This window comes from Hylaeus anthracinus, unplaced genomic scaffold, assembly GCF_026225885.1.
Source record: "Hylaeus anthracinus isolate JK02 unplaced genomic scaffold, UHH_iyHylAnth1.0_haploid 5, whole genome shotgun sequence".
Taxonomy (NCBI): domain Eukaryota; kingdom Metazoa; phylum Arthropoda; class Insecta; order Hymenoptera; family Colletidae; genus Hylaeus; species Hylaeus anthracinus.
Genome location: NW_026535322.1, coordinates 8,531,705 through 8,675,883, shown reverse-complemented (window position 1 = coordinate 8,675,883; position 144,179 = coordinate 8,531,705). Strand labels below are relative to the sequence as shown.

The following is a 144,179-nucleotide window of genomic DNA, read 5'->3' as shown; positions in this document are numbered from 1 at the left end:
ACTTACTGCACTGCGCCGGGAGCCTGGGACTACACTAAACGTGATGCAGGAAGTAGAGGACTGATCCGGAGGAGCCGATTGTCTTCCTCTCGAATACAGATCCACCAGGAGGACGGCAACCGACCTTTCTGTCCAGTTACACAGTTGGTCACTACACTTATCACATCAAGTAATTTTAGTGACCGAAGTGGAGAACTGAGAAAGAATCGAACAAATGATTAATAATTGTTTGGTAGAGGACAGACACTCGTACACGCATGCCTTAAAAGTAACTAAGATACATGCCTTAAAACTAAGCAAACTAAACTAAGGTACCCACAAGCAATAACCAAACTACAATAACTAAGGGAAACTACACTACGCAAAAATAGGAGGACGCAAGACGCGGACGCACGATCGCGAGATCCGTACCGACCGAAGGATCGTTGAAGAATGAGCTCTCGCCCTTCTATTCGCGTACCTGCGTGGGCGCGGTCGTGCGTCGTAGATTGTTTGTGCCTCTCAACGTAGAAAAGGGGAAGGGCGAACAACAACCGCGTGACAGGTCGCTTCGAAGGCTCGTTGAATTTATCGAGACAATAATTCGTGTAACAGTAATATCACAGCAAAATCATATTCTCCATCATTGTTTAAATAATGAGTATTGTTCATAATTAATTTAACTATTGTCAGAAATTAATATTTAATTGATGCATTCAATCAATATTAAAATATTGATAATTTTTCTCGATTATTGTCTCGAGTGAATACTTATTTCGAGCTGTAATTGTTATTAATGTTTAATCTAACACTGAATGATACTGTATGTATCACAAATGTTTAATTATGTCGGAGATATTAAGTGTTAATTGTTCCAATTAATAGATATTAAAATATAGAAAAATATCTTATTCTCAACTTTTCGTGTTTGGAATATTACTTATACGTAATCACAATTCTGGCCGAAATTTTACATTTTGATGTCAGGAGAAATATATTAAAAGTCTCAGAATATACTATAATTCGATTCAAATTATTAATGTTGTTCGTGAATCCGCGCTTCAAAACAGGATATAAACTTCGATGATCGAATGGAGTTCTTATAGAATCAAATTTGCTTTCCACCCCATCTTTTCCCGTGGCTCTCGTTAGAATCCATGAAGCACGAAGCAAGTTTCAACCTACAGGCACCCAGCGGAGCCGCGTTATCAATCAGCCTTATCGATAAGCTCCCCTCCCCCCTCCCCCCCGGTGTCTGGGAGCGCGTACACGAGTCGCATCCCGCGACGTCGCCACGCGATGCCTGATAAACGCGTCGCGACGTCCTGACTCGCGGGGAAAGATGGGCAGAAGAGGGGCTCGTCCCTCGACTCCGAGGGCGCAGTTAATCCAGCGTTAATGCGCCGGGAAATTGGTAACGTTGTTCCTGCCGCGGGTGGTCTATGGAGAGCTAGAGCCACTTTCTTTCTTAGGGAGGCATTATTCGTCAGAAAAAAAAAAACACAGAGAAAAAAAAGCAGAGAGGTGGGAGTGTCGAGGCCGTTGACTCTTGTATCGAGGGGTGGAGATCAAGGTGTGACGTCTCGTCGAATTTTTTTGTACTGAATTCTGTTTAGTGTTGGGAAAAGTTGTAACTATTAGATTAGCCAGAAAGTTCGTTCGAATATTAACTCTTTCAACCTGACTTCTTTTTGTTTACGTTCTATTAGTTTCTTTCTTTTAAAAATTAATTGAATCAAACTACGACTGGGCATGTGTCAAAGACCGCAGGCATTTGATCTTCATTTTTCTCACATATATCGTTATAAGGCTCACTTATTATGTAATTTAGCTGAGTGCAATAAAAAATATTCACTTGGATATATATGAGCCTGAAGTTTTTTTTAATTTTGTCAATCCCTTTCGTCACCTCTGGCACCTTTAGAAGTGACGTTTTTTATGCCCCCCTCTTTAAGGGGGTGAATTAAACCCCTTCACATCAACCCTCGCCAATGCAAATTTGTACACACCCAGAAGATACTTGAAGACTATTCCTTACGAAGTTTCACCGAAATCGGTTGAAAACTCTCATAATTATGAACATTTAAAACAGTGTTTCGCTAATTTTGTCCAGTAGTTTATTTAGATAACTTAATACTTTTAAACGTATTTCTATGTATTAGATTTTCCAACTCTATCGCAGACCAGGGTGAGCAATTAATTTTGGAAGCAGAGAACCGCGGGGAAACAGCTCGAACCGAAGGGGAGGAGAAAGCGAATTGGCGCTGTAATTATTCTTGGCAGCGCCACGTGCAACTCGGCTAAATATTCCAACCCTGCCTTCTTTTATTCCCTTCTCTACTTTATTTTGTCTCAAAACGTCCCATCGCTGCCTCGATAGCGCTCGTATTTTAGATTCGCCGGTTCGAGGAAAAGTTGTTGCATGGAAATTGGATATATTAAGCCCTTTGTGTGCCAGTCGGTAAATCAACCCTTGTCGATGACCAGGTTGCGTTGCGTCGCAACAGTGAAGTCATAAAGCATGACGGATGTAGATACGTACGTTACAGGAAAATAGGATTCTTTGTTACGAGGCCCGCGCCACTTGTCGTTGAATGGCAAACTTCTAACTTTACCTGCATACGTTTCGGATGGATTTTTAAAGGGAATGATGTTTCGTAACCATTGAAAAGTAACTGATGGATTATATTCAGAGGTGTGCGAGATGGACACAGCGTCGGGAATCTGATCCTTGGATCGACGTCCCGAAAGTATATCGCCATATACGAACTTTGACGCAAGTATACATACGACAATATAACATCATACTCGAGAAATCTTTGATACGGCATCAACTTATGTTCGTGGTTTTATATCACGACCATTCAACTGACCGTTTTCAAGCTTTTGTATACAGTTTTTACATTTAATATATAAATTATATGTAATTAATTTAGTACCACGTGAAATACTTTTGCATTCAATTCAACAAGTATCTTTAGGACCAGTCATTTAATTCGTTCCGCTAAAAGTATGCAAAAATGAAATATCTGTAGGTTTAGTGTGAAGCATGTAGGTATGTTATAATTTATAGTGTAAATTTGTTCTCATTAAATTTTATAAACCGCACATTTAACAGTTACATTATTTAAGAAAACTCGTTGGATCGATGGGAAAACAATAATATTCACCGTGTAATCCCTAACGTGTACTTTTTACGGAAAAAGAAAAACCCCCTTAAATCGTCGATGAGATTTTTACCGTGGAAAGGAAGAAGAGAACACCGTTGTAATTATTCCTCGCCATGAGAAACGCAACGCGATTGAATATTTTAGTTTCTTCTTAACCTACTTCCGCCTCTGCTTTTTCATTTTAAATCGTTCCTTCGCTACTTCGGCGGGTTCTGCATTTTGTATTCGACGGCTGACGATAAGGTGAATATCGAAGAGTTGTTGCACGGAAATTGGATATATTAACCTTTTTTATGCGAGGAGCTGAGTGAATCCTCTTTCGCCGGTAGACAGGTTGCGTACTCGTCCTTTTTTTTCAGTATAAATTGCCAAGAGCATTGATCAAGCTTTATATGAAAAGATTCAAGGCAGACGTCGAGGGGCACGCAGTTCAAGAATACGAAAAAAAGAGACGCGTCCCTCGGCTACGTCGGCAACGTATTATCGATGAAATTTTTATCGCGAGAACAAGAAGACGAATGACGTTGTAATTGCTCTTTACTCGACTAACCGCCGCCCCGAATGAATATTTTAACCTCCTTCGTTCCGGTTCCGCTTTTTCCTTTTACCATCTTAAATTGTGCTCGTTCCTTAATCCTATGCGTCGCGTCAAGGGAATCTTTTCGCATTCAAAGGCCGCGAGTGACTTCAAGGATTTCTCGTCACGACATTTACACCACTCTACAGTCAATTTTACTAAAATTATCAAGAGTCACTCAGGTTAACATAATATAATATAATATAATTATCCCGTTCGAGAATGTTGTTGAATATTTAGCTAAATAAAACACGCAGATTTGAAAAATACTAAACCTATGCCTAAACATCTTTCTAATAGATCATCTTTAGAAAGGTCTTTATAAATTAGCAACAAATGGTTTTGAAGATTTTTCGGAAAAGCATCTAACGCTGTCCGCTAGATCGCTGAAATATCACACTGTGCGACGACTCGCGTGGAATCGCGCACCGAAAACGAGCAGCAATTTCATGGAAATTGGACGTGCTTACTCTTTCGTGCGTGTTGGGATCGATCAATCTTCCCCAGGAGGATAGCCAGTTTTTTCTTGGAGTGAGAATGTTGCGAAGACTATTGATCAAATATTGCGTAGAGGACCTCTGAGTGGTCCAGAAGAAAGTACACCCAAGAAAAACAGAGATTTTACGCTGGCTCATTCCATGAATCGTCGATCAGATTTTCATTACGGCGATTTAATCATGAATCATTCTACGCTCGACGGAGGTTCCCTTCGCTCTTATCGGTTTTGCATCTTGTAAACGCTCCATTTTGCGAAATTAATGACACGGACCTCGCCCGTTGCGTCATCTGTCACGGGAGAAGTGTTCGAGAGCGGTAGATTGCCAGCTATCGTGTCATTCCGTTTCACAATTAACCCTTGAATGGGATTTTTGTGGCCCATACGACGGTTACTTGTATCCTTTCTTTCACGAGACACACCGAATACCGACGCGACGTGTCCAAAAAAGACACAAGCTCGGCCATGCGAGAGTTAATGGCTTTGATTACCGAATAAAGTGTTACACGTTTCTCGAATAAAGAAAAAGATCGCGTTTTGACGGTGCTAAAGGACCAACAACGTGTGTCGTCGCCGTTCGCGCCTAATTATACCCCACTGCGTTCTGGCTGGCCATTGTGTAGCCGATGAAGCATTTCTTACGCGCTTTTAGGGTGTCCGCTGCCAATCAAAGTTGCCCATTATCTCGAACGTGTAACCATCCGATCGAGCCGCGCCGCCGCGTGTTTTACAGTCGAAGACACAAATGACTCGGTAAAAATGCCACGAAACTGCCTTGCAATTAACGCCGCCATATTTGACGGCGGTGACGAAATTACGATGTTGGGAATTTGTACACTCTTTGCTTTTGTTGGCGTTAACTTGCAAACTTTGATTTTTGGTCAAGCGTATAGACAGCATACGAAAGTTATCACATTCGTGATCGGCAGATATTTGACCAAGTACTGACGAAAATCAAATTTTGAAGCTGGACATCGCAAATTTGTATCGTTAAGGCGAAGATAAACATTACAAAATATGTTTTGAAATATTAATGTTGTAAATGTGTTATGTATAAAATAATAAAGTATTTCTATTTTATAAAATTTCTTTATAACCAGGAATAGAATTTGGAGTGACGCGAATTCACGTCAGGGGTCGCGCATGTGTTGATAAAGATTTGATAACTTTGAATATGTAAAGAGCGATCATTTTCTAGATTTAATATTAAAGGATTCATCGAAACGCAGCTCTCGTTTCGGTTAACAAGAGTCGACTAGGAGCAAGCTTTATTTTGCTCGTGGTTTTGTAAAACGTTGTCAACGCGATTAGAAATTCGTTGTACCTCTAGGTAAACGTACCGCGTCGGTCGATCGCTCGTTAGAGAGGCACTGGCATACGATCTTTTGATTTTGGCGGTATCGCCGAGGGAAAAGCGAATTACTGTGGCGGTCATAAAGGGATTCAATTTGCAGCAAGTCTCATGAAATTCTATTACCTGTTCCCCGCTGTCGGTGAAATATGCTAATGAACGCGTTAAGATTAAAAACTGACCGTGTGCTTCACTCTTGAGAGTCCTCGTATCGTATTAATTACGAATTCATCGATGGTCGCGCTTCGTCTTGCGACGACGGTACATAATGTAAGGTAACAGAATATAGTACACGAGAGTTCTCTGTCAAACTGTAATATAATGCGAAGGTACGCGAAAATTCGGTGCAACGATGTTAGAGGCAAAGTTATAATAACGTAATAAATTGCAGTAGATTGCTATACAGGGTGGTCTACGCTTCCCACCTAACACGGTGACGTACAGGTTGTCTCAAAACATGTGACGTTCGAAGGAACGCACATAAGGAAAACGTTGCATTCATATTAGTTACATAAGCATATAATTGTATGAAAACTTTGTGATATGCAATTTTCTTAGACTCAAGATACATCAAAGAACTGAAATAAGAAGAATGTAACAGCGTAATAACAATGTCTGTATAGTTAGTCACTCTAATAAAATACAAGATACAAAATACATTCACTGCGATCTATTATGTCACAGTAGGGTCGAATGGGTTAAATTTGTAGTTTTACGTAACAATTATAGAAGGTAAAACTTTTCCGTCGTTTCGCGTGGAATCTGACGTGATGAAAATTGATTTTACTTCGTTTAAAATGTACCCCTAGCGGAGGCCACGGGTTACCTATGAATTCGTTTATTCCAAACCATCGATTTCTGCGTACATTAAAGAAATAAAAAAGTTATACGAATACCATGAGAGCGGCAAGCGTAATGGATGGGGCTCACAGGTTCGGAATGCCTGGCGTGGCGAATGAGGAAGATCCCGAATCGTAAACCTTCGAGCCCTTTTCCGGTACGCGGTGAAAAAAAAAGGTATAAAAAGATACTCGCGTTACACGCACAAAAGAAATCGTCGAGGCAGCAACTCGAGCGCGAAACGTGCCACTCTCGCGGAGTGACAGAAGCGAAGCTTAAGCTCCCCGCGTTGGTTCCGACAGAAAGGAAATTCGTGGGAGCTTTTTCCGCGGCGCGTGTTTCGGCTGTCACGCGTGGGGGTCCGGCATTGCGTTCGCCCCGTCGGACGCCGAAAGCTCTTCCTTTTTCGGGAGACGTTATTAATCATAACGGGACATGAATCTTCGGATATGTATGACCCTCGCTGGGGGAAGCCGGGGGTGAAACGGCGGCTCGAGGACCGAACGAAGGGCGAAAACGGCCGAGAGCGAGAGGGAGTGAAGAGAAGTGATGCACGGCGAAACGATCGCTCGCGATAAGTGCAACGCTCGATTTCACTCGCGAACGTATTGCTTTCCGTCGACGATTAACAAACGCGGCCTCGAATCGATGGCGACGCAATTTCTCACCGCCGCGCCGCCGTCGAATCCAAAAGAATCGTTTCGGCGCTCGGACCATTTCTATAATTTATATTCCGCGACGCGTGGAAAATATCTGACAACAACATCCGTTCGATTAATTCGTACAAGAATAATCAGTCGGCTGTCGCTCTACGTTTCTACAGAGTTACATTCACGGATTTCGGAACGCGTTTCGCGGCTGGCTAACGCCTCCCCTTCGAAGTTGCACGTGCAGACGACACACGGAATTAAAAAGAAGAACAAACATCGAAACTTTAAATGGAGGTAACGAAATTGCCACATCTATCAGAGCCGAGGGAATCGTTCCCGAAGCTTTCAACTTGCTGCCTATCGGAACCGGCGCTAAACAGAAAATTCCACGACGAAAAGGGATCTGCATATTTTAGAGGGTGCCGGGTCGTGGTAGCGCGGCAAGACGGGTAAGCCTTTGATTTCTCTAATCTAATGGGAAATCTGGCGGAGGGTCGTGTGTTTACACGTGACGGCAAACGAGGGTTTCTCAAATTAAGCGCGCTGCTTCGAATCTCCTTAATCTCGAAACCGTGACGTCGGAATTAACGCGACAATTGCGGAAACGTTGTCGGCGGCGTTGATTTCGTCGACGAAACGCGAACGGGCTGCCATTTCGTTCTCCTACGCGCGAACCGTTCCAAGAAAAATCGAGATCTCGTAGCTCTTTGCCCGAACTCGTGTTCCCTGAAAATCTCCATAGAAAGCGGAAAAACATCCAACCTCGAAACATTAATCCACGTCGACGGCCACGCGATGCCACGCACCCTCGCGGTTACAAGTCGTACCATCGCGTTTATAGCGATGAAAAAACGCGTTATAAGTGGACTTATTACACGAACCTACTCGATTGTACACAGTGTTCATCGTTTGTATAAATGAAGTCCTACTGTTCTTTTTACAGTTACATCTGGTTACGCGTTATCAATTCCCCGAACCACATGTACGTTTGACGTGCGCGAGTTAACGCGAGGATCTGTACCGTCAAGCGATCGATCGACGATGATCGATCCTCCTTCCTCTCGACGCTGTCACTGGCAAAAATGCAACAGAGAAATAATAAACCGCTTCGTGTTAGGGCCGATAGCGACTGGCGATCGACGAGAGAGAAAAAAAGGGTCGATTTGGATATTGCGAGGGCTTACCAGTCAGGCTGTCGTAGCTGCTGGGAATCGCGATTCAACGTCGTCGTCGTCGTCGGCGGCGGCGGCGGCGGCGGCGACAGCGGCGGCAGCGGCTCGATAATGTTATCGATTCGCGATTCGTCGTCGGTGGGTATCTGGTCGCGCATGCATGCGTCGGGATGCGTGCATGCGGAAGTGCACGCATCGATGCGCAATACGTGATTGCACGCATATGCCGATGGACGACTTGATGGTTCGCCACGAACAAGGCAAATGGTAATTTGAGGTTTCACGTCGTCGAGCTCGTTCACCGTGGAGCGAAGTGGGCAGGCTACGGTGGGGGTGAGGGAAGGTGGCGGCGTTTAAATTCGATTAAAAATGGAAGGGTCGATCTTCGGCCACTCGAACACGCGGCCGAGGGTTAGTTTCGAACGGCGAACTCGAAGAATCAAAGGAGTCGCGTTAACGGGATGCGCAACAATATAAAACCGACGGGGCTGCTCGAGGGGTTGGACGCCACCCCACGGTGTTTAATGTTTTATGCCCGTATATATCCGCGTCCAACTTCAGACCGAGGGAATACACCATCCCCGCGTTGTTATATTTATCACTCCGTTCCCGGTCCTTTTCCCTGTTATCGGTTAAATGGTTATTAAATGAATCGCTTTGAAACGACCACGCTTTCAGCGCGCCCCCTTCTGCCACGGGTCCGTATATGTACATCCTCTGTTCTTTTCGTGTCTTCTGAAATGGGCTAGTTATGTTTCGCGACTCGTTCTTCTTGATTCGTGATCGGCAACTTTGATTTATGGGACGACGAGCTTGCTACCTCGACTCGTTTCGCGCGGTGACAATTACTGGCAAACTAATTTGATCGGGTCGCTCTTGAAAGTAGATATGGATTACTTCGAGATGACTTATAGGGGAGACTAGGGTTGATTGGAACGTTTTTAATTAAACAGCTTACCGTTACTTCATTTATAGGCAGATTATCTAGCTTTAAGGGGGGAGTCTGGTCTAACAGGTTTAAAAAATCGACTTTTTTTTTGCTTAAAAATTTGCCTAATCTTATGGAGAATGACAAACGATGAAAAACAACAGAATGAAAAACAACTTTGTCCAATCGTTCGTCAGGAAGGGTTAGAGAATGTTCCCAGAGGATACGCTTTTTGCTGATACGCGTAAATGAAATCGACTGGTTGACGTACGATTTCGCGTAAATCATAAGGAGTCCCAGTATTTCGACTTTTGAAACGTATCCGCCCGTGTGCTCGCGACCGATGACGAAGGTCGACGTTCCGATTACTCATGGCGAAATAGATGGTAACCCGAACCACATGCCAAATCGAGTCCGTTACCGTGCGAAATTGATTTTACAGTTTTTCTCTTTCCGTTCTCGTGGGGCTGAAGAAGGTCCAGGAATTCGCCAGAACGATCTCGCCGAGACGAGCCAGGCTGCCCTTAATGCAAAACCGATTACCGAACTTGATCTAGGAATAAGGAGAGTAATTTCTTTCAATACCGAAACATTCGATGTTTCCTACTATTCCGAGAAGAGGATCCTCTCCGAGCAAAAGGCCTACCACGGATATGACCATGATGAACTCGAGCAGAATTTAGAAGATACCCTTACAATTTTGTTAACGCGTTCCGTCGTTCTAATCGTGAGCTCGATTTCTTTGTTCCTGTCTAGAATGAAAATTTTATGCATTCATGACGAACTATGATACGAGACACATGCTAATCGTATTCAGAATATATGCACTGGAATATTAATATTGATATACTAATTGGGGAAACATATTCTGCATACATTTTAGACACGTGTACCGTATTAACATGCATCATAAATATATGGAATACACAGTCTACATTCAACCATTAAATTTGTTCTTAGTGATAGGCTTGATATAGAAATGAATATAAACTATCGAAACTATCGAATGTGAGGTGTGAGATCGTTAGGCCAGTTCGGTTTAATCCGAGTTAAGAAGAAAAAGGGAGAATACATCAAAAGCGTTCGTAATTTTTTTCTGTCATCCCTGCTTCCCATATATACCAATACTTGACAAGCTGTAATTTAGAATAAATTATGAAATAGGTAATACAAGACAAAATGTCTCGGTTGGCACAGCTTTGGAAACTTTTTCCTGCGATGTCACCTTCGATTATCGGGGACATCGTGCAGGCTTGCTCTAAAACCCAGAAACGAGTTCGTTCGCTAGGGAATTTAGGAAGCAGCTGTCGCGCCTAACGATTTGGCACGAATCATTGAGAAATATGTGTACACCGAAATCGTTCAGTGATTGCCGCAAAATCAGGGGAATTGGCGACGACCGGTACGTGCTCGCGGAGGAGTCTTCGATGCGGACGACGAATCGATTTTCCTTTCAGCCGACGGCTGAAATAAATTCGCGGTTAACGTTTGTGCCGTTGCTTTGGACGAGGGTTGCCGCCCCTGCCAGCACCCGGGGGGACCGTCGTTGGCCCGACATTCTATTTACTCTGGAGACGTCGATATTATGCAATCGATGGCGGCCTCGCGTCTTGGCGAACACGGAGGACCGTCTCGACGTTATTGTCTGTGTTTATTTATTTCTCGTTCAACCCCTTCAATAGTCCAACTCGAATTCGTGTCTTTTCTGTGGCTGTCGTTGGTTAATCGGTCACCGATCGAATTCGTGTTAACAGAGGAAGTGGCCCACAAACGGGATACCGTCTAAATACAGGCTACTTTATGGAAAAGGAGGAAGGATGTTGTGCGCAAACACAAAAATGCCACCAAACGAAAGTTCGGTGGAACACCCTACATGCATTTTGTTTTCCATAAAATTGTAAGATAGTGCTTAATAAAGTTTTTCAAAAAAATTCATTGCATTTTTTTCGAAAATCGAATAATTTTTGAATCACCTAAACAGCATCTATCAATCGCACGATTCTCTGAATATCCTACAGTTCAGCTCCGTGATCATTCACCGTCACCGGGACCGGAGCCTCGCAACCAGTCCATCTTGTTCCATTTCACGGTAGATCCCGCATCTGTCAAACTCGCGGTATTCCTGCCACAGTTTCCGCCATTACGCGACATTATCCTGCGCAACGCGACCATCCACCACTCTGGGGAACTGAAGAAACTCGGCGTACTTTCCGCGTTTCATCGCGTAGGACGCGATAGCGGCATTTCTGTCCCGGATGAAATTCAACGAGATGCGCCGCGACGTCTCTAACCGATCGCGGGTACCGAATTTCCGGTCTGCCGGCTCGGGAACGCGAGAAACGAATCGTCTAAACGCGAAGGGGAGCTACGGCGAGACGTTGGCTGGTGCCTAGCGTCGCTTTTTCCACTCTTCGAATAGAGAAACGATCTCGCGCGCCACGTCCCGTCGCTATCTCTCCGCGCTTTCTTTCCGCCGTCCGTGAGTTATAGAAACGGTTTGCGGCATCGTTCTGTCGTTCTGGGACGCCGTTGCATAGGCGTACCCTTCTATATATTCGACCAATATCGCGGCAATATTGTATCCTGTCCCGTGCGGGAACCTAACCCCCTCGTAGTTCCACCCGATGCGTCGCAGCTCTGGGTATCGTTCTTTCATTCTACCAGCCCAAACCACACAACTTCCTACGAACATTCCCATTCCAGCGAACGCCACTTCGGCTGGAAACTCCGCGAACGGACTTACGGTTATTGCCGAATCTCGGATCGATGTCGTCTCGTCGATCTTACGCTACGATTTATGATTCTTTTCGCGGCACTCGGAGCTCGCACATGCGAAATGATGCTGATTGATATTGTTCGACTTGTAACCACCCAAACCACCCAAATCGTCTTTATACCTTTTTACTCCACGATCCTACGGTAATGTTAAATTAAGAGAGTTTAAAACGTCAGAAAAGAAGAGCACGACGAAGGTTGAGTTAGGAAATTTTGATCTCGCGAATCTCCTTAAAATGACGTTACTCTCAAAGATGGCAGCCACCGCATCACAGTCCGCGACGTTCCCGAGAAAGGATCGATCGGGGTCGTGAAGAACCCGCGATATCCGCTATCGCCTCCTTACGTATTCAAATCGTCGCCCGCCCCCGTGGCGCTTCTTAAACGTTTCATCGACCCGTTGAAAACGCATAACGCTAATTACCCCGATTAAGTCTTTAATTAAGCTCGGAATGCATTCCAGGAGTTCCATCTTTCCGCCTGGGGCGGATTCCTCGACGGAGACTGGTCCCAGGGAATAGCTTCGATTAAGATACCCGGCATATCCCGTGAAAAGAACTTAATTCTTCGATCCAGAAGCGTTCGACGAGCTCCGGCGGTTTCCGCAGCCACCGTCGAGGAGGAATCGCGTTGGCGCTGGCGCGGACGAGAAATCCGCTCCGAACGGCGGGTACGCCTTAATTACAGCCGGTCAGACCCGGGGATTCGGGTTATCTTATCCGGGCTGAGTCAGTATCGGGGCCGATGTTCTCTTCCCTTGCGTTATTAGCATAACATAAGACGGGTCTCGAAAGCGAGCTGCGTGGGCGGCGCGCGGACCCTCGCGACGACAAGCCGCGCTAAGAGAGATCAGGACCAAGACGACGAGGTGGAGTCGGCCACGTTGCCACGGATTCCCCCTGATATCGGGCCAGCGTGTTCCGATTAGACCGGTACGAGTCCTCCGACCAAACGATCTCGACCGATTCGAGTATCCGCGCCAAGCTGGACGATTATTTAACACTTTCGGAGCCAGACATACTCATGAAAATATATATAAAGCTGAAATTTTCTTTTAAACAATTGGAAACTATATAATCTGTTATTTGCGTTAGCATTAGTTTTACAATCCGATCAAAATTCATGAATGCTATCCAGATTTCTTTTCTTTAACACCTGATCTTCAAAATTAATTTTTTTTTTCATTTCTTAATGAAAATCCGTATCGCCCATATATTGTATATTTGTGACCTATTCCTAATTTGGTAACCTATTCCTCGTTATTTTTACTCCCTTCATAGAAAATTAAAAATACAGCGTATACTGTTTTCAATTTTACAAGAAGGTATCGTTACATCCCGGTACAATATTCGTCGAAAAATGTTTACGCAACTAAAGCTGGAATATTATCGTTCGCGTGGTGCGAGCTTCGAGTACCTACGAGGACTTAAAACCGAAAAATTTCGGGTTCCTTCAGCGCCTATAAAAAAGAAAAAAGAATGGAATCGTTTGAAAAAGGGCACACGAGTTCCATCGCACCGTTTAATACGGGACCCATATACGCACCGGCGATCGTTGGTCCGCGTCGTTACCGGTTGCTTGAATAATGCATGTCGCATATATTGAAAGCGAGGCAGGATTAAAGCGACATCGGGGACCCGGCCACGGCCCCGTTCGACTCGAGAATCGTATCGAAACATACGCCGCGATACCTCGTGGATCCATGGACGAGCCGATACGCGCGAGCGCCCGAATATATTTGAGCCGAGCGAAGTCGAAGACCCTCCTACGCTTTCCTTTCCCTTCTCCCATGTAATTTGAGTCAGCCCTGTCATCAATTACACGCGAGAATTCTTCCTCCGGTTCGACTCTAGCCATATCGCAGCCTATGTTTTGAATATTTTTCAATATAAAAGAGGCCTTGTCAATCTATCCGAATCTATCAACACTCTATACACTATTAATAGCATTCAATCAATGTTATAAATCCTGAACTAATACACGAAGAATCCATACGATCTCCTAGCTTACTTGTTCTTGGTACGAGTGAATGATACGAGTACATCTATTTTATAGGAATAACATCGCAAAGAACTCTTTCCCTTTGAATCTTTATCTTTGAGAAGGAAGCTACTTGTTCATGGAGAAGATACGATGGAAACATTGCTTCCCGTAAATCGTCTTTCTCTGTGCTCGAAATCGTCTCCGAGCAATGAACCCCTCTCACATTCGCGGAGTAATAGAATCCCGGAGGCAATAAAGCGGGACACAATTATTTTCCAGAAGGAACGTTCCTCGCAGAGGATAGATAGGAAAATCTTCGATCTTTGGCCGAGAGTCGCGCATCAACGAGCAGGAGAAGTTGCGAGTTGGACCGCGAACGAGTTAAGGCACCGTGGTTCCGATAAGAGATTCGTGGGAGCCCCAGTGGAATCGGTTCGTCAGTTTTCTCGTATCGTGTTTGCGCCGTCGGCCAGATAAGAAGAACCGGAGTTCGATTCCGCGAGCGAGCAGCGACGATAAGCGCGAAATGCAAGCCGAGCAGAATCGCTCCAACGATTCGGCAACGAACAATACATGCTTTGCCAATTACGTTTCGAAGCCCATCAAAATTCAAAGGAAACCGACACGCGGAACCAAGTTGCGAAATTTTCTAGCTTTTCATAGATAATTGTGACTTCTGTTTTGCCTGAAAAGTTCTAGTTCTTTTAAATGATCTTTGCGTCGTTGAGTTGCTCTCTTCTTTAACGTAACATGAGAGAAGAACGCCTCAGCTTCAGAATTAATGTATTTAATTTCTCAATGGAAAGCCTTGTCACCCACATGTGGGTGATCGAATAATTCGTTACAATTGTAAATCACACGCACAAAAAAAAAAAAAACGTGATTTACGAGTCCGAAGAAAAATGTTTTCAACTGTGGCAAATGGGGCGTTTATTTGTCCGCGTGCGAGCGGCATAATCCGTTTAGATATTTTAACGTTTGCGTTGCATTTGGGTCAACGCGTGTTACGAGCGGCGAGGAGGCACGGAACCGAAGCGATTCCGAGGGTTGTTCTCGAGAAGAAAATTGCAAACCGAGGGGAAGCACCGATTTCAGTGAAAGCGTTGTTATGTAAACTAGATGCTTCGACGGGGTTCTTCGCATCGAAAAAAGTCCGCCGGTCGGCCGACACGGTCGCTCGAACGGAACACCGTGTACAATGATCGTTTTCCAATTCGTTTGCCGAACTGGATCGTGGCTCGCCGCATCTTTTTACGCCGATGCTCAAATCCGACGCGATATCGAGCGTGGCCGCGATGGGATTCACGCACGATTTGAGCCATCGAACGGCAGAAATTTCGATCGAAAATCGAGTCGCTCGCGAAAACTCCAGGATTTCGACGAATATTCACCGTTTTGGATTTTCGATGCGAGTCGCTTTTATGCTTCGCGCTGCACGCTTCTTTCATGGAGACGTCGCAGTCTAAATATCGCCATTGTTCGTTTCGTCGGTGCGTTTACAGCGATTCCTTTGTCGGCAAAGAGGTTGAATACAATGCGATAGGTGGAAAATATATTATGTCGACGAGTGCAAGATTCTCGTATAACATAAAGAGAAAGGAAATGCCAAGCAAAAAATTTTTTAATGTAATATTTGCGTTACCTCTGGTTCTATTCTACTCAGCCCTGGCAACCATTGGTTTCGATATTTTTCAAAGAGAATTTGAATTTGTCCACAAAAAGGCTAAAACGTCGCAAATAGTATTGCCTAATTTATACCAAGTATCGTACGAAGTAAACAAAGACCGAACGACGTATTCTCAAGTCGATCTATCCGTTTATGGTAGGTCCTTAATTCCCGTCGAGTTCGCAATCCCGGGAATATAAAGGCTGAAACGACGCGGAGTTTGCGGAGACGGAAGAGTTTACTCGAAAAGAGAATGAGTAAATAGCGAGATACGTCGAACGATGTATCTCGTATTTTAAATGCAGCATCGAAAGAACGAATAGAAAGAAATTCCAGGGCAGCCCTTACCGTTGTCGCGACGACGGGAACATTTAATTCCAGCATTAACGTTCGCGCAGAATGTTAAAACGACAGCCCTCCTTCGTTTCATTTGCGAAATGGCCGCGAGCGAAACGTGCCCAGCGGTCTGCGCACGACAGACTTTCCGCGAATGGTGTATCGTTTTCGCGTAGTTAAATCCGGGCCCTCCTATATCCGAGGGTACGCTCATGAGATGGCAATTTTCCAATTCATTTGCCAGGGCTCGCAGGGTTGATTACGTAGCAGGAACGGTAGCACGCGAGCCGAACGTTTCAATCCTTGATCCTCAATGGACTAGCGACAATCGGCATCGGAACGACGAGTTTCCGCCACTTCGACGTGATTTTTCCGTACGATTGGACGCGCTGTTTCCAACCTTTGACGAGGGAGGCGCGGAATACCAGCGTAATAAACGACGTAACCGTCCCTTGCGCCAATTCTCCTGAGCTTTAACGAGGGTGGTTAACCAAGTGCTCAGTTTGTAGTCGAATGCTTAACGGCTGTTGAGTAACTTTATAATTTTATAAATTTACAGACGTGACTATTCATAACCAGACTACGGACGTTTAGGGAAATTCATATTTTCACGGTTGTAGAACAAGAATGGATACTTAGGAGTTGACCTTTTTATAGGCTAAATCTTTTTAACCCTGTAACAACGTGCGAGACTCGTGGTACAGAATCTGAATCGAACATGAAAAACACGAGTTAGACAAGTCGTATGAAAGGGCGCAAGGAATTGTTATTAGTGATTATGGCATTCACGATCCCACAGTAAATCTTAGGTCAAAGGGTTAATAATATGTATCCTCCTGCGTTAAATGGATAAATTGTCAATATATTTTGCAACTCGCAAAATGAACCATCAACCGGTATAAAGTTGAAGATACCATCGAATGATTTCCGCCGGCTTGAGCAACGGTCGCGTTGATTTTATTTCGTTATCAGATAAGCCGAGCAAAAGGAACTAAAGCGGATCTGGTCCCGAAATTCATTCACCGTTATCGATCTCGAGAACGAGATCTCTAGTCGGTGTTACGTCAACTCTGCCGATCATTATGATCCATCAAGCGGCCGGTACGTCCCGTCAGAATCGATTATTATTATCGTACGTCGAGCGACCGCGAAAAATCATGAGGCTCGAAAAAAAAAGCCAGCGAGGTGGTCGCAGCGATGAAACGGATAAATAACCAGCGATTCGTGGTAATTATAGCGACGAGTTAGCCGGATTTGGTCCACGTTCGCATTCATTCCGCCTAATTGCCGTGTCAAAACGACCATACCGCGGCCTTTTAATATATTCGCGATATTTATCGTTTGGTGGTCGACTGGTCGAATTTATGACCGTTCTGAAATTTCGAAAAAAAAACGCATGGATGGTATAAACATTCCGCGATCGCATCGAACATCGAGCGTACGCGAGAGTCTCGTTATCTTACGGTCGTTTGATTTAATCGGGATCGAACGCGTTTTGCTTTTAGATAAAAAATGCCGAACGCAAATAATCGGTTCGCGTTCGTTAATCTACATTTCGCGTACCTAACGATCCAATAATATTATGGTTACTTGTTCGAGAATTAACATAGCGAACGTAGCGTACAATTCGATTAAAAGCTTCGCGAAACGAACAAGACTTATAATTTGATATTTTTCTGATACATACGACCGCGATACAAATGCACGTACGGCGTCTAAAACCAGTAATTATCGAACGAATAATAACAATTACAGGCTACGCGACATACAGCAACGTAGTATTTTGTATAATTCATCGCGGGTAGAATGCTCCGAGCGAAATATAAAATATTAATGCAGACCCGGCGGCACATGCCCAACAAAATGTCAAAGTCTGAAATCTTGCAATTGCAATCGCGGCACGCGATAATTAAACCAAAAGCGTGCCGTGTTTCTCGTTTCCATCCCCCGCCATTTCCCACCGTCGTAATTTCGCTAAACAGTGGCGTAGATTCGGCGCGTAGCGACCGTAAACGCGGCGCGTAATTTCCATACAGCCGCGCGTTGCCGCTGTTGCGCTACGCGCTTATGAAAACGCGTTTCAGCTATTGCGAACGATATTTCGCGAGCCAGCCGGATTCGTTGGCCGAATCGCGCTGTTTGCGCGACGAGTTACACAAGCCAAATAACTGCCCGCGGAAAGATTTGCTCGCGAGTTTCTATCGCGGCTAAATATAAATTAATTAATCGTAATGCGTCGAGATACCGTGCATTAAACACTACCAGCACGCGATCGATAATGAACCGCGTTGCGCGAGTTTACACCGAGCGAATATTATCAGTTCCCGTGTGCATCACGGAATCACTTTTCCCTGTTTTGCGATGACATTCGCGGAAAAATACCATTTTCCGTCCACCGGGAATTAATTAAAGCAAGCGTTTCAATTGCACATTTGTTTTCTTTCATCTGGTTCTTTCTAAACAAATTTATTTTATAAGGCGAGAGTCGCATTTCTTATCTCATGAGAGTATTCGATGTGTTGCAGAAAGGAGTGTAGCTTTGTTGGAGTTTACGAGCACCACTGTGTATAATTTGTTTTTTGATATATCGATATTATTTTAATTACAATATATCCAGATGTCTGTGTAATTCAAACGAAATATTTTATTTTACGCTTGTGTGTTCTTAATATCGAAGAACAACTTCGTTCGTGCAATTATTGGTACGTTTCCAATTATTGGTACGTGTCCGATTAATCGTATGGCTATTCTACTTGTTTCGGGATTGAGGTTAAAACACGGAGTTTGGTCGTTCCCTTGAAATCGACGCCCAAAGAAACGCGCGGACCAATTTATAAGTAACTTTCCCAAATTCAAATTGTGTACGTCTCGGATGGAACACGTTTCGCCGTAGATTTCCGAGCGTCTCGCGAACGTACGAAACTTCGAAGCTGAAAACATCGTCCGATTTTCTTTCTTGTTGGCAGAGCGGATAAAGCTAAGTGCTATTGTAAAATTTGAACCGGTAGTTTTCGCTTCAAGTAGGCGGAAAAAATTGGCGAAGTTTGAATGCTCGCTGTGGACGCGCAGCGCCTCACCGCGAATGGTCCAACTTTGACAATTTTTATCGCGCGCTCCGAGCGGGAATTGTTAAAATTGAACCGAAGCGAAATAGTTAAAATTTTACGATGATGCTCGAGCCACGAAACGCTTCGGTGATCTGTAAATTCTGGGCATTTCCAGATACCAGAAGCGATGAACGATATTCTGAATGCTCGTAGAAATTGGAAGACGATTCTCGCCAATTCGAGAAGGTTAAAATATACTTTTGTCCGATGTGCGATCAATGTGGAGTAAACAGCTATTCCTGACAGAACTACGGATAGAGAGAGAGAGAGAGATCCAAGAATAGTTCGACGGGTAAAGCATCGAAACGTATATATATGTTATATATATCTCGACGAGCAATAAAGTCATTTGTGTGCTCGATTTTCCAACTTTTTTGGTGCGGAATGCTGTGCACCACCCACGGTTATAAAATCCCATCCAGGGAAGGTATCGATAAACTTGCAGCAGCCTCCCTATTCTCGATAAAAGGTTATCGAAGATTGTCGGGGTTGGATCGATTCGTGGCCTCCGAAAAGCGTGTTCTGGGTCTCCCCGATCGGGCAGTTTTATCCTTGCACGTGTTTCAGCTTCTCGTGGCCGGTATATTAGAGCCTCGTCCTCGCGACTTTTACGATCAGTCATTCTTTCCCCGCAAATGTAGCGATACTAACTGCCTCTCGTCCTCTCCTCGTCTCCCCGATTCACGCAGTCACGATCCCGCGTCCCGTGACTTTTATGTCGGAGTTTAAATATATGGGTCGATTATTCTTCGCCGTTGCGCGGAAACTTTTTCCAAAAAGGGGATCCCATTAAAGGGCCGCGCGGAGACGCGATGTGTATCGAACAGGCGCGCGCAATACATCGATCTATCAGCTCTTATTATCTGCCGGATTCGATGATAAACACGAACAGATAGATATTCTCTCGACGCAGGCTTCGTCGGCGAGGCGCGTTGGATCAGAATAAATTGAGCCGACTGCAGGGGTAAGCGTCCCCTTCGGACCGACTCGCAACCCTTTTCAAAAGTTCCGATGGTACGGGGGGCTCGTTGGAAACTTTCAAAGTTAGAATCGTTCCGTGAAAACAGCGGGAAATCGTTTTATCGATTCGCGATAAACGAACTCGCCAAGATATCCAGGAATGTCACATTTACAGAGGTGATATTGAATCAACGTCGTTCCCGTTTCGTCTATCTGTTAATATTTTCAATTCACAAGGTAGAACAAGGTAGGCGAGCTCGAAATTGGTATCGAGGCAATCGAGATCGCGTTTACCGGGTCACAATAAAAAGAGCGATCCTTGCGGAACGAACGCGGCTTCGTGAAACATTTAAAAGCCTACCGAGGATAGCGCAGCATGCGCCGTTATTAGCAGAATTAGACGTGTATTATTCATTCTTACCGGTGCGTACAATTATACCGGGGAACGCGATGCGTCTCGCGTATCCCGCGTTTTTTAAATGAGAATTTTTGCCAACAAACAACCGTACGGACCACGTTAAGCTACATTAATTACTCCTGGCCGTTCGTGCGAGCACGCCGCGGGTGTAACTGCATATATACGCATATACGTGTGTATTACTTCCGAAGCGCGCTAAAAACAGCCACCAAAAAATAATTTTCGTATTACGCTTCATCTTCTTTGTATTGCGCAATGCTATTAAATAAACGCGATTCTACCAAGGATTGAAAATCGTCGGCGTCGCCGAGTTAGAATTAATTCGAATCAGCGAATATATATTCCGAACAACCGAGTTCTACATCAAGGGTACCGATTCGACAATTTACGTGACGAGACAAAGTTCGTTGTACATCTGAATAAGTCAATCAGAATTTTCTAAATTTCCAGACCGTGTTGGATCAACGCGGAATTGGGTTGTCAGCGAATATGAAAGTTTCCAATCGATTCTGCGGTCTCTACGATCTACGTTCTCGGAGAATCGATTGTAACGCACCGTACGTTGTATTTCATCGTTGACTTAAACCACTTCTGTGCAGCGAGTCATCTGGATATTCGAGAATCTTTTTCTCATTCTTTTATTTACCCTTATAGTAACTCGGACGGCTTTGTTCGCGACTTCGCGGATAGAGATCGACGTTATGGGATTTGGGGATTCGAGTTCCAGCGACTGTTATCGGTTTCCTTTCACGGAGACACTTTGACAGCCGGTATATAGGCAAGGAATGCTTTATCTTTATTTTCAGTAAAGTCATACCGTTCAAGCATATAATTGCGCGGATAATAGATTTTTACGGCATCAGAGTGTACAGATTTTGTCTCGCGAGCAGGACGGCAAATTGGTGGGATCTTAAAATGGGTGTGCGGTTCACGGTCAAGGAAATGACCTTGCGAGGCGAACATTTTCCACCCTTGGTGTAATATTCTACGCTATCTCGGGTTTCTCCCTGGATAAGACGGTTCAACCCTGCGAATTCTAGACGCGTTCCCGTGAAACTCGAGACTTCCCGTGATCCTTTTCCAGCGCGCGTTTCTTCGTTTTTCTCGAACTCGAGTTCGAGGAAAAGATGAAAGGAAAAGAAAGAGAAGCATATCCGTGCCTGACATATTCTAACGCAGGAACCATTAACGAGTACAACGCCCTTCGTCCATTTTCCTTGCGTTAGGAGGGTACACGCAATTGTCATAGGCTTGCGCAAAAATGTATACGTTACATTTAATGCTTGTTCTGTAAAAGCACGTTTTTGTTGTAATCTACATTAACGTCGCATCGACACTTAGGTTATTGAGAAAAGAAATCTTTAATTCTAGAACGCCTTGATTCTACGAACGAGAGACGAAACCAAGACGTAAAAGAGCCAAACGCACGGATACTTTTCCGAACGGAACACAGAACTTTCTTCGTTACTTCTCTACGAGAGAAAGTGAAGCGTTTGCGCGTGTACTCGCTGTACACGTATGAACACGCGTGCGAACCGGGCGTTCACGACGTCGAGGGCACACGCGGAGGCTCACGTACGCGCTTCGCGATGGCAAATGCATAATACATGATCGCGGCGCGCTGCAGGCGGTCCTGTTTAAGGATGTGTACGGAATATAACGTCCGGGGCTTCCTTTTTCAGGAAAATAAGATTAGAGATTGGCGCGCTCGTGTTTCTGCGCTATTCCGCGCGAGGCCCTCCCCGGAGCAGGTTTTTCGGATAGTCGCGGATACTGCGTATCTTTCGTTAAGCTTCTCAAAGTTGGTATGCCGGGAGCGTACGAATCCGTGGCCTAGGTATGACAAGGGAGAAACCTGTCAGCGATAGCGAACTCCTGCTCGGAGGCCAAGGTGAAGGAAAATTGTCGCGGGATACTTTGACGTCGTTTAGTTGCCGAATTTGTGTGCGAGAAACGTAGAATCCGCGCTTGTACGATTGGGCGCAGGTCGACACGTAGGATGATGGCTGTCAATTACAGGTAATTCGATGTCACAGAAGGAGGCGGGTGGGAAAAGTTGCCAGAAGGATGAAGAATAACTTCAACTTTTTCCACTTATTTGCTACGTTGTCCTAACTTTGTTTTTAACTCCGTTGGACATGAAACGAATCGCCTCGAGATGAGAACACACAAGTTTGTCGCAGTGATAAAAATTCTTTTGCGAAGATTCGTAGCAGTTGTCGAGGGACTGTATTTTTAAATCAATTTCGTAAACGGTAAAACAATGGTTCAAAATTGTACGCGGTCCGTAGGATTCACGAAATTAATTTAATTCTCGTGTTTTCTATTACACCGCGAATTTATAGGACTTGCGTAGACTTTAGCGATCCATTGCAGGTGCAGCGATAAATCGCGTTACGTTCAGCGGACGTGAAACTTAATCTGACCAAGGGTCCAGGCGTTTGTAAGAGGAAAGTCATTGGCTTATCGTTGTAATCCAGGCGAGTATCGGTGTCGCAAAATAAGACGCGACCACCGAAGAGTTTAACTTATCCCGATCGAAAGACGAAGTTTCAAAAAGGTCTAAAGGGAGCGTGGATAAGTTTTCGCGGGACAACGATATCGATCTTCGGGATGGGTTAATTTCTCTATCAACGTTTCATGGTGGCAGCTATTACCATGCATCGTTGCGTCGCCAGAGACTATATTAATATCGCAGAGTACACCGTATTTGCAATTCAACAGGGGTCTGAGTCCAGCGGAGCTCGGAAATGTAATCTCTATCCTTAGAATTCTCTCGAATGTTATCTAGTTGCTTGTTCTTTTAACGCGGCCGTCGCTGCGCCACGGTTTTAAATTATTCATCGTTGCAGGCTCGAGTTGCGCGTCGAGTCGTCGCGACGCGAGTGCGAGGCGATAAACATATTACTATAGCAACTACAGTGCACGAAGTAATTACTCCGCGATGGTGTAATTTGGCGCAGGCGATTGTATTCTCCTGCACCGAACGCAACGGAGAATTAGGAGATGGCGCGTACGCGTGTCCATGGAAGAGACGTTCTGCGAAGTTAGACCATTATCGCAGAGACAACAACAAATTTGTTGACTATATACACTAAAAGAGAAACTCGTCGGTTAGTCGAGCACGACAATTTACGGCGGTACGTCCTGGATCCTCGAAGAGCTCGTCCAAGGAAGAGGAACCATCCGTTTTTGTTCTCGAACAACGAGTCACGCTTTTGGAATAAAACCTCGACGAAGCAAATTTGCGAAATATATTTTTCCGTATTTATTGGAAACACTTTGGCAAAACGCCCTGCAAAATCGAAGGGAACGGTTAAAGTAGAGAAACTGAACTGGATTGCGAAGGATTAACGGCACTTGTAAGTTTCAAACCTGAAAGAATTATAGGAGCAACGCCGATAACAGTGGTGCAATGAATACGGAAATACCGAAGCAAGAAAGTAGAAATAGGTTGCAAAAGGACCGCGAAGCTTGCAACAATAAATTCTCGGACAGTCGTGGAACTAGCGTCATAAGTGCTCGCGCGATAAATGTGAAACAACCGCAATGGAAAGAACTAAGTAAGCCGCGAGAGGTTGGCGATGGAAACACCACGAAAATCCCGAAAAAACCGCGGAGAAATGGCATAAAAAATAATGAGAATTAAAGTCAGTTGTTGCCACGCATTTTTATAGAACGAAGAGGAACCAAGTTGGAAAGAGCTCGTATCATACGAGTCGTATGTGGCCACTTCTTCGAGAGAATAAGTATATGAAGAAAGATATGAATATTATTAACGGCAAACCTACCACGACTGGTGAACTAGGAAACTAAGGACTAGTTACGTATAACTTATAATAGATCGTAACTCTTTTTTCAACGAATAACCGATTGAAAGTTGCGCGTGCCTTACATGAAATTTATAATCCACACGAAAGCTTCGGTCGTCTCTGGAGTCGCATGCTCCAATATCTATGCGTCGCGCTCGCTGAATAGTGTCAAAAATAGTTACGCAATAGCTGCAGGCGAACCGGAGCGGCGCCGCAAAGGGTTAACACGCCAGCTGCCACCCTAAATCCCCGAAGTACCCGCAGGTGGAGCTGGACCGGAACGTGCCGCTTCTCCGTTCGCCTTTCGATCCCGCGACATACTCATTTCCTCCACCTCGCAAGTGTCGTTCCGCTTTCGCGTGTGCCGCTTCGAGGAAGCCGAGGACAGGACGTGTTCCCGCGGGGTTCGGTAGCATCGTCTCGTAAATACATTTCGGGGGTCGATGTCGCGAACGTCGGCCAGCGGGAGTTCATTCGATAAAGGTCACGCCACGCCAAATCGATCACTTTTTGCGGCCGATGTCGGGGATTTCGTTGAAATTGAAATGCGATGCAGTCAACGCAAAATTAAAGAGGATTTAAGACATCGTTCCGCTGGTTTCGGATTCGTTTAGAAAGTACAGGATGGTCAGTCGATACTTTTCAAGTAAAAGATTCTGTTGTCAAAATTCGTGAACGGCAACGTTCCGTGACTCTTAAATAAACGCGAAATCAACGAAACGACGATTTAACTCGCTCTAATTTTACGTGTACCGCAATATATTTCAATTTCAACGTAATCCCTGTCGTCGACCGCAAAAAGTGATCGATTCGACGTGAAATGCTCCGGGACCGTGCTGGTTCCGCGGCGTTTAGGAAACTGTGCGCGGACCGACGACGAATCGAGCCTCGGGCACTCGAAAGCGTCCGTCCAATCGAAAAAACAGCTCAGAATTCGACGCGTGGCCCCGACGAGAGCCGTCCCAGCCCTTCGACGCAGTCGAAGAGCACCCTGGGGTACATCAAAAGTTCCGAGGGAAAAGTACAAATGCGCTTAAGGAACTTTCTCCCTGTCTCGATCTCTCCCCCTCCCCTTTCGTTCGACCCTCACAGTTTCCGGCGGACGGGTCGTTTGCGAGACGCCCGACGACGGAATCCTAAGAATCTCGTTACGATATTCCCAGCCTTTTGTCGTCGAACGTGTTAATCCACTTGCGAATCCGAGTTACGCGGTGCGGGCCACCGGGGGTCGGCGTTAATTAAATTTCTTCGGGAAGCGTCTTTACAGCAGTCGCTGCTTTCTCGCCGGATCTCTGTTTGACGTCGAGTCGTCGAGTATTTTTGGGTAAATAGCGATGACAACGGCAGCGAACGGGAGTCGGTTAATTTCATTCCTCGAAACCCCTTCCGGGGTCTCGGTGGTTCGCCTCCGGGATTCACCATGTGTAATGTAAAGCGACAAAACATTTTCGCGGAACTCTTTTTCCTATCGTTTTTGGTGGTAGCATCGTCGATGTCGAGTGGAAACGATTCTTGTGATAAAAAGAAGTAAGGTGGTACGTAGAATTTAACACTAAACGTACCAAGCGGAGTCAAATGACACTTTTCAAATTCCTTATCGAAGATTCAGAAGCAATACACCTGAGAATGAATTCTGTATAGCTAAACGAATTAGAAGTACATTATATCATTGATTTGTATCTCTAAGTTTGCGTAACGTTAATCAATTCCAAAATGCTTCCACACTTGGCCCATCCGTTCGTTCTTTCAAATAGAATGCCATAATCCCAAGGTTTCAAAACCGAAAATTCCGTTTGACAATTTCGCTGGCGTTCGTTCGGTCCATCGACAAATCCTTTGAAAGAATCGCCTTAATCACGCTGTCTGTTCTATCTGTTTACAATTTATCGGTGCGGTTCGTTAGTTCGTGCCTCTTTCACAAGAGAAATGGTCGCGGAGCTTCAAACAAACGACAACGCGAACCGTAGAAATATTTTCGCGGTTTTTCGCTCGCGTCGGCCAGCGCGTTCCGAATAAAAATTTGAAAATTCCGCAGTGCTCCGATGACAGTCAATTTTGTGACGTGGCCCATACACACGTGTCTCTTTTGTCGCGGTACATATGTATCACCTATTCGCCGTAGGGTCAATTTTTCGTCATGGGTAACTTCATTATTGGCGCACGTGTGCGTACATTCGACGAACTCGTTTATAAAAAAAAAAAAGCAATTTTGTTGTTACGCTTTCTGTGAGTACATGTTCAGCATAAGTCTATGAAGTGAACCGATTGAAGAATATTTATAACGGACCTGTTCTGCTTCACGTGGAATATATAAATAATATCATGGTTGTACAGATGAAAAACGCCAAGTATTTTGGCATCGAAACAATCACGAGAATTACGAGGACTCCCTCAAGCAAATTTACTCTTATGATAAGTATGTAAAATCGTAAAATGAGATTATATTTCACGTAGAAGAAACGCTTATCTCGTCCACCGTTCGACGGAGGAAACGTTGAAAACAAATCGTTATACGGTGTTTCCATTTGTCGTCTATTACTCGAATAAAACTTTTCCGTTGCCGCGAATAGAGTACTCACTTTTTCTTATCTCGCGTCCCCGACGCTTTACGATCCACCGATCAGAAACATGGGTTCCTCGATCGCGCGAATGATTTCATTCGCGCAAACCTCGACTCGGTTTTCCCTGCCCTCGACCATCGTCGATCGTAATGGTTTACCGACATCGCCAAGCACTCCCCTCGTTATCCGACGCTCTCGGTCCGCCCAATGAAATTCGTGGCGGTAAATCATCCTCGCATCGTGCCTTTTTAATAACTTGATTTCATAACGAACCGCGAGTATTGCCGCGTGGCTCGGGACTCTATTTATAAAGTGGCGGAAGCTTTTTAAATTAAATTCGATCCGGTGTACCCGCGGCGGTACACGTGGCAACGTTGTTCCATAGCGTGTGGAGGTGGTGGTGGAGATGGACACGAAAGAGGAAGAGGTAGAGAGAACAACGGGAAAAAATCGAGGAGAGTGACGGGCAGAAGAAAAAGGGAGCAACGCAGCGAGAGAGACGAAGGTGGAGACCTTTACCGAACGGATTATTCCACCCTAAATCGTGTTTTCGGTTCGAACGTCGCCCCGACATTGGCATTCGTTGCTGTAAGCCCAGCCAGACCTGGGGGACACCTGCGTGGGCCGAAGGGTTCCTGTCCCCCCTGCCTTTTGTTGCTCGATATTTGTTTTTTCCCTAATGTTGCCAGTCGCTTCGCCCGACAACGCGGAACAGACAAAGAGCCACTCGATTCTCCTGTGTTGTTCGACATCGACTGAAAACCCGTGGAAACTTTCACCCCACCTCCCTCCACCTCCACCTCCTCTTCTCCCGTTTCGTTCTCCTGGTCCTCGAGCCACGTCCCTATCTTCCTTCTTCCGCTAACGAGTTTCGTAATTTTGCTCTTGTTAACGAGTTTTTAATTTTCTCTTAAATCCATGACTCCGACTGGCCCCCCCGTTCCTCCGTAGAAGCCGGTCTCGATACTAATATATATTTTTCAGCCGCTGTCCCGGCTTTTTCTTTCGGTTAATTACAAATTTCTTCTAGCCGCGCGCCCCTCTCCTCCTTTTTCACCGGGTCCATTCCCTTTTTCTCCCTTTTTTTCTTCCTCCTCGTCTGGGTTCCTGAACGCTTCTTCGCGAGGCAGCCAAAGAGATACGCGGCGATCCTTTTGCGCGGTGAGCGGGGACGAATTAGCAGCGACCGATCGGTGAATTATTCATTGGTCGAACCAAAGTACTGTCTCGAAGACCGCGGCAAACGTCCACGGCGAAGTTTCGTTTCATGTTCGAACCTCGAGAACGGGTAGAAAACAGGGGTACCGAAAATGTTGACGCATTGGTTTCTCGAATGCGTCTCCAAAAAGCGTTAAATTGCGATATAGCTTTCGTACTTTCTTGAAAGAAATTTTATACTTCAATAGTAATACCTCTCTCGCCCCAATCAAATGAAACGTGTATGTACGAAACGTTGCTCGCTGTCGTCGAATTTTCCCTTCAACGAAAATTAAGGAATCCCGTACGATGGATATATAGAGACGACAGCGTGTTCATCGGTGATCTCGCTAAATGACTTGGCATAAGCGGTACAACGGTTCTCAGACGTTTAAGGGAAATTGCTATGGGCGAGGAAAACTGGAGAAGTACTTAGATTTGCCCGTGTACTCGGCGAGAATAAGAAGAATCGGCGGTATGAAGTGCGCGGTTCGAGGCATTTAGGATCACGATGCTCGGAGATCTTTGCGAGAGTGAAATGGTCCAATTACTTAGAGAGGTTCCTGGGATCTGCTTTATTCCCCCTAAACGCGGTCTTCACGAGCATCGGCGATGTTACGAGTCGCCAAAACACTCCTCGATCGCAGGATTTTGAAATTGTCGATGCTAATATAAAACATGGCAGGTTGCGTTAAATCTACAAAGTACTGCAATTGAATGACAGTACAACGAGTCGATGAATTTGTCTAAACAAATGTTATCGATAAATATACACGAGGTTTCTTTTAAAAAGTCAACTTGTTTCTCAAATCTTCCCGACTACGTACGTATATCTTTTAGCTCGTATAACTTATTCATTTATTCTCTATTATTCTCTAATAAATGCGCAAATAACGCAAAATTTATTTAACGAACGTATCGAGCCAAGGTATTCTATCGAATTATTACATCGAATACGATGAAATCCCAATGAATGAATGTAATGTTTATTGAAGTATTTCATTTCATAAAAATACATTTCAATTAATTTGCAAAACTTTCCCGGAATTCGATACTTCAAATATTCGCAGTACACAGTACTCCGATTCGAGTGAATTAATTAATACCGGGCGCATGGTGTAGAATGCAATTACAACATTTTTTGCGTTGTTACATAGCCGATAATCACGAACAGATTCTACGAAGAGTATATAAACGTTTAGTTAAATACACAAATCTTTTCAAATATTCTAAGTAGGTGTATGGAATACATTTTTGTTCTCTTTTCGTGCATACGCAATCGTGGCGTAAAATCGATCTTCGGTAGACAAGAACTCGATTTCAAGCCTGCTCGACGCGCGACATTCGTCCAGGGTTCTTTAACGACGCGGTTTATACCTCGGCAACAGTGTTACGGTGCACGCGTTTAAAAGGCTACTAAAAAATATAAATTTTCTTCTCGATACAGGTTCAAAGACAACTTCCCACGTAACGAGTTCTCTCCAAGCGTAACACTCTTTCGATCCCCGAGAAATCAATGAAAGCTCGACGAACGTTCGTAGGGCCCTCCTCCTCGACGCGTTCGATTCTCGAATCGACGCGTCTTCGAGCTCTGGCATTCGCGTGCGCGCACGTACGTTCTCCGATACGACGGAATAAATCCCCGAATGGATCGTAAAATCGTCCCACCGCGAATTCCACTTTTTTAAAGCGTTAAGGTGGACACTCTCGTCCAGTCGTAAAAGTCCACGGCCCTTTCCAAATTTCTTAAGTTATTCCTGGCCCGTGTTCGCTCCGATGTAACGGAGATCGGTCGCTTGATAATTGGCCAGCGAGGTTAGTACGTAATTTACCCATACGTATATGGCGACAGATTCTGGCTTCTTCCGATAAACTCGAATAAATCGATTCGCTGGAATGCGATCGAACCGAACCGTGCGAGAGAAAGCTTGTATTTTCAGCTCGCATGTTCGGCCAATCGTGCTCATTATTCGTAATTATATGAATAAATACGGTTTCGCAACGCGCACGATTCTAACTGACGGGACTTCGATACGCCGCTTTTTCTGGATACTGCGAGCAGCGGCAGAATAATGTGCGATTTATTAATAAATAAAAAAACTAAGGATTAGATTAGACAAATATTTGATTGTATTTATACAGCAGTATAAATAGTAGAAGATAAATATACTTTTTAAAATGAAGTGAACCGACTTCAGAAGAAGCTAACAACCACAAGTTCGATACTCCTCTAGCTCTCTTGAAGGACCTCCAAAGGCAAGGTCCTCGTCAAGACTGTCTGAAACTCGCATTTCGAAATCGCTGTCCATTAAATCGCATCCGTGATTTTTCACGAGCGACACGCTTTAATTTTCACTCTTTAAATTGCGAACGTACTTCCCAGAACCACCTCTTACGCATTATCAAACACCGTGTGTCCGTCGAGTGGCATTAAACTCGTGCGGCAAATCCACATCGCGTTATGATCGTTTCATGTAACGCTGGACGCAACACGATCACCGTGACAAATGTAACGAGTGTGTATTCATCGCGTCGCGCATCAAATTTCCATCGAGCACGTTAAACGCGTCACCCAGTTGGGAAACTTCACCGCTGCCCCTCGTTAATAATTTGCGAATTCTCCCTGCAAGCTGGTCGCTCTCGATGGTGCGCTCGGCGATTCAGTCGTGTCGCACTCCCACCCGGTTAAGTGCAAACTTTCTAAAAGGGTGCTTGACGTGGTACCGGGAAAAATAATATAAAAAGAGGCGCTTCGAACTTTTAATAATCGAGCGGAAATCATGCGTAAAACCCGGTGGTACAAAGTTGAGAGTACATCCATGACGAACTGACCGAGTTCTTTGACTACTCGGACCAGTCTCTGTATGCCCTGCGGGTATCGTTATTTTGGATGGTTTACGGGACGTATACGAAACTTTGTTATTAATTAACAGCCGTGCTTTGTGTCACGACGTTTTATAATAGGAATATAAAGTTTCACTAACAATTCGTACAGTTTATCTAACAATTCGTACCATTCAGTTTGACCTACACGTTATCGATACCATCTACTCGAATCAAATTATTCGCGCACGGACGTATTGCAATTAATTTTCATGCATACACATCCATATATGTACTTCCGCTGTACAATCTTTCTTCTGCGTGTTCATTATTCGTATGGCGATATTAATGATAATAAATGGATATCGATTCGCTATTTCTGAAGTTCCTGGAATTGCCTTCGTCGTAGGAAACATTTTTATTTCGAAACGAAGATGTAAATTCCCGTCATCTTAGCGAGCAAACCCCTCGTACGAACTATTTAGGTTAACAATTTCCCCATGCTCGTTCCTTCCGCCAAATAATTTCACTGTACGACGCTCGTTGTATGGAGAACTCTCGATAACTCGAAGCCCTCCATGAAATGCGAAATCAACCGTTCAACGGTCGGTCTGGAACAACGGCTGTGCCATTCGATCTCCATTTTACCACACTCGAAAAAAGATTTCGCTGCACGGAACGCAGTTTTTGCATAGAAGACCCTTGACAACTGGAAACCCTTTGTAAAACGATTTCACGAAAAACCGTACGTAACCTTATCGACCCGACCGACTCCTTCGCATCTACTCCTCCCCCTTGAAATTGGCGAGAGGTTCTCCGCGCTTCGATGCTTGACGTGCCATCGAAACAGGCAAATTAATAAAGGCAAATATAGTACCATGCATCCGATACGCGCTGCTGAATGTTATTCAATGGAATTGGAACAACGCAGAAATTTATCAAACAGAATTAAGGCCAGTGATCGTAGATGAACCGAATACTCGCTTGATTGGTTCAGTTTTTAACTCCTTGCAGTCCAAATTTTGTTCAAGCCATGCAGGACCATTTCTACAATATTTATAGTTATAATACCACGAATAAAATTTCGTGGCTTGGTGAGACTGTGTAAAACCTATCTACATATATTCTTTAAGATAAGACCTAACGACCCTGAAAGGAGCTCGGGTACCTCGGATTCGCTAAACCCGTACTGTAGCTGTGCTTGATCCCAAAGCACAGCTACAGCCCCTGAGGACTGACATAAATGGCTCGACGATTATTATAAAGCGTATTTCGAATATTCAAATCGCGATCAGGGGACACGAACCGTGTTTTTCCGGTGACAAGATATTCTGCAAAGTCTCGATCGTAATACCGTGGTTGGTTATAGGTCGGAGAGCAAAAAGAATTTCGTCAGCAACTCCCGATGAAAGGGATAATCTACCTCCACTGGCCAAGTACCCGATGAAAGAGAAGTCTCGCGTTCATCCAGCCTTTGTCCATCGCCATCGATCGCCCGGCAAACCGAGCCTAATCGCGGCGATCGCCGAGGGTGGCTGGTTACCATTCGTCGCGGTTTTTCCTCGATAGAGCTGAAAACTTTCAACGAGAGTACGGCGCGCGAGTGTGTCGCAAGGCGATAATTTATGGACAAGACGGGCATCCACAGGCAACCATAGTCTGCGGGTAGTTCGTGAAGGGGAGGCGGGGCATCCCCGACGTAAGTGGATCGAGAAGGTAGCTAACGTTGCTTCGCAGCACGTATCGTAAACTGCTAGGAACTTTGCCGAGACTTTGGAAGTAGCTCGCAGATATTATTGAAGCCCTTCAAGATTCCGGATAGACGTGTTTCCCTCCGCTTGAATATTGTGCTTTATATGTACAGGGCGTTTCCAAAGTTCGCGGCTGGTGTTTCATTTCGCGGCGAGACTGACGGCTGCTGTCGCACGATAAATCATCGCGGCTGCTTCTCCTCGAGTGGGTAGGGGAAATTAGCCAGCTCCCGTTGCCAACTTATTTTCATGTCCGCCGCCGTGAAATTGATATTTAAACCGTCGAACCAAGTTCAAGCGTTAACGAAGCCTGGGAACTGTCTCGACCGCGGAACATTCTGGCATTCATGCAAGCAGTTGAAATTTTGGAGACGTATGATGACATTCGTACTAACCAATTGGAACTAGTTTTGCCATAATTGTATTTAAATATAAAAATTAAAGCCCGTTAAAAAAAAAAAAAACAAAATTAAAATTGAAAATGTGTCTCAAAAATGGGACATTGGCGGATAATGGGAACCACCTAGTGTAATGCGAGATTTGATTGGATACACGTCGTTATTGGCCGGCACGTGTCACGCGGAACCTACAAGTGAAATACACGAGAGTGTAAAAGGGGCCCCGTGTGTCCTTTCCGTTGTCTATCTTTTCGCAGACGCGAGGCATCTGCTTCGAGCATACGTGGGTATTATTTTGATTCAAGAACATTTTAGGCCCTAGATGCAAGAGATCGATGGTTCCTAGCCCTCGGAGTAACGCTACGAACTCCGTTTTGAGGGCGAAAACCGGTCCTCGGGAGAGCAGAAAAGATCGAAACAATGCCAGCGGCCTGCGTCACCTCTTATTCGAAATTTTCGACGGGCAATCGGACTCCCCGCGTCGCGCCGTTCCCCCCCCCCCCCCCAGGGGAATCAACGATTATTGTGCCGGTAACACCCAACTCCCGGCTAATAATAAGCAATGCTTTCGACCCCTCGCGAGCGCAGACAATGTCGAAGGGTGAAACGACTTTAGGAACACACTGTACCACGTTCTCCTAGCAACGGGCTGTCGGGTTGCGCGGCACGCTGGCGCCTAATTAATTTTCTTTGCAACTTAACTACGCCGCCTATGAAAACAGCGAAAATTATGCAAGGGGGCATCGAAACTTTTCGCGCTTTCTCATCATTACTCGAACGCCTGAAATTGTCCCGTGTGTCGCCGTTAGGCTCGTCCTTTCTCGTTGGATTCGCCGACGGTGCATTTTCTTTCAGCTACCAAAGTTTCGAGTCCGCTGGTTGCGTATGACTCGTTGAATGAGATTTTATGGATACAACAAACGGAATAAAATTTTGATTTTCCCGCGTTATTACAGAGAATATTTGGAGCGGCGAGGCCAAAATATTATAAATTGAAACATTAATTACGAAACTTTGGTACACATTCTAATAACTGGACGTTACAATTCTCTGGTTAGCGATCGATACCGCGAACCTATTATACTGTCCTGTTGCACGGGAAATGGTATTAATAATCATAACCAATAACGAACTGATTCACGTTTGAATAATTAGGTGAAGACTAAATATCTACCTCGGAAAATGAACGAGTTGTATACTAATTACAGTGTGCGAACCGTGAACTTATGTGGGTCAAACTAAGAGGAAACAGTGTCTCTACGCGTGAAGGAATATTTGCATAATTGCAATAGCATCTTAGACCCTAAATTCTCCAATACAGACTTCGCTAACTTACCAGCAATAGATGTAAATGCTATTGGCGTACACTCGCGGAAATTTCGTTGCAACTTTGCTTTTACCAGTATCTGAATACCAGACACGGTACAAAATTTTGCAGGTAGAGTATCGTTGGAAACTCTAAGCGCGAAATATTGCATGTAGTGCTCCATTTTTAGATCTATACGAGCATGGCTCGAAATCAACAGTCGAAAACTTTCGGTAATTACAACAAAATTGCTTCCTCGCGCTAGGTATCGAACTCGAACTCGGGAACGTTTCATTAGGTGGTTGCGGCAATTGCTATAGGTAGAATAATAAACGAGAGAAAATTGAAACGAAGATGAAATCGATGTTCCTCGGCCAATTAACGGCCGTAGAATAGGATGGGGTTCGTTAGAGTGCGCGTAATTATAGTTGCCGCTTTGGTTCGACCGAATCTTCCATCTTGGAGATCCTATCGCGATGTTCATTCCTCTAAAATCACTGCTACGTTTTTCTGAAAGGAATATACCAGCTATATGTTATCCAAATTTTCATCTTTATACGTAAAGTAACCCCATGTGTGTTTACAAATTCCTTTATATATCCTTCCTTTATCTGTACATTCTCGTAGGTGTCCCCATATTTCCATTTTCCATGAATGCATAAACATCTGCACTTTATGACTAAATTACACGAAAGGTGCTGAATTGGAGTTCAGCAGAGGTTGACTAAATCGGACGTGGAGTTCTACCGAGTACATGCTTTATTTTATACGATAGTCTTTCGAATGGCATGAAAAGATCGCGAGGAAGAGTGGCGAGGCTCGAACACCTGTAAACGCTTCGCGAGGATCGATTTATTCGCACCGGGTGGCAACGCTGAGATCATTTTGTTTTCAACGACACCATTCCTCGGCTACGTTGTTACCCAACGCGTGGCTTTCCTCCTCGCGATCACGCGTACCTTTCACCCGGACGAGCTACGACGAGCAGCTGCGCGACCGTCCTATCTCGCTGAAACAGTGTTTCCTGTTACTAACGACGGTTTTTGTGTATCGAGCCCGAGCAGGCTGCTCCCAGAAGGAACGTGTTTTCCAAAATAGTTTGAAACTGGGACGTGTTCACAGATCCGTATCTAGCGCGCGCCAATTAATTTTCCCCGTTGTCGGCTTTTTTCCCCGATCCCACTGTTTATTACGTTCGACGGCCATAACCGCGGCCCTTCGTCCGAAACGGATCGTTTCTCCAAGGAACAACCGCGTTCTCGCGTCACGGAATGTAAATTTCCAACGTTCACGACGAAACGAGTCAATTTATCGAGAACACGCGCTCGTCACCGCCAATGACCGATTTTCCTGGACGTAACGACCGTTGAATACCTATTAGCCCGTAGACAATACGTTTCTGTCGCTAATTGCGAGCAGCTGTACTCGATTCCCGGGCCTCGTTTCTTGTTTCGTGACTAATAGGTTCGCGGTGTGAACCATTCTTTGAGAAAATCACTTCTTCCGTTCCTCAAAGACGACCGCTGCTCGATGAGAAAGTCAACACCCATGTGTCGGCCATTCCGCGGTACTCGGTCTTTCCCATCTGACCTAGTTAATTACCGTCACGGCGACAGATATCCTGCGTCCAGGAATATTTCACCAGACCGAAACTGATCGCTCCGCGAACGAAGAAAATTCTTTTCCTCTCCGGAGACATAACGCATGGTCGCGCTGTTATGACCGAGAAACTCTCTTTTTCTCTGTGTTCGTGTCGCGATACGATCGAGGATAGTTTATTTCACGGGTTATTAAACGAGAAAACAACGAAAACTCTCGTTAACGCGTCTTTTGTCGAGGCTGAGCACGTTTCATCCGGAACGCATTCTCTTTTTTTTTAAAAATCAAATGAAACGAAATCATTCACTGCACGACCGATAACGCTGTTGTAAAAGTTTCCGCGCAATCGACATTCATGAAAAGATCACTAAATATACCTGAATGCATGGCACGGAGAGAATTTAACATTCATTTGTCGGCTTCTTTGGAAAAATATTCGCCAAAAGAGAGTCGTTTATCGAGCGTTCGAATTGCCTAAATAATTCAAAAGCCGTAACAATGAACTCAGCGTCGGGTGACCTGGTCAGGACTTACCACTCGATGGAGGTAGACGCGATAAAGGCTGTTGGCCGGAGCGTATCGCGGGATGAACCGGCGGAAATCGCGGTATTAATCGCAACATTCGCGAGTTGTTATTGCCGCAAGAGTTATCGCTAATCGAGCAATAAATTCCGGGACGAGCCGCGCGCGTGCTGCGGTCATGAAAAACGGATTTCCCGGCACTATTACGAGCGGAAATTCAATAAACCGTGGTAGCCTCCGCGGCAAAAGGAATCCCTTTTCCCTGTCGCGATCGTCGCCGAGAAGTTCGAGTCGGCCAGCAGCAGCCACCATCCCTCTGTACACGAGCCGACTCGACGTCTAATTAATTTTCTTTGTAACTCAATTCTCCCCGCAATCGTCAAGGTGGCGCAAAGGTGTTCTCCCTGTCACCCTTTCGCTCCGCAAAGAAAGCAAGAGAGAACCTTCGCCACTGTCGTATTGCGGATTTAATAAAGACCCGTTCGCCGAAGTTCCGTCCTCTCGAAAAACCGGCGGACGGGAGAAATGCCCTGGCGAAAGTGACGGGGAAGGGGCAAGGGGGTGGAAAGAATTTCCTTTTTCGAAGTAATCAGCGCCGCTTCTGTCGCCAACTTCTACGCGAGTTGTCGCTTCGAGGGACAGAGATTCCCCTGCTTTGGAGGGACCGCGACGAAACGAGAAATTCGAGAAGTAGAGTGTTCACGTAATCTAGGATTAGCGCGAGGGGTGAAACTATGGCTCGCTGCAAGACTACGAAGATGGTCGATTATGTATTCAATGGCAAGATAGAATCATAATTATATTATACTTGTGAGTCGTGTCAGTATAATATTACGAACACTAGAACTACCAAGTTGGCCAATGGACTTAAAACTTCTTTCCAAAGTCACTTATTTACGATATACTTATCGGGATATTTGGAAACAATTTTCTTGCGATAGAGAATTAACTTGATTCAGAAATTAGTTTGTTCGGTGGTCAATACCACCGTCGTGGATGGAGATTGAGATTCGTTATAGGGCGATGATATCAACACGATGGGACGTGCATCTTTAATTAAATCTACGAGAATCCGTAAATAGCATTCAAAGATAAATCCCCTCGTGACCTATTCAAATTATAAGCATTGTTCATGGGTCGAAATTAGCCAGGTTTCGGATATACATGCTATCGGTTATTTATCAATCCATTAATAAACCAACAAATAATGAATTTGATACGTGATATTTTACCGAGTCTGAATTCAGCCAACAAAATAGTCCAATAATGTCGGCAGAGATGAAAGGTCAAAGTGGAGAAACTACGTCAGGAGTTGGATTCGTGAATCAACGTCGGATTGAATGATCTTTGTATCGAAATAACGTGTATCCGAAAGTACTTTGCCAACGAAGTGCTTCCCATTTTAAAACGCCACGTTAATAATTATAAGACGGAAAGTAGGATTTCTCTAAAGTGGAAAACGTCGAGGAAAAAAACGAGAGGATAGCGCCAACGACGCCAGGCTACGAGGAGCAGCTGCAACGGAGGACCGATGGGAGGCTGTTGCGTTTTGGAACAATGTCACCCTGGACAGAATTGGGTAACCTCGCCCCAGGAAATCCTACGATCGTTATTTCTTTCCTCGTCTGTCCAACATTCTCCGTCCTCCTCGCTCCTGTCAGATCTTGATGTGTCGTGCACGCCCTGCCGAAGCCTCGTTTCCCCAGTTTCCCGGACTCGTTCTAATGAAATGTGCATCGGTGGGCGTTCCTCGGTTCGTCTTGAGGGTCGCGTTTTACGTTCCTAAGATTCCCCGAGAGAGACAGACCCTCCTGATAAATTTCAATTCCGCGTTGTCGCTTAAGATTTCCAAGCTTTCCGGATCCAAACGAATTCGTCGTACCTCTCGACGTGGTCGTGACCGAAACTTATCGTCGAACGCGATTTAAGCGATTCTTATTGGGATTTATATAGAGCACGTTGCGTGAGACCGTGAAACGCTTTTTTCGAAACGGTGCGCTCATGTTGGATAGAGCAGGGGTGCTTTAAATTGCCACCTTGATTTACGTTGGCGTGATCTCTAGACAATAACGCGTCGAACATTGCATGACGGGAACTTGTTTACAGTGGGACTATTCTATCAGGAGGACAAATATAATAACTTTTGTAATACTATATTAAAATTGACAAAATTATTAGTAATTAACACTTTAACGACCGCACACACAACATATGTGTGATACGTGGAACAACCGTTACTCTCTGTGTGATGATTTACGAATGTAAACAAATACGAATACTGTTATTGACTACGTATTTCATCGCTACGTCTTTGATGTCATGTAATTATTGTTTTTCGAATTAAACGACAAAGGTTGTAAAGTAATAATTTAGTAGTCTTAGCATATTTGTAAAAATAGGTTCACTGAAAATTCTAGAAAAATGTCTCGATCGGTCCAGGAAAAACGCGGCAACCGTTATCGTCGACGGTCTCGACGCGCGGCTCCGCGAGGACTCGCTTTCACGAATCTAATGGAGTTTCTTCGCTCGCCGTCATATCAGCGTAACGAAGGGGGCGAATTACCGAGCTCGATGCGCGAATTGTCTCTGGTGCCGGGCGCGGAGAAATTCTCGGGAAGAAACGCGCGGCACCACCCCTAATCAATTTCAATTCACGGATGCTGGGCACTTTTGCCGGGAACCGCGGCCGTCGGAAACTTTCTGATCAATTGGCTTAATTGCGTGGCCGGTGTTTGCAAAATTCGCGGCGTTGCCAGTGGGAGGAGTAGGAGGAGGTGGTGGGGGTTGGGGGTTGGGGGGAGCCACGAAGAATTCCTAATGGGATCTTTACAAGTTCCTTTACGAGTTCGCCGGCAAATCCGCCGGATTTAGGTATCCAATCGGGTTATCCCCGGCCCGACCCGACACTGGTTTTCGCGTGACGTCGACCCAAAGATATATGCATTAGTCCGCGTGGCCCGTTTAATCCTGGAAGCTGGGCTTCAACTTCCGAGGATTCTCGACCCGTCCGTAAACCGTAAATCTTCGCGGACGCCGCTTTCTTCAGCGCGGTGCCGCGTTTTTTACGTAGGCGGCACGAACTGCGTGCCTTCGCCTCGAAATCGCATCCTCTCCCACGCGACGCGCGTTCGAGGCGTCGCTCTTAATAATAATAACAGGCTGGACTCGCTCTCTCGCGGCAGGGTCGTAGGGAATTATGGGATTCGCGAGGAGGATGATGCAAATAACAGAGGCTGAGAAACGCACGAAGGCATTCGGTATCGCGACCTTCTCAATTGATGCGTTTGGAGAGCAAACAGCGTTCATTCTAAAGGGGAAGTCAACACTTTTGAATGTTTAGTGTGACATGTGTAAATGGTCTCGTTAGAACTCATTGGGATCGCGACGAATTTTCAGAAACATACGTATGTTTCTTTTCTATATGCAAGTATCAGAAGAATAATGTGTAGAATATAATGTAGAAACGTTTGAGCAGCTTGTTTAATAAAGACGATTATTTAAAATATCTCATGAGGTAACCATTACTGTTATACTTTTTACGTAGATTGACGAATAGATTCAATTTATGCAAAACACTTTCCATTAGATTAATAAAGATTATTATCTCCAACACACTTAATTGGGCCATCCTATATAAAAATGTACTGGTAAAAATCGCGAGTATAGAAACAGGAAAATTCCACGATTTCTCGCAGTGATTTTCCCTCGGTACTGTCCTTTCTCTGTCGAATATCAGCGACCCTATTCCACGTTTCCTTGAAAACCGACTTCCACACGCTCAGGATTCCCGGGCTACGTGTACCGATAAATCTTCATAAATTCCGATTCACGACCTCTATGGGGCGGCTCGCGCCATTGTATTCGCACCGTAAAGCCACTCTGTGTTTAAAATAAGGGCTCGAGAGTCGATCCTCGACTTAAGCCGGCATTCGGGATGCGAGTTTACATCGCAGCCGCGTAAGCTCTCCCTAAAAGCGACTCGCTGGTATTATGGAACCCCTCTAAACGCGTTTTCATTTCTTCGGGCAGGGAGGAGGCTAACAAGTGTCATTTAAAGAGAAAAGGAATCGGTTGAACGGATTCCTCGGAGTGGAAACCAACTCAAATCTCGCGTAGACCGAATCAACCCTGTACTTCGCTCGCGTTCGACCCGTATCCTTCGACCCTGTTCAAAGTACATCTCAACATCGACTATCATGCAGGTACTAGAAGCCCTTTAATCATAGTCACGAACGTTGCTTGATTCTGATAAGTAGTATGTATAGTCATACTTTGTTCACTCTTCTAAAACTGACATTTAACAAAATTCTTGCGGAATAAGTTGTTTGCACTGGTGCTTCAGCATGTAAGAATTTCAACACTCTATGCTTTTCAAATTGAATTTCGCGAAATTACCTGAAAAATGGCAGAACCTGACCTAACATCGTTTTTATTTCTGATTAGAGGGTCTCTAGCAAGTGCATCGTATCGACACCGAACCATGGATCGCGCGTACTTTTTGTCTCGAGGCCAACCTCGCTAGCGGAATTCTCGCGCCGAGTACCGATAAATCTTCATAAAATCCAATCCGCGCCACTGCCAGGCCGAGTGTCGTTGCACTCTGCGACGACGCAAAGAGCTTAATGAGAGCTCGCTGAAAGCCTGACGGATAATTTCATGCCGAAAAAAAAAACGACAGACTTAACGACCCGCCCCCTCGTCCCGAAATTATACATGAAAATTGTTAATAAATGGTTTCTTCCGGCTGGATGATTATTTCCGAGCAAACGCGAACATCAACCCGATATCGAACAAACGAACCGTCTCGCGAATAAGTTTGTTAAATTAAAGGTGGTCCGTGGAGGCCTGGATTGAAAGCGTGTTCCGCGATTTAATTTTTCTCTTTCGAGTTGGAAACAGATACGACGCGGAAAGAGCCGAGCTAGAAACTTGGAGCGACTCTGGTCGTTTTCTCAGTTTACTCCGCGGAGTTTGCGGACGTTGATTATCGAGTAATTTGTTTCATTTCCTCGAGCGCGAAGAAACGGCTGTTTGCAAGCGCGCCCCGCGTTGCTCTAAAAACCAGCGTTCAAGTCCACGGGATACCTTCGTCGATAAATCTTCATGAGTTCCAATTCATGCGCGGCTGCGTCCCCGGATCTAGCAGACTTTCCGACTCTGTTTTCGTCAGGAGAGCTACACACGGCCGACCCGAGGGAAACGATCGTGTTTTTGAAAGATTTCAACGCCGCCGAGAAAGATACCCGATAACTAAACAACGTTGCGAAATCCCAGCGTTGAAACGGCGCATATAATCGTTCGCGAGTATCTCGAGAATTCTCGAAAACGAGATAGTGTTGCCTTCGTTGAAGAATTATCATTCGAATAACAAGTCTGAAATACGGAGTAAAAGATGGACCGGTCATGTGAAATAGAAAGGATGGTAAAAAATATCGCGAGGACAAATTGTCTGTTCTAATTTAAATAAAGCATTGTCCATCCAACTCGCGGATGCTCTTTGAGTGGTTAACGATGCAACGTGCAAAAAAAGTCTATAGATTCCCGCATCACGTAAAAAGTAGTCGATCCTCGAGCTCAACTCAAATTCAAAATTGTTTAGTATTAGGAAGTGGTATGGAAAGAATGGAGATGTCCTCCGTCCAGCAAAGTTCCGCCATAGAATTGCCAGAGGGGCTACGAAAAATTCCCCGGTAATTTCACACTCCACGCAGGCGTAAATAGGATTTGTGTAAACAGACGCAACGTAACCGCCGTTGACACGTAACAGTTTCGAACGCTGAGAATAAGGTGGAAATAGAAGAAAAAACGACGTAATTTCCCGACAGAGCCGGTAAAGCGGCCCGTATGCATCGCATGGTATTGCGCACACGCGGCTGCGTAGGTATCTGTGCGTTCATAGGGTAAAATTCAATAAAGCCGGATACTGCGGCGCGCAAACCGGCCCGGTGGCACAAAGTTGTTGATGTCGTTAATTTCCATCGTGTTGGAGGATTAGAGTTGCCACACCGTGTTTCGGATAACCCCTGTGTGCAGCGTAAGCACGTTACCGGGAGAGCACCGAAGAGAAATGAGACGTGAAAGAAGAGGTACATAGACTGCAGCCAAGAGAGCCAAGATCCGTTCACCCGATGTTCCGACAATGTTGTTCTAGACGTCCTCAAAGGAGACACAGTTACGTGAATGTTATGTCAGCTTTACCCACTCCCGTTTCCACCCGTGCGTCCGCAAACTGTATAATAATGATAAGCAAACACGCGAGTGTAGCGAGAGGTAGTGAGACCAGCCAACTGGATTCATGAAAAATGCATTTCACGGAGAGGAATCCAGATGTCGGTCGACTCGACACCTCGTCGATCACTCTAATCGGTCCACGAGGAAACGACCGTCCGTGAAATTGTTTCACGAGCGCCGTTTTCCGTATCTCTGTCGACTCTTCTCTCCTCTCGAGTCGCGAGACATATGATTCCCCGCGAGTTCTCCGTTTTCGCAATTTCACGCGTCGAGTGTACGATGAGTTTTGCGTTACGCGATATACGCATGGTTGTCCATCGAGATTCTAGCGAGGCTCTTGGCTTCCGATGATATTGCCAGCTTTCGAGGAACGGATCCATGTAAACAACGATGGGGAATATGATTTTGCTGTGATATTAATATTTCAGGAATTATTGTCTCGATGGATTCAACGAGCCTTCGAATCGACCTGTCACGACATGTCACGGGGTTGTTGTTGTTGTGCCCTTACCCCACTATTTTATTTCATTCTTCATTTAGTTCAAATAATTATTTGGCAGGGTCAGACGTAGACTTTGGAAATCAAAGGGACTTTGTTTTCTTTGATTTCAACGGTTTCGTACTTAGTATTAAGCTCGTCGACTCTATGTAGAGTATGGATGTACGTATGTATACTCTATATAGAGGGAGATCGAAGGAAACCTCACATGCAACAACCGAATTATTATGTTAAAATGTCCGACTGTAGCCAAGTTTCCCTTATTTCGCCCGAGAATAACGATAAATTAATCCAGCGGTACTTTCGAACAAGGTCGAATCGATAAATTGCAATTTTCCGCTAACAGTGTAATGGCTGGAGGAGCTAAATAGACTCGTAGCAATCTGAAAGTGCGTCGATGTCGTTGCGGAGGATCGACTTTATACCGTCGTATTTTTCGAAGGACGTTACCTCAGAAGAATGATCTCCCGGCAGTCTTAAATTCCAGTTACGATAATTAGTTTCACCGCTAAGGAGAAGAAAGGAGGAAAGAGGAGAGTGGAACGGGACACGTATACCACATAAATTTCTCGAGGACGATATCCCTGGCAAAAGCGAGCGCGCGCCACTGAAAAACGTTTCAATCCGGGCCGTCGTTATTAAGACCGTCTGAACGTTCGAATTTTTCCGGAAAATGGAGCTGCGGAATTGGGACAGGCTGCGTATTCCGCACACGTGCAAATACTTCTCGTTGATTGCGTACCACCGGCGCTGCCATCGCGGAAAATTGTATTTAAAGGCGAATCGACGGCGTTGTTCCCTCCCTTTTTTATTCTATCGTTCGAACTAAGGGTCAGTTTTGTAGGCGAAAATCGAGCTATCATGGTGGGAAAAGGATAAAAACAAACAGAGTTCGAGTCTTGAGAAAGTTTCATGAGAAACATAAAACTAACCGACGCGTGCCGACCATGCATAAAAGAGCATCCTTGTTAAAAGCATCCACGACTAATTAACGAATTGTTTAGTTGAAATCGTTTTTATTTTTTCATTGAGAGTTTAAATAGACTCGCACGGCGAAGAAGCAAGAGGCGCGGAGCGTTAACGAGCACGGAATGTCCAAAGAAGATACCTTTTCTGGTCCGTCGTGCGACGGGTTATTAAATAAATTAGTCGCAGCAGCGGTAAGTATCCTTCAACGTTACAGCCAACGCGTCGCGTAATGAACCGTGAAACTTGGGTACATATTAATCGCGCATTTTATCGTACCCTTAATTTTCCACGAACGACGCGTGGCCAGACACGAGACGACGAGCTTTGCGGAATATCTTCGTTACGCGATGGTTAAGCGTTCGTTGCTGGAATATCTCGATCGATGTATGGAAAAATATAGTAAAACTCACGCGATCGTTAACGAAATCCGACGATAACTTGACGAGAAAAGTTGGGCTTCTTGTAAGCTCGCGACGCGGGGATAACGTTGGAGGTGATCAACAAAGTAACTCGGCAAATTCCGATAATAATTCGGTCCCACGTTTTGGTAATGATCGCTCCAAGGACACGGCCGACAGTCATTAGCATGGCGCAACGCCGCGCGTGCAGGTATTATCGTTGCAATGAACAGCAAAATGCACGGGTTATTAACTCGCGCCTGTAAGAGCCGCAAATTAACATCGCAATTTGATCATCATTACAGTAGCCCAATTACGGGTGCTCTCCTTTCAAAATATTCTACGTCCTTCCGGAAGTAATCTCTCTTCTCAGAAGAATCGAGGTTACCTTCTTAATAACAACGTTACAAAGCGCTGATATTGTACTCGACTAAGCGTTTTCATAATTATTCGGCTAGAGGAAATAAGGTTCGTGGAGAAACGAGAAGAAATCTTACGAAATGCTTCGTGCTCAATTTTCCGTAACATGAACAGGCTGTTTTAGTAATATCGGACAACCGACATAACCACTTCCGATTTCGGGACTTTCATCGAGGAGGAGCATAAGTACGGTCGCAGTCGTAAAAAGACCTCGCTTCGACTTGTATCCAACGAAATTCTATTACCAGCTACAGGAAGCAATAATAGTAACACCTACGTACAAACAATAGAGCAGCCACCATAATGTACGAGGGAAGAAAGAATCAACTAGATTGCCAGGCTTCGACTCAAACCTGGACTTCTCGTTTACCGTACGATTGGTCTATCCATGGCTACTCGTAGCGACGACACGCTCCTTCTCGTTGCCCGCGCGTCCATGACGATCAGGTGTCCGTATTGTGAATTCGTTCGGAAATTCGAATACTGACAATGCGGTGAAATTTTTTCCGTTCCGAACGAAGCACAGCCGACGTTTCGCGGCGGACAGTAAAATTGCGGTCGGTCCGGAACGTTGACGCGCGCAGACCGCAGTTTCTAACCGAGCGGAACGAAAATATCGGTGCACCGGCGAAGTGCATGGCCAATTAAATATCGTGGATGCGCGTGTACGGTCAGCCGCAGTGCAGGACGACATTCATCCCTTTTTCACCGACCGTCGAGTAACGTATTCACTCCCTGCCATGGAAAGTATAATGTTATGAGGACGCACACTAATCCAGGCACGAATGAACTGGCAATTTTGTAACAGGACAAAATATTTAACGCTTTGTCTATCGGCGTTAAACCTCCAATAATGTAAATAATATTTAATCACATTAGAAATTTTCAAGAGTATTAGTCTGTCAGACAACGTGTTAAAGCGTCACATATTCTGTGACGGACGACTGTATCTCTCATTGCTCGATTCTCACGACACACATAGGTGAACGCTCTGAAAAGAGGACGTCATAGTTAACTGGTTAATTAAAGCTGTACAAAAACTTCCTAGTACAACGATATCGTCGCAAAGACCTAACCGTTTCGTTTCCGAACGTACAAGCGCCGGAAGATCGTTTAATACTCGGCCTGTGTGCACAGCGAAGCCGAGGCAGAGAGAAGAGGGGCCCAGGACTCCGAGAAGTAGTCGTATTAATCGAAAATAAAGTTCGCCAACTAAAATAGCCGCGGGGTGGTTCGGAAGATCCGCAAATCGTGGCTGTAAATTGAAGGGTGCCGACTCCGTATTCGCGACTCGGAATTAAAAGCGCGTAATGCGCGTGGAATTATCGACGCAGAAAGAAGATTTCATTAATTTCGATGCCGTGCTGCCTTGACTGTGCCATTTGCGGAACGAGCACGATTATTAAACGGGATTCATTCGATTCTGCCCCGTATTTCGCTTCCGGGAATCGGATGTAGCGGGTCTGCGTTTCACCGGTGAGGTATTAGAACGTAAACGTGCGCTATATATTCGCGGGATGTAGAGAAATGATTAATGTCTCTGGTATAGGACGGAACGAGAACTGGTTTAGATCGATCGACGAGGGAAGCAAATCCGCGAATTTGAATCTCGTAGCTCATGCGACGGTTTCTCAAAGTGTTTTACGTGTTACGCGACGCAGTCACCGAAAGAATCGACCTCTCTGATTTCGGAAAGTTGTCCTTTTCTGTTTCGGGCTATCAAATTAACGAGTAAACGTATTCGCAATTTAGCGAGGTTAATCCACCTACCCCGGTAGAATTTTAATCGAATCAATATTCCAGTAATCCGCGTAATACGTCGCACGGGGTTTTAAACAACTGCTGCAGCGGAAAGCTCGATGTAAAACCAATCTAAACAATCGAATATTTCAAAGTTATCATTTTCATTTCCAAAGCATTTCTCGATAGTGTTTTCGAGCTGTCACCAGCGTGACGTCAAAGGATACGTTACAAAATATTGACATATTGCGCGAAAGCATACCGGGAATGGAAAATATCGATTTTCGTGGGACACGGTGCCGATAGAAAGGAACTTTCCCCCTTTATTGATAACGAATGTCCCCGCCTCCTCTTAATTCGTCTCTCTATATACACAAAGCAACGCGTGTAATACATTTCGAGGTCCGTTCACTAATACGCCGTGGAAATTCAATTAAACTTCGTCAACTTCATAATTGCGTCGCCTTCTCCTTGTCCTTTTTATTTTTGTTTCGACCATGAAACTTTTTGGCTTGCGGACCGAAACGATTTTCCTCGGCCACGATTATTTTTTCTCTCCCCTTGCGTTCCGTTCGCGTTTCTCCTCCTTTTCGTCATTTTCCAACGCGTGTTTGCTTTCGATTCGATCCTTTTTTTTTGGTTTTACGGCAACTGCGCGAGCAGCCCCCCTATGTTGATTTTACCATGCTTTGGAAGTCCGTTTTTAACTTCTGGTTCGATGAAAAAGATTTTGCAAATCGGACTTCGGGTATTTCGCTTCTCTCTTCTCGACCTGGACCAAGTTCGAATAAATGGAACCTCGACCAGAAAATCATCGTACCGTCTACCCGATCTCTCTCCAGCGAAATAATTTCGAATTCACGTTATTAGCGAAGTTCACGGTGCTTTGCAACGCACATCGCACAACAAAAGCCTACGAAACTCCTTTTAATAAAGCGTCGATGCATCTACCGGGATAAGCTGCACTCGTACGCGAAAGCTTCCGTTTCGTTTCGAGGCAGTCATATGCGAAAGCTTAAAAGACATATTAAACTCTGCGCCGTTGAAAGAACACAGCCAGAAATACTCTCAGTTTCGCTCGCAAATTGCTCGAAGCGAAGTGGGTAAATAAAAAGCTAATGAGGGAGCGAGAATCTCGGCACACTCGTTACGCTGTAATCGAACTTTATAGCAGAATGCCAAACATTACTTTACTTTGAAAGCACCGTACCACGTTTTTCCCGCAGACTGTGTTTCTCGCGCAAATTCCCGACCTTTTGTTTAGAGCGAATCTCGCGATCCACGAATTTCCATGTTACGATTCCTCGTAAAATCAGTCAACAGAAGAGTACGATTCTTTCATTAGAAATTTTCAGACTTCCGTAACTTAACGAGAAGCACAAAAATTCGCACAAAAGAGAATTTCAAACTTCCATGTTCGGTAGCGAGTAAACTTTTACGATGCATCGGAGGGCACAACGTACCGAACAAAACTTGCAGTCTCGCGTTTACAATGAACCTCTTTCAAACGTCACGGCTTTCTATCAAAAAGCAGCGCTATTATTCCAGACTAGTATTTTCCAAGATCATCGGGAACCTCGGACTTCCACGGCACAATGGAAGCTACGGGGATGGGTATAACGTAAAAAATCTCGACTCGCGTTTTCATGGCCGACGAGTTTCAAGCGCATCCTTCAAACTCCGCCAGTTTCCATCGAGCAAACGTCACCCTTCCCGCGGAATGGCATTTCTCCCTCGATATATAAGGGACCACGGATGCGGAAGCCCGCCGCATCGCGTGCTACAAGGTGTTCAAAGCTCGCGGTGACTCGCGATGCACCCTGCACGCGGCTGGATGCACCTGGATAAAGATCTCGCTTTCCATTTAGTCGCGAACAGTAAACATAACTGTAACGTTTTAGCGTGTAGCAGAGTGTTCTGTAATTTAAGCTCACGGGAAACGTTTGGCTTCGTTCCTCGAAAGCGGCTACAGTCGATGCAAAATCTGCTGGCCGGTCGTTACCACCGAACACTATCCCCTCAGGGAACAAGTTTTACAATTTTAGTAAAGCATTGTTACAATTACTTTTCATGAGTAATTACAGATGCAATCGCAGAGTGCGTAACTGTACCATGGGGCGACGTTGTTGCTCTGGTACAGTCTCGATATTGTTACGCTTCTTATGAGTTATTCTTCTTGTAGCCTGGTTATTTTTATTCACATTAATAATAATATATAGATGGCGGTCCACGTAACGTGCTCACCCTCGCTCACTCCTAAAGTATGGATAGTATAAAGAAAAAGCACATATAGTTATATATCTATAGATCTATAGTCAGCATCTTCGTATCCTTTGAGAATTCCATCGACTTCTTTATCCTGAATATGACTTTCAGTAGGCCACGACATATTTCTGCGCGTTGTTCGGCTCGTAACAATATTATTCGCAGCGTAGGTGAATTTTCTCCATACTATAGGGAGGTGGGTACGATAGCGCGGGCGTAAAATGTTGAGCTTGTCGTGATTCACGTTCGGGAAAGTGGCCTCGAGCGTCCAATTGATTTTGTTCCACCTATAGACTCTCGCGCTCTGGCCTCCGAGGAGAAAAACAGATCTCTCGAATGCAAACAACCGAGCCCCGATGGGATTGTTTTTAATTATTGTTTATTATCGAGCGATGTTCCGCCGGGCCGTGCTTTGCGAGAGACCCTGCATTGTTCCCCCGGGGGAAATGCAGGGAAAGTAAGGGGTTAATACGCCAAGTGCGTTGTTCCGTGCGGCGAAAAACCGTCGGATAACGCGGCTCCCTTGGCCCTATTGTTTTAACAAGGTTATCACGCGATTCTTTTCGGCTGTACCGTGTTATTCGCCGTTTCGACCGCGTAGCGCCTGCACGCGCGACGCTGGAATACTAAGTAGGAAAATTTAGAAGGCGCTTAGGGTGCGCCGCCCTTTCTTCCTGGTATGAAAATGCGAGTTTAGTTAAGAGTTTCACCCGAGAGTAAACCTGGTGAAAGTAAATTAACGAATCGCCCGTATCGTGCTTTACGGTACCGCCGACGATTGTAAGCGCAGCGGTAAATTCGAACTTCTTAGAACGAAGTCTGCGTGGACCGTGGAGTACTTGTCTCGATATATTTACTTCTCGCTACAATTTGCCTCGCAACGAGATATCTCGTTATTGCGGAATAGACTTCCGTTTGCGCTGTGCTTCGTAAATTTTAACGAATAGAAAATGTGGCACTTGGACAACATGAATTTCTCGAATATTTGTAAAATGTACTGTACACGCGACGTACAATCAGGAAATAATGTACGGTAAGAAATTTAGTTAAAATGCAAATTTAGTTGAGAGCTTCGCCCGAGCATAAGCGTGGAACAAGGAAATTAACCAACTAACGGGCATTGCGCACACGACGCGTGCGCTTATTATACGGAGTGGTTCGCTAATCTCGACTCTTTAGACTGTTTCCGTTGCTTTTAGTAGCGCCAAAAAGCAAAAATTATCATCCAGCGATATGTACATGCGATGCAAAGTAATTCTGTTGTAACATTAATAGAATTCGTTGATCTTGGTACTTGTCATTTTCGGTAAGAAATATATCGGTGTCATTGAGATGATCTTTGTTAATAAATTTATTTACTAAATGGAACCATACAATGAGTGTCCGAAAACGTGCGAACTCATAGCAAAATTGTGATTTTAGAAAAAATGGACCTTCAGGACCATCAGGATTATTATAACAGCCTTGACTACGCTGCATCGTGCATACCTTTGTATCTCGAACAAAAAGGGACGCGAACGTACATCGTTATTATAATTAACGGGCCGAACAACTTTTCCAGAAGTAGTCGGAACGGCGTTAGTCCATTTTTAAACGGAAACCTTCGATGTAGGCTAACGGTTTAATAGAAACCAGTTTATAGAGCCGAAGAAAAAATTTGGCTCGCACGAAACGGACGTAATTCCGACGGAAACGCGGCGGAATTGGTTTTTGACCGGCCACCCTTCCGTTGTATGACCGTACGTAAAAGGCGGAATGCCTAGCATTAAATCTTTATTATTGCCCCAAGTGTTATTACCGTTACTCCGCGACGTGGAGCTCTATGCGCGGTCCTGACACGTGCACCGCTTGCCGGTCATATATTATCTATACGAATATTGCGCTTTTTACGAGAACTTCAATTTTGCTCGGAATTAACGCGAATTTTCGAAACGTCCCCGGAAATTTTCTGCTTTACACGCGATACGTGTTCGCGGGGAGCGCCAGAAAATATTGCAGCCCGCGCTCGGCGACCGTTGTCGAAGGTAAAAATAATGCGAAAATGATTTAACAAGCAATTTCAGGGAAACCCGCCGCGATATTCGAGCAAATTAGGTTGTGCACTCGTAATTGTCAACCGTAACACTCGTGACCGGCGCATTTATATTCTAACGATGAGTTGATGATACGTCCCTACGTAGAAGCCGGACTGAAGCTCGTGAATATTTCTACGAAGTTAGAATTTGTTCTCGAGAGTATGGAAGATTCGATAATTTAACATTTGTTCTAGTATTTAATGTCTTAACCCTTTCAGACCTGACGTCCACAATTGAGGACACAAAATTACCAAAAATTACAAAATTACAAAGAATACAAGAAAAAAAAATAATTCATGTTTGAAAGGGTTACCCTATTCAACCCATTCATTGCCAAATACGAGATGTCTCGTAGTTCAAAGTATGATTAATATTAACAGATAGCCTGACGTGTCTAAAGAGCAGCGGTGCACACTCGCCATTCAAGCTCGAAAGCTGAACGGAAAAAGGGACGCTCGCGTCGATGATGGCAAGAAATCGTTGGAGAGTCTGGTAGACCGACGCTGCCGTAAAGCTTGAATCGCGTACGGATTGTTTTGACGGTGAATCAAAGGCGGTTCTTCTTGGATAACTGGCAGCAGAGACCCAGGATGTGTTTTGTACAGTCTCGCGATATTTTATCGGCGACAGTCGGATCGTCTCGGTGTCGTTCGCCTCGCTTTTCAACGACACCCGTCCCCTCGTTCGCTCGTTTCCTCGCGGCTTGACAACTTTTTCGGCCGTACTTCACGGAATTCCGCGGGACGCGAATATTCCATTCTTCCACGGCTCCGCTCGATGCGAACTTTCTTCGCGGCAATCCACTCGCACCGATTCGGAACTTCTCGATCGAGCATCGTTCCAGCTGCTTTAACTCTCTGCGTCGCACAACGGGACGGTATTAGGAAATAGTGGCAAAAATTCTGGTGCTTTCAAATAAACCGACAACGTAGGAATAGGAAAATATTTTAAAAGAATTAGTTACAGGGAATACATGCAAAACAAAATGTAAACCCCTGAACTATTCAAAAGAGTTTCTAACGAACACGACATACAAATATTAGGAAAATTGGATCCTACGTAAAAATTATAAATTGAATTTTGTACAGAGAAACGCATATACCTATTTTTCAAATATTTATAAACGACCTATTGCATTAATGTTTTGGCCGATTCGATCGATCGAGGTCTCTCTAGTAGTTTGTTTCACAATTGTTAGCGCGTTTCGTTGACCCACCGAATAATACTCCATATGGAGAGAAATAGCTTGGAATCGCGATCGTTTAACGAGTTATCGTAACTTTCGAGTACCTACTACTAACTTCCATTTTTATTTCCTCCGATTCGATCGAAATATCAACATTCGACCAGAAAGAAGTACCTACTCCCATCATTTTAAGAACACGTCGAAGGTAGATATTTCTGCCACAATTTTAAGCTGATTTCGCAGTAAACGATGCGCCAAGAATACCGAATGAAAACATTTCTCCAGCAACTCGAAAAGAATTTTCAAGCAGCGTTTGCAAAATCGCGAGATGAGAAGTAGCTCCGTACTTCTTGCTAACGGGAAAGCTCCGGTACCAAGAGTATTTTTCGGTTGTTTACCGCGCTGCGACCGACGGAGCCAAGTATTTCTTGGTTACGGTAAAGGCGCTCGAGAATGGCAGTATAACACGCGAACGATAATAGCCGGTTCGACTGTAAAGAAAAAAAGGCTTTATCTTCATTATTATTAAAGTCGCCTAGATGAAAATGAACCACGAAATTGGTCCCTGAATGGCAGTAGCCGAGGGGGAAGCCAATAACTGTACAGGGGCCAATAACTATATAACTTCCCCTACCTACTTGCTTGATAACGACACCTAGATCGATATGGAACTAGCTATACCCTCCGAGTAGAGTAGACCGACCGCCTTCTGGCGCGTCGACCCTTCTTCTCGTTGGCTTTTCGAATCGACTCGATCCCCTGCGCCCTTGCTCACCTGCCGAAAGAACCGCTCCTCGACTTCCGTGTTTTTGGCGGAAGCGTATCGCGACGAGTAATTTCATCTTGGCGTTACTCTTTTCAGCGTAGCCGCGAGAAAACACCCGAGGAAAGAAAACTTACTTCAACGCTCCTCTCGAATGAATCGGCGAGTATTTTTAATTACGAGCGGAAGCCCCGGTTCGCCGACAACTTCGAGGACCGTCGAGCCGCGGTTCCTCTATTAGAACGCGTCTTCGTTACGCTGGAAGATTTGTTTAATGCAACTCGCCGGAGCAACTTCCACGCAGACCGAAGCCGCGCGCAGTCTATAGAGGAACTTCTTTCTTCCCCTCGCGATTGCGTTGATTAAAAACAAATACGTGTATACTTTATATACGTCTTTTCGTCGAGTTTCCATTATCGTACCTCGCCTTTGAGTCGCTCGAGGTATATTTTCTACATTCGCGAAATCAACTCCCGCTATACCATCGGAAAGCACGAAAGCTCTCCAAGAACGGATAAAAGATACGGGAAACAATTAAATTTCGCAGCAAAGATCCGCGAGATCGGCGCGGAGATTTTCAATCTTCCATGCGAAACGAGGATACATTCGCTCGCGATGTTAGGGGAGGAGAATGTCGATTAATAGGGGACACTTTTTCAGCGTCGATTTTACACGTCCAAGCAACGGAAAAAGTTCATTGATCCGATAATCCGCTTTGTTCGCTAAGTACTGAAATATCGGCTTCGTCAACTCGCTTGTTCCCAAAGATCGCGAATGCGAATAAAGTAGAATAAATAGCGACGTAACAATATATAATACAAATGAAATTTAGTGAACTTTTTCCCCGGCGATTTTTTACTGTCATTGGAAACGTAAACATTGCTTTATAGGTTCCTTTCGATAAATCGAGTTTGCCTGGATACTAGCTAGATTAAAAGGAATCGCAACGATTGAATCATTTCTGCGAAATTGAGAAGACTGAGAAGAAGAATTGATATTCGTCGTACTTTTCTGAAGTTTACTTTTTCCAAGTATTTTGCTCTCTAGATATCGACCACGGAATGCAACTGTTACATCCGGCTGTGCCAAAGAGTGCCTATTTCATCGACTGGGCCATAGATTACGAATGCGTCCGTTGCGCGATTCGGAAATGATTTCTTGGGATCCGAATGGCGCAAACCGCGGGTCAGCAAGATGGATGTCAGTGTTAAACATCAACGAGTCCGTCAAACTATGAATAGAGAAGTCATGGGAAAACCAACACGACGATTTGAAGGATCGACTCCTTCCGTTTCAGAGCCGAGAGCGTATAATGCCTGTCGAAAATCAACGGCCAGGAACAGATTGAATTTTCATAAATGCGCTTCAACGTGATCTTGATACGGGCAATGTCATAATTGCTCCTCTATAGGACGCGACACACACTTATGATGCGGTCGGATCAATTCTATCGCATTATTAAACGACGGAAAATCGCCTAGCTCGAGTAACAGACCGACGAGTACACTTAACATCCGGTTGGATGCACACAGCCGGTCACCGGTTTACGTTGTTCGGGACGACCCCTCTGAAAGGGAACGCATGAACGTCTCTCTCGCTTTGTGGGAGACAAATTTGCATCGTTCAAAGGGCAAACGTACCGATGGAAACGTTGTTACGCTTCGCGTCGCTTTTTATTTTTTTATTTTATCCAAGTCTCGAGCGCTCGTATTCACTGTCAGGGCACCAAGTTATCGCAACTTTGGCTTTTAAGCACTTTTGGCACGTGGTCCCGCGTATCTCTCCGTTACGTCGCGATCGAGACTTCTCGTGCGTTATTTTCCCTTCCGTTACGTTACCTTGCGGTGCGCTTTCGCGTTATGCAACGCGGCGCCAGCCCTGGATTTACGCCCAAACTAGACTGCAATAACTTTGCGATGATACTTCAAAGGAAACGTCTATAAGTGCAAATTTTGCACAGTGAGAGCTAGATATATATCTTAATATTTCTAAATAGAGAAGAGTATCCTAGAACCGTCAATTTTCAATCGAACGTTCTGCTCAACCGAAATGAAGAAATCAAGGAACATTTTCTTTAGTATTAATTAAAATTAATATTAACTTTGATTATCTTCACCTAAAATAAATAATGTATGTTTTTGAAATATTGGCTAAACACATGTGCGATAACTTATACAAAAATTCTTTATGGACTTAAAACACACAAATTCGAAAGGAGACGTGAAAATTGACACTCTAGAATACGAAAATAAAATTCTAAAGTAGGACATAGCAAGTTTGTACCGTTAAGACGAATATTTTATGTAATGTATAAAATAAAAAGTTTTCCGTAATTTGGAATAGAATCCAGGAATAGAATTTGAGGTTACGTGTCTTAATATCCATCGATAAATAAAAATTACGCAAACGTTTTCGATCACATTTTCAGTCTTCTTCGCGTGACTGCAGTTTCATTTAAGAATATTTCCTCGTCAGTCTCGTCTGCCTCGCGGAGCTCGAAGGCAGACGCGTGCCGAATGGAAAGAAAATCGAGGAAAACTCCTCGAAACGTTTGTATCGTTATTGGACTAAGTTCTCTCCTTCCTTCTCGTTTCGCAAGCTCGCGAATTGCTCGAATTACGTACGTGGCAATCGTCGAATTCGCATTGCGGAGCGTATGCATGCAGACACAACCGGCGCGTCGGACCGCCGTTATGTCGCGTACCGTGTAAAGTTCGATTCTCGTGTTGCCTGCGGTTTCACGAACTTTGCCTGATCTGTCACGTCCAGATCGCAAACTCCGCTCAACCGGATCCAGGCCCAGGGTTAAATCGACCGTTCCCGACGGGAAGGAAACGTTTTATGTATTACGGGGCCTCCGAACTTCGAAAACGCGACCTGTCGCTAATACGCGATTCAACTAATGGCGTTTAACTAATTTTCGTTTGATCTTACGTTTAGAAGGAATATATAGAACGTCATGATACTATATGAGACGGCCACTGCACAAATCGATTAACTTCACTGTTTGAAAAATTTTAAATTTAAGCACTTGGTACAGTATAACTTTTTATATTTGTAATACCTTTCCTGAATAATAGAAACTAACACCATTAAACGACAAAATTTGTTGTCCATTGAATTAGTTAATCGATTTATGCAATGAACGGGTGATAGAACATCCTAATACTAGTATGTAGCACCTTTTTTTCCTTTTCAGCAATTGATACGGCAACGTTTTGGTCTGTTGCATAAATTAATTTAGGTCATCGAACGGAGGCATTTGCGCCTGTAACCCCAGGGGTGTCGGAATACCGTGACACAAAAATTAAATTTGAGGTAACTGGCGTATGGACGTTCGATGAATTCAACAACGTTTTGACAACGAGGTGATAATTATTATTGCTCATATTCGTCATTAGTCATTGGAGTTATCATCGCCACTCCAACGACGTAACGAGGCTCGTTAGGGATCAAATATTGGAGGATGTGTATCTTCATGCTATAATAATAATAATCATATGCTTCCGAATTTTTCTTAAAAATTGTCACGAACTTTCTGAACAAGCCAATATATCGAAGCTAATTTACAAAGAAGAAGCCTCCAAGGGAAACGTTAAGTTCTCCTTGAAAAAGAACATGTTCCCGCGATCCCTCTTATTCCCCCTTCTAGCTTGATTTTTCATTATCCGCGCCGCGTCTCTTGTTAATTCCAATGTCAGCGACGTAGCAACCTTTGGCAGAGTCCTGACGTCGAGGAGGAGCGAGTAGAGACGAAAACGGTTCTTCGTTAAAAGTTCGCCGGAAGAGGAATTTAATTTAGCGCTTAGTTCGCTGCTTTTCGCTTAGACGCGGCGCAGCCAGTCATCCGGTCATCCCCGTTTCTCCCCCGATAATTGTCGGAGATCGTGGCGCAGGACCTATGAACGGTGAACTGATTGTACGTCGGCAGCGATGGGAGGCCAGGACCCCGGCCAACGTCCGCGTTTGCTCAGCATATACAAGGGGGATAGTGGCTCGTGAAACTCGGCAGATGCACGGACTGACGGTCAGGGGATTGACCAGGGATATAATTGACACGGTCAAACGGTGTGTTCTCCCCAGACACGTGAAACGTGATAGAAGACGGCGGCTGCGAGGGACGAGCTGTACACGATGACGAATTTCGAAACCACGTTTGCGATTGCGGCTGCTTCGATATCGTGGCCACGAATTGTACCGAAATGTAACGAAGTGAAGATGTGTGCATATTCGATAGGGATACGGGGATATTTTAGTCTATAGAGACGGATCGGTTAATTTCTAAGGGATTATTGGATTTTGGATTAATATCGAAGTACGTTAATTTTGATGTGTTCGAGTTGTCAGATAAATGACCTAACAACAGCAACGTCTAACTAATTACCAAACAACGATATACAGGATGTTTTAAAATTATGAAAAAAAAAATGAATTTAATAATTATTAAAACATTAACATAATTTCTTAAGAGACACATAATTTTGAAACACGCTGTATATCGATCCGGCAAGAGGCATAAAAACCGCCCGCACAGCGTCTTCGCGAGACTTACTAACAAACTTTCGTCACGCAACCGTCGTTGCGTTAGTCCCGACTTTGTCATATCCTAGATAAAGTGTTATAGTTAGTTAAACCGGAACAGTCCTTTACTACAACCAATCTACTACGTAACAACGTTACAGCGTCGGACGAAATTACGACTCGTCGCTCTAACGACATGCTCGACATCCTTCGTCGACAGAATGCAATATCTCCTCTCCTTTGCTCCCGGTTGTTCGCATGTAATCAGCTGTCAAGATTTAAAACAAATTTAATGGTCTGCTGAAACAACGTTGTAACACTTCCACCAATTGGATTCACCTTTTACAAAATAAGGTCGTGACGGTATCGACGTTTTAATAAATGCACGACTCGAGTAAAGTACGCGACGACAACCTCGCACAAAAACCTGGCGTTGCCCTTTTTTTTTTATAAATAAGTACGTAATACAAGCTTACGTTTGATTTACATGTAATGCAAATTTACAGAGAGTCGAACGAATTAAATGCGTTTATAGACGGAAAACTGAACTCGATATGCGATTGATAGCAACTGACGCGGATATAAAGCCGTTCGCGTTTGCACGAGATACAAAAGAGAGTAATTCCAAGCATCGACAGGCGTTAACAGGATTCTAAATCGTAACGCTACCAACAAACACAGACGGGGCTATGGGATATCGTTGAAGTGGCGAGCTAGGAAGCGAGTTTATAGCACCGTTACCCTCGCTCGGGGATATTAGCCGCCCGGATAATTCTGTCTAAGATTGTTCGGGGTTCAACCACGCCCCCGCAATCACTTTCGCCTATCCCCGGTATCCTCGGTAAATAATCGCAACAGCTTCGACGCTGATTACGGCTCCGGGAGCAAACAGGCGAGAAATACGAGGGAGTACGATAGTTGCTTCTATGGCACGCGAGAAACCTGTCCTCTAGGAGGCTGTAAAAAAAAAAAGTATAACCTTCTCAGTGTCGAAGGGCACGCACACGCGTAAACCGCGTCTCGTTACGCTCGACGTCCTCCGGGTCCTGTAACCAACATCGTTCCTCCGACGCGTCGTAGGCACCGTGGGCTAATTTGCCGCGTGGGGCTTCAAGCCGCGGAAAATCAGAGGAACCGAATTTCGATCAGCCTTCTCGTTGCCTGGATCATCAAGTATTCTCTCTAAGAGAATTTACGACGTAAATTTGTGGACACCGCAGACACGTTCAGGTATTTTTCGATCGTTCTCGTAAGCGCCGAATGAATCCGCTCAACAAAATGAACGCTGATGTACGGACATTAATACCCCGGGCCCTGGCAACCGATATAATTTGCTCGCGAAATTCCAAGCGCGAGCGAGCGTTGCGGTGTAACACATTAGCCGTGCTGGACCAGGTCTAAATTACGCGTATGTTACTGTATTAAATTCCGGAACAGGACATACGAGCAGACATTCGGATCGTTCCGAACACGTGGGACATTAAATTCTGAGGTAACTTCTCCCGACGTCCTGACGTCCGTCCGGCGATTGCTTTCACGGACGTGCCGTTTATCTTGGATCCCTCGTCGAACACGCGTTGGATTGTTGTCCGTTTTTCTCTTTAATTAAATTCGGATATCTGCGGCGTGCTTCGCGAACAATCGTGGCGTGATTCGAGGCATTATCAGAGGTTGAATTTCCAATCCTTTCGCCGTTGCCTCAGCGAGGATAGAGATCTGCGCGTTCCGGGGATATGTTAGCGTTATATTGTCGAAATTTTTGCACGAAACTGGGAATTCGATGCTCCACGATACACTTTCGCTCGAGGGCAGATTTTCGCTACGCGTTATCGTGACGTACGATTGCTTTGCAACGCGTGGGACGTAGCGCGTTCGGATCCATTCGTGGAGGGGACGTGCCTTTCTCTGGACTTTACGTCTATAACAGCGATACTCGATGTAACGAACGTTCGATAGTTCCTCGACCAAAGGATGTATGTACCTCCTAAGACACGGGGGCTATTCCCAGCGTGCTCCATCTCCTATGGGAGGCCAAAATTGAAAAACTTGACGATGGTAAAACTAGCCCACTCCTCGTTCACCGATTCGTCGAGGTCGCCTCTGTTTGGAACTACAGAGGCAAATACTCGTTTCGTAATGAGACGTCTAACAAAAATGTCAGCGACCTTGGAACGATGTCATCCAACTCGCGTATCTTTGGATCACGCGGTTACGTTGTACCGTCTCCGAGGACACCTCGTATATACGCGTTCCATGATTCTTCCGGTGTAGTATGCTAATTGTTTCTGGGTACAATTTGCGTTCCCTAGCACGCTTTACTCTCGGAACAGTGCACCGTGAAAGGGCTTATCCAGCTGGCAATTCGTCGTAAATTCGGTTCGCATTAATTCGTAACTTGCGGCAACGATCCCCGCGCTCCGTGAGGGACTCCTCATCGTTCAGCGTACCACCGCAACGGAGCAAGCCGAGAAATTCAAGCCGAGAGGCTACGAAAACTTTCCGCTCACGAGTTCTGTTTCCAAGTTTCTCACCCGGACGGACTCCGCTGCCAGGGGGCGAAAACCAGCCGAGAAAAACTAGCGCGGGCGATCTCTTCTAATTTCTCGCGCGATTTTTATCACCGAATTCTCGGTGGATTTCACGCGAATTAGAGGGAATACGAGCCGGCGGAGGGAACTCGGAAAACCGCTGTCCCGCCACGTAGCCCGAGAAATGAAATTCTCGAGATAAACTTGAACGCGGAAGATGAATCGCGCAACGTGCCTTCATTTTCTGCGCTCTCTGGCCCCTTCAAGAACGCTCCCTTTCCCCGAGACGTCGCTTTGTCGCGCGCACGATCCACCGTTGCATAAGAATATCGTTCGAGAGCGTGTGTCTGCAATCACGACGCCGATCGCGAAACCAGTTCAGACGCTCCAACACGCCCGCGTTCTAGCAACGTCCGTGCGAACGACGCCGTGTCCGCTTTGAACCACGCCTAAAAGTTGCGACACTTTCCTCCTCGCGGCGAACGACCGACGCGCCCCGATCGTGCGAATCGTCAATGAGTTTCTTTTCATATGGGAACGAAGGGAACTCGTCTGTGCATAACAGAGTGAAATTTGCATTTGATTGCCAAGAATAAAATCTTTGCAGTTTTTTCGTCCACGAGCAATGATTTTTTTTCCTAGAGACGTAGTTTCGTCGCGGTTGCTTTGTCCGCGTTAGTGCGTCCAGATTTATGCCGCGGTTATCGGGAAAACGTCGCGTTCGAGGCACAGTGGCAAGACATGACGGAGTTTGATCCGTGGCGATGATAAAACGATGATAACGAATTGCATTATCATTGTGATCGTCTTGTTACTCGATATTTCGGCTGGCTGCAAAAGTGACATAAATCCAGCGGGATCGGAGTCTCTCGCGCTTCGGAGACCGGCCGTTACATTATACAAAGTGTAATTAAATTTTATCGATACTGTGAATTATGTCGTAATCGTTTTCCGATATTCGACCGTCAGCCCGAACCGCAACACTCGGATTCCCTCTAATATCGTTCTAATCTCCCGGCGATACGGATATAACGATCGGTAATAATTAAACGCGCGTTAGAAACTCGTTGCAACTCTTTCGCAGGATTCACCAGACGAATCCAAGAGTTCCTTGCGACGGTGTCTTGTCCCCGCATCCCGAATGGATTCGATTATCGAAACGCTGCGATGCGAAACGTTCGTCGTTGCGGTTTATTCTTCGCGATACTTTGTATCGGAGACGTCGCGGTTGCTCGAGGTAGCCGCGTTGTTTAATGGAAATCCGCGACTGAAAACTTGCCCTCGAGCTTCTGACGCGATTAAACAATCTCGATTTTTCTCGTCGCATTGTTTTCCTTCGACTCGCCTCTCGTATTTCGCCCGAAAAGTAATCGGACGTTTCTCGAAAGTATCTTGTTTCCAGCGCTGGGAAGGTACCGACAAAATGAATGGAGAATCGAAGAATCCTAATAAGGAACCGCGATGCAACCGAGAAAAAGCAACGACATTTGTCTTTAAAAATGGCGGTACAATTTACGAAACGTACATCTCTGGACGAGTCGCTTTAGTTTCCATGGTTGGTTCCTTCCTGATTTAAAGAAGTTGATTTCGTGGCAGAAAGCAGTTCATGCAGGATACGAACAGACTAATCTGTGCACTCATTATTTGCGTTCCTCTGGGCTGCGAGCCAGATGCAAACATATCGCAGACATTTGTTTCGCCAGATACATATCTACGGGGAAGTCGTGGATTCCATGTAACGTGAATTCGTTCTGGAAGTTCCCCGATACAAAACATAAGCCGAAAGGGTTTCATCGCACAATGAGGATAGACCGCACAACCTCGTACTCTGGTTGCAACATTGTTAATCTGTTCGCTACACGCTTCTATTCGTTTTTGCAATTGCGGTTAATCTACGTACTACCCTTGAATCTAACAGTTCTCCTAGCTTGTTACCGTTTGAAAATTAATGGCAGGGAAATACTCCAAGCGTTCGTCGACGTCATGCAGTTTAAGGGGTTTCATTCTTTTGAGTTTAAAGATTTATTTTTTTATAGATATTCTTATATACTTCGCCTGTAAAAAGATCATGAAAATTGCCTCCTAAGTTAAAATCCTAACGAACTTTTTAGCCAACCTAATACTTTTAATATGGGTGCGGCACATTTATAATCGACATTTGGTTTTGTCAGGAAAAAGTCACCATTAGCACTTTCTTTGGCCCGAGTGGTGCCATTTCTCCATAAAAGCGCGAAGCGATTAACGTGGTCGTTTCCCGTAACAAAGCGTTTCCCTGACGGCACATACAGGTCATGGACGAATGAAATTTTATCGATTCGCGAAAAGGAAGAGAACAAGATACGACAGGACGACGGCGCGTATCCGCGAGTCAGACGTTAGCGATAGCGTGGAATTGCCCTTGGAACGTCTTGGGCATCCCGTGCATGCATCTCGGAGAACGCTCGCATTCGCGTACTTCATGTCGGTACCCGTGCTAAGCGAATCCAGCAGAAAAGATACCTACACACGCGGACACATAAGCCAGGTTTCTCTCTCTCTGTATCAGATATTTCTCATCCTCGCCGACGCATTTTTCTCCTACCACGGAGCGAAAAGACTTTCTTCCGCGATACAAAAGTGGATATCGTGAGCCAACCTTCTGCTACAATTGCGCCGTTAACGATCGAGTTACCTCGCGAATGGTATGGTTTTGATTAGTATCGAGTTAAAACTAGATTGGGTTTCGACTAGTCAGAATCAGCTTATTTCCAATTTACGCGTAGGTCGAGTTAGATTAACACACATAATTAACTACTCGCGGAGCGAAGGTATTTAGTTCAACTGACTTTTCGGATTCGCGGTAGCAACGATTCGTTTAACCTCCATTTCCGTAGGAAATACATTCGCGATATTTTTCAAATTTTTGACGCCAGATAACCGATATTTTCCATTTTCCATTGGTGATCAACTTTCAGCAAGGACGATGGAACGTTTCCGCGAAACACGAGCAAATGTATTCCGCGAGGATTTCCGTCCGCGCTCCACGGCTACGAGGACATCTATAGCCGACTGTATCCGTGAAAGCAACTCGTGGAGAAGTCTCTAGAGCAGCGGTATCGAATAACGTCGCCGGGGACGAAATTTTTATATTCTGTTCTCGCGCGTATCCTTCGGCTGTTTCCGCGGATACGACGTATTTTATCGGCAGCTAAAGTGGCTTTTGAATTAAACGAAACGCACCGGAAGCGTTCACCGGTAGAACGCATTCGTCATCCGAGGATTACGCCAAAGATATTCAACCGCATAAAGAACGATGGAATCTTACCGCACCAACCGTTTATATCGCGAATGAGTGCACGTTCAATGTTCCTGGATCAACCATAAAACATTCCACGGGAGCGTTCGCGTGCGGCAAATAAACGACGGATAAAACGTCTCGAATCGAAGACGCGTTACGCGGTAACTGGTTTGCTCGACGGGTTTACTGCTCGCCGATGGGTTACGACAAAACGCGCCCCCGTAAAGCGACGTTAACCGACGAGCTGCGTTATTAATTTCCTTAACGTGGTGAACGTTTCGATGTTATCAAGGGGAAGAAAATGTGCGCGCGTTAAATCAGCTGGAATCGGGCGATAAAAAGGTTTCGTTACTTTGTGTCATTCGGTTGCTGTGCGTGGTGTACATCAGCTGTTCTTGGATACTTTTACATGTACGACTATCAGATTTTATCAAATCCACGACCGTGGTATATAAAATACGCAAAAAATTAACGAGTCTTTTAAGAAAAATTGTAAACGATTCCTAAATAGCGATGGGAATATGTCACCGAAAGAAGAAATGATTGAACAAGGTACGCGAGGAATGTTAGTATCGTGACAGAGGGGAGTAGATAAGAAACAGAAGTAGAAAAGACGTCGAAAAGTAAAATGAAAAGGGGAAGAAAAATTCACGAGAAACAAGGTTTATTATTTCGAAGTATAACACACAACATCTACAACGTAAGGATCATGTACCTCTTGAATTTTTCTTTTACTTTCGTATTTTTCTTTTCTACAACTTTCCTACTTATGTTTCATATCTACTTTACAGGTTTGAAATACTAATGCTCCTATATCTCCTGAGATCTTGTCTTCGTACATTATTATATACGCCAAGTCGTACAAGTATTCGCAATTCTCAAACCCCCGACTTCGGAACGCAGATATCCTTCTAGGATGAATGTTATAGGACTCTCATCGATAAGAATATATACTTTAGGATCACATACCGTCTACAAAGCTATACAATATGAGCCGGAAATTGTAAAAATATTTTAAATATTTTTACAAGAATGATAATGATAAACGAAACATGTAAACACTAGTGTAGGTTTTTCGTTTTGTCTCCTCGAACATCTACCGTCGAAGTCAACGATTTTCGTGACCGATAGACACATAATCTTCGATCGTTATTGTCTTTCATAATATCGTCACTCTTCGCTTTCGCAACCGAATCGAAAATGGTTTTGCTTCCGCTCGAGAGACGCGACTTTCGCTGGAAGCGTTCGAGAATCGTCGCAATAGCATTGCACACTCCGTCGCGGAAAGCGTTCGAGATAACTCGAAATTTCCAAGCAGAGATCCCAAGTATTCTACGAAGACATTCGGCGCATAGTTTGGAGGCAGCCACGTTTACGTAAGTGGAAGTAGCGCGGCAGACATAATACCGTGAAAATGTAGAACGATTTTAAGTGCACTTCTGGGGCCTGAGCGAGTCCGCCGCGTCGCTTCCGTTTCCCGACAAATTGACAAACTTTCAGCGTTCGAGCCGTCTTTCGAGCTCCCTTAATATCTTCGGTGTTTTTCGCCGACGTTCACGGACTCGCGACTTTCTTAACGAATAAATTATTCCGCGAAGCGTCTGCTTCCGTCCACGGGACGAGAAGAAAGAGAAGGACGAGCAACCACCAACGGCACTTTCGCGGTACAATTTCGCGACGAGGACGTTCAAGATAAAGCGGAAGCGAGGCGGCCGGCTACGAAACGCGAGCAAGAGCCACCGAAAAGACGTGCACGTTGGAATTCGAGTGCCGCCGAGCACGCTGAATAGACGACTGCGTCCAAGAGGGTCTTGATGCGCCGCTCTCGGCGAGAAATTCGAAAACGAGTCGCGGAAAGAAAATCCTCCTCGCCGCGAATACACGAGAGCACACGTTCTCTAGCACTCTCCTCTCTAATACGGACGGTACGTTCGCGGAAATGTTTATTTCGAGACACGTACCCGTTCTTTCACCGCTGCTTTTTACGTCCTTCGATCTTCTTTCGCTCCTATAACGGGCAAGAGTCCTCGAAATATTACATCGGCGCCGGCCGGAGCTTTCCGGCCGAGCTCCGCTTTTATTATGCGCCATTGGAAAAACGGCTTATTCCTTATGCGGGAACGAATCGAAACCTTGGAGATCCTTTACATCGAGAGAAGTTGGAGGAGTTTTTCACTTCAAGATACGATTTAAAAAACTTGGATGGTCGGTTGGGATCGAGGTTCTTAAGTCTCCGACTCTGAGATTCTGACATTGAAACTCTGACTTTAATATTTGTATTTTCAGGAATTTCTATAACCTCTAACATACGCGTCAAGCTGCACTTTTCTAATTTCAGTTTACGTTCAATTATCAAATTTCTGCGGCTTTCCTAACAAAACCTCGAAAGCGACCAGAGACCGATAATGCGCGGTATTCGAACTCCCGGTGCCGCGTCCACTCGCAAAGGATTAAATTTGGTGGTCTAGTTTAGAAACGTTACCGTCTCCAGCGCGGAACAGAGCCCGCCAGAGATCAAACGCGGTCGCCAAAATACCACTGAAAAATCCATGCTATTTGCTCGAATCGCGGACGAAATCACGGAAATGCAAATCATGCGGAACGCCTGAAACCTCAAAATCCCCCGCCGCTTGGTCTCTAAACCTCTCGTACGCGTTCACTGTCCGAAAAGGGTTAATCCTGGTAGCTCGATTTCAGTTCTCGCAGACTCGCTCGGTCACAGTTCACGACGGAACAAAGATCAAAGTTGGAAAATGCATAAAAGAAGACCGAGGAAAAATATCGGAGGTGGCCGAGGTCCCGCGTGAGACGTTAATGCGGAAAACGCGGCCGTGGCACTCGCCGATAGCGTTCATTTTTCTCCGAGGACAAGCTAACAAACTTTCGGAATTCCGTGGCTGTTCCTTAATGCCTGGACTATGGTTCTCGCTGCTCGTGAAACCGACTCGAGCAAAACGCGCTTCCCTTCCCTGTTCTTAGCTTTTTCCTCGACGCGGTCGCCTTTACGATGGCACGGTCCGCGAGCACCAACAGGCGGCAGCTCGCTGCGATGGCAAGTGTAACAAACCGAAGGTAAGACCGTTCGGCTCAATTATTTTCGACATTTTTCAGAGCTGCCATTCGAACGGTAACGACTAACGACCTCCAGGCGCCTGCATGCGTTCGCGTGCACTGTGCTTTTTTCTTCGGGGACGTTCCACGAACCGATCGTAACGCTGGCCCTCGAAAAACCGTTTTGTTGCAGCGGAATTACGCTGTCCAAAGGAAGATCGTGACGCGGCTTGTGATCGTAACGAGTTGCTTAACCCAATCCGACGAGAATTGATTTCATCGGCGGAGCCGGTTAGGTGACTCTACGATAATTGCATCAATTTTCTACTTGTCCCGTGGAGCGTGATATTGTAATAAGGGTCTTTTCGAAACGAAACTTGATATTTTAAACTGTTCTCATCCTTTAAGCCTCGCCCGCTGCCTTTACCAGGCTCTCGTTAATCCCTTGCTATTTTACGCCGAGGTCGACTACAGTGGATCAAGACTCCGGCACTTTGTTGATAATCGAGTTTGCGAAATTCGGACAGGAAAAAATGGTGTACCATACCTCGTTCGCGAGTTACGACAAAGTATTGCTTCGGTAGAAATAATATATATGAATAAAAATGTAAATGTTCGTTTGTTAAAAATCTTAAATTTTCGAAAGTTTTTCATCGATTGCTTTGAAATTTTCACACAACATAATTTGTTTAACGTTGTGTTCTGATTGATCACTTACGATTTATTTTCATTTTTATTTAACGCTAAGTTAATATCAAACAAGTAATATCTAATAAATTAGACCGATGTAAGTGTTCTCGTTAGTCTGTGCAATGTTTGATGCAAATCCGTGGATAACGTATCTAGAGATTCCCTTGTCAGCTGATTAGCGCGACAACGGGTTCGCGCAGCTTCTCTTTCGCTCGCGATTAAATCGTCCACGGGAAAAACGCGGCTCGGTCTTGGCTCCGATGATTCCCCCGACTCGAGCCCGTTTTTTGCACGGCGCTGATTCACAATCGCTATTTCTCGTTTCTGCCTGCTTAATTGGACGCCGCGAAAGGCTACTTTTTAGCGTTTCGGCTCGCGAAAGGAGAATCCGTCCAGCCGGTGCGAACCATTGAACCGGCTCCCATCGAACAAATTAGTTTAATTAAGATGCGCGCGAGTGGATAAAGGTATGGTCGCCGGTGTCTATGCACGCCGAACCGCGATAATTAAATTTGCGATCGAAGGAAAAATGCTTAATTATGCTCGACGCAGCCGCGTGCGGTCCACGCCGAGCGTAAATCAACCCCGCGGATCGGGTGGTCCGACCGGCTGCGCACAACGGAACGTTGTATGGAGCTACGATTGTTCGCCGGCACACAATCGTTATTAACATAATGTCGTCATTTTTCTGTTCCTCGTTGATAAAATATGTTTCGTCTCTCGCATGCATTCAACGAACGATAACGCATCGGATTTAATTAGAGCAGACAACAGAATCTCCAATTAGGTGTTTCTATGCAAATATCAATATATGTACAATATTGGCAATTCAAGTATCCTTTGCTATGCTGTTGAAAATTCTCTGTTAAATTCAAGCTCCATATTGAATTGATTAACGCAAAAAGTTGGTAACTAACAATTTTGTTTAAGTTTAACAAACTAGCAATGTTAAACTGAACTTGAAAAATTCGGAAAGTATAAATCTATAAAATGCTTCTTTTAATTACAGGTTTTCAAGAATAAGCTACACTTGTAAATTCTCGTGTCGCGGACTACCTTTATGCAAGACGTTCGAGACTCTTACTCCAGATATGATACTGCAGTTTTAACGTTGGTGAGGGTACGCGAAGTCTCGCCTGAGTTTTCCTACGTCGATGGAACAGGTGGAACTAAATATTACTGCGGAATTTTAGCAGTCAATTTTCACTCCGGCTACGCGAAAGAAATTGTCCAAGTTTCAACGTTCGCCAAGACGGTGCGCATCGTCGGTGAATATTCAAACTTTGCCAATTTTTTTCACATTCCCGAAGTGAAAATTGGAGGGCGAAATTTCGCAGCAACGTTCGCTTCCGCGTCGCTCCATCGACAACGGAACGCTCGCGTGGTTTCCGAGCCTTTTACATTTCCTTGCATGATATTTTTCTAGGGACAACGAATTCTGTACCGGCGAAAGAAAAATATATCCTCGTCGAACTATTATTTCCTTACTTACTGTTCTCGTATCGATTGCTACCAAAAATAAATTCGACTCGAATTCATTTATTTTCCTTTGAAAACTAGAACGGAATAGAAGCCAGAGGAGAGTCGTAAATTAAACGAATTACAGGGAAACTTTGAGGCAATGACCTTGGGAAACGATGCAGCAGATGCAAAGAATTTATCTCTGTCGTGTATTCAGCCAGCCAGAACATCGGGAACGGAGAAGTGAGGTTTTCGAATATACGAGAACAGTGCGAGTAACGAAGACGCGAATTTACGATACGCCGAATGAGAGGATAGTCGAGAAAGAAGATGGGGACTATAAACCACATTGCAATAATGGAACCAAGACTAAGGTATGAGAAAGTATGAGCACAGAGTGGGTTGACAAAACACGACGAGAAGGATATAAAAGATGTAAACGAGAAAAACAAAACAGCACGGTGCAGCAACATAACGTTACATGGCGAGTTCTGAAGCGAGGTTGCATAGGAACGAGAGTCGAATCAAAAGAGATACCAGAAGAAGGTATGTTTAAAAAGGAGGTAGGAAACCCAACGACTGATACGAGAAAAAGAAAGCATTTAAATGGAAATCGTGTAAGTTGCATCAATGCTAGAGCACGCTATGATCTCTTTCTATCACGCACTTTGCAAATTTTGGCCAACGCGAGGCAATACTCTGGCTTGGTCGAACGTTATAAGTAGACCGCAAATGTTTACGCATTTATGACAAACGTAAAGATGCTTTAATATGCAAGGGCGGACACAAATAGAAATATTTAACAATGATAATAACTATCTATTAAACAGTAGAAATTTCGTCTATCAATTTGAATTTTGTTAAAATCGAATAAAATTACAATTTAATAGTTACATTCAATTTTTGTTCTGTGTCTGCGAAAATATGAATTTGCAATAAACATTCCCAGTCTAGTTACAACAAACATTTGGTGGTACGCCCGCAAAAACATCAATCAAATAATAATCGAAAGGATTTGTCTCTCCGAATAAATCCCCGACATGATTCTCCATCAATATTTCAACCCCGGTTGGTCGAATTAACGAAAAGAACCAAACGTCCGACGCCCGCGCCGTGGCTAGAAATTAAAAAGCACCGACCGGTAGCCGCGCGCGAAAACACCGGCAATTTCAGCTTTCGCTTCGATATTCGTGTACGTTTCGAATCCACTTCGATATTTGCGATACCGAGCCAGACGCAATTACCTTAATTAGCCGAGAAAATAAACTCGTTACTCACGTGTTGAGTAAGTTCACTGCTCCAGGGGTTGCCGTGATAAAAGTTCCCCGTTGCCAGCGTTGTCGAGGATTCGAGTGTCACGCGAACAGCGTCTGGCGTTGAAGGTGGTAGACAGCCTGGCACGGAGCTGCAGCCATTGCCCGAATAAAACGGCGTCAAGAGTCGCAAATATCGCACTCGTTAAGTTGTCGCCCGGCTCGATGAGAAACGCACACCTACTTGCCGCGAAATCGCCACTCTTCGAGCACGCGGCGTTATCAGTATAGAGGGCGAAACGCGAATGACTCGCACGGCGCGAAAAGGTCAAATTTAATTCCGCTCTCACCCCACCCGTGGCTCGCGATTCGACTACCTTCGTTTCGCGCGATATCCGACGATCATAACAAAGGACCCAACACATGTCTGACGTCATCTGGGGAAATTCAAACCGGGTAAACAGCGAATCACGTGATTGCACCGTTACGTCGATCGTGTGTATTGAAGCGTAATGTGATTTTCACGCATTGAAACTTGTTTACATGAAAAAGTTACCCATCTGTGCCACTCTATCATAACAAGAGGCCAACCGTACTTCTGACGTCGCGGTTGAATCGTAAGCGGGTAAACAGTGAATCGCGTATAATGAAACGTAAATTAATTTTCACGCGTTTAAAGTTATTTGTCTAAAATGTTGTCCATCACTGTCGACGCAATCTTCACTCTACTCTATGCTGCAGTAACGATAACTAAATGTTTACTAAAGGAAAATCCTTACAGTTTTCCATTCCCGCACGATCAATACAAAAATGTTTCGCGTCCTAACGTTGGGCGACTCTCTCAGGATAGGAGCAATTTGTTAGAAACTCGCGTGCTCTGACCAACGCAAAGATGCCTGCAATAAGATACAAACTCGAGTCACCGTCACTGCGGCACTGCCCACGAATCGTATACCCTGTTCTTTAACGCGCCCCAGCCGCGTGGACTCCGAAAGACGCACGGTAAATGTCTTCTGGACGATATTAATAGCCAACTACACTCGTCGAGAAACAAGTTCGCCGATCGTCCATGGGAACTTGTGGCAACGAAAGAATTAACTCGACGGAGAACGAGCAACGAGTCACCGTGGCTGTTCCGTAAGCTTACCGACCTCCGTACATTTCCATGTAATATAAGAGGACATGTCGCTCGACGAAATTTATACGGTTATTTGTCCTATAGGTAGGTGTACGAGCCGTGGCGAATGGACTGTGCGAATGGTCTATATATCTTCCCTTCGTTGGCTGCGTTCCTTCCCTTCGTATCGCGCCCTCGTCAAGGTCTGGCCAACTCACCCATACAACCGTGGATTCGCGGCCTCGGTCATGATACAGATAACAAGACCATCATTCTTTCTTATTCCCGACGAGGAGCGCGCGAATGCTGATTTATTTAGCGGCGTGGTCCAACCGGATGATACACTCTCAGTTCCTCGACTACGATAGCGATGGTCCACTAATGACGTCAGCGTGGGGTTTCATGAGACATACTCGACTGCGTGGAACATGTTCACGTTCTTTAGCTTAAGAAACTTTGCTCGACTACCTATCTCAAAATATCGTATGGCTTGGATAGATGATGGAGGGATAGTAAACCTGTGTACCGAAAAGTACCGTAGGTTAAGAATGGTACTATTATAATAGTCTTTATCAATCATGTATCTTAAAACCTACGACCTCGTAGAGCTATCGATAATAATAAAGTTAAGTAAACTTTCGTTACCGTGTACTTAATTTCTGTTAAACCTGTAACTATTCAGAACGGAGGGTCTTTCTTGTCAACGTATCAGCTATGGATATTAATAAAGTTAGCTCAGTCGTTCGTAATGGTTATTGCCGATTAGTCGCAGCTTCAGATGTTGCATTCCGCTCGCATCATCCGTATCGTCTGGCCGATGTTCGATTTTGAACCAACGAACAATACTAGATATCCCGTTTCAAGATCGCAGATAGCGAACCTTCGGGGATGTAACAGCACGTTCGAACGCTATTGCAGGTGCAACCCACATCGCGTTATTCGGATAATGAAGATATCGGCTTTGTACGGTTAATATGGATACTCCGCGATATTTGAATAATACAAGTGCCATTGTGACTCGGATACAGATCCGATACGCGCTCGTGAATTTATAGAGAGTCCCCATTTCCCGCTGTTACTCCCGCTACTCGAATATTTTCTTCGGCATTAACATCGATGAGTATGTGGTATACACTGCGCGGAACACGGTGGAAACACGGTCGTGTAATACGTCGGAAGAGGAAGCACTCGACTGTCGATTATCGTCCAACACCGAATTGAATGCTGACCACGAGCGCATTTGTTTGCGCAAACACCAATCGATGGGAAGATTACGTTTACGTACCAAGTATTTAATACTCGAAATTAGCGTAGATTTGTTCAAAAGTTGCGCCAAGCTTAATCCATTCAGTGCCAACTACGAGGTGTCTCGTAGTTCAAATTGATTGCAATTACTCGAGGGATAAGTTTATTCTTTTACCCTTTTTAGTCAGAAATTATTAGGAAAGAATTTAATATTACTTTTTATTATCAAAATAATAACCTACATTACACATCTGTATTAAATCTTGGCGACCAAAGCAAAACGCTTTAAATTTCCCTGACAGTCGATGGGTTAATCGCTCATATCTTCGAGCATAATAGATTATCCTTGCTAGTAGGATGTCGCGAAGCACACCTGAACGATACAGAAAACGATATGTCGTTAAATGTGAGTCTTTAGTTTGAAATTGCACGTTAAGCGTCATCGATTATCGGAAGAATAACGAGGCAGAGAGCCATGGAACATCGAAATCCCGATAGGAAGGCAATGATGATGATCGACGCTCTCGAAACGTCGACCATGCTCGAGAACTTTTGACTTCATTGGCGGAGATAAGAGCGGGCCACGAGCAATCGGGTAAAGAGGATGGGCGCTCGCTCCGGAATGATTTCGGGCTGGAATCGGATGTGCACAGGGGCTGATCTGCACTTGCAGCCCGAGGGCGATATAGCCGAGGGGCTGGGGAAGGATTCATTCATATCGCGAGGACAAAGCGGGCGCAGGGGAAGCGAAGTGCTGTCAGGAGCAGCGCACTCCATTGCGCGACACAAATGGCAACCAAAAGTGGAGCTGACGGAAAACGAGAACCGGCCCGCAGGGAACGAATTATTTCCCTGTTGCGACCGCCGCGTCACTCGGGACGCCGATTTTCAAACCTGAATAAAGAATTCCCTCCCTGTGAGAAGCCCTTCTGGACAATTTCCAACAATGTTCATCTGTCGTGCGACATCCGCTGCTAAAATCCGAATCGAATAACATTTTGGTGCTCGAGCTTGTACCGTAATCCCGCGAGAATATTTTGAAATTTTCGAGGAATCGAGAGTGGAACGTTTCACTAACAAGAGATAGGCTCTTGTCTGGTGGTCTTGAAGGATCACTTCACTTCATCCCGATTGTTGGGTAGTACGACGGTCAGAAGGAGAGATTTGAAATGAAAGAACTCGTGCTTGCCAAATGCAACAATTCTTCCTTCTCTGACTGATCTAATAGGCGCATGGCTCGCGGCCAACCGAAAGCAGCATTTTTGCGATTCATACGTTGCTCGAAATCGTTTAGAGATTATCTCTGCAGAGCTAATTGAATGACGGACAAGATACCCCGTCTGCGACTCGCAAGATATCGGACGTTTTATCTATTGACCGCGCTGAATGGATACTCGAGCTTGCTTTTTTACTTCATCCCGTCGATTTGGGGGTGACTCGTCCAGACGAACTTCGTTCACCTGCGTCATCGCCCGTAAAACGTTTGTCGCGAGGTCGTAAAGTCGCGGAGGTCGTACGAGAGACGCTCTAATTGCTTCAAGCGGGGCATTTCCGGCAGATCCCGGGAGCGGAGTTGTGTAATTATAAATATAATCCGATCGTTAGGATGTTAGAAGGCTGAAGGGCCATCGTCGGTGACCGGAGGTAGGGGCAAAGAATTAAGCGTAACAAGGTTTCCCGGCGGGACCTGTTAGTACGACAGCCATGCACTCGGCGACTTCTCGTAATTCTCCGCGCTGCGAGTCCACTGGAATAATTATAAAAGTGGCGGTGCGCTGCCTTCACGGATATGCGAGCAGCTTTCATCGGAGCTCGTGTAATTACTGCTCTAAGAACTCCCCTTTATGATATGTGGCAAGTGCGCGTACCAGCGCGAGTACGCCATAAAAGATAGCCCGCGATACGAAACACCGATTCAGCTCGACTCGCAGAGATATATTAACCTATATTTCAAGAAACCGCCCTCGCACACACTGTTCAACCTTGGAAGGGAAAATTGGACCGAGTCACGTGGACTATTTACCGTGACAAAGTGGCCGTTGGAGATGGTCCCTCTTGGAACCGCGATCTAAAGTTTAAACAATCGATCTTATAAAGAAGATAGCAATTTCTCTTCTTTTTAGCCCATTCACTGCCAACTACGAGATGTCTCGCAGTTCAAATTGATTGCAATTACTCAAGGGATAAGTTTACAGCCTTTCGAGTCACGAATTATTGGAAAAGAAGATCGTAAATTTTCTTTTCAAAACAACAAATTTAATATCATTTTTTATTATCAAAATAATAATCTTGATTACACATCTGTATTACGTCTTGACGCCCAAGGCAAAAGGCTTTAAATTTGTCTGGCAGTGAATGGGTTAATTCGACTAACTTTGTCCAAATTGAGTTTGCAGTGAACGGCTCATGTAATACTAAGTAGACAAAGAGCACAAATAGCTATCGTTCAAATTTAAATAAGGAGCGAAGGATTCATATAACAATACTCTTTTGTCCACTCGATTCTGTCATCGGCTGTACGCTTCAACCTCTATTTATTCCAGCTGCTTCGGTATTTTCGAATAGAACTCTCCAGCCGCTTTCGATTCGATAATTGTTTCCAAATCACGCGCCACCGGTATTGGAAAATAATTATTTTTCCCTGCGGAGAAATCGCGTTAACAGCGGCGCGGGACCAAAAGGCCTGAAAAATAATTGGGGAATGGAGTTGACGTGCGCGTGATTCGAATTTCATTTGCCGATCGGTAATACACGCACTTGTTGTCCGATATTTCTCAATCAAGTTAATGTAATGGACGTGGCTACGTGGCCGGCTCTCCATAGCGGGCGGGAGTTAATAACACCATGGAAATTTGGAACAAACAAATCGCCGAAACGTGGCATGTCGCATCGTCGGGCAACGATTTCCACCCAATGGCATGAAAATTCGCTCCAACGAATACGCTCTGAGTGGTAATTCCCTGGGTGTACTCCGCGATTCGAGATCGTGGCTGTCTCTCTGTCTATCCGCCAGTCGTTCGCTCGCATCGAATTCACCAATGATGTTTTTATTTCAACACTTTTCTTAGCCTCTTCGTGCCCGTGGTATCGTTCTCGGTACAAGATAATTCAAAATAATTTCTATTATTAACGTTATCACATTACAATATCAACTGTGTATTTACATCTGGAGGATTACTCCGTAATCTTGGTAATTACTGCCAAGATTCACCGCTCGAAATGAATCGCACAATGTCTTCGCACAGCATTGTCGGCGAGGGAACGTAATACGCACCGGTTGACGGCGTTTCGGATCTTCTCTCCACGGAATCGGTGGCTGGATCGATGAAACCGCGGCTATAATCCTGTGGCGATCTACGACGGGACAAAGGAATCATTCTCCGTGTTGTGATTAAAATATATATAAATAACTTTATTGTTTATAAGAAAATGCCCTATCTATTTTACAAATATACAAAACTCTTGCTATGTACATTAAATCTCCGTTCGACGAAACAAGAGAATGTTCGCCGGGGGATGAACGAGCTCTTCGTTTTTCTTTCGCATTCTTTAATAATCGATCATTGGATTAAACTATCGTGTCGAGTAGAAAGAGAGAAAACTTGTTACTTCGTTGCAATTACGAGTTAATAAAGGTAGGTATGATCGGTGTACGTGTGCGTGTGTGTACGAGTGTGTTTGTGTACGTGTACATTTGGGTGTAGTGAGTTTTTCCATTACGCTTTTTTTGTCATTTTTTTTTGTCGCTTTGCATTGTTCGCTTCATTTTTTTTTTTCTCTTAGATTTGCCCTAATTACATTTTGCACACTACGAAGCTATCACGATTCTCAAAAACACGAATAACCGTTACTTTAGGTGGACACCGTGTTACGGAGTACATTGCGATAGTAAGAAATACTTCTTGATAATAAGTAGAGAGAAACGTCGGGGGCAGTCGGGAATCCTGGAACAGAAAAAGGACACAAGGCGATTAGAGAAACGCCGGAACGTGAACGAGTTTGTCGTTGTCCTAGCTCGAGAGGTAATCGTGTCGGGTACAATTGTTGAGAGAGTTCTTTGGAATTTCGGAGAAGCAACCGTTACGTTCATAAAACTAAGATAAAAGTATCTGATAAATATTGGTTCATGGTTTATGTATTTTAACCCTTTGCACTCGGATGTCCCCTATGAGGAGGCATCGTAAGTCTAACAAATTTCGTTAAATACTAAATAAATAAATCCTGTTTGCAGCGATGTTAACGTTTTAAGAAAACTATAAAAATTTATAATCAAGTCTACTAATACCAAAAAAGACACGTTTCCCCAAAGTTATACTATTTAATATAATGTTAGACTATTTTATATAACAAAGTACAACCCCACAGGTTTCAACGCTAAGACGTTGGCAGAGTAAATCTTGGTAATAGTAATTTCGAAAACGAATCTCGTTGCAAATTAACAAAGGACACCGTCACGGAACGCCAAAGAAGTCAAATTGCTTCGACGTCGCGGCTGCGAAACGCAAGAAAATATCAGAAACTGCGCATCTCGTCTCGGCGATGTTCCAATCTTGTAATATTAACGTGAACGCTTCTCGAGCTCAGCTACACCGTTGCGACGAATTCTCACACGAAATCCCCAAAGTTTTTCATCGTTACTCACCTTGCCCGCTGCGATTTCCAATTACTTCATACGTAATGCGAATCGATAATACTTCTGGCAACAGTTCACATCTGAAACAGAAAAAGCGAAACGTCCCGTTAGACCACCTATGAATCACGTCGACGTCCAACGACGCCCCCGACGCTCCCGACGCCGAGACAAATTCCCCGACAAACGTATTTCCAGAGAATAAAACGCGAAACATTCGTAGCCACCGAGAGATACGACAATTTGTACGTGTACGGTGTGTCCGGTATCGAATCCATGCACTCAATTGTTTTCTTGAACTATCGAAAACACGAGAAGGGTGTTCGTTACGGACCGGAAACGGAATTTCGTTTTTCCAAGTCATTATTCTTGTATCATCGACAGGTTACGAAACGGCAGGTTTGTGCTATGAAAACGATCGGTGTTGGTAAACGTTATCGCCGTATGAACTACAAATTCTGTCTCGCCTTGAATTTAAAAAAAGAAATTATAAATCGAATAAATTCATGGACATCGTACAATTTCAAACTCCCGGAAACTACTTTTCCATGTATTCGAAAACAAATTTCGAGCACTACAAAGACGTTTCAGTTTCCTTCGAGTACGGTGCGTTTCCAAAGTTCTTCGAATTCTCTTTCAAAGCGTCGTGTATACAACCGAAAGGTTTTCCTTTTCTACGTCAGACGCGCTTTTAGAAATGCATTTAAACTTCCGCTTCGTTGTGCCCTCTTATGTCAGAACGTGTTTCCACGTTTCCCGCGGTTGTCGCGTCTAGACCCGAGGATCCCCGGGTGTCTGGATCAGGAAAAAGCTGCGGGCGTGTCGGGATCGCGACTCCTGGGTAGAAATGTCCGTGTTGAAATTCCGGTTACTTGAACCTCCTTACGCCTCGATGAACGGATATGGCGAACCCGACGCGTCATCTCGCCTCGGTGCTCGTTACGTCGTCCATCTTCCTTGGATCCGAGACAAATTGATACAAGGGGAGGTCGCGAGGCTGTCGAGATGGCTGGAAACGAATTGGAACTGCGGACGCGTTTGATTGGTACGCGTCGCGATTCATCGCGTCGTGCAACGACGATTTCACTGTTTCCGGAAAATTCCGTTATCGCCGCGCTTGTCCCCAGAGACGATAAATCGATTCCAAAATACAAAAATTGCTCGTGAAACTTTCAACGCAACGTTATTCGAAGCCTCTCCGAAATACGGGAAAATTGCCGGCCGCGTTTATCCGAGCGAGTTCTCGGCTGAGTCTCGACGGATTCGACTTTCCTAATTGTCGGTGATTTATTCTACGCGCGCTTCAACCCTTCGCTAAACTGCGAGCCACGGAGCGCCAGATGCATCAGGAGAAAAACGAAGGTAGCTGCGAATTAAAAACAGGAAAAAGTAGTCGTCGAGTTACGGGTTTACGACAAGAGCAGCAGCGACAGCGCGGTAGAAGCCGCTCGAGTAACTTTTTCCCTTTCCTCTCGACGCGACCAAGGCGCTGCACGCTGATTTAATTGAACTCGGCCGAGGAAATGAATAATGACTCGGGTTATCGGACAGCGCGTCCCTTTTGTTTCCCGCTCTCGTTGCGGAAGGAGTGGCCGTTTGTAAAATTATTTCAATAAACGCGGATCTTCGCGTGTAAACTGTCGGAAAATGTATCGCGGCTCGAACCTGAAGTTTTCGCAGTTTGAATATTAACCGTACTTATTGACAAACTAACGAGAGAATTTTTCCACTTATCAAATAATTCCAGCGTCTATCATAGCGGGAGTGCCGCTAACCCGATAACCGGCAGTCATCGATCGCGAAAAATCACTTTTGGGCGAGCACACGGGCCGAGACCGAAATACCAAGTTTGATTGGACCATCGAGGCGTGGATTCTCCCAGAATGATCAAAATGACGCGCGACTCGACGATCGTTAATGCGGTCAAATCACGATCGGGAAGCTCCGGGTGAGTATTTCCCTGACCGCCGATACATAATTTCCGTGATGACGATGCGCGTCAACTTGTCGCGTCGTTATGAATGTCCCCCGGCCCGTCACAAAGTGGCCGCGATTGCCGGCGTATTATATTATCAATTAGACACAATCGCGTCCACGCGTTTCGGTGATTAATTATGCGCCGCATGCGCATGCAAATAAGAGCGGATCGATGCCCCGCGACGATTCTATCGCTTGGGGATGTATCGGAGTGGTCCGGAAATAATCGCGACGAAACGACGACGCCGTTGTCAATGTTACGGGAGTTCCCGATATTGGTAAAATACGCTATTACCCCATCGCTTTTTATGTACCTTCGACTCATTGTACTCCATTCGATGTGCAACCGACACAAACTTGTCCACCCTTACAAAAACGTATGAAATCGATTAGGAAGTATTCTGTGCATGCATCTGTCGGTCTCTGTTGTCTTTTCCATCTCAGAAATTTTGTTAGAATTATTATTATCTCCGATAGTAGTTCCAGTCGCGAGCAATTGCAAGGAGTGTTGCTCTTGGGTTCAATGTTTCTGACAATGTATAAGACAACAACATCAAGGGACGATCCCCAAAGTTTGTTAGCAAATATAAATCTTAGCGAACTTGGTACACTTTCGATTATTATACGAGATATGCCGTTGTACTTGCAGTCTTCGAAACGGAGAGGATCACGATAACCGTGCCTGGCCGGAAGCTTGCATCGCCCCTGGCAAACAACAGCATTGTATCCCTGGGTAGTTAACTAAAATGGAAATACAGCTGGCCGCGTAACGCAATCACGGGAAATTTGATTCGTGCTGGTAATGAAAACATCGGATCCACGCCGGATGCGAGCGCGCGCATCCCCTCTGTGAACTCTGGCCCTACTGATTTCCCGTTTTCACGGGATCATCGAACTACACTCGCGCAACTTTGGCACTCACTGGGTCACGTTTCTGTCTGCCAGCGATCGCGTAACAGCTGAAAATGTATAGCAATGACTGTAGGACGAGCAATTGCATTCCCCATTAATCCCTTTATTTATTCCGAGGGTAAGTACCCGTGCCTAAGGGCCGAACCTGATCCCATCCAAATGTGATGAGTTCGTGTAACGACGTACGGGCACCAAATAACTTGGTTACTCTAATTTTAACATTTCATCGAGGCACTTGGACTCCCAGTAAAACTCTAGTCACGAACAATTACAATGAGTGTTGCTCTTAGGTTCGATGTTTCTGATAATGCATAACACAACACCACCGAGAGACGAACTCTAAAATTGCATTTCCCAGGGTAAATTTATAATTCGAACTACTCGTCTTTAGATCTCAGTTCTTAAGTGCTCTATTCTGAAGAATTTCTGCTGAACAGATCTCGCGATCAGATCGAGAACGTGGTAATTGATATCGAATAAATGTTCGATGGGTAGAAACGTGAGCACGTTTCAAACTCCTGTTTTCTCAGAAAATCTTAGCCAACGGGTTTCACGATTACTCGAGTTTCTTCGCTCGAAATGGTCGCCAAAGACGACCACGCGCTGAATACCGAGAGAGCACGGAGGAAGTTAACGCGATTGTTCGATTTCGATGGGGCGGGAGCACGCGTTCGCGATGAACTCTCTCCACTGTATGGCTGGATGAAATCTTTGTCCATGGAGAGCGCGTGCAAGTGCTCGGAAAACATTGAACGTTCGATCAAAAATAGATTTTCCACCGGTCCACCGGGGTTTATCACCGAGGTATTGTGCGCCGCGGCTCAAGTTCTCCGGGACTTCCTGAACTTCTACCACCGCCCCCGCTTCCCACCCTCCATCCACATCCGGAAAACACAAAGACTGTCCATTTGCCATCTGATAATAATTGGAAAAGTTATCGCGGAGATGAAGTTTTCCCCGCGACTAACATCTCCCGCGGACTATTCCTGTAATGTAAAATGGAGAAACTTTCGCATCAGGGAATAACTTCCGGTGCTTTTGAATGATATTACTTTCTTTCCGCCGCGAACACCCGCAGACTAGCCTCCTCCGCGGTCTTCTTGGCCTGAATTTCAACCAACGATTCGTCCGAAGAAGGAATAGTTCCGATTGGAAGAAGAAACTCGAAGCGGGAGAGACCAAATTAACGACGAGGACGTAAAGATTGGTTTCGCATAGATTACTTACGACAACCCGTGTTAATAATTTTTGATGATATAATTCGCTCCCAAAATCCAGGCCAAGATGCCAGCGAGAGAAATCGTACGTTGGACATTTCTCGTACCTACTTTCGAGGATTCTTCTAATAAAGTATCCCTCCTTAAAATATTCCGATTGCCGATCCTTCTCCTACTTCGCTCCAATCGCGTAAATGGTTGCCACTTATGAAAAGTATCGTTGCATAATCCAGCTTCTCCACGGGTTTCTTGGCTCGAATTTCACCCAGCGACTGGTCCAGAAAAGGAAATACAGGAACACAGTCGCGATAAAGGGCACGACGCACGCCCGATGTAAAAGAGACGAATTCGACAAGAAGGGTATCGTGCCTCGACCGCTTAAATTACTTTTACGAGCGCGTCCGCTGGCATTAATACCCTCGGTTATTAATATCGCTTCGTTACCATAAGATACGGCAACCTTCGCGTACTAATTCGAAAAATAATAACGGTGTAGAGCGTGATTACGAGATGCCGATGTAGACGACGAGAAGTATTTTAACGAGGGATGAATTCCTCGCCGAGAGGAACCTTAAACGCATCGTTTGCGCGCGTTAGCGGTGGAGGAACTGGCAATCAGAGTGCTCGACAAATAATTGGAGTATTACTAAGTACTATAAGTGACGGTATCAGAGGAGGCCAGGATGGCCAAAGGTTAAAAAATGAAACTGCACGATGTAGTGTGAAAGAAAGTGAGGGAAGAGTATATTTCTCCGTTGCTAACGGCATCAAATGCGAACTCAAACTCTGTCTGGCTTTTCCTGGTTTCCTATGAATCCGGCCTTAGCGTGGCCAATACACATCCAAGTACCCCGATAAACAAGTGGTTCCCTGGCATCAACGGCAGTTCGAGCGCTTACAGTACTAACGTTTCTAAAAAGAAACAAGAGAGAGAAACAAAGCATCGTTAAAAATGAATATCATCAACGTATGGTGTCGTATTTGTCTCCCGTTCATCTCGTTGTTTCGTTACGGAGAAAATAAGCACAAGATCGGAGGCTAAACAAATGTCCGATGCAACGTTAACTGGAAACCGCGGCTGTGGCCGTGGCGTGTCTGTAATCGTTCTTGTCGCGAGTTAAAACTAGATTAAGATATCAGCAGAGAAACAGAGAGGAGGTGACACGCTGAGAAGACTACGGTGGTCGAGGGACAATGGTAACAGCGACAGTACCCGCGGAAATAATGAAACGTACTAAGCGGTCTTGAAATTCCACCCCTTCCCCCTATAGAAGTCCTTCCGTGTTTACAAACAAGTGGAACTGGTTCTGAAGGGAGAGCCTGCACGAGTGGACACGCCCTACCCTATGGCTCTCGAGCGTGTGAAAGAGCCTCGGCCGATGAGATGAACAAAGAGCCACTATCCTTTGTCTCAACCGTTCACGACAGAGTGAATATAACGCGAGCGTGTTAATTAAAGCCGATAGCCGAGTCTACGGATAATTGTGCGTGGAGGATTCCGAAGACAAAATAAGACGAGAGAAGGGACGAGCCAAACGATGAAGACGACGACGATAATAATAATAATGATGATGATGATAATAATAATAAAAAAAAAAAAAGAAGAGCAAGAAAAATCGAGAAGACCGGTGGTTCGTTGGACTCGCGGCTATACGCTGCAAAATAACATCCAAAGGGGAGGTCGACGCTGCCGCGCAGCGTTTCTAATAACACCGGAACGTTAATTAATATCGCGCATAATAACGGCGTACGGATTGCATTTCGATTTGTATTACTTTTATTATCGCAATGACCAGCAATTAAAACATTGGCCGAGAACACGCGCGCATCCTCTCGCGCTCTGCGCACCCACAGCCATTATTAACCGCCATTACCGCGACCCGATCGTCGTTAACGCGCTATGAAATTGAAATCTCCTATTGTTCCGTGTCTATTAACATACCATGCACTGAGCACGAGCGAGGTCACATATTGCGTTACACGTTTGCCAATTGTTTTCTCCAAACGATTTTGCCGCGAATATCGCGACACGCGACTAATAAGAGCGGCCCCCTAACTACGTCGCGCCATATTGATGACATTTGTCGCTTTTACATCAAATTTTGTGTAATATCAGGAGTACTTAGTTACTGTTTCGTCCACTCGTTCTATGTGTACTTTGCGGATGCTCTGTATTAATGGCTAAACGCTCAAAGTTCGTCTATATCGCACACCCGCAAAACAACGTAACCTTCGCTTACGAGAAACCTGAAGACAAAATCCTCCTAGTTGAACTTCGCCCCATTGTGTCCCCTCCATTGTTCTCTTCGTGCAGCCCGCTCGAGTTTGACCAATTCCGCGGAAAAAATTTAACTACCTCTGCTTCGAATATTGATAATAATTGACGGTCCTGATTTACGAACATAATGCGAGGCACTACGGTGTACCCCTTCTTTCGCCCGCTCCTGTGTACATCCGGCGAAACTTCGGCTCCAATATTCACAGCGAAGCTGAAATTCGCCCAGCTAGGATTTCGAGCACCGAGCGGAGGAAACTTTCCTTGCCCGAACACGCTACCCCCTTTTCTATCTGTACTTGGTGCTCGGTTCATTAAAATTGAAGGTTCCTCGTCGTTGCCGTTGCCAAGTCGAAAGTCTGCAGAAACTTCTCCGATATATCTCCTCTAGCTGGTTTCCTACTTCTTCGTTTTTCCTCTTCCACTTCCTCGTCCTTGTCCTCGTCCTATTTCACCCAACCAACGGGCATCGGCAGCGATGCTAACAAAACGTGACGCGGTCCCAGTTATTTCGTTGCATTACATCCGAGCGACAGTGTCGCGGTCGCGGTCATGGTAAGCGAATTGCCATCCCTACCCCTTCTGTGGAAAATACCCCTGTATGCGACTGTCGCGAAAGCAGAGGGAGACCATTCCAAACTTTCAGCCCGAGGGGATGCGCATCAGCCCTCTCGATATTCGGGTAACATGTAAATTCGATGTTTCTTTTTTTCGCCGGAGGGGAAGTTCCAACGACCGGCGTTGTCTTTCTACTAGTACTGCCGGCAGACATGGTAAACTTCTGGGGAAATAAGGGTTCCGTCTACGGCAGATACTCGGCCTGTTAGGATAACATACGGGACGTATCGCGGATGTACTCGATCGGGGGATTCCCAATTTTCAATAAACGTTCCATTTTTTTTTTTTTTTTTTTTTGGCACGAAAGTGTTAATTATTCATGTTATGAAAATATAGAAGTTTACATGTTCCGCGCCGTACCGTTTTTTGAAGACTTTTCGTGGCACGAAAGAGTTGAGAATGGAGAACCTAGGAAGACCCGAAATACAAGTCGAAACCTTAAGGAATAAATCATGCTTGATGTATACGTCATAATGCATACCTAAGAGAATAATCGTTCGGAATTACAGTGTCTTAAATTTAAGTATCGCTGCAATAAAAGTTACCAAACCGAGCTGCAAGCTATCAACCGAAGACGTTCATCGTCCGAAATCTGAATGCTCACCGAGTCTTGAAAACCTCCAGTGACATATTTTACTCTCCCATTACACTTTAAGCTGTTGCATGATTCAAAGCTATATCATAAACACGGCTTTCACGAGTCTCCTTTCTCGCCACATAAAACAATAATAACAAGGCTAAGCCACCGCGGTACGTGGCTCGGAAGGAACGAAATAAATTTTGTACATTCGCCTCTGAGAGAGAGAATCCACTGACGACCCGGATAAAGCCCAGTTGGTTAGAGCATTCGTCCACGAAACGAAAGGTTCCAGTGCGAATTGTGGTTCACCGCTCCCGATGGAATTTGTTTCTCTCCGAAGATTAAGGGGGCTTCTCGCTCTAGAGGTTTCCGAAAATCGAATTATCTTTATTTTCACGTGTTCTCAAAATCTAGGGTATCTACAATGTGCCACTAAAAGAATATTGCAAAATTCGTACTTGCGAAATCCAGTTAACCCATTCGCTGCCGGGCAAAGATTTAACGCGGCAAACATTAATAACAATTACGGTTCGGAAGAAGGATTCATTCGAGACATTAATCGTGAGAAATTTGTCAATATTTTAATATCTATTGAATGCATCAACTAAATATTAATTTCTGACGATAGTTAAATTAATTATGAACAATACTTATTATTTAAACAATGATGGGAATATGATTTCGCTGTGATATTAATGTTTCACGAATTATTATATGTGCAGAATTTGAGGACGTACCGCGTCATACTTTTTCTCCAAAAAAATCGATCGAAAGATGAACTTCATCGAACGTTAAAGCAAGAGGGCCCTTTAATTTTCTACAGAGACAACGTTTCGGTTCATCTCGACGCTTGATCGACCGCATCGAGCGATCGATCGTCCCGTGTCGATTACGCGAAAATGATCGAGGACAGTCGGCGAACGTGCGGTTATTGACCGCGCTAAGAGAATCACCCGTTGGCGGTACATCGGACAGAAGCGAACGGAAATTTCGTTTCGCGTTTCGGTTCACGGTGCGGCGATCAGTGAGCAAAAATCGAGGGTTCGAATATTCGTACGACAGTACAAGTGTCACACCTTATCGAAACGTCAGTTTGGTTTTGAATTCGGTTTCAGAGTGAAAAATTCAAATTAATCGACGTACCAACTGGTTTCCGGAGTCAAAGCAGGAAAAGGATCGAAACTTCTTATTCGAATTAAAACGGTTTCAAGGAAGACAAAGAATAGTTTCACGGGATTCGTTAACTTCGGCACTAGTTTCATTTCCTGTAAATAAATTCTAATATTTCGACGTTCATAACTGAATTTCGATTTTTGTCACAAATTATATCGTTCAACCGCACTGTACGGTCGTCGAAATTCGAACGAGCGCGACGAAACGGAAAAGAGACACAGTGGTAAAGGATGACAAACGAGTGGGACCGAGAGGGACGCGGGACGTGATCGGAAAAAGCGTCATTCAAATTTCGGCTCGTTGCACGCGCGACGTGGCGCGGCGCGACTTCTGAAGCGGAATGACACGACGGAATGACGACGCCGCAGTGGCTCTTTTTTTTCGATTCCAGCGGCTCTGAATGCGAATCGAATCTATCCGGTCGAAAGGCGGCGGCTACGTTCGATAACGAGCGTTTCAAAAATGCGACGGGAAACGGGAATCACCCAGCCCTCGTCACACTTTTACGCTCGACGCGACGCTTTAATTTCTCTTCGAATCGAAGAGTCGATTTCCTTTCACGTTTGTGGAGAAATAAAACGCAGAAAAAAATGACACTTTTCCTTCGAAATGAAACAAGAGAATCGTTTTTATCGTCGACTTGTTTCGTTTCATTTCTGCGACGTGTCATTTTTGTGTACGATCGATTAGAATAAATGGAACGAATTGTAAAATAATCTGTTCATCGGATTCCATTCTGATATTAGAATTACCAAACTGCGTTGCAAAATTGGGTTTCCACCCGTTAATTGTCAATGTAATTAAACAAATACAGTTACAATGTCCACCCTTGTCGTTGGCCGAACACGCTCGGAACATGCATTAATAACAATTGGTTACGATTAAATTCGAAAACTTTGGGTAACAGTGGGATACGAACGGTCGTGCTTCGAAAATTTGTACACGCGCCTTCGTGTACCCGCGAAAAATCGAAACAGAACTGCAAGAGTTATTCCCAATCAATGGCGAAAATTGGCTACGTCGAGTTTAACACGAGCACGCTCGCCAGAAAATTTCTATTTGTAATCGCACGAGAAAAAAAAGGTGATAAAGTTGGGCACGGGAAAAAAGCTGTGAAATAAATGGTAAAAGAAAACGATAAAAAAAAGAGAGAAAACAGCGATTGGGAGAACGCGGCATGGAAATTTCGGTTCGACTAGCCGGCTGCTCTCCGGGAGGTGAAATGACGCATAGGAACGACGACCTCGACGCTTGTTCTCTCCGCTTCGATTCGGCCATTTGCGCCGATTCCACCGCGGACCGGTCTATTCGAGCGAGCACAATATAAGAGCACTTTTCATGCTAACGAATCTCCCGAGCGCTCCGATTATCGTCGCCTGCCTGGAGTTGGTTAAATTTTACTCCGACTAACGAATAAAATCGACACATTTATCCTTTAACTTCGAATCATTCTTTATACCCAACGAATTTAGTCGTCGATCACTTATTTCGAACACGAGATTATTAGTTTCAATAATATTTCGGTGAATAAGGCAACGCGAAAGCATCGAAAAAAATCGAACTCTCCGGCTGCTTCACCCGTGCGGTATAAAAATTTATTCTATTTTTCTCGCATCAAAACGCGCAATTTTCGCAACCGTTACCGAGGAGTTTATCGACCCGCTCGCGCAAACTGAGCGATAATTTCGCGCATGCAATTAACGCACGAAATGTATTCATCTCGAATATGCATGTGTAATTTGGTCTCCTCGTTGTTTCCAAATATTAATCGAAGGGACCGTAATGGAAGTTTCTTGTAATAACGATTATGCTAATACTAATTAGAATATTAATACTTTCCCTAATAATGGTAACAAGTTTCAACGTTGGACGGTTTCGAACCGAGTTGCGCCGCGTTTTTGCCAGATCATGATGTCGATCGCCGCTATGCGCGGCTACTTAATGCAAGCGCCTTAGGAACGAGAGAGGTCACTCGCGGAATATCGCTTTTCTTTGTGACTACAAACGATGAAACCGATAACCCATGTGTTTGCCAAGAGGTGCGTTATAACGAATCTTCGCGTCATCTGAATGCAAAGCATGCATCGATAGACGTACCAGCAGCGATTTTTTAACTTCTAATCTTGATCTATCTCCAAGCTATGCGTATAGAATTATAATAAACTATTCGATCTAACTTTGGTTGTAAAGTTACTCGACTTTCCTTCGTTGTACGTTTAAATATTTACATTTTCGAACCAATAATAAATTGTACACTGCGGTTGCACGTTCGAAAAACAAACTCCGCTTTCGAATAAAATAAATATTCCATACCGAACGTTTCCATCGATAACGATCCTCCGATATCGATAAATCCGTGCAAGGTTTGAGCGAGCACAAATTTTTCTTATCGCGACCCGCCATCTAAGCGAACTTTTGCACACCAATTTTGGCAACGCGATAAAAAAACAGTCCCTTCGTGCAATTCTCCGACGAGAATTTGTTGTTCCATCGCTACGATCCTCGAATACGAGCTTGGGTGTTCTTCCTGAAGCCAGGACGTATGAATTTCGCATAGAGTACCATAGTGACAGCTGTACGAACTGACGTTTCCACGCGTAGCGACATAAAAAAAGACGATATAAAGCTCGTCTTTTCACCGAACAAGGATTTCGCTGGCACTGAGATAGAACAAAGCGAATAGGCTAAATATTTCGAAAGGGTACACGAAATTTAATAGTCCCTTGGGCATTTTTAAATATTAATTCGCGGTTACAAACGGAGGAGACTGGTGCACCTTGCAGAAGATAAAACGATTTAACACGTTCGCGACCGGCAAATATTTTACGTTTCTAATAGCAAATACTGACAAAAATAATCAAATTCCAAAGCTGGACATCGCAAATTTGTATCGTTAGAGCGAAGATAACAATTACAAAATATGTTTTGAAATATCAATGTTGCAAATATGTAGGGCATAAAATAAAAAGATTTTCATAATTTTTTCATAATTCGGAATAGAATTTAAAGTGACGTGAATTCACGTCAGCGGTCGGGAATGTGTTAAATTTGGAATTACGTATGACCGCTGTCCGTAAGAATCGCACAGGTAAAACGTGGATCGATTCCACCAGTTCCCCTACACCTAATATTCCGATCTGATATCCGGCTAGACGTTCGTCGCCCTCGAGTTCCAAATGCTGAACGCGAAACGATAAAGTATAGGATCCCAAAGAGTCGCTGTATATTAATCTAGCTTTCAGAGGGTCGACAGCCGTGCTTCTCCCCGAAGCTTCTGAAAAATAAACGCCCATCGATCGCGGACTTTACAGCGCCTTTTTCCGCGTCCAGCGCGTGTCGCCGCGTAAGTGGGATCACGGTGAGAATCGACGAGACGAGAACGTATGACAGGGTAAAAACAGAGAACCGTCACCTTTCGCACAGTGTCCATCAAATTTCGGTGTATTCTTGAAATCGGATTGACACCGTACAGCTCGTGTTCCCTTCGTACCGATTCGTCGTTCGCCGTGATCCTGAAACGAATCGAGCTATCCAGCCCGACACGATGTAAGAGTCTCTCCATCGCGCGGATTTATCGTTGGACGATAAACTACAAGATGGATACAACCCTAGTAGATTTCAGCGAAAAAAAAACACTGTTTGGTCTTGCTTTGAAAGTTTGATTTTGTCTGGTTCGAGACCATCGGGTTAATAGTGGGCAAAATAGCTAAGTTTGGACCCAAGTTTTATGACTGGGTCATAAAACTTGGTCCATTGTCGCGCAAAGGACGAATGTTGGAGAATTCCCAAAAAAGGGAACTGCAGTGAAACAACGGTATAACTCTATGCATTTATAGTCTTCGTAGAAATCAAACAGCGTATGGGTCGAACGACTCGGGTAGACCGGGTCACTCGTACCTCATTTTTTCTTTTGTAAAACGCCTGTATTTCAATCTCGTTTTGTCTCTTAAATACATTACACCAAGGAAGACTCAAAACCTGCGTGTTTTATTTAGCTAAATATTCAACAAACCCTTTCCTATATTTTTCGCGCTCCATCGTGTGCGCATCGCGGTGTCAATGAACACGCGCCATAAAGATTAACACGATCGAATTTGCGTTCTCTGAACGACTAACGACGCGTACGTTTGCAAGCTATCGACTGTGGCGATCGAGCCGCGTAAAAATAGAGGGAGAAACCAACGTTCTCCAAAGTTATCCGACGTCCAAGCAACGCGATTCAACGACCGCCGCATGACTTCCCCTTGAACGAACGAACAGGGAGCCGGATTTATCGTCCGGCCAATGACGCGGCTGGGCTGTATGTATGAGCTCGGTGCCGGAAGTAGAATGGATGGACAAGCTCTCTCACATTTTCTCTGGCTGCGCATCGCGCCGCAGCGGCAAAGGGGATGCAAAGGGCGAAATAACTAGCCTGTCTGGCCACGAGACAACGCGGAATTACGTATTACCCCGAAAAAAATGTAATTCGCAATATTTTCACGGTACGCCTCGTTCACCCATGCGAGAGTATTACGTCCTTTGAGTTTTCACCGAACGCCGAAGGGTTCCTCGGACGTGTTGACCCTCTGCCTACGGGGCTGGGTTAATTATTAGCTACACCACTTTATGCCAGTATTGGAAGAAATACGGTATTGCCTTCATTTACTCTACAGTTCAACTTTGCAAAAATCTCCTGTTCTTCTTCGTTAGACGTGTAACAGGTTCGCCAATCGTCACGATCCTATGAGGTAATCGATCCTCGAACGAACGACAAGTCTGTTCCTTGTGGACGAGGTCGGAGGGTGACTGTTTTGAAACATCGGTGTCGGAAGGATTTTAAAACGTGGCGGAGGGTTAAGTGCTGCGCTCGATAAATTTTTTCGAGCACTCTTTACCTTCCCTCTTTCCTGCGGCTTTGTACTTGCCCGTCGCCTACCCTCTTCCTCACCTTTCGACCCTCGTCGAAGACTGGAAGCTACCCCTGAAAACTGCTACCGGATTTTCCGGCTCACCTGACGCGCCTCCCCTTCCCTTTCCTCGTAATTTTTTCTCTCTCCTCGGTCCCTGCCTCCGTGAATTTCCTTTTCTCCCGGTTGTTCTTTTCCCCCTTTGACGCTTTATCTCTCGGTGGGCTTCATCCTCTCGTCGGGTTCCAACCTTTCCCTCTTTTGCCGTTATCCGCCCTCTCCGTCGATTCGATCGTCTTTCTCATCTCCCTCGTCCTCTGTTTCCCTCGATCGTTGCCTCTTCCCTCTCGCTCGCTGTCAAATTAACATAGTTCTCGCAGTCGAATTTAAATAGCGATCAGGGTAACCGGCTCTCCGTAACCGTGGCCCCGTCCAACGATTTCGGGTCTTCGTGAAAATTCGGTAAGGCCACGGGAATCGAATCCCCTGCCGGATGGGATGCGGCGTTGACTTTTTTGCGGGATTAGCCGATAATTGGAATAACCGAGAGTCGCGACAGCAGCCTTCGGCAAAACCAATGCCAGATTGCAGTTAATTTCGGTCGCGATGCGAGTTGCTGGAAGACACGCGTTGTTCTGACAGCGGCGCCGGGCTTGATGTAAAGCAATCAACGATTAACGATAATCATTATCATCTAATCGAATCCGTAATCACTATTAGTACAAGTAATCAAAGCGGATGTAACGTTAATCACAACATGATTGCATTCTGGATTACGATGGAATCACTAAGTTAATAACGGGACGTTAATAACGATACCCGACGTCCCTTTTTACAATATACGTAACCCGATTAATTACAAGATTGATACGCATGTATACTTTGCGTTTAGTACAATTTTAACGTGGAACGTTCTTGTAAACAAAATTAATACAATTAATATAAGTATGCGATCGTCTAGAAAAGTAATCGATCGCTGCTCAATTTCGCTGAATGGAGATCGATCCCCGTCGACTACCTCTCCGTTCGATCGTTTCGCACCCTCGAGATCGGAAAGGGTTTTGAAAAGGAACGACATAATTCGCTATGGAGCAACTTGAATCGGGGCTTACGAAGTAATCGGAAACTTCGTGCCAAAGTGCTAGCGCCACGGTCTCTCTTCGTCGACCGTGAAATCCCTTCCGCACGCCAGCCACGTACTTGATCCAGACGAGTCAAGTGCACCGTCGAGTTTACTCGACGCGCGTCCGACGTGAAAGGGTCATTCCACGTTAAATCGGTCATTTTTTTGCGTTAGATGTTACGGATTTCGGTGAAATTGATATACGATCCGGTTCGCAATAAATTAGAGGGGGTGTGAGTCAACCCTCCTTCGGGTTCGATTTAATTAAGAAATACGGGACGTTCATTTTTGCGAGTTTTACATGTTTAACCCTTTGCACTCCTAAGGCCCCAATCAAATTTTTGTTCTTTTTATTATTGACAGTAATAATAAAATGACTCCTCCCCCATGAAAAGATAAACCGCAGGAATTTCGTTAATACAAAGATAGACGAAATCAGCGCGGCTAATTTTCCCCCGAAAATAACGGATTTTAATTAAGGGAAGTTCGCGTTGCCCTGAGGCGCTATTACCAGGAATAACCAGACCGAGAAGCTCGCGATTCGAGCGTCCCACTTACGTACAGGGAATGTAAGGACGGAGCAGTCGATTGGTTCGATTTCGATAAGTAAAACGGCACCGACGGGGGTTGGGGCGAAACGAGCCAAGGGAAAATGGCGTATGTCACGATTTCCGTTATCGCGGCAGGGTTCTCCCGTGCGCAGTTGCATTTCGCCAACTACTTGGAAAGTGCACTCAGCCGACGTTCGACGTTCCTTGGGTCGGAGCGTGTGTGTGGTGAAAACGCACCCACGGTTTTCAGCTGGATATTATGCGCAAGTTCCGAGCGTAACTTTTCCACCAACGTCGAAGAAAAAGTTTCCGCGCGGCATACCTACCATTCCCTTCATCGAGCTCGTGCAAAATAATTACTGTTTCGACTCGAGCCGTTCAGAAGTCGCTCGTCGACCGAAACTTTTCGAAAACATGTTCATTTGCCGTTCTAGCGGCCAGATGACGAGTCAGAAATTCGAGAAAATCGTTGAAGGAGGTAGCTACGATTAAATTAATCAGGCGTCTCGCGAACCTCTCCAAGAAACTCGTGAACACCGCCAAGGAAAGTAATAAGATGCAACGGTGGATCGATTAACCGACATAATAATACCGATCTGAAGTAGATACGCTGCCATACCTCCACCAAGTTATGCAGGCTATGCAGATGTTCTCTCGTTCATTCGTCGCACTTTCGATTAAGAATTTATCGTCGCACGATATCCCTAAAATGATTGCAACGACACACATTCATTTCCTTTTTTTCTTAATCTTTGTACAAAGTAGCGATCGAACCTCCATCAAACAGGAAAAATCGAAGAGGGAAATTTTGCATGATTCAACGAATTCTGTTTGACTTTCGCATCGCAAACATTGAACACTTTCAAATTCTCAATGTTTAGTCGATCGTTTGTACCCGATTCCGTCCAAACAATCTCGTCCCGATCGTAGGGTTCTCTCGTTGAACCATCCACGATCGCTGGATAAGCTTGTTTCGCTTGACAGAATCTCGAATCGTCCGGACTCCGAAAGGAAACAAAATGGAACGGAATGAAAACCGGCAGGCATTACACCCTCCTGTTCCTCGAACGATTTTTCATCGGTATCGTTCGTCGGTCCAACAGAAACTCCCGTCCATCATACGCAGACGCGTCAAAGCTTTCGCGCGACTCTTCGAATAAATCTCGCGTGACCGCGAAAAATCTGTCGGTCAGAGAAAAAAAAAAAAAAAACACATTCGCCATCGCAATAAACGCCTGACCAAACCGCGGGGCTGATAGCGGCCAGACCGAGGGGGAGGGAGATCGACGGATAACAGCGAGCGGCGGCGGGCTAAAATGACAGAGAACAGTCTCGGTGGTTTATCCCTTTCTGACCGCGGTTCGTAAAACTGTCCGGCCGATGATATTTCATAACAATCGTAACGATTGGATGGTGAATTCTTTCGCGCGGAAAACGCCAAGAGGATCCTCGATCGAGACGAAGTCGCGAGGAGAAATCGAAGTCAAGACTCCGATTTGTTTGGATGACAAATTGACTTTTTTCGTTCGTTGCGTTTTCTACAATCTTGAGAACCGGAAACACCGCTGGAAGGACCAAGATCGAGAGGTGATACGAGCGATCATTAAAGAGAGGTGAGTGGAAGGGACGGGGGTGGCCGAAGACGGTGGATCGAAGCTGGATCGCGTTTCGCAGGAGCGCAAACGGTTAATGTTCGATCGAAGGTGGAAGAAAAGATTCGTAGGAATCCGGAACGACTGGAGAGGTTATTCCGGGTCTGAACGATAGCGGGCGGAATAAGTACCGCTCGCCGGGGAAAGCTCTCCATTGGATACGGGAATTGGATGTTCAGGATAGAGGATAGAATCGAAGGCGCTCTCGAACAATTCTTCACCGTGTATTGACCGTGGGTAAATCAATCAGAGACAGTCGTTTTGACCTTTACGATCAGATTCCGGTCGGTTGCGCGGGATGATCGGGAAAAGGAGAGGAGAGCAAAGTGGAACGAAGAAGAACGCCGGACGAACGTGTTTCTCGAGAACGCCGAGAGAAGAAGAAGACGGAGGCGGATAGGAAAGATAGAAGGAAAGCCGATCGGGCGAAGAGAGCAAGGGTACACTCGACATTGTTTATCCGATCGCAATTACACTATCCAGGACTTCGTTACAATCGAGCCGGGCCACTCGGTGAAAATCTTTTACGGACGATTTAAGTCGTCTCGAGGAGAAGGTTTCACGGAACAAGAAACGGATTCTTCCGGGGCAATTCCGCACGGTTCGCGAGAACGGGAGAACTCGGTTATTCGGTATAAATGGCAAACGCGGCGTTCGATGTACGCAAGGAATATCGGCCTCGGAGAGGGCTGGGGCGGAGGGACCAGGAAATTTATCGTCTCCGCTCGGCGTACAGATGTTTTATCGAGGTCTTTTCATTGGACCGACCAGCTCGAATTTATTTCGCGTTCCGTGCAACTTTTCGTCCCGGACCCCCTTTTTTCCACGAAGGCAATTTTGAGCTTCTCGCGTCGGTTCCGTGAAGAACTCGTCGCGACATGGACGAAAAAGATTGATGGCGCAATTACGACGCGCCGACGATGATTTGCCCGTTCCGCGTAGCTCTAAACGTGCAGCCACCCATGACGAATCGTGCCTCTTCCCAAATCCCTTCGACGACTCCCGCTTTGCCTTTCCATCGCGTTCGAGACAATTTCATTCGTACGCGACACCGAACTCCGTCGAGCTTGGAATGCTCTTGGCTAATACCTATTCTTCGTCCTCCCGCATCGATCCGCCTCGGCCAAATTCTGCGAAACCAATCACCGTAAGTATATTCTCGGTTAGGCCAACAAAGCCCTTGGATTCCTATGTCGGATTGCGACTGACTTCAACGATCCCTTCGAGCGATCAAATCTAAATTACGACAGTTTGATCTTCGACATGCGTCGTGTACTGTTTGCACGGCAGAGAGTAAAACGCTTAGCTTTGTCAGGGGTACTTGGAGTGCGAAGGGTTAATCGACAAATTGCTTGTTCATTTGTAATGAGATTAGATTATATTTTGAAACGTTTAGTTTTTGGCCTCCGTGGTTTTTGGATTTTAGTTTTAACAATAAACAGTCTTTCTCTGCAGTCGATCGAGTCAATCTTTATTCTGAAATGAAAGATCCTCAATTATCTGTCTTCGGCCAACCATAGCTTGGAGTACCCATCCAAAACGATAAAAACAAACTGTCCACGAAATTACGAGAGAGCTTTGCAATTTTGTACGAACACATGGTTTAGTCAAACCGACCTGGCGAACGAGCGTTCTCCCCTTGGGTTCCGAGAAGTTGCACCGATTCGCGCCCAGCGATTCGGATTTTAAATTATTGGCTTCCGCGCGGTCCAAGTTTGGTCGCGTCCAGGCCGGGCGGTAAAAAGCGCATAACCGATGCAAGGTGCGACCAATCATTCTCGGGGGTCGAGAAACCGAAAGAAATAGCCTGACAAGCTGCGCGCGCACGCGTTTCTTAAGGAACTGGTGGCCTTGGAGCACCTGCTACCCTGTTATACGACGTCCTTTTCTTCGAAGTCTTCCGGCCTGGTTTTACCCAACGTTTTACCCAACGTTTTACCCTCCGCTCCCTTTGTCTTCGTTTTCCTCCTCGTTGCACCTCGTCGCCGTTGCGCTTAAATATTTCCAAAGAACGCCGTTACCCGTCCAACTTCACGGGCAATCGAGAACGAACTTTTTGGCACCGCGAGCCGAGAAATTTACCAGTTTTCCTCCTCGAACTAGTTATAGCTTCGCTCGCACCAGAAAACCACCCCTAGCGTCGCCCTCTCGTCCCCTTTCTGTACACATAATGCTAGCAGCCGCGGGCCAGATGGCGGTCGTATTAAAAACTTTTCCTGATCATGATTTTCCAATTTCAATGGTCGGACACGTGCCAGGGGTCGATTAAGAAGCTCGCCATGCAGTTTTATGTCTTTTTGAGGCGGATTACCGGCGAAGCGCGTCATTCGCACGTGGCGGCCTTTCCGCTCGGGCAAATCGCCCCCGACCCTTTGGTGATTCTAGAAGCTGGAACGAGCTGTAGCTCGTTTCATGTAGCAACGGAAAACTTATACAGAGCGTCACGCGCGCGTACTCGCGTTTCAAATCGCATCGCCCTGTTTCGTAGTTAAGATTTAATTTAATTGCGCTATTTCGTTATCGTTGGAACCGTAACGCCACGGGTATTGCAAACAATTATGGAAACACGACGGGTCAACCGTACACGCGGATTCTCTGTTCGCTGATTCGAGAAAAACGGAAACGAACGCGTCGATTTTGTCGCGAGCTGGGCTCGCCACGCGCGACTGCGATTATCGCGCGATCGATTGACAAGTACATTGTTAACTTTCCGTGCGAAGGGGGCGCCGGTTTTTTCTATTATTTCTCGTCCCGTCCGTCGAGTTTATCGTGCTCGTCGACGAGTTTATTTCCGGTAGTTGTCGCGAAACGCGCGTTTCATCAGCGCGATCATCAATTGTTCATCGAATTATTCGAGAAGCGACGCGAGCGAAAAAATATTACGAACGATGGACCGTAGCCGGTTGGAACGACGCTCGACTGCGGAGCGAGGCGAGCGGTAGTCGCTTTGTTACAATTATCGTTCGTCGCGCGGCAGGATATTTAATCAAACGTAATTGCGATTAATTATGCCGTATGATAACAACAAACAACGCGGAGGGCTGTCGTTGTTGGCGGAGTCCGTGGTGTTTGCCGTCGACGATCTTTTGAAATTATGTTTCCACCCCGACCGGTGGGGAGGAGCGCGGCATTTTTTACGACGCGCAATTACGAGAGGTCGCGCGAAACGGCGGTTGTAAATCCCGCAAATGGAAATAGTCGGCGTATCCCGAAATTAAATCGACCGGCGACATTTCGAACTATTTAAGTACAATGGGACACGAATCGCAATTCCGTGCGACAGGCGCGCGGCGGTTAGCCAGATAAATGCAGCGCTGCACCGCTGCAGTTCGCCGCGCTCGCACCGCGATGCATCGCGCTCCCTTCAAATTCGTTCACCGCGCGTTTACCGGATGACCCCCTTTTCCTTTTTCCCTACAAATTACGGAATTCCATGGTGTTCGCGAATTATTATTATTGCCGTCATTATTGTTATTACGGACAGGATTGCATCCATTACTTAACAATATATACATTTTTCGTGTGCGGTTAGACGCCGGGAAAATTATTCCATCTACCGTCATCCCATAAGTAATGTCGTTTCTCGATGCTAACTTTCGGTGAAAGAAAGTAAAGTAAAACTTACTCTAATCATAAAGGTATTAACTCTTTGAGTGTCAGAGGAAATTTTCACACGTATCCGATAAATGCCAGACAATTTTAAGCAAAGATGCATTATTGCATACAAAAATGTATATTTCGGTCAATTTTATTTGTAAATCTGTCGTATTGTCGACACAATTTATACCAGTAATTTTCAAAGGTATAAATCGACAAATTAGGTGTACATCCAGTCCGAATATGGAAGCGTGTAACTCTAGATCATCGAATGTCGACGCTGGGTCGGATAACCGTAAACAGGTTGTCGACTGTTTCGCTGTCAAGGAAGGACGCGCCGCGTAATTGCAATAAACTGTTATATTCGTAACATTTCCCACTGACATTATCCCAGGATTCCACGATTAAATCTAGACCGTAACGAGCGAGAACAATGTCGCGCGAATGTTGCACATTGTACGATCTTCGATTCGCAACCGAGAAGGAATTTAACGAAAAAAAGGTCACGCGTGTTATTCTGGTTCTCATGCCTCGATAATCGTCAACACGAATTCATTCGGACGTTTACGACCGACGCGTTGTGTTTCTGATACGATGTCGTTGATAGTTTGTAAACACTATCGTGACGTTCCTAGAATCGTTTTAATCCATTATCGTGATAGAGGTAGCACGCGTCGAAAATTCCTAATAACACTTCCGAGGGAGGGTGGGGCACCAACAAACGCAGACGTCGGTGTAACTCGGGAATACGCTTGGAAAGGTACAAAACGTTTACATGAATACTTAATTGCTTTCGTGTTCCGAATTTGCCTCCGCAATTATCGTCATGTGTATTACGCCGCGTGCAATTTAATTTTGAATGCCAGATGCGTGGAAAAGTTGGATTCGAAACCCAACGCATAATTGAATTTTGGCCACGTTAGTTCTGCGCTATCGCTACTCTAGCATGAATGAGCCAAATTATAGATGAGTAACAGACTCCAATTCGGATTGTAATTTTTAAGGGTCGTATAAATCGTTCTTCCTCCCATCTTCGATTTCAACCGCCCAAAGCAACGACCTTGAACTGTATTATCGAAAACTAGAAGAGAGGAATTTCCGTAACGGCTCCTCGAGATTTACACGCGGTGGAACTGTTTGAAAAAGCGCGTTTCCATTTGCGGTCCGCACCTCGTTAGCCGTAACCTCGCTGTTATTTCTCCACGCATGGTAGCAGCTCGGACGAAGCATTTTTACGTACCACACCTGGTAAGGTATTTCTACGAGTTTCTATCAAGCTATCGACTCCATCGCACGAATTCGCCGCCCAAACGACCAACGTCCTCGCGCCTAAGCTACCAATCTGCTAAGTAGCCTTACCGACGAGTCCATTAGCAAGTTTCCAACGCGAACCTCCCATCCTTTACTCTTTCCTGCCTATTTTCAATCCCTTCCGAGCCACGCAGGTAAGAACCGTTTTGAACGGCCGTCTCGAAGAACAAAATATTAACAGACAGCCTGGATAACTCAACCGAACGAAGCAGTCGCACGATCTGCGAAGAATCCGGCCCCGGTTCGACGTATTTCTTTTCCCCCTACGAGTATATTTTATTACCGTTATGGACCATCGAACCAGTCATTTCCAATTCAAGAAACGCTCCGCGCATGTATCGTTCTCCGGGTTAAACAGAAAAAGCTATTCTAACCTCCGTCTGCGATATGGAGCGTTCTTTCCCTCTTCCCGCACCTTTTCCACGATCGTTCTTCAACGCTGGGTTAGACGGCTCCAGAATGGCAGGCACGAGCTCTCGAGCGTTCCGCTCGACGGAAAAACGCAAAGACACGCGCGCCTATCGAGGAACGGATGACTTACAAGTCACGGCAGCCTCGATTTCACAGTTACGACTTTACGATCGGGAATTCCAGCAAGCTAGGGCGAGGCCGGGTCGCCCGATCGAGAAGCAGCTCTCATATCCGGTAATAACGATAAATAATCGTAAAAATCCAGCATCGTTCACGGTTGGTTAACCCCGCCTCTTCCCGTCGACGAAGGGCTAGAGTAGCCTCCTAAGAATTCGATACGCAGGAAGTCTAATAAATATTTCTCTCTCGGCGCGACTCTTCCTCCACTGGCGTACGCACGAAGAGCTACGTATTTTTCGGCGCAGGGGTTCCCAAACTTCTGGAGTCGTGAAATACTTTTCATCTCGCATGTATTCGTGGTTGCATTCTTTCTTGGTTATTCGGATTCTCGAATTGGTACTCTATCTTTGAAAATGAATTCGAAAGTCATGAGTCGTACCGTGAGATTTTTGAAGTTGAAAAACGCGACGGCGAACATTTTTCTTATCATATAAACGATTAATACTGAACCTACCACGATCGGTCGAACGATAGAGAAGATATAGCGCGAGTGACAAAAATGGATTTCTTCGATCGTCGCGAGTTTGAACGGTGCATAGTTTGCGCACCCCTGCCGGCATATAAAAGAAAATATACTCGAAGCGGTGGAAACGTTACGACCGTCGTTTCCTCTATGGAGTAACGTGGAAAAGTTCCTCCTGGGGCCGACGGTGGGTTCCAAAGATTTTGGCGCTGGTAAAGCGCGGAGCCGTCTCGGGGCGGTCTCGAAGCGGAGAAGGTCGTTTCGTTATCTCGGTCACGTCTCGTCTGGACCCCTGGGCGCGTTTCCTCCGTGGAAAAGAGATACTCGAACATTTGTTGGCCGAATCTACCGAGCCGATCTATAACCGCGAGAATCTATATACGCGTGTACACTCGTGCGTACGTGCAACCAAACCGGATATCCCGACGAGATGCATTACTGCGCGGCGCCGCTTTTAAATCACCCGTAATTTCGTTCCGAAATTCTGCCGCCTCCGTGCCGCGGCGAGTTCACGCCAGAGGATGTTACACTTTCGCCGCTGACACGGGTCGCCCCCGCCCACCAGCCCCCGATATTATCATCCGCCTTGCGTTCGTTCGTTAAAATTCATGATGTTTCCCGCCGGGGTGGCCCCTGGCGAAATGTACACAGGGATTCTGGTGAGTTTCCAAAGTGAAAGGACTACGGATCGCAATGAGAAACCGGCATCCGTTTTTCTCCCCGTACAATTCCTTGGGTATCTCCAGAGGAAGTTCAACGGACGGTTGTCTCGTAATCATCGGAAATATTAAGGAGATATCCGGAAGGAAGATAAATCGCCTCGAGTGGACGCTTTTATATCGGGGAGATATGATTCATCCGAGACGGGAGGGTGAGGCGATATTAAGGATTTAATTGATTTCCTTCTTTGTGGCGGGATTCATCAATCTTGGCTGGCGATACGTCACGAATATATATCTGTTATCTTCAGCGCCAGATAATCGGTAGTTGCGTAAAATGATTAAGCCGCGGCCATTACTCATCGAATCGTCCCTCCCTTGCGGGTTACGCGCCGACCCGAACCCATAAACGTCGGAGGAACTTTCACCGAGTTTCAGCCCCTCGTTTCAACGCCTTCCAATTCGGGACCTTTCTTTCACCCGTTCGATTAAGATAGGATGCTGGTTACCCTCGAGTGCTCGCCTCGAGTATGAAACACTCGAGTCGACTATAGTTTACGCCAGGTTAGGGGACCGGATGCATCGGCGACATCGTTACTGCAAGATCAATGCGACGCACACTCTCGTTAGAAAATGACACGGTTCATCGGGCGCGACGAATGCAATTCCAAGGATACGAAGGCTGATCCCGTATCGGGTATCCGAGGATCAGGGCGTCACCGGGAAATCCTGCACGGCAAGAAAGTTTCGGGGTCCCGGACCATACCTAAATCTATCGTCCTTCGACCCGAGCCGAGACTGACATATTTTCAACCGTCCACCCTGCTTCACGGCGCGTCATCTCAAACTGTCAGAAGCAAATGGAGGACTACGGTCCGCGGGCGTTACCCTCGAGGGAAAAGTTGAACGATTCCACCGATGGAATAAGTAGCAGGGCGTGGAGCGATTTGTAAAAGCTCGCGGTGGTTGCCGAGGATCGGAGTTGACGGGAAAACCGGAGATAAAGATTAGGTACGCGAGAATAGGCGGACGAAGCGAGACGAGCGGACAGCGAGAGGGTCGAGGGAGCCAGAGAGGGAGGGCTACTCTGCAGAACTTATAATGGAATCATCTTGCCGGGCCGACCTTACCTAAGGAAGCCATGGGTTCGCGGAGAACCCATAGAAAACTAGTTCCCCGTAATACCTCCTTTGACAGGGAAGCGACTGCACCGTCCAGCTCTCGCCGTCCGTCTCCTTCTCTGCTCTTCCTGTCTTGCGGATACACCGACACATGCAAGATACGTTGTCCGAATAGAATCCCGCTCAACCGTAAACTTGACACAATTGTACCTCACGACGTAACTCAGGATTAGCACAATGGCTCCGCTGCTCTCTCTCTCGCGCTTCGTCGGCTACGCTCTGCTCGCAGGACATGGCCCGCGCATGTCGGAATCGGGGAGTGATTACTTTTGTATCGTCCGCTTCTAATTGTTAGATTAATCGCGGTAAATTGCGTTTATAAATTGCAAGCTTAGATCGGTCAGTTTTAGTCCGCTTTTTAAAGGGTAAGGTAGGTGAAGGACAATTAGGATACTTTAGAAGGATACAAATTCTTGAAAAAACCTTAAAAAGTCGGGTGGACAAAATGGCGTAACCCCTCAAGTTTACCGAATCATTTTAAAATCGTCTCGAACTTATAAACCTACGTAGTCTCCGACCGTGATCCCCGTGTACCAGAAACTGCACTGTTACGATTCGCCTAACCGTCGAGTCACGAGATCGAGATCGCATGATAGCCCTCCCTGTAAAATTAGTCGCGCACGGGGCCTAACGATGTAAGACCGAGGAGGAGACTAACGATGGTCGGCTCGGGTTTGATTAGGTCTCGAGTAACGTTGATGGCTCGGAATCTTTATAGTCATCCCACTTACTCGGTAATCATACGCGTGGATTACATTTTGTCCGACGCTGACTCGAGGGACTGGACGAAACCGACGAGAGGAACGAGCCCGGTGAAAAGGAGCCCGTTTTCCATTTCGCGCGCGTCTTCGTACGAGGAGGGAAACGGAAGAGCGACGGGCATTCCTACCATCTAATAAAACCGTATCGAGGAGGGACCGAGACGTACGATCGAACGACAGGAGACGAGTAGACGGCGGTTTACTCGTCCTCTGGAGCCTTTCACGAGCTCGCGTTCCACTTACGAATAAAATCACCAACGGGAGGGTAGGTTACGCTAAACGCGGAGGCCAGGACGGAGAGGAAAGAATTCCGAGAAAAGGGCACAATAAGATGCTGCGGAGATACACGACGAAGAATAGGGGAGATAGATGCGTGGATAAAGGGAGATGGACACTGATACGCCGTGGACGGAGGGGGGCGACGGATGCACGCGGAGATAAATGGAGGTAAAAGTGGCACGACAAAGAAGACGCGTTCGCCGTTCCGCTTCCCAAAGGAGCGCGACAGGAAAGGTGGGACCGTATTGAATCGGTTCATAGGTTTACAGCCGACCAGCATTATTTTCGTCGCGCGTTCGGGACCCATTGTGTTGGGGCGTGAGGCTGTCGAGTGAGCATCTGCCTCCCTCGGCTTCTACTCCGCGTGCGTCCTCTGCGAGGCGTCGCTGATTCTCTGCCCGTGTCCGTGCCGAGCAAACCCGCTTTTTGTGCCATCGTACGCGCGAAATATTGGCGCCGCGACGGCCCGGGGCTCTTCTCTGTGCTATGAAAAGGGAACGTCGCCGTCCCGCCCCGTGGCCATGGAAACTTTTCACGATACGTAAACACCGAAATCGATGGAACCTCAGACGATTCGATGTTCTCTGGCGACGTCGAATCGATTTTTCCGCCTCTGCGAAAACATCACTTTTGCTGACACCGGCTGGTCATGAATCCGTCGACGCGACACAGCGAATGTTTACTCTGAGCGCAGGAAGTCCATTCGGGGACCCACGAAAGCGTCCGTCGATCGATATCCGATCCAAGTTGGAACCGAAGAATACGAGCGAAATTTTTACGGGGATAAGCGTGAGACCTTCTTATCACTGTAGTTTCTCTTGTCACTCCATTCTGATGCGGATGCCAATGGTCGTATATGCCCCAATGGCCCTACAAGAAGCTCGGGTACCTCGGGTTCGCCAAACCCGTACCGTAGCTGTGATCAAGCACAGTTACAGTCCCCGAGGGTCTTTTTGAATAAGAATTTTAAGTATCGAATGAAACTTCACAAATATCACGAATAAATCAATCCACACCCCCGTAAATATATAATATATAATCATAAATATGTGGACACCTACTACCTTCAATGAATAATTAATATACACCGTAAATTATTACTATACAACTTTTGTTACTAAATTCTATATTGGATGTGTATTTAACAATATTTAGTAATGTTCAATGTCTTGAGTGCTAAATTCAATTTTATAGTGAAACTGTGGTAAGTTTTCACTGTAGTGAAAGACATAATGTGGCGTAATTCTAGCAACGAATTTCCTGGAGCGTTTATGAAAAATACAAATCTTTCGTCGGGTCGTTAAAGAATGCAAGCGCAATCCGCGGTTACGGCGTGTCGAAACACTGCGCAATTAGAAACGACGTAAACCGGCCACGAGCTCGTAAAACAGCATGCCCCTCCTCTTTCTCGACGATACGGTTTAATCGATGCGCTATTAAGTATGCAAACTCTGGGAAACTTGCGCCAAAGTGACGAGTACCGTGTCCAAGAGTGATTCACGATGACCGTCGACTTTGGAGACAAGATAAAAACGTTTCTCCATTAACGCGTAAGTCCAGGGTAAACACACAAACCCCTGGCGGAGATTCATCGCTTTCATAAAATTCCCGCCTCCGGATCAAGAGTTAATTTTCCGGAGCATCGACAAAAACGAAACTCGAACAGCGACAAAGTAGCGATCCCGTTCTCCACGCCCGCCATCGTTCGTGGACTCGCCGCAGTCCACCGGAGAAAAACGATCCGGGAAAATGTCTATTTTCCGGCGTAATTTCCAGGACAACCAATGTTCCATGATAAGTATTTAAATTCTTCTCGTCGTTTTTATAATCATTAACGCGTTCCTGTTTGGCGATGTCGTTCTATTAACACTCACAGTGCCAGACATACTCGTGAAAATATACTTACGAAGCTAAAATTTTGTTCTTATACAATTGAGAACTATGTAATCTAATATTTGCGTTAGCATTTAGTTTTTCAACCCGATCAAAATTCAAGTATCGTACGTGGCGTTCAATGTGTTAACAATCGTCTATCATAGAATATTCATACTGTTACGAAACAGCGTGTAATTCTCGATTTGAGCCAAGCAACATTCGCGCAGTTTCATCAAAAGCTCATCAGGGCAAAGTTTCATCAGATTTGAGAATCATTGTCAAAAGCATCCGACGCACAGTTTAAACGAAGTTGGAAAGTCTCGTTAAGCCAACGTATTAACGCGTCGATCGCGAGATTGCAATAACGCGGAACGTTGCGAATCCACTTCGATAATCATGTTAAGTAAACTATTGCGTAACGGGATCTCTCGTTCGTTCTCTGGGTGGAACGTTCAACGCGCGGAACAATGGCGATTTTTCCTCGACGTCGGCTTTGGTACCCTTTAGACGTGGCCAGTACCGCGACGTTACGAGACAAAGAAAAGTAATTTCGCGAGCACGGTGTCCTTCCATGGAGCGAAAAGCGCCCTGCAGTCCCGCAGGAAATTCGAGCAGAGACAGGATCGCTTTCCTCGTCCCTTTCGTTTCTCGCGTTAACGCTAACAATTTACTTGTTGCGTGCAGCTGGCACCCGCCATTTTCCTCGCGACAAATCATTTCGTGTGCCACTATGATTCCGTAATTGCGGCGTGTCGACACTTTGCGTTCATTACGTATCGTACTAAACGATAATCTCGAAACGTATGCTGGAATTGCGACTTTCGGCGTTTCTTCGTTGTATCGACAACGCGAGCCTGATATTCTGTTTTTATCCGCAAGTCATACGGTATCGTACAATATTTGCACTTTTTAATTAATTTTCAATCAATTTCGCCGAGCGAGCGTGTTTCCCGATACCATACCAGCAATATTTTTGGATAAAATATCGTTTTTATCGAAATAATGAATTCGCGAGAGACAGAGTCGAACGCGACGGTAAATTTTACGTGACTCGCCCACGGAAGGCTCGCTTTTAATTTCGTTCGCGCTTCCTCGAGCGAATCGATATCAGCGACGGGAAGGATAACTCCGATAATTTCGTGGCAACGAGGATTTTATTTGCACGAGTCTGGCAAATATTTGCGCCGGCTTGTATACCAAATTCTCGAACGTCGCCGGGCGTATTGAATAGAACACAGCTCGACGGAGACACGCGAGCCACCCGGTTACAGCTCGGTCGAGCGTATTTCCGCTTATTAATTAAAATGCCGCTGCCGGAACGGCTTCTCTCCGTTTCGTTCGTTCAGAATTCGCGTAAACGGAGAATAGTTCTGGCCTCGGAGACGCCGTGGCAGCCATCCGCGCCACGGGAATCCCGTTTCATTTCGCAGTTGGCTCCTCTCCCCTCGGAAGAAAAAGGGAGACAGCGAGAGAGAAAGAGCCGGGCAACTTCGGATTACGAGCGCTTGTGAATTCAGCTTGAAAAATCAATCGAAAGTTTCTCCTGCCTTTACGCCGCCGCCGCCGGCAAAGGCAACGGCGCGAGCCAACGAAGCCTTTTTAAATTTGTACTTGGAAATTCCCTCTCCGGGACGTGTCGGAACTATCAAAGCGGGAAATAATCGATTTCAATGGCTCGCGAGCGATATTTTCACCACGTCTGGCCGGCTGACGCGCGAAAGGAAAAGCTTTTCGCCTTCCTGCCTTCGCATCTAGCGCGCGAGGAGCTATTTTTCACCGACACGAGCGTTCCCCGTAATTAATAGCGCTCCAACGCTTACCAAGCCCACAGAAACGTCCGTAACGGGACTTACTCGCCAATTTTCGCGTATGATCAGAGATTGAAGGGTATCAGTCCACTTTTCATCGGTTTTCTAAATTAAAACTAAATTTTTATTGTTTTGGTGTATTCCAAAGCTGCATTTCAAACGACCAATTAAAATGGTTTTATAAAATTCTAAAATTCTATTCTAATAATTTTGTCTATCTCTCTAAGCAAGAGACCCGTTCAACGAACCATCCAGCGGATCGACCGCAGCCCCCATAGAAACAATTAACGCGATGGTGCGACGAATGTCGGTCATAAATCATCGATTTCTCACGGCGCTTGACGCGATCCAAGATCTTCTCGTTCAACCGTGCCACGGTGTTAACGTTCCATCGAACATCTTCGGGTGCGTTTCTCGTTCTACGCTCCGAACGGATTCGTCGAATAAATTAACGAACACGAATGGAGGAGTCTTCTTGTCGAAAGACGCTCTTTTCGTGTGTCGTTCGTGTGTGGCGCAACCCTCGGCTGAGAAGGAACGACGATTAACTCGAAGGGGTCAGCGGCGAGTCGGGAACGTATGACGTCAGAAGGGGATTATTAAAAAGGGAAACGAAAAAGAAAAGCCCTCGTCTAATGGAACAAAGACACGCACGCGTGGCTCGAGATCAGGAACGAATGGAATGAAAATTATACGGTAGATTTAATAAAGCGAGGATCATACGGAGATCTGCGCGTAATTTCGTGCGCAGCCTCTGAGTCTCTAATGACGGCCGCCGGTTTCAACGAGACCCGGCATGGCGTTCCGATTTTTCACCTTTGCCTTTGGCATCGTTTCTCGTTCCCCGTGACCGAAACCTAGCCCGTTCACCGACGTCTCTCGAGAACCACCTTTTTCCCATCGCTAATTCGTATCGGCGGATGGCTACCCTCACTCGATTCTACTCCAGCTTCTTCCACCTCCGTCCTTATTCGATTACGCGAACCCGCAAATTATCGAATGCCGACGCGCCTGACGTTTCCGGTGAGTCTTCTTTTGTTCGGCAGCGCGTGCGATGAAAGCTACGAATATCAATTAGCTACGCCCAGGATAACAAAGAGAGTTTTTCTTGAGAGTGTTCGGTTGTCACATTTCGAGCAAACAGAGAAGAAATTTAAGAATAGGGTGCAAACTGGTTTCTTAGCGCATCGCAAACGAATTTAGTCGCTCGAGTTGTTGTCGATCCATGCGAGGTAAGTAAATCGATCCGGCACGGAATGTGTTAACTGGCTTCTCAAGACACTTGACCGTAAATCTCGCAATTTCCCGGGTTTCCCTCGTCACGGTCTTGGGGCAGTTCCCCAACGTGCGTCTCGTTACGCCGTCATTGTTGCCGCGAAAACGAAGATGTTATGATAGGTTGGGGTGTCCCGTTCCGCGGATTCCCGGACAGAAAGGAAGAAAGGGAGAAAACGGGCGGAGAACTGGCAGGCCACGGAGACGCGACAGCCTCTTGCCCCTCGGCCGACAACGCTCGATCCCTCTCACGGTTATCTGACTCCGAATGGGCGAGGGCAGGGTATCCTCTGCCTTGCCGTTTTGCTCTTTTCAAAGGCCTCGGCCGGACTGACACTTCGATGACAGGTAGAGTGCCGGCAATTGAAATAACAAGGGTACGTTAAGGAGGAAGCTGCGCCGGAACACGACGACCCGGAGGGTGGAACGGGGCTGGCTGAATTCGCTCGCTCGTCCGCCTGAATTCCGAAAAGTTTGTTTGAAAGGGATCCGACCGCAGCGATGCTTCGCGGCTCTCGTCTTCCGTCCTAGATCCGACGAATCGCAAAGCGTCTGGAAAAATTGTCCTTTTCAAAACTCGTCGCCGAGCGTAACAATGCCGGGGCCCCAGTCGGCGTGCTCGTCGATGCGTTCTTTCGGCTCAGCCAGCCCTCCTCTCTTTCGCTCTTGAATATTATCGTTCCTTCCTTATGAATTAAATGGCTGGGCTTCGCGAAAACTCGTAAATAATTCAGGACTACGCCGTCGGGGCCGTGTCGATACCCGGCTACGAGAGCTTTCCGCGGAAAAACTCGCGCAGGTACGAGCTTGCTTTTTTCGAAATCTCGTCTCGAAGACACGTACAGCGCGGTTTGTTGCAACCTCTACCCGTCGGTCATTCGATATGTAAGAACACGTACCAAGCTGGTTGAATCCGAGGTGCTCTAATATTGTATACGATCAAGCTGAAATCGCTGCTACTGGCAATCGATCGAGTAGCTTTTTTCATAATAAATTCCCAAAGGCGCCACTCATTTCACTCAAACAACCCTCGAGAGCGACGCGGTTGACGCGACACGATGTTCAACCAATTTCCCCCTGAAAAATATAAATCAACCGACGAACCAACCCTTTCTCTCTGAATTCGAAAACGGTTTTAAACGTTTTCCATCCGACAGCCAGCAGCCGCGAATTCCACGGCGAAACATTATCATTCACCCCCTCGAATATTCCCCCGGTGCCCTGTCAGTCTCGTCGGCGCCGGTTGCACGCAATGCATTTACGTTATCCATTAATCAGCCACAAAGGAAAAATCTACGAGCAGCCTCGGTTAAAAACGAGAAAGTAATTAACGGGCAAGGGCGGCGCGCCGCACACGATTCACCGGGCGAACTGCAAAATCATCGAGTGGGAACAGGGAATGAGGGCTCCCGGGCGAAACCTGAAAAATCCTAGCACGTACAAAAGCTACCAGTCACGAGGACCGTGTCGTCGATGGCAGTTCGAAAATTTCTCTCCCCATTGAACGCATTCACGCAGCGCGTCCGTCTATTGTCGCGCCGATCGGTTACAATGTAACACCGTAACAAATTCGGTGCTGGTACCGCGCATAATTGGCTTCCCTCCTCTCTTTTCAACGGTATCATCCTGCGGTCGGTCTTCATCGCCCCTTTCATCCCTGGACTGTAGTTAGCTTTGTGTCGCCGCGGAAAATATTCCAGGGTACACGAGGAACGCATAATCTCTCACCGCTACGAACGGTCATGGATCCAGTTTTCCCTCGCTGCGTCGTTAAGTATTGTTCGAGCCATATGCTTAAGTCCGGTCACGTTCGCGTTTCTGCCTGATAAATTGATTGCGTTTCGGTATTCTTCACGGTGTCGTAGCTGTTAGCGGCGGTGTCGCGTCCCAATTTCCACCGAGAGCTACCGTCGGGGGCCTCTATCATTTCTGCCGCGAAAGAGCTTCTTCCCACTGGAATTCGTTTCACAGACGGTCAGACCTCTATCCTTTAGGTTGTCGCTCGACCCTCGTTGGTTGTAATGGTTATAAAACGAACCAATTTAACCCTTTGCATTCAAGGCCTTTTTTTCTGGTATCTACTAACAACTCGAGATGCTTTCTTAGCATTCTGTTGCCACGAGTGCTAAGTTTGTTGTTAGATGGACTTCGAAGATGAGATCTCTAATTTGAAATTTAAAAATCAGGTCACTTATCTCGTCGACAATCATTTTATTGACACTTCGAGTTCCAATGAAATTAAACTTAAACGAACGTTATTGTTGGTTGATTTACTGCGTCAAACCTGGTGGTGACCGAGTGTCACCTCTCGAGTTACTGGATCACGTTAAGATATGACCTCTCGAGCGCAAAGGGTTAATCCATAGTCGTTGACGAGACGTACGGGGTCGTATCCATGGGGGTAGTCTACTTTCATTCAACGGGAGCTTATTGTATGACAAATTGTCCACCAACGGTGCAAACTGGGTGGGAAATTTGTAGTCACCGTGGTAATCACACTAATGGAGAAAATATAGTCTACGTTCGTGACGTTGGATTTTGATTGGTGTGACATATTTTTTAACGAAGCTTCAGACTCGTCGCTTCGCGAAGACGACGGTTCTATATTTAAAATTGTCGAGGTACCTTAAGAACCGCTACTGTGTAGCGAATCTAAATGGAAATTACCCAGAGAATCGCAATTGCTGCGGAGGAGTCGTGTCTACTGGCTGGCGGAGTACGCGGAAAAGATGCCGCGAGACGGACATCGGTTTCGTATCGGGGAAAGTGCAACCAGATGCGGCTAATTCGAAACGCAGGCCAGCGGAAAATTATTCCGCCAGCGAAGAGCGGTCGGTTCGCGTATATGTTTTCGTTTCACGAACAACACAGCGGTCGTATCCGGCTGCGGGGCAGACGATAGACCGCGGCAAGTTTACACTCATAATATCTGAAAGTTTGCGCTGATGGTTGCGCTAAGGTCAGTCCGTTATTTCCGGTAGCCGTGGTTGCTCTTTCGTTCGGTTCCGTGTTCTTCCACGCTTTACCATCGCGCCTGCCCCCAACCTTAAATAAACCGTATTTCATTTCTCAACATCCGAAAGCGATTCCAGTAAAGTCGAGCAGGGAATTTTCTTCGAAGTTTGCGAGGAAGATCCTCCATGATTTCTACAGAGTTTGACCCCCTAATTCGAGACCTCTGGAATCGTTTACGTTTCATCGAGGTAAAATTAATGCTACCGGTATGTTTCTACATATGGAGTCAAACAAGAACACGAATCGTGGGGTGCGAGATTGGTCGTGTAAGAAAAGCGATTGACTGTAGATCCGAAGATCGTGGGTTCGAATCACGTACAATAGTATGTCGACCGCTTTACATAACTATTGCTGCGTACAGAAAATCTTAAACATTTGTCCTATACTAAAATCCTATAATAATCCTTTTCGTAGTTCTAAGAGAGAACGTTTTAACACCGAACGCGTTATCGATTTCTACGCGGTCGTAAATCCACGAAAACTCTGGTCCCTACCGGTGAGTCATATTCGATCCTTTGCATTAACCGAACAACGCACGAGGGGAAAAGTGCAGTAAAATGGGGATCCGTGGAACGTCGTAGGGAAGGGGGAAAAAAGTAATCAACGTAACCATATTTTACGGAACACGTATACGCACCGCTGTATTACATCCGCTGTGATAAAAATACAACGGACACTACTGTGAAAAATTTCGCTGGAAAAAAACTACGGTCCGATATAGCGTGTTTTTTTACGTATAAACGAACATCCCCGCGCTTCCCGTGACAAGCTCGTCGTTAATGATTAAACCGGGCGGAAGGAAGAATTTTCGGTGACAGGAAGCGACGAATTGCCCGACCACTGTAAACTGGTGAGCGCAGCTGTTGAAATACCGAGGGTGTCGACTACCAAGAAACCCTGCTTTGAAATTAATTATAACCGTTCTAAGAAATTACTTTATCGCTCGAGATTTTATCCTTAAGAGAGAAATATTTATTTATATATTTATATATTTATAAATATTAAATGGAGAAATATTTATTTATATATTTATTTATACAGGAGGTTTGGTATGAGAAAAAGTACAGTTAAAATAAAGCAAAATAAAATACTAAACAATCATCCGTGTGTTGAATAAATAGTGGGTGAGAATTCAAGAATGAAGCTAAGACTTAAAGATTTATATTTACTATAAAGCGTTCGACCAGGTAAGCGAACTGTATTCCAATCACCTAAAGAAAAAGGGATCTCGGACCGAAGGGGTTATAAACGAGTTGGAAATAAGTCAACGACCGCGAACGACCATTGGATCGGGATGCTTTCGCTCAAACATCTACGATATTCTCGCGAACGAGGTAACGAAGGAGGTATAAATTGAAAGAGCCCGGCGAGACGATGAAAAACGCGAGAGTCGTATGAAATTTTCGCCAAGTACGCGACGTTCGTCCCCGTTAACTTCGTTGCGACGCGGTTCAAAGTACCGAGGGACCTTCTTAAAGCCGTGAGAGGAATGGAAGTTGGAAGTAATAAAAAATGGTTAGCTGGGTGGGGCAAAAGAAGTTCGATAAGATAAGAAGCACGAAGCGCGTATTAAAAGTGGAAGTGGCTCTTAAGTAAAACGCAAGAAGCTCTCCGATGACGAAGTTAGCCCGCGCGGGCGGCGCGACAGGAATCGTTGAGCGCCGAAGGGAAGAGACGCTTTCCAAATTGACCAAACACGCTACCGAGATAAGTCTGTTAACGACTTCACCAAAGAGGCAACCGAACCGTGTTCTTGCACGAGGAACTCGAGGGAAAAAAATCTCGGCGATGCATGACCAGTCGTACCCAGTCCCGTGACTAAAAGCGTCATAAAAATTCTCGCTGTTCAAATATTGCGCGCGGATGCAGGTGCCGTTCGCGTGTAGCTAAGCGTTCGATAAGATTAGTCGAATCTCCGAGAACGCGTTGGGTGTCGTAAAGCAGCGAGCTCCGCACACCGCGACGTCCGGTCGGGACTCCCGTTATTATTTTACCCGGAGGGCAACATTTAATGGAAGACCTCTGCTATTTTCATTAGCGATTCGACGCACCGGAAGCTCCGATTTACTCGTTAACGAGTAACGCGAGAAACACGATAGTAGGCGGGATATCGAATGTGCAAACAGTGAAGTGTACACGACTTTTGTAATTATTCTTTCTGCTTTTAATAGAACACGGCATGCAACTCGGTGTTGGAATGTCGTTTTTTTTTTTTTTTTTTTTTTTTTTGAGATAAATATCGGGGGAACCATTCGGTTAAATTCCTATACAACAAACAATATTCTTCGCCAAAGGCCTCGTGACATTTTGTACGTACGAGAGTAATTCGGTTTCAATTAAGATTCGAAGAATGTATTCAACACTCGGGTAGTCATTAGACACCGAACTTTCAGCAAACATCGCCAACTGTTGTAGGAATGCGTTATAAGCACTATCATCGCATAGTTTCCAAGCATTCAGCTATCAGTGGTGTCCAGTGTACGAAACCTTGGTATCGTGTACTACTATCTCGAATCCCACCTTCTCCTGCGCTAATTTGCAATCTTCGAAGAATCTCTTGGAATATTTCAGATCGCTTAAAAAGCGATGTAATCGCGAATTCCAACCATGCGAATATCCGAAAGCTACACATTATCTACACAGTTTACCGCGTACAAAAAATAAAAGCCTACGTTTCCCGAATCTGTCGAATTTCAATAATTCCGTGGCACAGATTTCCATTTACCAAAGTCCATCGCCCTCGCGTTGAACAATGAAAGAGCGCCATAGAATCGCACTCCAGATCGTCGCTCGTTATTCATCCATTCGTTCGAGCAACGCGATTCGCCATGCAGGCGTAACGCGCCTAGGATAACGGCAGAGACGTGCATTTTATTGCAATAATAGATGACGAGTTAAAACGGCGTATAGCAATTCATTTTCAACGTTCGTACAATTGAATAGCTCACAGTTACTATAACATAGTCCTGTTATTTCAATGAATAACTCGGCGAAGCTTTTATTCGTTGACCGTGGCAGTTCAATAATTGAGATCGATAAACTTTTATTTTGTAGTCGTCATTCAAAATATTGTATCCGTACGATATTTCACATACGCTGCGTCATCTGCCAAACGAGTGGGATGTTGCGCGACTCACAGGCCGAGTCATCGGTCTCGAACGCGTTAAAAGGAACGAGGAGCACCGGAGATGGTTCGTTCGACTAGTTTCGTTGGGCGGTACCGCGAGTTACATTTATGCCCGATGAAAGAGCTGCTTTCCGAAGGGATTCTTGGCGAAGAAACGTACAATACCGACGAGACGAGAGGACGGAACGTATGGAAAGGGTCGCGGGATAAGGAGAACGGCTCCGTGGCCTCGTGAAACGCCGAACTGACAACGAGAGGGCACCGTTTGTTCGAGGATACGGCTACGGAAGCACATTTCGCTGGAGACGGTGGACAATGCAACGCAGACGCGACGATTGATACGCCAATCTCGGATATGTAATGCCACGGTTGTCGATACGCGGATACGTCAAGCCAACCGTCTTTCACGTCCGCGTATTCGAATTGACACGATACGTCGATATATCCCGAATGATTCTTCGGTGGTGCGCGCGAACGGATCATTTTATTGTCTTCGATCGCGACATATGAGCCGTGATTCGTCAGATATTTTTCCCACCGAAGATATATTATCTGCAGCGGTTCCATCGACGTCGACGGAAGGCGCGATTCAATTCATCCTTTGTTATGTAAATGCGCGCCGAGTTAATGGATTTATTGAAATTTACGAGGGTTTTAAGTTCAATCCACGGATACGAACGGAGGTCTGGTGGAGAGAGTAATGAAACCACTCTGTTTTTTCAATTATTTTTCGTTCGTTCTTTATTAGTCTTTCCAGCAGAACACATTTTTGCGCGAGCAGTTAGAATTTTGCTTCGTTTTCTTTACGCATATACGGATGGTATCCGAATCTCCCCCGTGTTATTAGAGGTACCGACGCTTATTCTTTTGGTGCGCGTGTAATTAGAGCCATGACGCGGTCCGACTCGTAAAGTTTATCGCGCAATTTGCGTAATGCGCGCAAAGAATTCTAACGAGTTACGAGCGACACGAGCCGCCAGTTTCTTTCAATTAATTCTGGAGTGCGTCCTTCGACGCCTGTGACTAAATACATAATCGCGCGTGAAACGCCACCCTGTGCGAAAAAAGAGTAATGGAGGACTCGAGACGCTGAGGAAAAAATGACGTTTAACCAGAAATTAGCGAACAGAGGAACTATGTAGTTCTCGCGTTTATCGTTTGCTGTTTGGCGATAGAAACGATACCGTTTCGATACCACTGACACCAGCCCGTCAATGATAATCTGGTATCGAATAGTATGAAACGTGTAGATATCAAAGAGAACCGATAACCATTTGATACTTGGCGAACATATTGATACTCGCTAGACTCGAAAATATCGCAGAGTTTAACCGAGTGTAAAAATGGTGGGTCTTTGACAAACGTGCCGTCGCGTTACAATAGATATTTTAGTCAGATTTTAACGAGCCTATCCGAAATTGTAACATCTTCGATCCTATCTTAGTAATCGAACAAGTAACTCAAAGTCTACAATTAGAAGAGTATTTAAAACTATAATAAATAGAACTAGAGGAACGCGTTGGAACATTGCGATGTTTCCTTTGTGTACGCATACCTTAATAACTAACAAAGTACAAGAATGGTTGAATTTGTGCTATCGTTATAAAGTATGAGTACGCAGAGGCTAATTGAGCCGTTCATCGCACAAATCGATTACTCCATAAAACAAAAGATTGACAAATGCGATGAGATATTGTACATTGTTCTTTTAAAATTCCCTGTATAATATAAATTCAAATAAATATTACCAAAGAATAGCCAAAAACCAATCGCCAGTAATGTTACAATTTTTATGTGATTAGTGGAGTTAATCGATTCGTGCAGTGAACGGCTCATATTTTTGCCTTTTATCAGTCCTTGTCTCTCGAATATATTGTAACGTAAAATAAAAATGAGATTCATCTAATTTAAAAAAAATAATCAGCATAGCTTAAATGAGGTACAGTAATTAAATTTATATACCTGAGAGTTGCAGACATAGCCCTTATAATTTATAATCCTTACGTCTAATGTAAAACGTATTTACAGGTGAAACTATTATATTATATACAACAAATCTAGTTTTTGGAGTGAAAACTAAACAACATCTATACAAGTACAACAAAACTATCCTTCCACTTTTATTAATGCTTACTTCCTGTCGATTAGATATCGTATTTCGTTTTTTATAAATTTACAACAGCATTGGTTGAGTATTCGTGACAAAATTGCCACCATCGGAATTTAACGCCAATTATTGCCAAAGAGTACGATATCTCTCGATGCTTGTCACCGAATCGATTAGATATCGCAAGTATTCATTTCCTGCGGTGCGTCGCAAGGTGCATTTCCAATCTACTCGAAGTTATCATCGCTTACGAAAGCGGATCGTTCGAGAGCACGTTTCTCGTTCGAAAAGAGATCGACTGATTTTCATAATCCGACGAAGGGAGGCTGAGAAACGCACGGACACTTCCGTCTCCGTCACGTTTAAACGCTGCATCGGAACGACCACCCATCGGGGAGGATCGCGCTCACAAGAAAAGAGAGAAACCGACGCTACGAACCCTCTTTTAATTTCTAACGTCCCTTCGAGTCGAAAAAGATGCACCCAAGGTCGATGGTAATCCCGTTTGTCTTCCAAATTCGGCCCACCCGTTGTCAGGTACAAACGCATAGGCCGACGAATGGGTTCACAGACGCAGGATCTACCTGTTCCATCGGTAGACACCTCGAGACAGCCCCCTTTTCTTTTTCGTTCCTTTTCCTCGTTTGACTACCTTTTGGCCGGGATTACCGTCATTTTTCTCCCAGTGAAACTTTACGAACGCCCGGGTTCGCGTAATTACAAAGGCGAAACACGTTTTCGACGTTCGACAGGTTCATCGACGGGAAAAATCATTTTTCGCCGATTGAATCTGCCCGGTTTATCCGCGGACGATTCGTGCCTTCGTCGTTCCTTTCTCTGCCGCTAGAAAACACACAAATACAAGGGAATTATGGGACTAAATTACGCGTGATGTACACTTAAAAGCGCGTTACACGAAGTATCCAACCGTGGAGCCAATCGATGAAAACCCATTTCTTCAACCCCCTCCGCGACTCGTACATCATACCCGAAATCGAAACTGACAACAAAACCCCACCGCTAGGCGTATGGCGTGCAATAAATCACGGTAAAAAGACCACGATCCTTTTTCCCCTGCCAACTCGACGAGAAACCCTAGCTTCTCTTTTACCGTCTGCTTTTCGGGCTGATCTTACAAAGCGCCTCTCACTGCCGAAGGAAAGACACGGACCTGGATCCTTCATCTCTCTCTCTTTCTCTCTCTCCCTCCCTCCCTCCCTCTATTTAAGAGCTAGATCGTTTTCCAAATACTCGAGACACGAACATAAAGCTCTTCACGCGTGTACGCGAATTTTCACGGACCACTTTCGCCAGCCGAGGAGCAATTTAAAAACGTTTCTTTCCCTGAATCGCTTGACGGAAGAATATACACAGGGTGAGCTGGAAGTCTGTCCGCAAAAATTCTACTTTGCGTCTCGAGACGACGGAACAGTTGCAATAAACGTCGGTCCTAAAACCATTTGTTTGTGAGGGACAAACACTTTCGACTTAAATCTTGTGCGCTTCTCGGTTCGATCGAAATGGAACTACGATTATTAAAATGGGTCATCCCATACCACAGTAAATACACGAAAGTGATTTCTACTAACGGGGGGTGTGTTTATAAAAAACACCATTTAGCTCGGTAATCTGATAAATCGATACCGCGAGAGCGAATATCTGTTTACGCAAGAGCAGGTCGAACAAATCTTGCGAAAGTTTTGCTGTGATAAATAAATTATATTTCACTCGCTGCGTTATGTGTTGCACATAATGTGATACGCAAACTGTGATTCTCAAACCAAATGATACAAATGGTGTATTCAAAATGATACGGGAATTGATATACTCGCGGGGTTCTTCGACCCCTATGGTAAAAAAATATCACTCCTCCCTCTTAGATTTTGCCTTTCCTACCAAATGCGTCCGGACTTTTTCGTTAGCGTCGAGTATGCCTATATATTCGGAGACAAATACATAGTTCATTTACTCTAAAAAGCGACTTGGCGACAGCTTTTTCCTACAGGGAGCGCGAAAATCGCTGGGCACAATAGCTGTTCCCATTTGCGCATTGTTGAACTAATATATTTTTTGCGTAATCCCGTAAGACGAGCGGATCGAGGGTTATTCCAGTGATGGAGGCTGGGCCCGTATCGGCGCGGCTTATCAACGGATCAGCTGCTAATGGAAGCCGTCATGACGCGGGCGTGAATGTGCTAGTTCGCCGGATAGAAAGGGTCCGCTCGCAGTCCCTTCCGAACCCTAGAATCTCCCTCCACGAGGCAAGCGACCACCTTGTCGGGGAACAGCTGAAACTGAAGCGTGTCGCGAAAAGTTAACGCGCCTCGTCGAGTTCTCGTGGCCGGGAACGGTCACCCGATACGAACGACAGGGTCAGAGGCTCGAGGGGGAGGTGGCCAACATTGTTGCAGAATTCTGGGGGGCCAATGGATCAATTGACTTTCCTAATTTTCTCGTACACCGCGACAAAGTACGGCTCGTTGGGACATTTCGCTTTACGGTGGGGTGTCCTAGGCTGCTTCGATGGATCGTATTCGAATCAATCCGGGGGCCGACGACTCTTTCCGCGCCAGATGAAACGAGACTGATTGGCGGCGGAGCCGTGTGGCTGGTCTCGTTAACAGGTCGCATAAATGGCAGGGAAATCGCGCGAACCATGGGAAACGGGTCGTTCGAAATTCGATCTCCTCCTCTACCGTTCGTTAATCGTTGCGCGATGTTATGAAAAAGCTTCTTTAGAAAGGATAGACCGAGTATCGGTTTAAGAAGAAACCATATTTCATGTCTCGTTCGAGCTCGCGACTTCGTTTCCTTCAAACTTCGTTAACATTGAATATATACGAAGCTTTGAAAATGTATTCTTGAATCCTAAAATTTCGCAAGTACGTTAAGCAAAAAGGAAATACGTTAAAACCCAGTGGCTAAATTGTCGCGGGGATGCATATCGCAGTCTACACTGGATTAAGAACGCCATCGACTACCGCGATAATCGATAAAAGATAATGTGCCCGTTCCGTGTACGCGGGCGACGCAATTCCGACTATATTCCTTTTCTTCCTGGCAGGGCGCCATCCGATAAAGGCAACTTAATTGGTAAGTGGGTGAGAATTGTCACGGACGTGGGGCGGACGAGCCAGCCGATCAATAGAGTTTTCTAATTGTATCCGACGACAGACGACAAATTTAACGCGTAATGCTTTTCGTATACCTCCGACCGGTCCATATGTTCCCGCAAACCCACCCGCCGAAGATGACCCCATTCATGGCGCGATCACAATGGCGCGAAATGTGTCGCCGTTAAATCGGGCTTGTAGGTCGAGACTCCTGTTCAACGCCACGGCTACAGTAGTCTCGTTAGTTTGTCATTCGGAAATGATATATAATTTTAGACCATAGCCGTTATAGAGGTAGGCGCTTGCTCGAGTGTCAGCTTTACGAACGGATCGAACTATTTCGGCGCGCTATAAATCCAATCGAATCGAGAGATTCGCAAACGAGAGATTTCCTTTGAGTTCGAAGCGAGAGAGACGGAGGGAGCAACGATAATTTTCTATCGAAAAAGAGCGAACGTTAATTCTCTGTTGAGCAACAAAGGAAAAATTTCGTCTCGCGATAATGAAATCCGATCGATCGGCGCGGAATAATCTTCGAATTGGTATTCAACTCGACGCTTTTTGATCGTCCAATGATCATTCGGATCCCTTCGGATCCCGCTATTGTTGCCGACCGCCATTCGATGTCCATGGTTACTACGAACGGGAGGGAAAGAAAACCGGAGGCAACGACGGAAGAGCAAAGCGTAAGAAGATCGAATAATGGCTCTTACCTAAATAATGGCAGTTCTACGTCCATTGATGCTGCGCCGGGGGCGGCGGCGGAGGCGGCAATGGCAGGGGTCTCTCCAAAACAGGAACAGGGGACACGTCTGGCATGGCGAACCTCAGCTTCTGCCAAAACAACTTGTCCCCCCACACCAGCACGGTGTGCGACGTGATTCTCTTTTTGAGATCGGCGTCGAGATCTCGTGGACACACACCGCCTACCAGGAGCAGGATCACCGAGCGGCCCTTTCCTTTCAGAGCGTCCCTGAGCGCCGCTTTAAACTCGAACCTGGACCACTCGCCGTGCAGAAAGTTCTTGGACAATACCAAAATGGTGCGCCTCGAGGAATCGGCAGCTTCGGCGACCGCGTCGGCGACGTTGCTCCCGGCGCCTAGGTCTCGATAATGCAAGCATAATCTGTAAGATGTCTCGAGACCAGGCACCAGAATCGTCGAGACGAACGCCTCGTCCACGGCTGAGTAGGAAATGTAAGCGTCGAAGGGTTTCTCTTGATCCTCGAACGCGGCTGTCTTGTAGCATGCGCGCAGACCACATCTACTGGCCGCCCATGTCCTTAGAGTGCGGCGATGCTTGAAGGCGCCACACACCAGCGCCACCGTGGCAAAAATCAGCACGGCGGTGGCCAACAGGAGCGGTAGATAAGCCTCGAGCGGTCGCGTCTCGATGGCCGAGATCGTGCCAGTTAATGCAGCGCAATTTATGACCGATCCGTTTGCCGGATGAGTTATGGGCATGCCGAGGGAACAGGTGACGGTCCTCCAGTCGCTGATCTTCGCCCGGTTGCGGGACATCCACTCGCGCACGCGGTCCAAATAAGAACACTCGCAGCTCCAAGGATTGCTGGACAGCCCGATATCCACCAGATACGGATTCTGGCCGAGCTGCCAAACGGCGAAAGTGCCTAGTCGATTGTTCTCCAGTCGCAACACCTCCAGCTGACGTAACGGAAGAAACGTCCCGTTATCTATGAACGTCAGCAGATTGTTCTGCAGGTACAGCTCCTTCAGATTCTCCAGCGGCATCAGTTCCACGCCGTTAAGCACGCTTATCTTGTTGTTCTCCAGATGAAGGACCAGCAAACGTTTCAAACCACTGAAGGTATGATTACGTATAGCGATGATGTTGCTATCGTTCGCGTACAGGATCTGCAGGTTCTTCCGGCCGATAAACGAGTGGGAGTTCAATTCCCCGAAATTGTTTCCATCGAGGTAAACCTCGGTGGCGTCCATAGGAAGACGACCAGGAAGAGTCTTGTATCCCGAGTTGGAGCAATCCACCACGTTCGCCGACCAGGATTGATCGTGATAGCAAGTACAGTTGGCCGGGCAGGTCATCTCGCAATCGCAGGCATCGAAGTCGCAGCAATGACAGAGCGCGAAGCAATGCGCCTTGTACGTGCAAAGGAATTGAGACGGTTTCGCCTCGAGCAACGGTATGAACGATTTGTGTCGATCGTAAGGAAGCCTGCAGTAGACCGAGCCGAGGTCCATTACCCTCGGGTGTTGTCTCAACAACAGCGAATTGATTCTTTGCAGCCACTCGGTGGTGCAGTCGCATATGAAGGGGTTGCCACCGATGTAAAACTCCGGGAGTTGTCGATACGCCGGCACTTGAGTCAACTGAAACGCGGACAGATTCATCCGTACGATCTGATTCGCGTAAAGATCCACCCTGGTTAGATTCTTCTTGTCAAAGAACGTCTGCGGCTCCACGGTCTGTATCAGATTATCGTTCACGAACAGAAGCTCGATGGAATCCGGTATCGACCTCGAGTGTATCCTCGTTAGCCGGTTGAACGACACGTCGAGACTCTGTAATCTCATGCCCTGTGGCGCGACGCCGAGATCCATAATAAGATTTTTATGCAGATCCATCCACTGCAATTTCTCCGGGAGGTAACTGTAATCGAACTGGACGATCATGTTGTCGGACATGTTCAACCACAGTAGACCGGGCGCGCTCGCGAATATGCCGGACATGTCCTGCAACAAATTCGAGTCCAAACGAATGGCCTGTAACGCCGGGTTCGCGGAAAACACGCCGTCCTCCACCGCTTCGATCCTGTTCCGCGCCAGGTTCAATATCTGCAACGCGGGCAATTCGGCGAAATCCTCCATGGTGACGTTGGTGATTTCGTTTCCGATCATACGTAATCCGTACAGGCTCGACATTCCTCGGAAACCGGGCCTGTTCAGGCTTCTGATCTGATTTTCACCGAGGTCCAACGTACGCAACATTCTCATGTCTTTGAGAGCGACAGGTATGCTGTCCAGGGTGTTCCCGGACAGATTCAGGTCCTGCATACTGGAACAATTCCGAAAGGCATCCGGGTGAATTCCTTCGAGCTGATTAGAGTCGAGCGAAAGCAGGGAAAGTGCGAACAGTCCGTTCAGGGAGTAAGCGTCCAGATAAGTTAATCGATTGTACGCTAAATCTAGCGTATGCAAATTACTCATCGGCGCGAACGTGTCGGCCGGTATAGTTTCTATCTCGTTGTACTGCAAATTTAATATCTGAAGGGTGTAGAGGTCTTTGAAGAGGGCCGGGTCCAATCTGCTGATTCGATTGTGGGACAGGTTTAGGAGCACCAGTCGAATCAGCCCGGAAAAGGTCGCGGAGTTGAGCCACGAGCTCGTTAGCGCGTTTCTCGATAGATCCAGAGCGACGAGCTGATTCATATCGGCCACGAGCCCGGGCGACAGCACGCTGATCGAATTGTTTTGCAATCGCAATTCCTTCAATGATTTCGCCGCGTCGCGGAACATGACCGTCGGTAGCGCGACGATTCTGTTTCCAGACAGGTCGAACGTCTCCAAGGACCTCAGTCCGTGTAGAGCTTCGTCGGCTACCCTGGAGATCGCGTTGCTCGACAAGTTGAGCACCCTAAGCCGTTTCAATGACGAGAACCCGTAGTCGGGCAGAACCAAGATTTGATTATTCGACGCGTCCAGCGTCTGCACGTCCAAGGAACAGGAAACCGGTGCGGCCGTCGATTCCTGCAGGCGCCTCGGGTGCTTCTCCGCCATCTCCCTGAATCCTAGATCCCCGATGTCCTTGAGCATGTTCCAGGAAATGTTCAATGCGAGCAGGTTCGAGAGCGGGCAGAACAAGCGTTCCGGTACCTGCCAGATGTTGTTCCACGACAGATCGATCTTCTCGATCTGCGGCACCGAGTCGAATGCGCCGCTCTCCAGCTCCAGGCTGTACTTGCTCTTCCGTCCGTTCAGGCTGCGAACGGTCAGATTGCGAAGATCTCGCAGCCCGCAAAGAACCTTGGCCGGCCAGTGTGCCAACTTGCATCCCGTCAGTCTCAGCGAGCGCAGCCTCCACAACTGAACGAATCCGTCCACGTTCAGCGCTCCGTTCTCCAACGTTTCGGTATCCTCGCAGACGACATTCACGGAGGTCACGTACTCGCTCGTCGCCTGAGAAAAGTTCGTTTTCAGGAAGCCATTGTCCGAGTAGCTGTGCACGCAGGTCACTGATCCGTCTTGCCGAGAGTCCCACGAGCAGTGCTCGGGCAAATCGAGCTTCGGCGGCAGCTCGCTGGTCACCGCGAGCACGTGGCACACCGGCAACAGAAGACAGTAGCAGTAGACCAACGACAGCCTCACCGATCTCCCGTGCCCTCTCGGAGCACCGAGTCCACGCATCTTTACCGAGCTCGTTGGCTTTCCTCGTTTCCGCTTCTTCTGATCATCACACACCGCTCCGCCGCTTCCTGCATTCGTTGTTAACGCACGCTGTCGTCGCTCGTATACGCTCTCCAATATTTGCTCCGACCGACTAACATGTGTGTCTTGTGCAATCGATACGAAAATTGTTCCGGGTCTTCCGTCAAGATCGTCCCGATTAACGTCGACAGTCTCAAATTTCGTCGATTACGTGTTCGTAGCAACGAGTGTTCTTCCCAACCGAGCGGCGCCACGTTTCACCGAGTACCTCCAAGTACTTTGCACTCGAAAAATCACACTTCACTCGGTCGACAGGTTCATCCACAGCGCGCCGGGAATCCCTCGCGAAACACTTGACCGGGAAGTCGACGTTTCGCGCGCGAGAAACGGAGCAAAATTCGAGATGATCGCGTTTAAATCGACGCGCTTCGCGAACCGAGTTCGAGCATCGCGTAATTTAGGAATTCCTCTATCCAAGCGATGATTGCTCGTGCGAACGACTCACCGAATTCTCAACGAATTTCGCCAAGTTGTTCATCTCTATCTTCGCGTTCCAACATTCCAGACTCGATAAGTTTTCACGGTCACCGCAAAATGTATAGCAACGAAGCCTAGTTGACACTGTTCGAAATTGAGATTCGCGGTCACAGAAATACCATTTCCTCGTTCACCGAAATAAATCTACTCTACTCGGTCCAAGAGCAAGCGAGAAGAAGGTATCGGAGCGACTGAGACAGAGACCGTGACACCCTCAACCGTAACACTCTGTACGGTGGCCACCGCGCAACTGACGGTTGAGATCTCTTCAGCATCTAACTCGACGCAGCGTCCGCCAATCGTTCGTTCCCCCAGCACTGGCGGCAGCACCAACACACGCCGAAGACCGGCACCCGACTACGGGCGAGCACGCGCCTACGTCGCTTCTTCATGGTAGAACGAGGACGGCGCGTGTTCCCTCGAATCTGCTCGTCCCTCTTTATCCAAGATAGCTGGAAATCGCGCGCGCTCCTATCGCGAATTCCCCGTGTTTCCGTACATGCAACGACGTACGCTGGTGTAACGCGCGGAAAGGGATGCCCGCACGCAACCTGTCTCTATCTTCTCGCCATTTGTGCGGTCGAAAAAGTTGCGAGTCCGAACTCGCGTGAGCGCTCGCCTCGACGATCTCGGTTGCGACCGGGACACCTTATACCTCGACGTCGACGGCCACCCTCGTTCTACGCGATGAAATCTTATTCTTACCCGGACGACCACCCTGGTCTACGAGAGCCCGAGCGAAGCAGATCGTATCGTGCCGCGATTCCCGATCGCTTCGCGCACACCGCGTGTCTCGAGAGGCTCTGAATCGGCGCGAAACTCTTTCGCGCCACGAATAGGTCGGCTCCTTTGCTTTCCATTACTTTCCATTTGCTTAGATACTTCTCCTCGTAATTCTCCCACTAGGGATGTCGGTATCGGTAATCTGTTGGGACTTACTGGCCCATCTATAGCTCGGGTACCTCGGGATTGTTAAACCCGTACTGTAGCTATAATCGAACATAGCTACAATCCCTGAGGGCTTCTCGCCACGAACTTGGATTCTTGCTTCTCTTTTCGCGAATCAAATGCGTGTTTGGAAATTTTTCGCAGTGCAATGATCAGATTGCGAACAACGATTTAGATATAACCTAATAATTACGAAATTAGCAGAATAGTCTCTGAGAGGGATTTAGTCAAATTTTTAACTCGAGGTCTTGCCAATAGCGCCTAACAACGGAGGACTTTTTGAAGTCTTTCCGAACTTCGTAAGAGTTAGTAAATATTCTCGGGAGAAACGTGCGGAACTAGATGAATTTACAAATTCTAATCGAAGCTCAGCGATGGTGAGCTGAAATTGGAGTTTCCGACCGAAAAGCGGAGAGGTGGCACGAAATATTTGTTGCGAGTATCTGTCATTTGCAGTCCTTTTTTTTTTTTATCGACTGTTCCCACCGGAATCAAATATTTGAACTACTATTGCGAACACAGACTGCCCAATAAATCGCGGTGCAACGGCGAGAAATTGCTTCGTCGTAAAACATTCCGTTTCAGATGACGCGATCATTCAAGCTAATTTCGAATACGAATTTCCATCGCGACGTTTGCGGATGAAACAACGTAGATGTATCGTAATCTCGTGACGAGACTTTTAATCCGAAGAAGCAAGGTTCTTGCTTGAAAATATGATTATTAAAATAAACTAAGCATTATTTGAACAAAAATTTGGGTAAGAGAAGGCGTGGAGCACTCGTACGAGTTCGCGATTCGATTGTCGAATTTGCACGAGCGAACCGGTCTTTCCCCTCCATCCTCTCTCTCCCCTCTTCCGACAGTTGTCTCTATCGCGATCCACGCGATATTCGGAGCACCACCCCTGTCCAAGGACTGCTCATAAAAAGGTTTCGATCAGTTTTTAAGTGGTCGGACCGAACGGTGTTCCGTTTCGTTTTGCGGACGAGAACGAACGGAGAGAAAGGAGAGGATCCATCGGTGTGCCGTGAGCGCGTATTTATGCGCAGGTATCAAGGATCTTCGATTCGCGTGTAACACGACGACTGACTCCGCTGGATCGAGTCCTCGATACGCCCCGAATAAGCCTCACTGATTCATTCTTGTCCACCCGTCGAGAGACGTCCGACTTGATCGATGATGATCCAGGATGATTCGTATTGTGTGTATCGTGCCGCGGTGAATTGAACTTCGGGAAATCCGCGGGGTGCACGGCCAGGATCGTGTAACCGCGACGCGTTTCACGCGATAAGCGACATCGAAATAGGCAAAGATTAGCCCGTATTCGTGCAGCTCGATTAGGAATCTCGAATGGATGACATCGAAACACCCATGCGAGTCCCGCGCCGTTTGTTCGGTCGAAGCGTTCGACGCGAGATTTCGACGGAGTTTCTTGTAGCTAAGATTGATTACCTCCTTAATTGACGTATACCAAGCCAAACGAGATCTTCGCCCGTGCGTATCACCTGTTACGAAGAATTATTGCACGCAAATACTCGTCACGAGCACCGACCTATCGGAATTCCGTCTTCTCCGGACGATATTGTTCGACCCACGCCGAGTTACTTTACTGTTCGAAGATAATTAACGACGATCCCATTCAGGTGGCTGTCGCGCTTCAACGTATTACGTGAGTCGTCCGATAAAAATCAGCAAAAAACAGAGATATCGGGGTTTCTCGGAACGTAATTAATACTTTTTCACTGGCGCGACAGAATCGCACCCTATGGCAGCTAGTAATTAAAATCATTAGGACCGAGAGAATCCCAGATCGTTATAACTCCGACGCGAGGTTCGCGGGTGGTTGAAGAGAGTTTTCTTTCGGGCGAGAAATGCCCCGGCTAAAGTCAACCGTGGAACCCTAAACTCTACCGTTGGCTTGAAATAGGTCTGCTTGGTGTCGATGAGCCACACGCGTGTACACGCTCGTAGACGGACAGATTTTCGGCGAAAGCAAGGACCAGAAACACTTGTTCGCGCTGGATAACTTTCGTTCTCCCCTAGCCTCGATCGTTGTTTGTCTTATTTACACCGTGTCTCGTCATTCGTCGTCTCGAACTTTTTCGAGCGGATCTTCTCGCGAAGGATGCTCGTCCCCATCGAGACACCGAACTCCCTTCGGCCTAACCTTTAGCCCCTAGCCACTTCGTGGTAAACTTTTCTTCCCGATTCGAAAATCAATTAGCGGGCAGATTCAGTTTCTATCTAAGAAGGCGCAATCGCGCCGGTGACGCGCGATCTTCCAAAGCGGAGCGCCGCGGCCGAGAATGGCGGTGAAAAAGAAGTTTTAATTAAAGCTAGAATAAAAGTTTAATCGAGCAAAAGGGATTAATTGCCCGAGAGGGGTTAGAACGAGCGAGGGGTCAAAGAGACTGCTGGCTGTTACTCCTCCTCCTCCTCGATGATTCCGCGGCTTCTCGAGTGCCGTGGACAAGAGAGCCTCCCCGTAAATACTCGCGTCGAATGCTTCTCTGAAAGCCCTTTTTCGTTCGCAAACAAAGCCGCCTGCCTCGATACTCGTCCCGATGGGAAACGATGTTATTAAAAGCTACGAGCTTTCTCCTCGTAACGCCACAGTCAGCGTCGTTGAGTTTTCGAGCACTTCGTCAACAAGCCTTTTCGTTACCAGATATCGATTCTTCTAACGCGATGCGTACAGGGTGGTCCGTTATCGGCGGTATAGTTTGTTGGATCTTGTGTGCCCGTAAAGTCGGTTACGAGCCGAACTTTACAACTTAAACCAACTGCAATTAGTAAACTGAGATCTTTTTGGACAACGATGCAACCGTACTTTAAAGAGCATTCGATTAACAATTTCACGCATGAAACGTACGAATATTTCATTTGTGCGTTTCCATAGATACTTGGAAAAGAAATTCCGAGTTGATCGTCCTGGTCGCGTAATTATCGACACGCGTATGAGAGTACGAGGATATTTTTCCGCGGATCGTCGATTCGACGGTCGACGAAACCTGTAAACAACCGCGTGTTCCCGTTCAAAAAATAACGAACGCCAGCTAAAAATTACGACGTACACGGTTCATCGATTTGCCGTGGTTTTCGAAAAACGACCCGCCAAGGCCAGAAAAACATTTGCCATATAGCATCGGGGCACGACGAGAGCCTCCGATGCTCTTCGAATCGCTTTCAACGGGCCGTATACTGCCGTTGATGTATGGCGTGCAGAGATTTCTGGTCACCGAGTGCGATAATGTGTCAGACAATAGCATGCTTTACGACGATTTGATTTACATCGGATTTTTTCGGCGGTATTTTAGACGTGTCGAAAATCTACGGCAAACGGTCGAGCGAGCGTGTCTTCGTTTCGTTGCTCTTTGTCGAACGAGTCTGTCACTGTCGATACGACACGAAGGTAAAGTGTATAAAACGAATACCGTGTCAGCGCTGCGAACACCTGGTCAAATGCAACTCAGCGGTGCTATTCTTCAGTTCTCGGAGTCTGGAGAAACATTCCTATTCAGGTTCGCGGCTCGTTTATTAGCGGATATTTGATCAATCCGAAGAGCTAAAATTAATTTTTTTTCATTATTTTGCCTGTTCACCGTTTTATGGTGCTTTAAGACATCGAAAAGAAAGTGTCATTTAAATATTTTTAATTACTTTTGCGAACGTAAATATACACGATCGTTGCTCAACATTGCACCGAGAGCAGAAGATATTCTAGCAATTACCCGTGCCGTTTACGTATCCTCCGACAAAGACGCGGATAACGGTTGAAAATAAAATGCAACGTCGCTTGGAAGGTAGAAAGAAATCGCTGATCCGAAAGTAATTGGCAATCAGTCCGCGACTGTCTTTCAATATTGGAACAATCGGCAGTATTTACAATTTATCGAAAGATCGAGACGCTGCACTAGTCGAGACGAAAGGGTTGGAGGGGCAAAGAAAATTGAAAACTCTGGAACGACGCGCGACGCTGGTATCGAGAATTTAAAGAATGTCGCCAGGCAATACTCGGAATGAATATTGGATAACATTGCGATAATACGATTAGATTGATTTATTTAAAACGTTGATGCCCGTCGAAGATGCGATTCTTTTAGCCGCGTATCCTGAACGTTGAATATACACCCTCGTTCATAAATATGTGGACAACTTTTATTAGATATTTATTTCTATTAAAGAAGCGCCCACATACTTCTGAACGAGGGTGTACGTAGCATGAAGCGCACCTTAAGTCTCTACATTGCGTGTTTTTATATTACGCATCGAATTAGCTATCCTATGGTAAGTTGGAGAGGTCTGTTATAAGAACAATCGTATCGCAACCTCGTCGACGAGTCCGAATCCAAGGAAACGCTCCCGAGTTTCACGATACAATTTCGCTAACTCGCGTTCACTTTACGCGAAACGAAAGATACGCGGTGCACGCGCGTTTCCTTCGAGTTTACGCAAGGCGGGAAAATTAATGGATATCGTACTCGGCTACATCCCGCCGCAATTGTAAAAAGCGCGGTAGTAAAATTTTACAAGGTACAACGGCGAGTACCTACGCGAGATACGCGGGCGAAAAGTTTTCGAGAATAAAAGGAGCTTCTGCTGCCGCGGAAGGTGTAACACATTCAAGCAACCGCGTTTCGATGGTATTTTCTACGGAACAGAGGCGAAACCAACTGCGGGATGCCTCAAATGAGACAAGAGCTCGCGGAGAGCTGTTCGTCTTAAGATCGGCCATCACGTAAATTCCGAACATCGACGTCGATCTTTCCCTCGATCCTCTTCGAAACCATCGGGAAGCTCTGATCCTGCCCGGAGCTAATCCACCAAATTTTATTGTCCTCTGTATCGCGAACATTGTTGCTTGAAAAATTTCCTCGGGCATCGTCGATTTCGAATAAGGTCGGATACTTAACCGCGAGTTAAATAATAAATAGTATCGTGTTTATCGCCTTGCACTATTGTAGCGTCGACACGAAATTAATTAGCCATTTCGCGAAACATCATCGTACGTCTGCGAATATACGCGACTCGTTAAGTCGTTCAGGGCACAAAGAACAAAACCGAACGGGTAGCAGAGAGTCGAGTCTCGTACCATAATTTTTTACTGCTGTTCGATCCAATCGATGCAAGTCAGATCGATACGAAGAATGGATCCCCTTTTTGTTAAAACCGCGCGTCTCTACCGTGGATTCCGACGAGCCCTGGGCTGCGCGTGTCCGATTTAAATCGATTTCTCGCCACTACGGAGTCCGTTCGAATTTCATTTTTTCCTTCTTTTTGTCTGCGATAAATCGCCGACATGAAAACCCGCGGTGCATTAATCGAAACTGGCTAATAGTTTTTGACAGTCCGTTCGACAAACGCTCCGACGGTGACGCGGACTCGAGGGATACATCCGGTTTAGAATTACAGAGGATAAAAAACAAAAAGTTGTTAAATAAAGCTCGCGGAATATAATTCGATCCACGATACGAGAGCGTGTTTGCTCGGGCGTCGGTGTCATTGCCGTTGAAAATATCGAGAACGACTCGAATATAAAGCGAGTAAACGATTCAAACCGGAGCACCGCCACGATTCCTTTCGATTCGACCGAACACCGTGGATATCGTGACACGAGTTTTTTTGCTTTCGGCCATTCTAGATTGTTAATTTGTCGCACAGAACGCGCGTCGAATGCAACTATAGACCGTACATGATCTGGTTTCAATGCGAAGCGGACCTCTTTCAAGCTGCACCGGCACAACCTGAATGACATTTAACCGGAAACTTGATATCGGTGGACATTCACCGCTGGCGAGCTCTTTCAATTGATCGTGCCCTACACGACAATGAGGATCAACGACGTCGAAGAACGTGTAGCAGCGCTCAGGATGGTAGTAAGCAGCGCTGCTTCGAACAAACAGACCAAAACTCGCTCTCTTTTGTATGCTATTGGGTTAGGGATCCTTAAGAGACGTCCACGTATAACTGAACAACTCACACACGCGAATAACGATAGTCGATGTTCGATCAACGATCGATAGGTATGTTTTATCGATAAGGAGCAAATTATAAAATATAGGTGATAATATTAAAAATGTCTAATCCTCGATGGAAGATGTTTGGATCCCTCCATCGTCTTGCAAGGAGAAGGAATCAACAAATGTGACATTATACAGCTTCGTATTAACCGTATCTCAGGTGTAATTGTCAAAGTCGTGTTACGTTCCGAATTGCACTGTCTCTCTGAGCATTTCAATCGCTGTTACAACTTTCTCGTCTCTCGACTCTCCGAGGACATCCTGCTTTCCTGGATCCATTCGTTTCCGGGGACGGTTTAATCATTTACGCGTTTACGTATAAGCTTACTTAAAAGACCGAGAACTTTGTGCTTAATATCACCGACAACGCGACAACTCGCAGCGCATCGAGAACGGTAGACGCGTTGAAACCATGTATTGTAGTTGGAAACATTGCCGTATGTAGCGAACTCGTCCCTCTCAAGGGGATATCTCCCGATTCATGACACATTTCAGAAAATTTACCTTCCACGTTTACGTAATCGACGATGAAGCGTTCGTTTATTAAAATAAAGAGGATCACGAAGACCACCACGACACGTTGTTTAGGTTGCTCCGAATTTTAAATACGTTGACCCGTTATGATCCGAATTCGTTAATTCGAAAGAACCGGCGTTGTTGTCCTGGCTTATATACACGGTTCTAGTAATAATGAAGTGAATTATACTTAAATAAAAAAAGGAAACTATTCAAGTTTGAGTACAACGACATTCACGAAAATGTCGGTTCAGGCGTTGATTAACAAATTTGATGGTAGCTTTCACAAACTTGCTGTTTAGTTCAGGTATTCAAAATTCCTTCTAACATAGCAATTTTTTCGAACGAATGATCGGATATTACTCGTTAAGAGAAAGATTGTCAAGGCTGCCGCTTGCGCGACAATTTTTCGCCGGGGATGAACGAATCGAAACAACGTTCGCGCCGTCACGTCGGCCAGGAAACGCTAAATCACTTTGAATATTCAAAACGCGTTCCGATATGATTCGTAATTCGGCGAATGCAGCCGTATCGGCCTCTCGAGCGAGCGGTCGATCGATGAGCTTCCATTATTATTTACTTCGGCGAACTGATCGAGTCGGGATTTTTTTCCCGGCGAACAAACCGTACGGTAACCGGTAAATATCGAATCGAGTTCCAACGGTGCCGTGGAATTTTTCCCTGCCTCTCCTCCCGCAGCGTGAGGGATAGGCAGTATTTGCTTATTGCAACTCGACGAATCGCGTGGGCAAACATTTAAACGGGTCGGAACAAGGGATGCGCGCGACGAAAGATTGTTTACGAGCCCGAAGCACGTAGAGGGGTACATCTCCAACACGGTGGCGAACGTCACACACCGGTTCGTAGCTTTATTGGAGGGAATCGAGCGGCAGACGCGCAACAATTTCGCTCCCGCCGTGGTGCGCGCTTGTCGCGATGGAGAACCGACCGAATTCGCGAGAGATAATTCCGCAGGGGTGCTTACCACCAGCGTTTCATTTCAAATTGGTCGTCCTTCTTATGCAAAAATTATGTCTTTCGATTGTACTTATCGGATTATTTCTTAAGACGTCTGTCAAGAAAATGTGAAAAATAATGGAATTATTTAGATGTCACCTAAAAACGCAATAATCAAGGGAGATCGCATTCCCAAGCCTCGCTTCTCAAGAGAAGCGTCTTCAACATTTCTGTAATTTAAGGTTACCACCCCAGTTAATCCTTGCACCGAGCGCCTGTAAAATGCCGATCAATGTCCTCTGGATAGCGGGTCCATAGGTCACGCCAACTGTACCGTTACGAGACAACGACGACGCGGCCGTCGCCATAACCGACGGCTCTAAAATCTTTCTCTCGACGATATTGTTGAAGTTTATACGACTCACAAGAATATCGTGTATATACGCGTCATGTATAAACGATCCTATAAACGCGGCATCAGTGGAACATTTTAGACGCGGAAACGGCCGTGTCCTAAAATTCACAGCCACCGTTCGACGGTCTTCCGGGCCAGGTCCGTCTCGTTTGAAAACCAAACGACTGTTTCGAACGAGACTGATAAAGTTCAACGAAATCCGAAGAGGCCACTCCTGGCTCGACGGCTCGCACCGTGGCTCGTTGGCCGCGGAGAAGAATTTTACTTTATATACGCTGGAACTGGATCTAATGGAATACGGTCGAACGAGTTTCAAAGAGGGAACCTCTCGCGATACCGTCCAAGGGAAAAAGTTTCGAATTACCGTCGAAGAAATTCAACTACTTTCGCTCGAGTAACTCGTCCGACGCGACGAAGCGGTTTCTCGAATTGCGCCCTTACCCGGCCTATCGAGATGCGATGAAAATCCTGCCCATCCTCGTCGGAGACGATGCCCCTCGAGAGGCGTACGATTATATTCGAATCGAGGTGCGTTTACGTGTATCGATTTCAATTTGGATTAGAGAATCATTTGGCATCGAAACACGTACCTACGGGAAAGAAAGTCAAAGAGAAACGTAGGATTGACGAGAGCGAGTGACCACGTGAGTACTGATCGGTGCGGTTCGCAGTTTTTAAATTAAGGTGCAACGTCTACATTCTGCGAACATCTGATAAATTTACTTGTCCGTGATTACGCCAAGCGCAAACTCACGCCATTACCGTATTACCATTCTTTTCCGAACAATTGAAACAGGAAGCCTTTTCTATCCGGGAACGATGATAAACGGACTCACGCCATTTTCGTAATGAACGACTCGTATGTCAACGCACCTTAACGCGGCAAACGAAACACCGGGGGAAGCTCGACGAAGCGACGACAACGGAAACAGTCGCGGCGATCGATTTTCCCCGGCTACGAGACCTCGCCGCTGCGCGACGTTCAGAGCCAGCTAATTTCGAGACAATGGGGCCATCGGTAGCTTTTATTTCGCCCGTGAGGTAAAAAGACGACGAAAAGGATAGACTCGGTCGGCGAAAAAAGGACGAAGTCTGGGAACCGAGGGTGCGGAGGACGCATTCGGTCCCCGGACGCCTAATCAGCGCAGCTACGTCGTAATTCCGAGGCGCGGATAACGCAGGACCGACTAATCTAATATCGAAGCGAAATTACGCATAAGGGATGCAAATCCACCCTTGCACCCTACTCCTCGGTCTCGTTCCTCGTCCGCCGGCGCGCGCGTCCTAATAAACTCCTTTCATTAGAGCAGTCGTCTCTCTCTCTCTCTCCCCTTCCCGCCCAGTTCAGTCGAATGCGCGGCGAATGAACAAACTGTGCAGTCGTAACACACAGGCTTGGCAACAGCTGCGAAACGAAGCACACGGTAGTCGCGGTTTTCTCTTCTCGCTCCCTTCTTCGAGCCTGCGACGGCTGTTTCTATCGCTACTACTTCGCCCTATCTTGGCGCCGCTACTATAATTTTAATGTAATTCCACAAGTTTGATGAAAAGCCACGACTAATGGCTTGTAATTAATGCGTACATTTTCAAAAGCGTATAACAAGAAAAGAATTTAGTTACAATTAAAGTTGTTTGGCCTAAGAGAACAAATTCAAAAAGATGATTTATAGTTTCGAATTAAAAGTTTCATTTATATGGCGTGCTTTCACTCGAATAAGCAAGCCTCTTTTTTTGTCAAACAAATTCGCAACCGGCAATACGCGGGGACGTTTACTCCCACAACCATTATTTTACATGGAGTACATCATATTTCAACCGCACCAAAGTCCCCGACGCGAGTATTTAGGAATTAATGGCAGTGGAACTATGCATACAAAAAATTTGAACTTGAAGTGCCATGAATATGCATCGTTCGTAGAATAAAAAATATTTTTACTTTTTCTGCAAGTCAATTTTCATTTAAAATGCCAAGCATATCCAGAACAGTGTTTTCCCGTACACGACACGATCGCGTCGCTGTGATTTCTATCCTTCGTTTATCTGAATTGTAAATTTGTAAATATATTTCTTACGACTCGACTTATGTCAGCTTCTGGCATAATTGGAAAATAGAGGATGCCATGATACCGCGAACCGAATTTTTCATGCCTCGTAAGGCAACGCACCAAAACGTTAAAGCTATTTTTCTCGAAGTGATATTTTTCATGCCGATTGATGTAATATCGGGAAAACCGATAGGCCGATTAACTTGAAATTTGACACACGTATAAAGCAAATGACTTTCTATTGTTGGAACCAACGGTAACTCGATATTCGTAAAAGCACTTTTTGCCGCTCGCGGAAGCTCCAGGAATTGGCGACAAAAACAAATTTGTAATTTCCTTTATTTACTTTGTGTCGAACGATATCCGTGTTTCCTCAACTATATCTGGAACCTCAAACTATTCAGACTTCTTCGATTTCGATTGTATCAACAATTAGACACCTCTACGCAAACCGTAGTTTCGTACATCGGGGGTATTTGGCTTGTTTGAAGAAGATTTTACGGCCGTAGATTGAAACTACCATTTGGTACGAACTCTAAGATACCATAAGTTAACGCGTACCTAGGATAACTATAAATAACTACCTACGGCTAACTTCGATTAAGTTGGGCTTTCCGCGAGCGTTGTTAGCTCTCGATGTAAAGATAAACAGTCGTTCGTAACTCTCATACAAAGACGACAAAAACTCGAGAACGAGCTCGGGGTCGCATGTTTACACGAACTTTTTTGCACAGCTTTTAAGGGCTGAAAGTACCATGAAAATATGTCCCGGCAACAACGATACACCCCTGTAAAAGCGGACCAAACCGATGTATGAGTTCGGGGTCGTGTTCGGAGGAGGTTTTCGGCTAGGCGAGCGGTTGCACGAGGACGCATTGTCGCACCGGTCATGCGCCGACGCTCTCGAACACAGCTGTACTCGCGGAGTGTTCAACGATGCACGCGTTTTCCCGTTCACGTATACAAAATTATAGACAGGCCAAAGGGAAAGGAACCGGAACACCCAGAAACGAGTGCACCGCTCTTCCTGCGGGGGAAACAAATATCAAATAAATGGGACGGCTGCGCGAAAGCTCGACGTTTTAATTACTGGTATTTAGTCGTGGTGTGGAGAGTCAAGGGGCTCTCTCGTCCCTCCGCTCTGTCCTCTTAACCCGTCATCCGTGAACCGTTCCTCTAGCCCCGTTGAAAGTTGTAATTTGTTGGACTCGCTCGGCGAAACTGATTTTCGAAACGGACAATCTCATTCCGACCGATAATAAGACTGTCGGTGCCGCGCGCACTCAGATTTCGTTCGAACGACTGTTTTTCGCGCCTGGTCGGTTCTACTAATCTGGAAAACGTAAATTGAATCGGTTAACGAAACTAGCGTGAAAAGAGTTCCATTAACTCTCGGCAGGGCGAAATACTTGTCGCCTTACTGAGAGAATATGTACACCGATCCGAAAGTAGATAGAGTAGATAGAGCGTACGTCTCGTCTATTCGTATAACCGATTGTATTTAGGTTACACCTGTCCAAACTTGTCGCGAAACTGCACCCAGCGAAATTAACTGTTCTCGCTTCACCTAACGCTTAATGCAAGATCGCAGATTGAAGCACAGAGAATTTAGAGAACAGACGAAATCGGCTGTACTCGGAAGAACAACGCGACCCGCATGCTCATCCTATACGCGTCGAAGATTAGCGAGGAAAATCGTTCCACGAGACGATCGACGAAACTTTCGAAGCGGTTCCCGGTTATCCCGAATCTCCCTCTTTTTATCTCGAGCTACACGGTGCTCGCGTTTCGTTCGCGAGAGGGAAATGGGGATAACGAGCGCTGTAACCGAAACGGCTGAAAAAACCATGCATAAATTAAAAGTTCATCGGGGATTACGGAGCAAAGCGACCGAAAAACGACGTGCTCGATAATCGAGGGGTATATCGATCGATTCGTGAACGACGGCTTGACAGCGGAACGTCGGGTAGTTTTGCAAATTTATCGATGTGCGCGCGCAAAAAAAAAAAAAGTGCGGAGAGAGAAATGAAGAAAGGGGAGCGGTAAGTTGGAACGACGGCGACGCGAGTCAATTTTTAACGGGCGTTGGTCTCTGTGCGCGCACGAGTGTTTCGGCGATGGCGCGAGACCGGAGTTCGAGGAGTGAAATATTTAAAGGTAAGCTGTACATCTCACGTCAGCTTATGATACGTGCACACGAGCCTCGCGCTAGCTGCACGATATGGATATCATTAACCGGGAGTATTACCGAGCGTCACGGACTTTAACGACCGGTACCTCGTTACCAGATAGGAATTAATTATTTCTGGGTAATGAAGTGTCAAGGAAAGGGGACACGTTGTTCGAAGTTATTCGACGGAAGATATTTCTCCCGCCCTAGAGAAGGGGAGGAGGATAGGTACACGCCGGGTACAGAAGTTATTTCTAATTACAGGAGCTGCGTGATCCGCCAAGTAGATTACTCGGATCGGAGTCGTTCAAAGATTACAGCAAAATTACCGAGCACGGGCTGTCGCGTTGCACGTGACATTGGTCATCTCAATTATATACGAATCACATCCTGTTGCGCTCTTACCGCGATACTTTAAGGGTAATCGTTCGTTCTCGCGATTTTACGTTGTACATACATAAGCCGTTCATCGCGTAGAAATCCAGAGCAATATTATCTTAAAGATACCACCTTGCCTCGCCTTCCCCTACTCGACTCCTGTGTTTCTCCTTTAAAACGTACACTCGCGTTCTCCGCGTGGGGCACGTTCGAAAAAAGCAGCCCCGTAGGTCGTTCCGTGAAATATAGAAAGCTACTTATCCCACCAACACTTGGCGAAGGTTCATTATCCAGCCGCATAATGATATGGCACTTACGTGCGCACGACCGGCAGCTTGTACACCGCGTTGAAGGCGTTTCAATGACCGCGAGAACGAACTGGATGAAGGGGTTGCGCCGCGGGGGACGGAAAGGTTCTCTACCCCCTTTGTCCTTTAACATCTTTGCGAGCGGCGACATGTCAAACGGTCCGTCCCCGTTGGCTGTCCTGGGAATATAAACAAAGAACCGACGACAGAGCTGCACAACCAAGTATAATGTCCCTTCTGACCCCTTGCTTCTGTTCCTCGTCGTGCGTCTTCTCGATTCCGCTACTCCCCTCCGGCAATTTTCGTCCAGGTTGTTCCTTATTCCTGGATCCGCCTCCTGTTCCCCTTCGTATCCTTTTTCTCCTTCTCTCGCAATCTCTGTCCCGCATCTACGCGTTTCTCGGGCTCCGTCAACCCTTCGTCTTCCCGTTCCCTCTCGATCCATCTTATTCCGATCTACGCTCTCGCTCTGACGAGGTTCTTTGCATTGTCGAAACGGGAGCCTTCGCGAGATCTTAATTCCTCTTCGCCAGCTCCATTCCCGGAGTTCTTGAGCATGAAATCGTCGCCGCTCGTACCCCGCGCTACCCTCGACCACCACCGATCGGCCACCCCGCGACAATTCGTAAGAATAAGACCGTGTCCCATTATCGGATCAAGATATTATCATAATTGCCCCGAGCCTGGCGGAGCGCGCCGAGGGTCGCTGTACTGAAATTAAAATTAAAGCAAATACGAAATTAAACTCGCGACCCTCGGGAACCGTCGGGGTATTATCTTCGCGATAACATCCCGGTGTTTCGAAACGATTCCATAGAAGAAGCAAAGGAGGCGGACCTCTTCGCTGGAGACGATCGTACAACGTTGCCCATTTTTATGGAACCGCTACCGAGTCGCCGGAAATTATGCGGTTGTGAAATTTATGCGACCGTTCGGCTCCGCACGCAGAAACGTTTCCCGAAGCATTAAATTATTTAACGATAATGGCTTCGTTTCCACTGTTTCGCTCTATTACCTGTGTCGACGAATGCCCGTAGAAATTTATATCTCCCCGGTACGGGACGGTTTTACGATTTTCGAAATTGAAATTTTCGGCGAGAGCCGGTCGATCGTTCCGGAATGCTACGTCCCGTGGTCTGGGAAACTGTACTCTTCAAATTTAAAAGATTTCCGTGGCAGGAAGGGCTGCCCATATATAAGTCCTCTCGCGGGTATCCTTGACTCGCGCTGGAAGGAGGGAATTGCTAGCACGAACGTGCAGGAAGTTTAGCGTGATCTATTGGCCGAGTTTTCGCGGTACGGAAGCGCTGTTAGAATTTAACGAGCCACTCAAAACGAATATTTTGCTCTCCGGTGCCGCGGAGATACGCGAGCTCCCTCGAAATACGACGTGGGTAATTAAAGTTTTCTAATTCGACAGACAAATCGGCGATCCGCGATTATAGAAGGCGGGATCGGACACGATTTAAGACGGTCGTTTACAAACTTTCCGACATCACGTAGCCGCGCGTTCGCAATTTTCCAAAAAGCCCTCCCAAACTTTGATAGCTCTTCTTCGTCACGCTGCTTCTTTTTCCCTAACGTGGTCGAAAAGCTATCGAAGACATGCGGAGAAATGATGCGCAGGGTGGGTAGCTGATCGTGGTACAAGGGAATGATTCCTCGTATGAGACTGAGTCGAAAATTTAACCCTTTGAGTGGCAGAGAAAATTTTCGTACATATCCGAGAAATGCCAGACAATTTTAAGCAAAGATACGTGATTGTAACCAAAAATGTATATTTCTCACTTACAGCTTCGAGCAGTGATATATCGTTCTTGGCTTTCTTTGCAAGTTTACGGTGGAGCGATATCGCTTCTTGGTACTCAAAAGGTTAAGGGGGTTCATTTTTGAGAAAATAGAATTGGAACGTAGTACGAAAGTTTGGGGACTGGGCAACTTGGAAACCCTCTTGCGTCGTACAAATACGACGAATTTAATTATTTACTTTTGAGTGAAACGCGAACCGAGTCTCTCGACCCCACCTTGATAGGTGGGGATCTTTGTTTAATGAATTACCCTTCTCGACGTAGCATTAGATTAAATCTGAAGCAAGTCGGTGGGCGTGAGGGTAGCTCGAGTAAATTGATACAAACGACACACTGCCCCCCCCCCCCCCGCCTCCTCGATCTTCTTTTCGCCCGCGTTTTCTTCTACCTTTTTTCCCACCACTTGCTCTCTCCACACCCTCTTCAGCCCTCATCGCTCCGTGCACCCTCTTACCGCGTCCTCCTTCGTCCCTCGGCCCTGCCGAAGGAAGAGGAAGGTGTTCTCGAAGTTATTTCGCCGTCGTATCCCGCCGATCAAAATGCTGAGAGGTGCCTGAATTAATCTCGGATGTACTTCTATTCCGTCAAACGTCAACCTGACACGCCTCGATAAGTGTACGTTCTGCAAATTGAAATTGAGGGTAGTCGGGGATTGGCTGGTGCCTTTTCCGTCTAGGCGCGGTGCGACCAGACATTGTTCCGCGGATCGTTTTACACGAGGAGGCCGTTGCCTTATCGCAAATATTACTTGATCCTCGATCGAGAAAGACGAGTTCACGAGATTTGGATACATCGAATAAAGAATGACGATCGAGAAGAAAGACGACGATTATAAATCACGCGACGGTAATCTAGGATGGAAACAAACGAAGATTGAGTATGAACGAGTTTCGAGAGGGATATAAGAGACGGAAGCGTGAAAAAGCAGAGTCGCAGAGCGTAGCAACATATATTTATAATATTCAACGAGCGCTGAGAATTCCACCTTCCGTCGTTACTTTTATTGCGCGAATAATGTACCTCCGGCGACGTACAAGTCCGTCGGGGAGTTCTATCACCGTGAACGAGCTCGTCGAATCGTCCAATTTTTTCATCCCTCCCTCGCCCTCTTTCGACGGCGTATCCTCGCCGACAGGTCCAATGTAAACTTCGGATGATTTACGCCCGACGTGGTTCGGGCTTGTTTTTCGATGCTGTTTATTGCACCCGCGTTGGAAATCGAGACGGCAAACCGCGACGAGCATTCTTCTCGCGATTTTTCCGCGCGCGGACCGAATCCGTAATGCCGTCGGTGTTACATCGACGTTTCTCGTCGGCTGAGACTTATTTATTCGCTTCGCGGCTCGTTGAGCACCGCGTCCTCCTCCGCCACCACGTTGGCGGCCACTAAATTAATTTTGGACAGAACGGGGGATAGGGTAGGGGCCAACAAATTCCTTCCGACACAGTCAATGAGATGCGGCAAGTTGGCGGGAGGCTACGCCACGGTACGGTACCTAGGAGAGATTATCCTAAGAAAACTTTCCTGGGAGTTCCCCGGCATCCGGGCGTTACTGCAGTTAAACAATCTACAAAATTGAAATAATATGCAGATGTAATTTCGAGTAACTTTATATCGTGCTCGCGGAACCCATCCGCCCTCCCAACTCCGTCGAGTGTCCCAGAGCGGCGCAACTTCGTGACGAGCCTCGATACTTGCAGTTCTCGTCGCCGACGGGCGAAACGCTACTCTCCGCGCGAACATCTCGTCGAGAAAACGAGCGAATTTATTTTTTTCAAAACGGTCTCGCCGCCTCTTTCGTTCGGTGAAAACGAGCTCTTTACGTCCAAGGGAAAATTACCTTTTTTTTTTTTCTTACGGCCTTCGCGAAGAAATGGTGCCATCTCGGAGAATAATATTTACACTTATTAAAAGTTCCGTAATTGCCACGGTTTAGCATCGCGGCGGTGTGTTTTATCTCCTATTTCCTGTTTGGTAGTAATTTGTGTTGGAGATTGTCGCTCGACTTCGAGGCACCCGTTGCGCGTTAAACCTTTTGCCGAGCGCAAACTAATTCGTCGAAAGTGTCCGCGTTGATAATAGCACATTTGTGGATAAAAATAATGCGAAACGCGATGGAAGATAAGTTTTGGAGATCTTGTAAACTATGAATTGAAAGTAATCAACCGTAGACGCCGATGAATTTGTAATCGTGTATATATAAATATATACACATCCATAAGCTTATTCATATACATATTCATAGTAAAAAATTCATTTAGTGATATCAAAATTATTTTAATTATTTAATTTAATCAAACTTCTTTCAATAGGCATAAAGGGTATGGATATTTATGGGATTGACTGTATGTCGAAATTATCTCATGTACATGTCGATTTAGTGTTTATTCGTGGCAATAGAGTGCTACAAAAGCATCTCGAGTTGGTGGTAGATATCAGGAAAAAGGCCTTGAGCGCAAAGCGTTGAAAGCTGAGAAACGCGTTAGTTAGCGCATTCGTTCGTTACTAAGGAACGACAGATTTTCTTATCCTCGACGTGCTCGCGTTACCGTTTGCGGAAACCGAGGGTTCAGCCGCAAGGGGGAACGATGATGGAGGATACACGACCAAAATTATATAACTCGTTACTCAAGATTTCTTGCGCGAAGGAATTCCATTCCCGCGACAATTATCCTTGGCCGAGAAAATCGTACTTATCCGGTCGCCGTCAAGAAAACGGACGCGAATGAGACGAACGCGGTATTACGAATTCTTGCGCGACGTCTACCGTCCATAAGACTTGCCGTAATAACGGTGTCACGGACGCGCTGTGTAGGTGTGCGTGCGTGTACGTATGTGTGTCCGGCGGCGAAAATGTCCGGTATGCGAGAGCTCGTATATCGTGCACGGTCCGTCGCGGCTTCCGAAATGCCGCGGATACTTGTGTCGCGTAGATACTCCGGCGGAGAAGAAGTATAATATCGATCCGGCGTCATCCATCATGGCTCACTCTATTAAACCAGCGTACCCCATTTTCCCTCTGACCCCCTTTTCGCAATCACTTTACTCGTCCTATTCCACACCGTTCCAAAGCACTCTTCTTGCCCGTCTTATCCCATCCTTCTCGACCCCAAACGCGCGACGCACCCCTTCGATCTAGCCTCTTCTTTCATCTTTCGCTCGTCCTCGCCCCCTAACCCCTCCCGACGTTGCGGTTTTTCCCGAAACCGTCGTCGTTTCCGACTGATACTCTCGGGGAATCTTTATCCCCCGACACTTTTTCTGGCGAACCCTTAAAGTCGTCGTCCCCGTTCGCGGAGCAATCCGAGATTCCAGACTGTCGGGGTGCGAGCGAACGATAAGGACTGCTCTGACGGATGCTAGACGAATGCCTTGGGCGGGCTCTACACCGGGGCTAATTACGATCCTCTTCTCCGAGAAACGAGAAATGGGCGTCGAAGCGTCTCGCGAAATCGATGAGACGGGAATGGTCTGAGTTGATTTCTTTGCGCTACCGGTGCACTAGGTCAAACCCGAAAGTGGGTTTCCACGATGTTCGAGGGTTTGCTAATTGGTTTCGAGGTAAATCGTGACCCAGCTCTCTGTTTCATTAGTCCTAAATTGTGCCAAGACTTTGAAGGGATCGGGTGACCGTTTACGAGCCGTTATCGTCGCCATTGAAATGGTAATTGCGAGGAATGTTCCGCGTCCTAGGTACAGACGTTCCCGAATTAAGACCGACTTCAATTCTAATCTCGGAACAACGATCGCGGCTGCAATTGAATGTGATTAAATTATTGTTAGCTTAGGTAACTCTCCTCTCCTCGACTTCAGCGATAGCAACCGAGAGTGCTGGACTTTACCTAACTTCCGTCGCGCGATTAATTAACTACCGAAGATTAATTCCGTCGGGAGAGAAATACATTTATACAAGGTGAAAATGAGGATTCATGATTTTCAAGGAAATAGTTTGTCATACATTATCGTAACTGTGTTCGTTCAACCTCCATTCTGACGCACGAGTCTTTTTATCGTTCTTTGTGTTCGTTAAATTCTTACTTTATATTATTTTGCATATGCTTTCAATACTTCTCCTCATCCCCATTAGGGATGCCAGTGGACAGTTGCTCGGGTACCCCGGGATCGCAAGACCCGTACTGTAGCTGCGATCAAGCGTAGCTACAGCCCCTGAGGGCTTAAAACTTTTGGTATTATTTGAGCCGTTCACTGCACAAATTGATTAACTCCATTTTTTGAAAAATCGTATAATAATAACTTAATAACGTCACGTGTGGCGAACTAAATTTCTTTACACGAGACGCGTCCGAGACGGCGCGATACGTTGGCGGATCGTTGGCCCGTGACGTTGCAATCTTTTCGTCGGTACGACTCCTAAGGAAAGGACCCGTTCGTAATTGAGAGGGGGCCCGAAGAAATTAATTGGCTTCGATATCGGATCGAGGGAAATAGGCCGAGGATGTGACGCTTCTTTTGTCAGGAATTTAGCTTGGTCATTATAGGGTTTATGTAGATACATATATTGGTATTAATGATGCCGATGACGTCGCGCGTTTCACGTTCAGGAGGAAATTGCACGGGGAAGGAACGCACCGGATAGGGTAATCGGCTTTCGGGCTTGCGTTTTATCTTCGGCTCTTTGATTGCAGAAACGACCGCGATGCATCGGGAGTCGTGCCTGAGATAAATTCGTTCGATATGGATATCCTTTAAATTTACGGTGGTCTCTACGGTTTATAGAAAAATTCGCAAGCTACCTTAATTTCTTTCCCTCGTCATCGAATACCTGCTCCGAATTGAGGAAAACAGAGCAATGTAAAATTTCACATATTAATCGAGCCGTTCGT

At 45.9% G+C, this 144,179-nt stretch overlaps 1 protein-coding gene across 2 annotated transcripts; it reads right to left on the bottom strand.

Annotated features, from left to right (window-relative positions):
* Positions 1–75,148: 75,148 nt before the first annotated feature.
* LOC128896071 (toll-like receptor 6) lies at positions 75,149–124,109 on the bottom strand. 2 transcript variants are annotated; one of them, XR_008461919.1, is made up of 3 exons: positions 119,539–124,109; positions 76,709–76,779; positions 75,149–76,010 (listed from the first exon to the last, which is right to left on the bottom strand). XR_008461919.1 is itself a non-coding variant. In XM_054159225.1 (2 exons), the coding sequence occupies exon 1, from the start codon at positions 123,206–123,208 to the stop codon at positions 119,555–119,557; it is 3,654 nt and encodes a 1,217-aa protein (XP_054015200.1). In that variant the 5' UTR covers positions 123,209–124,109; the 3' UTR covers positions 115,537–116,555; positions 119,539–119,554. The 2 variants fall into 2 exon arrangements, 1 of the variants encoding a protein (XP_054015200.1); XM_054159225.1 differs by lacking the exons at positions 75,149–76,010; positions 76,709–76,779 and adding an exon at positions 115,537–116,555.
* Between the last annotated feature and the right edge of the window lie 20,070 nt (positions 124,110–144,179).

Excerpts from the sequence above, each read along its gene's own strand:
- LOC128896071 (XM_054159225.1), bottom strand. The coding sequence starts at position 123,208 with ATGCGTGGACTCGGTGCTCCGAGAGGGCACGGGAGATCGGTGAGGCTG.